At 43.8% G+C, this 143,801-nt stretch overlaps 5 protein-coding genes, 1 long non-coding RNA gene, 1 other non-coding gene and 2 pseudogenes across 33 annotated transcripts in view; 4 read left to right on the plus strand and 5 right to left on the minus strand.

Annotated features, from left to right (window-relative positions):
- Positions 1–1,447, plus strand: part of Lrit2 (leucine-rich repeat, Ig-like and transmembrane domains 2) — a 5,037-nt gene extending 3,590 nt beyond the window's left edge. The window contains 1 exon segment of the mRNA NM_001191938.2: positions 145–1,447. Within this exon segment, the coding sequence (NP_001178867.1) occupies positions 145–902 (758 nt within the window). The 3' untranslated portion in view covers positions 903–1,447.
- Positions 1,448–4,852: 3,405 nt separating this feature from the next.
- On the minus strand, positions 4,853–24,697 carry Cdhr1 (cadherin-related family member 1). Its single transcript, NM_053572.2, is given in 17 exon segments — positions 4,853–6,884; positions 7,409–7,666; positions 8,272–8,500; positions 9,091–9,158; positions 9,695–9,859; positions 11,593–11,745; positions 12,197–12,400; positions 14,106–14,206; positions 15,397–15,475; positions 15,824–15,967; positions 17,030–17,146; positions 18,349–18,435; positions 20,435–20,524; positions 21,714–21,764; positions 22,787–22,932; positions 23,792–23,887; positions 24,443–24,697. Coding segments are annotated over 17 exon segments (2,580 nt in total). The 5' UTR covers positions 24,498–24,697; the 3' UTR covers positions 4,853–6,347.
- On the plus strand, positions 21,348–46,591 carry LOC148000392 (uncharacterized). Of its 26 annotated transcripts, XR_015639655.1 has the most exons (10): positions 21,392–21,515; positions 21,643–23,358; positions 23,484–23,718; positions 23,798–24,571; positions 24,800–25,040; positions 26,154–26,278; positions 28,246–28,302; positions 31,841–31,963; positions 32,411–32,504; positions 36,755–37,208. It is a non-coding gene; the product is annotated as an uncharacterized LOC148000392 (transcript). The 26 variants fall into 26 exon arrangements; XR_015639657.1 differs by lacking the exon at positions 24,800–25,040 and having other exon boundaries at positions 23,798–24,446; XR_015639663.1 differs by lacking the exons at positions 31,841–31,963; positions 32,411–32,504; positions 36,755–37,208 and adding exons at positions 27,468–27,819; positions 29,372–29,458.
- Positions 29,604–37,208, minus strand: Gpr15lg (G protein-coupled receptor 15 ligand). The gene is given in 3 exon segments (NM_001106063.2): positions 29,604–30,147; positions 34,640–34,720; positions 37,090–37,208. Coding segments are annotated over 3 exon segments (234 nt in total). The 5' UTR covers positions 37,160–37,208; the 3' UTR covers positions 29,604–30,064.
- On the plus strand, positions 39,901–40,227 carry LOC148000393 (cytochrome c, somatic pseudogene; annotated as a pseudogene).
- A 966-nt stretch (positions 46,592–47,557) lies between the features above and the next one.
- Positions 47,558–59,910, minus strand: Ghitm (growth hormone inducible transmembrane protein). Of its 2 annotated transcripts, none has more exons than XM_087587679.1 (9): positions 59,586–59,910; positions 58,282–58,452; positions 57,866–57,965; positions 56,467–56,578; positions 55,598–55,739; positions 52,597–52,705; positions 50,754–50,942; positions 50,227–50,398; positions 47,558–49,088 (listed from the first exon to the last, which is right to left on the minus strand). In XM_087587679.1, exons 2-9 carry the CDS (start codon positions 58,411–58,413, stop codon positions 49,004–49,006), a joined length of 1,041 nt encoding a protein of 346 aa, XP_087443805.1. In that variant the 5' UTR covers positions 58,414–58,452; positions 59,586–59,910; the 3' UTR covers positions 47,558–49,003.
- Positions 59,911–78,069: 18,159 nt separating this feature from the next.
- LOC148000394 (uncharacterized) lies at positions 78,070–127,262 on the plus strand. Its single transcript, XR_015639679.1, has 4 exons — positions 78,070–79,614; positions 84,765–84,882; positions 123,334–123,517; positions 125,217–127,262. It is a non-coding gene; the product is annotated as an uncharacterized LOC148000394 (long non-coding RNA).
- Positions 93,886–94,470, minus strand: C16h14orf119 (similar to human chromosome 14 open reading frame 119). The gene has a single exon (XM_087589543.1). It carries the CDS (start codon positions 94,412–94,414, stop codon positions 93,986–93,988), a length of 429 nt encoding a protein of 142 aa, XP_087445669.1. The 5' UTR covers positions 94,415–94,470; the 3' UTR covers positions 93,886–93,985.
- An 11,115-nt stretch (positions 127,263–138,377) lies between the features above and the next one.
- Kics2-ps2 (KICSTOR subunit 2, pseudogene 2) lies at positions 138,378–139,760 on the minus strand (annotated as a pseudogene).
- Between the last annotated feature and the right edge of the window lie 4,041 nt (positions 139,761–143,801).

A 143,801-nucleotide genomic window follows, 5' to 3' on the forward strand; every position in this document is an offset into this window, starting at 1 on the left:
GCGTTTCAAGAAAGGTAACCGCTGACACAAGGAACACACTTAATAAATGATAACCATCCTCTAAACATAAGACCTAGCTTTATTAGAACTTTCCAGCTGTCTGTCACAGACGAGCACACCTGTTTTGTTCTTCTTTTCACACAGTGTTGGCCTTGCCAGTTGCAGAAGGTTTCATCCTGTCCCAGCTGGTCATCCCAGCAGCTCAACTGGTAGACGGCACTAATTATACTTGCATGGCCTCCAACTCCATCGGACGAAGCTCTCTTGTCATCACACTCTATGTCCAGCCTGCACAGGCCACGCCTGGATTGCATTCCCTCTCCACCTCTTCAGAGGGCAGTTCCTATGTTGACCTACGGGTGGTCAAGCAGACGGTGCATGGTATTTTGCTGGAGTGGCTCACAGTGACCAACCTTGCTGGAGAACAATGGTTCACCCTCTACATTGCATCTGATGAAGCTCTGGAGAAGAAGGTGGTCCACATAGGCCCTGGAATCAACACCTATGCTGTGGATGACCTCCTCCCTGCTACAAAGTATAAAGCATGCCTCGGCCTAAGGAATCAGCCTCCAGGCCAGGGCCAGTGTGTGGTCTTTGTGACAGGCAAAGGCAGTGGTGAGCTGGAGGGCCGCGAGCACCTCTTGCATGTCACTGTGGTCTTGTGCGCTGTGCTCCTGGCACTGCCTGTGGGTGCTTATGTCTGGGCAACCCAGGGTCCGTGCAATTGCAGTGAGTGGTGTTTTCGCTGTTTTCCTCTTCACAGGAAAACCCTAAGATGCCCACAAGCAGTGCCACAGTGTAAGGATAACTCTTTCACAGATCCTTCAGCTGTCTGTGAGGATTGTGAGAGTCACAGAGTTGTGGAGGAGGATGAGGAGAGAGAAAAGGAGGGCACCAGCTAACAGCCCACCATAACATAGCAATGAATAGACCTTCAATCCCTGAATCCAACTTTTCATGACAGCACGACTTGGTTCTGACCATTTACCAAACAAGTATTTCTTTTCTTTTTTTTTTTTCTTTTTTTCTTTATTAACTTGAGTATTTCTTATTTACATTTCGATTGTTATTCCCTTTCCCGGTTTCCGAGCCAGTATCCCCCCTAACCCCCCCTCTGTGTTGCTAAGGTTGTTTGGTTGCTCTGTGTTGGTAAATATTCTAAAACTTCTAAGCTAAAGTTGTTTTTAATACTCTTTACTTAACCAAGCACAGCAACCAAACATGGACCATGTATCTTAGTTACTACTCTAGTTCTATTGCTGCCAAGAGACGCCATGACCACACCAACTTACAGAAGAAGACGTTTAACCCAGGGCTTGCTCACAGCCTCAGAGGGTTAATCCATTATCATCATGGTGGGAAGCAGACAGTCATGGTACTAGAACTTTAGTTTTAAGCTTTGCATCCTGATCTGCAGGCATCAGACAGAGAGAATGAGCGAGAACGTGAGAGGTGGGGGGTTGGGGGGACAGGAAAGAGACTGGGCCTGGAATGAACTTTTTTTTTTGTTCTTTTTTTCGGAGCTGGGGACCGAACCCAGGGCCTTGCGCTTCCTAGGTAAGTGCTCTACCACTGAGCTAAATCCCCAGCCCCTGGAATGAACTTTTGAAAACCTCAAGCCCCTGCACTTCATGCCCAGTGCTATATTTCCTTCACTAAGACTACGCTTTACACTATACATGGACTGACCCTGGACTCTGACCTCATAGGTAGCAATGAATATCCTAGTAAGAGCACCAGTGGAAGGGGAAGCCCTCGGTCCTGCTAAGACTGAACCCCCAGTGAACTAGATTGTTGGGGGGAGGGCGGCAATGGGGGGAGGATGGGGAGGGGAACACCCATAAAGAAGGGGAGGGGGAGGGATTAGGGGGATGTTTACCTGGAAACCGGGAAAGGGAATAACACTCGAAATGTATATAAGAAATACTCAAGTTAATAATAATAATAAAAAAAAAGACTACGCTTTACACTTTATAACCCTTCCTAAACAGTTCACCAATTGTGGGCTCAGCATGCCAATACATGAGGGTATGGGGGGGCCATTCTTATTCAAGCAACCACACCATGTAAGTGTGTACAAGTGTGTGTTGGGGATAAAATCTGAGGCCTTATCCCACCCATGCTTGACAAGAACAATAACACTGAAATGTAGCTCAAGTTCCAGACCATGTAATTTTTAAGTAATTTTTAGGATTAAGCCATCATTTAGTTCCAGAAACTTGAAGGAAATTGTTTCCTTTCTTCTTCTGTCTTGTTGGAGCCTGTCTATCTCAGAGATAGAGAACAGTCTGGCATCGATGATAGACTCTAAATATGTATGAGTACAAGCGTTATTGGATGCACTATTGCGTAATGACAAGTGACTGTCATTCAGCCAAGGCGGTGTATGGTTTCATAATGGTATGTGAGCATCTCCAACATCCCCTCCTTTAGTTATTTCTGACTCTCTAAAAGGGAACTCCGTGTGTCCGTGTGTGTGGTGGATAGCACTGGCCCTCATGTAGAACCTCCTCTCTTACCTCAGTCCATTTGCCCGTGACTGGAGTCTTGATAACCATGAGAGAGGAGTAATTGCTTGCCAACTGATTCCTGCATCCGTAACAGGTTAGCTGGACTCTCTCAAAGCTCCCATTGTGACAAGCACAGAATCGATAATCTCAACTGCTTGGGAAGCTGAGACAGGATTATTAGAGTCCGTGAGTTCAAGACCACTTGGATTAACACAGCAAGATCCTGTCTCAACCTCACAATAACAAAGCACCCTTGTTTACGTAGACAGAACCCTTAGAGGTCACGAGAAGCAAGGACAGTAATGTCATCCACACCTTTTGACACATTTGCCAACTTGGCTCTGAGGGAGAGCAACTGCAGAACAATGTCGCACCTATTCTCTTGGTGACATCTTGTCACTTTTTGCTTAGAGTGACGAGTATGCCAAAGCACAGGCCACGTGTTTCAGATGGATGATATGGTGTCTACCTGTTTTCCTCAAAGTCTTTTCACTTGCCCTTAACCCTTCTTTGAGGACCATCCATGTTGCATACAAAGATCCTCTCCTCTAGGACATGTGCTTTTGTAAATGGGCCACAGCAAGCCATCTTCAGACGTTTCCTATCTGACTAAGAATAGCAGCTGAACTTCTATTGGTAGCTACAAAGCAGACACTAGGTGTTAGCATATATTAGCTCTTACGTTCTCAGAGCAATAAGTCTTTGCACCCTATACTGATGAGAAAAGTGAGACCCAGACAGCCTTGGTCTTTTGCACAAAGTCACACATAAGTAGTAAAATCTGAGTTCAAGTTACAACACTGTCAAACTGTGAAAACACCTTTTCAGTTCATAACACTAGAGAGCCTGAGCTCAGAGGGCTGGGAGGATAGCTCAGTCAGTGAAGTGTTTGCTATGCAAGCAAGAAGACCTGATTTTGATCTCCAGAGCCACATTTGAAAAATCAGGCTGGCATTATGGAGCACGTTTGTAAACCCAGAAAGTCACAGATAGGCTGATCATAGAGCTTGCTGGCCAGCTAGTCTAGTGGAATGGGAAAACTTCAGGGAAAAGCAAGAGACCCTATTTCAATAAGCAAGTGGACAGTAATTGAAAGAGACAGCTGAAGTTGGCCACTAAACTCCTCATGTGCGTGGGTACCACCCCTCCCCTGTTGTACCTGCATACACACACAAGAACCCACACATGCATACAAGTCTAGGCTCACAGAGAAGGAAAAACGGCTTTCGATCATTTAGAATCACTCTTACTGATTGGGCATAGGGTTAATGCTCCAGTCATAGTCGTTAGAAAGGGGGGGGGTCATTCCCATCTGCTGTTGCTGCCTTCTTCCTACCCTTTTGGAAACCTAACATCAAGCTAGACTATAGATCTGGGCCTACCTCAGTTGTCTGTCCTTCAACTTGCCACATCCTAACACTGTGAGATTTGGCAAGTGTCACCCCACTGATGGGGTCTCCTCCAGTACTGACCACATTTACTGATCTTACTGTTTGGTCTATCCTCCTTTCTCCCAGTAGGCTCATGTTGGCTACTAGGCCCTTTCTGCTTCCACGGTCCCTTCTAAGAGTGGCTCTCCTTGGGTCAAGTTCCTGAGTTTGTCCATAAAGTACCCCACCCTGCTGCTAAGGACCACAGTGCTGAGCTGAACTTCTAGTCCAGAGGTTTTCATTCCCCATTCCCCAGGACAAACTGCTTTTCTGGCTGCCCTACACACAAGGCCTTATAAAACCCGTCCCTGCTGGGCTCCCCTAAGAGTCATTAGTCCATGTTCCAGACCTATTTCTTCCTTCAAGCAATCCTGATTGGATTCTTCTTGATTGGGGCGGGGAGCAGGGGGGGAAGTAGAATTTAAGTACAGAACAAACAAGGTCTGTGAAAGTGTGGTAATTAAGATGTAGGCAGACATTACCCAAAGACTATACATGGACTGACCCTGGGCTCCAACCGCATAGGTAGCCTAGTAAGAGCACCAGTGGAAGGGGAAGCCCTTGGTCCTGCCAAGACTGAACCCCCAGTGAACGTGATTGTTAGTGGGAGGGTGGTAATGGGGGGAGGATGGGGAGGGGAACACCTATATAGAAGGGAAGGGGAGGGATTAGGGGGATGTTGGCCTGGAAACCGGGAAAGGGAATAACAATTGAAATGTAAATAAATAACCAATTTAATAAAGATGGAGAAAAAAAATGTAGGCAGACAATTTAGACAAAACGATGCAAAAATCCCTCAGTGTCAGGATGGAGGTTAGGCGCAACATCACCCACAGAATGAGCTGTGAGTCAAGGATATGGGTCTCCACAAAACAATAAACATAAACACAAAAGGATGAGGTGGTCAGCTTCTCCTTTGAATAATAGATTTTATTTACCATTTACAGAAGAGGTTAGCAACATATTATCAGATGCTGAACTCCCTGTGGTAGCAAACGATCCAGCGCAGCAATTTCCAGGCTGGTCTTTAGCAGGTTAGTGCCTGTCCCTCAATACTGTGCGGGCCAGTGACTACAGACCTACAGATCAGGACTCTGAACATCCACACGTCTGTGTAACACCTCCAAACACAGACTGGGGATAGGGGGTGGGGGAGATCAAGAAAAACACATGTTCATACACTCTGACCACATCCATAACTGTGGAATTCTAGAGAGCTTCATAGAGTGAGTATATATATATTTCCTTAATGTTTTCTCAAAAGAACACCAGAATCTTCCAGTTTGCAGGATTTCCCTCTTCGGGAGTATCGCATATAAATAAGATATATTCCAATGAGAGAAAGAGTGTGGAATAGAAGCTCTCAGACCAATCCCTGCCACCGATTTACTGTGTGCACGGAGCCAATAACCCTAGGAGATTCATTTCCCTGTCTGAGTCAAAATAACTTGGACTGGAGCTTACTGCCTGATTCTGGTTCTTTGTGACAGTGACGTGGAGGAAAGTGGGGACGGAAGGGAAGCTGTGTGAGTTAGGGGAAAGCCATTATCAGGCTGTGACTCAACATAGTCCCTCCTGGGTGTTAATACTTTCTTCATGAGATGTAGCCAGAGAACTGGCTTCCAACAAATACTTTGTAATCCTGCTGCTTCGCACTTGCTTAAAGCTGCTTTCTTAGGGTTTGCTTTCTTCATCTCACGGACAAGGAAGAAGACAATAGGAGTTTAAACTTTATCCGCAAGGTCACGTGATACGAGAAGGGCTGGATCAAAATGGATGCATTCTCTGAGCTCAAATCTGATGTACACCTACCACCTTGCCTGGTCTCTTCAGGGGAGGCTGGAGATTTCTGCTCTCAGTCTAGGAAGAGCTCACTTTACACCTCTTATCTGGATGCTAATTCTATTGTTCACTGGCTTTGGACACAGTCAGCACCAGCTTTCAGAGCGTTTCAGTCCTTTTCTTTGCCTGTATTTGTGTCTCTGCATCCCACAAAGCTCACTGACTTTCAACTTTAGTTGAGAACCAGCCTCCTTCGACCTGCTTGTTGGCTGAAGCTTGGAGATCTAGACTCTTGCCAGTCTTGTTATTCATGCTCAGGGGCCCTTCTTCTCAACTAAGGATGACAAGGCCCCAGAAGGACTCCAGTGATTGTGGGATGTAGGGTTGGTGGGTAGAAATGCACAGACTTGACTCCTTATGCGCTTCTATTCTCTGACGAATAGAGAGCATTATAGCTATGCCAAGGAATTGAACAGTGGGTATGTATTTGCCAAATCAGTCTGAGGCATCCCTCACCCAAAGCCCTTTGCAGAGCCCTGTATACAGTGTTACAACGTTATACAAAATAGGGGTGACCTTCAGGGTCAGTATTGGGGGAAGGAAGAGAAAAATTATGGGGCACACTCTAGACATAAGCCTTGTTACCTAAACTCTTCTTCTCAAACTTTTGCTTGAGCTCTGACACCAAAGAAGACTGAGCAGGGCCTCCCAGGGGTTTGGGTGTGGGTAACTGTTGGGATGGCTGTGGGGTAAGGGATCCAGAGACAGTAGGCACTGTCTGTTGGGCCACTGTACTGGATGCCATTTTGGGGGGCGGTGGGAGAGCTGGAGCTCTTGGGGGCACCGTGACTCCCACTCTGCTGTTATTGCAGTTCTCATTGGGAGGATCCTCTTTGAGTATAAACTTGGAAGCAGCCTTGGCCCTCCGGAATTTGAGCCATTCTATTCGTACTGTGTGGGGTGCAGGGCTGGGCCTTCTACGGAGCACACGCCGCACAGGCAGGACCTTGTTAGACTTCTTGTTACGCCAGAAGGTGGCTGTGGAGATGAGGACGGTTATGGCCACAACAATGGCCATGACACCAGCCAGTACACCCACGGCCTTCATGGGATTGTCCTTGGTCTGAATCAGGAAGGCAGCCATGGAGCTTCTGGACAGCCTCTGGAAGAGAAAGCCAGCCCCTGTGTTCAGCCACTTCATCCTATCCCCTGAAGAACAGTGGTTGTGTGAGCTTCCCTAAGTCTGACAGGTTAAGCATCCTGCCCCAAGGCACCCCTTTGAGACCCTCAGGCAAACTAAACCACAACAGACCACAGTAACCTCCTTCAGATTCCAAACTCCTACTTTCATGGAGTGTTCTCTTTAAGTAGCAGAATATTGCTTGTCTTTGATTACAGGGAGACCCATAAACCCAAATGAACCAGGGACTTCATATGTGATGAATTCCTGCCACTGAGCTGAGAACTACTCATAATGAATGGTTTTATTTCTCCCTTTCAACACGGGAAAGGTAATGGAGGCTTAGAAAACCCAGAGCCACACCACTAGTTAATATTGTAATCAGAATTTCAACTTGATTCCCAATCCTATGGGTTTGATTTCACAGCAACTCCTTGGTAGAATTCAGTATCCTTTGACAGAAGTTGCTCTCCACCCCCTTTTCCTGACCACAGCATCATACTCACCTCTGTGTCTGTGATGTCGATCTTGAGTAAGGCTGTTGTGCTGAAAGATGGAGATCCTCGGTCCTTGGCCTGCACCTGTAGGGACCATGAGTATTCCCCGCTGGGTGTAATGTTGTGTAGGGCCTCCAAGGAGCGGATGGAATTCTTGAGCCTGATCTCCCCTGTGTGTGCATCTATGTCAAACACGTTGACTGGCTCTGCACGGGTAATGGAGTAGTCGACCAAGTTGTTTGGTTCCTCTGCATCCTGGTCTGTGGCCTGAGAGAGAAAAAGAGGGGGAAAGCACTTGGGAAGATATTTGTGCACATTAGCTAAATCAGTATACATAGTGGGGCTTTCTGGGTTGATGGAAAAGGATTCAGATATGATTTGCAGTAGATAGAGTTGGGGAAGGAGAAAGTATGTGCTACTGTGAGCCATGGTCCATGTTTGATTCTATACTGTATTATGTGGCTTTGCTCTCAGAACAAGTCTATGGAGTGGGCGTTGGTGGCTTGTTATATGTGCATTGATGAAAGCTTGAATGCCAAGTGGCTGGTCCAGGACGAGGTGGAAGGAGGATATCTATCATTCAAAACAAGTCTGCTAGGATTCAGAATGCATGCCTATTCTCCACTGAGAAGACAGTGTACTGTGGGACTAGCATGCTTTGAAGTCAGGCAGATCAGTCATGAATTCAGGCAAGGCCAACATTCAAGCCCTCTGAACCTCAAATTCAAATAATGTCTTCATTCTTAGCGTTTTCTAGTTGAGGTGGCAAAGAAGCCATATAAAATGTCATGTAGTCTATTGCCCTTAGCAGGATAAGTTTAAGATCAATTCTTGTGGCCAGTCAGGGGTGCTCAGCTGCCTCTAATACCTACCTCAATTTTCAGTGGGGTCCCCAGCACCATCGTCTTCTCCTGGACACTCTGTACAAACTGGGGGTAGTGGTCATTGACATCCAACAGAGTGACAAACACCTCAGCCAGGCTGTACCTCCCATCCATGTCTTCTGCCTTCACATAAAAGTTGTACCTCGAAGTGCCCTCAGCATCCAGGCTGGCCCAGGGCTGAGTGTAGATAAGCCCAGTGGATGGGTGAATCAAGAAGCTGCAGGACATAGGAAGGAGAAAACACAGGAACTCATGCACACTTGTGCATTCATGCTCATGCCTCTTCATACACACACACACACACACACACACACACACACACACACACACACACACACGTGCACTCATATGAATGCCTGCTAAGGTATATGCAAAAGTCCAAAAGACATTGGGCAACTTCTCCAAGGATCCCGGAACCTGCTCCTCCCAATCCTTATGATCTGCCTCTTTGAGGCAGATCTAGCTGTTGACTATTGAGGTCAACAACCCGAAACTCAGCCTGTGCTCCTTACCCCTGGCCTGCTACCCTTCCCCAAGCTCCAGGCTATCCCTGATCACCTTATGCTCCAGGCTATGACCACAACCTTCTTTTCCAGTCCCCTCAGAAGTGTTTCCCTTATCTTTATCTCAGGCTCTCCATGGTTCCTTCCATTCCTGACCCCTCTACCCTGTACTTTGGGATGCTTACCTCCCTAATTTAGCTCTTATCCTTCTCCAGGTCCTTCCCGCCACAAACAAGAATCCCTTCACCCAGAGTCTCATAAACTCTTTGCCTACATCTTTGTCTGGGCCTCCAGATCTACTTACAGGTCTGATCCGGTCCCATAAATGGAATACTGGACTTTGCCCCATGGTCCTGTATCTGGATCCACAGCCTGGAAGACAAAAAGCTCCTACTGGCTTCGGCACAGTGGTGAGGCAAGTGGTAGTTCCTGTAGCTGAAGGCAGCTTGCAAAAGAAAGCTGTCAGAGTCTGGGGTACACCCAGCAGGGGAGCGAGTAGCCTGAAGGCCTCTCTGTACCCTAGTTTTCTTCTGGGAGGTATAAAACGTGAGAGAACCCAAAGGGTTCATATCCAGGAGACGGTTATTCTTTCACAGATGAGAGGGAGAAGGGGATGGGCTTTGGGCCCTGTGCTTGGGGTTTGCACGTACATCCCCATTATCACCAGCAGTTCTAGAAGCCTAGCCACTTCTATAACTCATGGCAAAGGTGAGGAGATACTCCATGAATAGATTAAGAGACTGCACCTTCTGCCAGGATACAAGATGCTTCCCTCATCTGGACCCTGATGTGTGTGGGAAGACACAGACTATCATTAGATGGAGAATGAGAGACTAAGAGGAAGGGAGGAGCCTGTTCAAGATGACACCTATTGACTGTAGACCTTATGAGTCAGCCCCCAAACCTACTGTGACAGCCACCACATTGGAGCCCCCTGGAACATTCTCTGGGATCCTGGCGATGTAGTAGTGAGAGGTGAACTTGGGAACATTATCATTGGTGTCCAGAAGCTGGATCACAATGTCTGCTGTGGAGCTGAACTTCTCCGGGGTGTTCACTTCAATGGCCAGGAGCTGGAGAAAGATCCAGAAACACACTTGTCGGGGTGGGCAGATAACCCATCACGAGCCCCATACATACCACCTGTCATCTTTCAGCCATGGGCTCATCTGCTCATCTCTCCACCTCTGTTGCTTTAGTGTTGTTTTATTTGAGTCTGGGTCTGACTGCAATGTTTCCTTTTTCTGGCTCCTGCTGGGCTAGCCCTGACACCGTCTCCACAGTCTTGCTTGCATCATGCCTCCTTTGATCGTCTCAATGCTAGTGTCCTTATCACTCCCATTAGTACTCTGGCCGGGTGTTGCCATTGTTTTCTTTATCTACAGATCTACGTACCGCATTGTAATCCAAATTCTACTTGTTCTTACAAATTTCTCCAGATACAAACCAGTATGATTTTCTCACCAAAGGAAATTCTAGATAAGCCACAGTAGCACATGCTTTTTATCCCATGACTCAAGATACAGAGGCAGGAGGATTATGAGTTTGAGGTCAGGCTGGGTTACACAGTGAGCTCCAGGTCAGCCTTGGCTATACGACAACGCTCTGTCAGAAAAAACAAACAAACAAACAAACAGACACAAACCCACAAGCAAAACCAGCAAGGGATGGCTGGGTGGCATTAAAGCCTTCAGTAACTTGGGGACAATTTGCATTTTTAAAGCCAGGAGCAGCTGTCTATCCTTGGCTTCCTTAGATCCCGCTGGGAAAGCTTGCATGTTTCATCAAGTTCTGCATAGTTCTCCTTAGGGTTATTCCTCAGAATGCTGTACTAGTTCCTTTTGCATTAGTGTCTTTTATCCCACCATGTTCACATTCCCCGCCCCCTCCTCTCATTCCAGCCATAAGAAACTTTCTGGGTTTAGAGCGCTGACTCTGGGTTGTGATTTTGCTTTATTTCTGAGTCTTTCGATCGTTTCTCTTAGATTTGTCTAAGAAAACAATCATGTGATGTCTAAAAAGACAATAATACTCCTTTTCACCTCCTTTCTAACAATTGCAGCTCTTGTTTCCTCTGTCTGAAAATGATGTCATTCTGAACGTTGAGGTAAATCGTCTTCGTGACAGCGCTCATTCCTGTTTATTCCCAACTTCAGACAAAGCTTTTAGTGTCTCACTTTTTACCATGATGCTGGCTATATACCCTGTGAGTATATAGAATTTTAAGTAAAGATGAGTTAAATAATATTATTGAAGTACATATTTTTTCTTTTCATTAATATATTCCTTCCATGTCAATATATGGTAAGCATTTTATATATATATATGAAATATATATACATATATATACATATATATTTCATAGTTTTACATAATTATAAATGACATCAAAGGAATATACTTCTCTACTTCTGTTCAGATTGTCATTGGAACAGACGATAAATGCAAAGGCACATGAGAAACTGCGTTTGATAATTTCTCTCTCTCCATCCATTTTCACAGCATACTATATTGGTAGTGCACCCTTGACTCCCCAGCCTTACATTCCTGAGTCAGTGGTGATTTAGAAACTGGTACCTCAATGAGGGTGAGGCCATGAGCACGTTGCTGGGTGTGGGGAAATCTCCACCCTCACCCTCAGCCTACCTCCTACTGTTCACATGCCCATAGGATGCTCAGAGACTCTGGGGCCAGACTAAGTAGAGCCATTCATGTATGGAGATGATGATGATACCCCACCTTGAATTCAGACAGTGGTGTGAGCTAGCCCAGCCCAACTAACCATGCAGGGCAAAGCATAACCTACCTTGAAGGTTAACGACTTAGACTTTTCAAAGTCAATGGCAGCTGAGTTTTCCACTATGATGGTCACTTGGGCTTCATTCAGGACTGTCTGTGGCACCACTCGAAAGATGCCTCCAGGTCCCACCAGCCGTAAGTTGAATTTGGCATTGGCTCCCTGAGCGATATAGTTTGAAGAGAGGAAATAGACGATAAAGGAGAATAAAGAGGCATCATATATTTGAGCTAGGTGTAGAGCCCTTACATGATCTTTACCCTCAGCAGTGTGTAATTTTTCTCTGTAAAAGTGAGTTAATTAAGGATCAGACTTATCAGGACATGAAAATTAAGCAAGGTAAGAAATTAGTAAGGCCCAGTTCTGTTCACCACATAGGAGGAGGCAGAGACATTTACAGATGTGCAACTGAAAGGTCAGATGGAGAGGGCCTTTCTCGGACTGGCTTTTACTTTGTAACTGATGATGGGCAAGCGAATAGTATGGGTTTGGTTACCATCCCTCTGCTAGCTACACCACAGTGTTTTATTCATTCTGTGACTTGCCTAGGCCCTCTCACTGAAACCTAGCATTGGACATAGACCTAGTCAATTTCAAGGGCATGAACACACACCTGGTCAGAGTCATTGACAGTGATCTTGAGTCCACGGAGGATTTCCCCCTGGGGCGGGTGCTCAAACATAGATAGTTCAAACTTGTTCTGGGGCCCGCTCTCTCCATAGAAGGTTGGAGGGTGGTTGTTGAGGTCCACGATCCTGATGATCACTGGGACTGTGGACTGAGCAGCTGGGCTTCCTGAAGAGTTGACCTCTGTCACCTATGATGGGGACAGATGGCTATGGCTGTGTGGCAGGCAGACTGTTACTGGTCCTAAGAATTTCTCGTCCTGGTGTTCATACCCTTGTAATTGGTCTCTCTAAGTGTGACTCAGCCTGACAACTTGCTTTTGACAGACAGCATGATTAGATTATAAGAGATTATAATTCCATTTTGCTGGCAGAGTTTCTCTTTCCCAAGGCTTTCGTGAAACAGGCAGCTATGCTAGAGAGGCAATGGATGGGATAAGGAGCTACCTGTACTCCACAGGCAACAGCCATCAAGTAACTGGGTCATACCAAAACCAAGTGAGCAGAAAACCAGTCCTTCTCCACCCAAGCCTTCAATGAGATCCCAACCCTGAGTATCTGATGGCAGCTATGTCAATGACCTTGGAATCCAAGTTCCAGTCAAGCTGGACTTCCTCCCCACCACACACACACTGTTATATATGACTTTATACTGTCTTAAACGACTAAATTAAATATGATTTCTCATGAGGCATTATCTAGATGATATAGGCTATAAAGTCAAGACTAAATGTTCATAGGCAACCCATGAAACTTGTGTCAAATATCCCTTTTTGTGGGCCTTGAGTATTCATAGGTACCCCACAAAACTTGTGACGAACATCCCTTTGCTAGGGCCTCTTTCCTGTGTTGTATAAGGATATGCTACTTCTACAAAGATAATCTGAAGCGCTGTTCCTCAACCCTCCTAATGCTGCAACCTTTTAATATAGTTCCTCATGTTGTGGTGATCTCCCAACCATAACATTATTTTCACTGCTACTTCGTAACTGTAATTTTGCTAATGTTATGAATCACAGTGTGAATATCTGTGGTTCCTGATGGTCTTTTGGTAGCTGTGACCCACAGGTTGAGAACTGCTGCTCTAAGGTGACCCTTGAAGTCCCCTTGCCACACCTGTCTATAGCTTACTCCTCCTCAGAAGCCTCTGCATGCTGTCCTTCCATCCTACCCCGTTCAGTCCTCACCCTTCCACATTTAGAGTTTTCACACCGGTTAGCGTCAGAGGGCTCAACAGCCTAGGTTACATGACTCAGCTCTTGGCAAGTTCTTATTGACTTCTTCAGGCCCTGCTGTTTCTTCCAACTCCTCCCACATCCTCCTCTCCCTTAACCTCTGATGCTCTGCAGATGTGAATTTTGCCAGCAGCTCCTCTCTTGACACAACCATCCTGGGGTGGGGGATATCTTGGTCCCTCCATAGCTATCCTGAATATCTCGGTCCCTCCACACCTGTTGCTGTCACATAACACCCTGGCTAAATGAAACTTGGGGAAGAAAGGGGTTTGTCCCTGCTCACTGTTTCAGGAACCGTTAATCATGGCTGAGAAAGTTACAGAAGTGGGAGCTTAGTGGTAACTGGTCATATCCCATTCACAGTCAAGAGCATGAGGAATGTACATGTTTGTGTTGATGGCCTGCTCCTGCTTAGAATGCATCTAGCTTTCTCTTCTTGTACTGAATCCAGGGCCAACCCCATGACACAATGCTCCTTCTGCATTCTCATTACTCCTGCTTGTTCGCATGTTCCTCTCTGCAAGTGCTTTCTGCAGCCTGATGCAGGTTCCTTAGAGGAATGTTTCCATCCCTCCCCAGATTGAGCCCTTGGCTCCCATCACATTTGCTGCTCTCTAGGACTAACAAGTGGGTGGGGCAAGCCAGACTAGTGGAGCATCACCTGTACATGAAGCTCATACACCTCTCTTCGGAGCTGGGCAGGGCTCTGAAGGACGGAGATGGCTCCAGATGTCTCATTAATTTCAAAGAGTCCATCACTCTCTGTCACAGAAAAACATCCTGCAGTTTAGCATTAGGTCATAAGCAAGGGAGTCATATCACATATTCCTCTGGTATCTCACAGTGGACGGGGCTTCTCATAGACTATAATACTGTAACCCTCTGCGTCTTGCCAGTGAGGAAACTGAGTCTTAGAGGGACTTGTTTAAGGTCCCCCAGCCAGTGAAGAAGTACAGATCTAGATTCAAACTTGTTTTTACTGCTCTCAGAATCTATCTCATGTCCCTTTTCTTGTGTGTGTGTGTGTGTGTGTGTGTGTGTGTGTGTGTGTGTGTGTGTGTGTGTGTGATATAAGAAAAGGAAGATGGTGGAGAGGAGTGGAAGGAGGGAAGAGGAAAAGATAGGAAGCAGCTTGAAGGTGGAGGGTGTAGCCGAGAGGTAAGGACAGGGCATGGGGTGAGTGGCCTATAGCTGGAAGATGGTTTCAGAGGTGGGGTGAGGGAAGATGCCTGGAAAAAGAGCCCATGCATGGGTGATTTCTGGATGGTCATGGGCATGTTTTGATTTGAACTCTTGTGTTCCAGTGTGTCTCGGGGAAATTACAGCTGTGAATGCATCTAGGATCTGACATGGTTTCCTAAGGGTTGTGGAGCTCACCCCAGGGACACTGCTGTTGCTTGGCAATAGTCCAGTTATATTAAGAGAACATTCCAGAGTTATCTGACTTTGTAAAATCACGAAGTAGACAGTGTCTATTAGCTCCTCTGAACCTCAGTTTTCAACACCCAGGCCTGGTGCTATGGAAATGCCACAATGTCATTGTATCTAATGCATTTGATTTTCTGCCCCAGTCAAAGAGAGTGAGAACAAACATATCAGTTCTTAAAGTGTGAGAAATGTGGCTACACATGCCATTGGTGACCATGTCCAGGGCAAAGAGAGTGCACATGGCTCTCAGGAGCCTGCGGTTCTCTCTCTCTCTCTCTCTCTCTCTCTCTCCCTCTCCCTCTCCCTCTCCCTCTCCCTCACCCTCTCCCTCTCCCTCTCCCTCTCCCTCTCCCTCTCCCTCACCCTCTCCCTCTCTCTCTTTCTTCTCTGGATATAATGACAAGCAGGGATAGAGCAAAGTTGTCATCTGAGGGGACTAGACCCACCCCCCACCCCCTGCACCAGCTTCCTGTCGTTTCCCTCCCATAGGTGAGGAAACAAGGCAGAGAGCTACCCTCACTTACCATTCAAGAGCCTATAGAGGATGTGGTTGGGTTTGCCTCGGTCTCCATCTATGGCAACCACCGTCAGCACCTCTGAGCCCTTGGAGAACAGGAACCACTCTCTGAGGTTGTTAGTAATGAGGGTTTCTCCCCTAACCCAACACTGCCCCATCCTGGACAAGAGGTATCATCCCACTCAGGAAAAGAGTTAGGTTTTGGGCCCCATAAGGTGACCCTGCTATGTCCTCCCAGGGCTGAAGGAACCATCTGAGTGAACTTCACCACTCCCTGCCCCCAGGATCAAAGTGTGAGTTTGCAGAAACTCTTTGCCTCCTAACTAACTCTTATCCATTTGCTTTGAGGGGAGACTGGTGGTGAGTTCAGTCATCCTCAAGGTAGTCCCAGGGAGTCACACAGGAAACACTGGCTGAGAGATTCAACCACTCACCGGAAGGGTGTCTTCGTACACATAACCATAGTAGGGTGTACCCACGAATATAGGGGCTGTGTCCTGAACATCTTCCACATTGATGGTGACAGTCGTGGTGGCTGAGAACACCACATCAGCTCCTCGAAGCCTGCCCCCACCATCCTGGGGAGGAATCGGTCCAGAGAAGGATGAAGACAAGCTGTCCTCAGGGTAACAAGCTCCACTTGAATGGGACTCCGGCCTCCCCCTGGGTGTGAAGCCAGCTGGGCACTTTTAGTGCCTATTTGTTCTTGGGTCTCTGGGGCCCATTCTCCTTTCTCAGTGCTGTTGCCCATGCCAAAGCAATGATGCATGGAATTTTTAAGGCAAGTGTCTGGCAGGTTTCTTGGATACAGGATTAATTAACTCTCCAGGTACATTATGTATGATGAGTGATTAGGAGGAGGAACCAGACCTAAATTCCTACTCCTAGCTGAAAACCAAGTCTCACGTAATTTCTAAGAACTTTCCATATGTCCAGTCTATGCTAAGGACCATAGCATCCCAGGAATATGACTTGGGCCTTTCTCTGCTTAAGAGTAAGGGAAGTAGCAGCTAGCAGGTAGAATGGTACCCAGTCTCCTGGTACAGACTATAGGAGGGTGGCCCATAGGAAAGCAGTGATCTGAAAGGGGACTGATGCAGAAGAATCCAACAGGCCTAATAGGACAACTGGGTTTTCCTTCTCCCTTGTGCAAGAGGCTTGACTGAGGACCTGCTAACTCCCAACCTCCCATGGTGTGCTTCATAAACTGAAATGAGAGTCTTCATTAATTTTCAGTAATGGGGACATGAGGAAACTGAGTTCAGAGAAGGTAGCTGGTCACACAAGAAAGAAGAGTCTCTCGAGCCAGTCAGGCCAGCAAGAGAGACAGAGAGTCAGTGGGGCTTCTGAGAGGGACACAAATATCTGTGTCATGGCTGTCTCCTCTATGAAAGGACCTAACATTTAAGTTTCTAAGGAGTTGTATGATAACTCTCAGAGGGAAATGTGGTCTCTCTAGGCTAACAACACCAGCCTTCCTAGAAAATGTGTTCAAGCAGAAGAGATTGAAAGCAGTTGCCTTCTGGTCCCTCTTTACCCATATTATGTGTTTCGCTCTTGAAAATCCCTGCTCCTTCATAGAACCTCACTGAGCTCCAACCTAGCAAAGGCTGAAGTACCATTGTATCTTCCTTTGTTACCTTGGCAACCACAGTGATGAAATGAGCCCTCGACTTCTCATAGTCCAGTGTGGCCCCAGCCTGGAGTCGCAGCACCCCGCTGTGACGGTCTACGGTGAACTTGGAGGAGTGTAGGCTCTGTAAAGTTGGGGAGCAGCTGAACTCAGGGAGAAAACAGACTACACCAAGAGCGCTTGCTCTGACTACTGAATGAGTCGTTGGTCTTCCTTGCATTGGCTTTCAGGCTTAGATTCCACGTTCAAGAACTGAACCTGTCTGAACTTGAGGTTTTCCTTCACTAGTTTTGCTTGGGGCTTTCTACCCTCAGTCAAAAGCATCTCATTCCCCCCAAGAAAATCCTGCTGGCTCGTGGCAGGAACAAACATTCAAAGAGTGCTCTAACTTTGTTGAAGCTGGAGATTAAGTGTGGTAGCAAGAGAGAGAGAGAGGTGGGACCTTCAAACCACACCAGGTCTGTGGTAATCATATGTGTGACAGGAGATGGTGAGTAACCAGGATGTAAAAGCACTCGCCTCTGGCTCAGGGTCTCTTCCAGTTGGGGAGAATCAGTACATAGGCTCCAGAGACCGTAATTGGAGAGTTACATGTTAGTTGACTAAGCAAACCAATGTTTCTCATTCCCGGCTTAAACCTGAGAAAGCTGAGGTAGAAGAGTGAAGGAACGTGTTGGGGGACTATGAGTGGTCTGTGTGTGTTTATGGGGCTCCTCCCTAACTCCTATGAGTTCAGAGGGTTTCTCTAGGACTTGTAGGTTTCGCCATGAGGCTGTATTACTTTGAGAATTCTGAGAGCAGTTGACCGAATGTGGAAAGAAAGGGAGGAGGCACCGCACAAAAACAGCAGCCGTGAGAGGGTGGACAGCAGCTCTTAGGAGACCAGGAGAAGGCAGAGGTTCAGGAGAAAAGCCTCCATCTTTGCCAACACAGAGAGAATGGATGGGAGTGAGCACTGGGGCATCCTGGCCCTCTTTTCAGCGTGGTTTATTCTCCTCCTTTTCCTATTGACTATTTCAGTTCTAAATGGACTTCTTGCATCCTGTGTGGGCGCTAAATGTCCAGGATTTCTTTAAGGAAAGGAATGGGGAAAGTAGAGAGCTGAGGGGCCCAGAATCCTAGAGGTAGGGGTAGGCCAACTCTGAGGTAGCCAAGATGGGCCTATGAGAGGAAGAGTTCCTCTTTCTTGTGCTTTTTGCACCTGTGGAGTACCCTGGAGAAGAGGCACTAGTGGGTGTATGGGAGTTAGCTGGTGAGGGAGTAGAAGACACTCAGGTACCCTCCCCATCTCAAAGCTCTGGATGCATCCTGTGTGTCCCATCTTACCTGAAGGAAGTAGGTGACACTGCCTCCAGAGCCTGTGTCCTTGTCCTCTGCCTGTACCTTAAAGATGCTGCTCCCAGCAGGTGTGTTCTGAGGGGTCATACACAGAGATGTGTCAGTGTGAGTGACAAGATGGTGGAGGAGGCAGAGGCATGGGGGCCATGGAACTGAGGGGTCATGGCTGATCAAAGATTAGTGAGGGGCAGTGACAAACAAAGCATCCAACAAGAATGGAGGGGGACAGGGACAGCGGGTCTGAGGGAGTGGATACAAGGCAAAGGAAGGGACAGGAGACAAGCCAAGAGGGCCGAGGATGTCCTCAAGGGGAGAGAAGAAAATACTAGGCCACTAAGTGCTAAAGGATTTAAAAGAAAATATTAATTTATAAACAAAGGCAAAGCTCATATTCAGGATCATAAACATGGACATATTCAGGATCATCAGAGAACACATACATGGTTAACAGCAAGAATGGAGTATCTTCCACCACTGACTTGACTTAGAAAACATGTTTCTGAAGCATGCGTGTATTTGTGCGTGTGCATGTGTGTGTATGTGTTGTGTGTGTGTGTGTGTGTGTGTGTGTGTGTGTGTGTGTGTGTGTGTGTGTGCGCGCGCGCACTTGTGCCCAATCCATAGCACTTTTATGCAGGTCAGAGGACAACTTGCAGGAGCACATTCTCTCTTTCAGTCTTGTAGGTCTTAGGGATCAAACTCAGATCATCGAGATTGCTAGCTTCTAGCCAGTAATCTATGTGAGTGCCCCCTTTGTAAACGTTAGAGAGGAGACAATTTTTCTCTTGTACCATAGAGCAGAGAATAAATAAACAAGGTGACCTTTTGGTCTTTTTCTTTTGGAAACATAAGAAATGAGTGACTTCTTCCTGAGGACCTGGGTTCGATTTGGGACCCATATGGTGCTCACAACCATCTGTGACACTGGCCTTTTAGGACACTGTGCACATGTGGTGCACAGATACGCATTCACGTGAAACGCTATGCTCATAAAAATAAATAATAAAAAAATTTAAAAGAGTTTATGTGTGTGACTCAGTAGAGTAACTTCAAATTTTTTACTCCATCTTAAGAATTCTTTTTGTACTAGAGGACATACAGAGTCCGAATCAATATTGGCTAGTTTTATGGCACTGGACTTCACCCCCAGTCAGAAGACAAAATGATCTGAAGTGGAGACAGGAGGACCAGAATTCAAGGTCATTCTTGCTACATAGCGAAGCTGTCCCAAAAACAAAAAGCCCAAAACCTTTTGGTTTTGGTGACACCTTTTGGCAATACTCTTGATTTCCAGGAAATAAGACTACAGATATGTATCATCATGTCCAGATTAAAAGCAATCAAAATTAAAGGGGGAAAAGATGTCTGTATTTGGCTAGAAAAATAGCTAAGTGGATTAGAGCACTGAGTCTTGCAAAGGACATGGGTTTAGTTCCCAACACCCACGTGACAGCCAAGAGTCATCTCTAAGTCCAGTTTCAGGAGACTTGACCCTACTTCTGGCCTGTAAAGGTCCCGTATCTATGTGATACACACATGGACACACGCATGTACAATAATAAGTAAATATTTCTAAAAGCTGTAATTAAAGGTTGATATTTTATGGAAGTAGAAATTTAATGCTTGAGTATAGAAATCTAAGGGAATTCTTGGTTCTATCTGTGTCTGATGGGCCGTTCACTTGACAGAAGCTATGAAAATGATGCTAATGACCTAAGCTTGATACTGAAGGAATGGAATTCTGTTATAGAGAAACGAAAAACTGGATTCAGAAGCATCTTTTAAGTCAGGCAAAAGGAGCTAAAAACCCTATAACCACACATGGAAAAATATTAAAAAAGAAATACCCCAAATTTAGAGAGATCTCAAAGTGGAGGGCTTTAAAAACACATATAAAATGTCTACAATGACTGTGCACTTACAATCAGAGTGAAAATAGCAATTGGGAGCAATGAGTAATGGACAGGTGTGCTATACTCAGGGCCCTGTCCCCTGCACAGGTCATAGGGCAGTCTGAGGTCAAGCCGTGGGCCCATGTGGGAGCTTCATCCCTTTCCAGAGATCTCTTACTCACCTCTGGAACCAGGATGTTGTAAGGCTCCTGGAGGAACCTGGGTGCTTCATCATTGGCATCTGTCACCACTATCACAACTTTCTCTGCCACCTGTGGAGTAGAAGGGTCAGCAGTTGAGGCAGGAAGACCTTCTTGGGAGTAAAAATAACAGCTTCTAATGTGCCCAGGTGTATCTTCCCTCTCCTCCCTTTCTCCCTCTCTCCGTCCCTCCTTTTGTTTATTCATGCAAACAATATTGTTAGGCAATCCCTCAATGACAAGTAAGCACTGTAGGAACTGAACCCTTTGATGGGATATTTCAGGGACCACAGTGGCTTAGATATGAGCAGAAATCAGTGCTTAGAGATAGCATTTAGAATGACAATGTAATACATGAGTTCTGAGAGCAATCCCCTAAAGAGAACCACTGAGGTAGTTTGTGACTATAACCAGTGCCAACATGCCCTTCATGCTGAATGCTGCGCCCACACGCCTTGCAAGGAGCCTTAATTGGGTGGTGGACAGCTGGGAGCCCCTGGGATAGGAGGTGTCAATCCTCAAGTGACTTTGCCAGAGTGAAGAGTCACAAGTGAGCCAGGAAGTCAGTGTCAATGTGCAAAGCCAAGAGGAGAGGGGCACACAGGGAGTTCAGAGTACAGTAAACACTGGATGGATGGATGGATGGATGGATGGATGGATGGATGGATGGGGAGAAGGGTTGGGAGAAGCAGATGGCACCTACAGGGAGGCCTTGCAGGGTGACTTGGATTTCATCCTGGGGGAGGTGAGGGCCAGCTGTCAGTGCTTTCACAATTGGAGGGCCACCAGGCTTAGGTTTCACAGTGAAAGCTGTGACAGCACTTTAAATGCAGATTGGGTGGTCAGGGAGCCCTCTGAGGCCTGTTGTAATCCTGTCAACATTGAAGCGGCTGGCAGAAAGTGGTGGTTGTGGGGGTGGGGGGTGAGGTGGGGTGAGGAAGAACACCTGGCACCCAGGAGCCAAGAGCCAGCAGCAGACAGTGGCAGACAGTGGCAGACAGTGGCAGACAGCGGCAGACAGTGGCAGACAGAGAATGAGGGAACGGGTGTGAGAAGACGCATGGTAACGTGAAGCTCAGAAGTCTTGGTCTCTACTTGTCTCTTGCCTTCCTTCACCTATGGTCTCACTATGTCCCTCAGATGTGGGTGCTTCGAGTAGGTCTTCACTGTCCTGGCTTTGCTTTGATCAGGGAGTCACACAGCTGGAAGGGGAACCATACCCACTTCAGGCCAGAACACTGTCTGAGGAAGACTGACTCACCAGGTTCAGGCCGTCGGAGATGCTGATGATGGCTTCTATCTCATCCTCTCTCTGTGAAGCAAAGGTATTGAGTGAGTGTGTAGATTCTGAAAAGCTGAGAGCTGCTTAAGGCTGTGCCAAACTGCACCCCTGTCAGAGAAGGCTGTTTTAGGGAGCCCAGGAGCTGAACAAGGTAAGAGTATGCAAGGCCTATGAAGCTCCTTCTTGCCACACTTAAGACCTTATCTGGGGATGCTCTGGGTGTCCAGAGTTCTCAGATTGCCAGAGGGTTCCTTGTGTCCCCAGCGGATGTTGTCTTGCTTGAGAAACAAGAGGGGCAACCCTGCTGGACTCAAGAGAGGAGTCCTCTTCACGTCTCCTCTACCCTCCCACGTCTCTCCACACTCCAGGATTTGGCAACGGTCCATGTTTATGTCACAAGTGTTTCCTAGGACTTGGTGGGATCTCGGGAAGTTACTAGATCCACACATAAGCAGGGCAGTGTGCTGGCAGTGATCTGTCAGGAAGCCCGCACCGCAGTGCTGAGCGCTCTTCCCCACAGCCTCTCTGTTCCCTCTGCTGACCTGTGGTCAGTAGGTTTTACTGTAGAATCGGAAACAGCAGTAGCTCCACAGCTCGGGTGGGGTTATGTTCGAAAGGGAAGGGAAAGGAAACCCAAGTTCCATTATTCCAGGGTTCAGAAGTGTCCAGAATCAGTGTTGTTTTCTAAAGTCAGATGCACTCTTTCACTTTCTCTCTAGCCCAGTCTGTGGTGCTCCCTGTGGTTTGTGGGAGCTCCTCCAAGGTTAGGCTTAAAATCCCGCTCTAAGGGAGGTTATTTCAGAAACTTTTTAAACACAATTTTTTTAGTTAAGCATGTCTAAAGATAAGCAAAGCTAACAGGTCCCATTAAAGGGATTGCCACTATTCACACCAGAAGAATAAGGAAGTCTTTGCTCATGAGAAACAGTCTAGGGGCACAGCTGCAGTATGGGGATCACCCCCTCCCTTACACCCTCTTCCACAGGAAGCAGCACAGAGGTGTCTGAACATTAACAAGCAGTGGCCCAATTTCCCCCTCTACTTGTTTATACCTCTCTGTCCAGCTCTTCCACCAGGGTGATGTTTCCAAAATTGGGGTCAACAGAAAAGACACTTCTAGTGCTGGGGTCAAAGCTGATATGGTAGGAGATAGGGTCTCCCTCGGGGTCAGTCCCATTTAGTGTGTACACATGAGAACCTGGAAGGAGACAAAGGGAACATCTGGACCCGGGGACCCAACTTTTCCTGAAAACAACGACGGTCAGAGATTAGAGAGTCAACTACTAATATTCAGTGCCGAGGTCCTCAGCCATGCTACCTGCTTCCTACTAATCTTTCTTCCTCAAAGTCCTCAGATGTTCTCATTAGCCACTTCACAGATTGGGATCTGTAATACAGCCTATGAAGGAGGTATCTAATGGTACCAACTTCCCCTCTGCCTGGAATGAGTTCTCTCCCAGACACTGAGACTAGAGGGGTTCTTGGGATCAGAAACTAGGTGGAGTAAGGCACAGACACTCCCAGGAGGGGGTTGACTGCTTCCCAGTGAAGGGCCTGGCTCTTCAGGGATTTCCAAATGCAAGCTCCTCTGTTCTGCTCTCTTCCGAGGATGAATCATGACAAGGTAAAGTAGGAGTATGAACCCTTCCTCTCAATTCCCCACCACTCTCAGCTGGTTAAAAGTTCTTGTCTGGGTTTGAATCCTAAATACAGTAGGCTTGTACATGCAAATATGTTTGCTTGTTCAAGGTCACCCCCTAAGGAGCACCAAGTTTCTGAGAGAGCCAGCCAACCCCATCATCGAAAGACCCCATCCCAGTCTCCACCAGGGGTCCGGTTTAGGTCACCATGGCAGCAGTGACCTTCTTTGCCATTACCCTGGGGCCTTCAGAGCACAAACAGGGTACCCACGGGAGACAACACCGTGTGGCATGCGCATGCCAGAGGGAGTCACGAGTGAGTGGTGTCACTGAGTTCTGGGGAGGTGAGTTTGCCCTCTTGGGGAAACTCCCTCCCGGAGACCTGGAATGGCTGATATGGCCAAAGCTATTTCTTACCTACAGGAGTGTCTTCTGGGAGGCTGAACAGGGCCATGTTTCCGTTGGTGCTGCCCACTCCATTGTCAAAGAAGTGAGGGGCAAAGTTGGCCTGGGCTAGGAAAAGAATGAAGAGAGAAGGACAAACAGACACCCAGGCAACCTGAGGGAGCTTGACACCAACAAAGTCGCTTGTCTGGTCCCAGCTAATGAAAAGGAGAGGTTTGACTCCCTTCAAGGAGCTTCTCCCTAGGGCGCCTGGGGAAGGTATGCTTGGGCTGAGCTCAAGCTCTTCAGGGACACATTTTATGGCAGGCACTTAGAAACAAGCTAACGGACAATCCTATCCTATCTAAGAGCCTAGAGAGAGGCAGTGTATCCGGCCAAGGTCATACTTCTTGCCTTCCCTCAGACCCCTTGCTTCAAGCAGCCCCCCTGCTTCAAACTCGCTGTGAGTTTGAAGGAGACAAAACATCTAGTGGCAGAGCTGGGAGCCTGCCGGGATGCTGCCTCTAAGTCTCTGAAGAAGTGCCCAGGGACTAATCCCATCATCCTGCCTCGCGGCGGGAAACCTGCCTCCTTCCTGAGGTCTGCAATTGGACAATGCAGCCTCCGTCCTCGCATTCCCCTGGGGGGTACCGACGCCCACCCTCCAGGGCCCTCGCCGCTCACCTAGGTAAATGCACAGCAGCCCCAGGACCAGGGCAACCTGTGGGCCACGCCTCATGTCTCCGCGGAAGGGTCGAAAGCCTGGCCACTGCCGAGGCCGGGAGCTGGACCTCGGAGCATGCCCTGAGCTCGGTAGGAGAGCAGAGGCGACGTTGTGGGTGACGGTGGCGGTGGCAGTGGAGGGAGGGAGGGAGCGCGGGTGGTGCGAAGGCGCTAAGCGGATGACAGTGCTCTCGAATCCGCACAGCTGGATGGCTCCGGTCAGGTTACTAATGAGACCAATTACTGGGACCAGCTTAGAGCGGCGGGCGGGAGGCGTGACAAGACTACCTCCCTCCTACCACGCCCTCTCTGCCCTAGCAACCCAGGAGCACTGAGTGCAGAGGTGGAGCTCTGCACAGAAGAAACTGCCTGCCCCTAGACTACTTTGAACAAGCCACAAGAAATTCGGGTTTTTCTGTGGTTTGGTGTGGCTCCCTCCGGCTGCGCAGGGATCTTCCTGATTTATTTACCTTGTTTTGTGGGGATCAAGACCTCTCTGATCAAAGCACTCGTGGAAATTAAATAGCGAGCAGAGAAACAGCTCTTTCAGGATGGAGGGGTAGGCATTGAGAGACAAGAAAGGATGTTAGGAAGCGGCATCGCCTTGGCAATCAAACACGTTCTTTAGTTTTGGCCAAAAGAACAAGGGTAGAGAGGGTGTGTCCGGAATGGTGTAGGGACGCAGGAAAGTCCAGGACTCTTCCTAGATTAAACCCTCCTTCTTCTCTAACACGGTAGCGTGAGCAGAGATATCCCTTATACCCTCCTCCTCTTTTTGGCCCATTCATCAGTTGGGGGTGAAGTATTTTCCCCAACTTGAGTGATAACTTGAAACCAGGTTGCGTTCATAGCTTCTCCTGGGATGCTGTGCCCTTAGTCAAAGGAGACCCTCTACAAGTTCCGCGGAGGTCCCAGATCCTCCCTCTCGGGGTACTTCAAGGAAGCGGATCACGCACACCCCTTGGGCGTGATCTCTTAGCCAAGAATCAGGGATTCAGAGGATAGGAGGAGCTGAATCAGCACACCAAGAAAGTGGGGCAAGTTTTGGGTATTCTGACCACAAGCCTTTGTATGGATTCTGCTGGGACTTTGACTGAGAATGTGTACAGAAAATCACACAAGTATTTCTGCATCTTTGTTTTTCGAGATGTTGGGACAAAGCTAGGTCCTATATAGAGCGTGGGAAAAGGTTTGCTGGAGATTACTCGGACTTAAGGGTTCCCGAGGCAGGTGTCTTGCTGACATTCTGAGAAGACCTGGTTCTCTCTGCAGCTTTTCCACCAACTCCTCCCTAGGAGGCTCCTACAGGCGTCTGATTTCTCTGCTCTCAGTTCATTCTAACAATGGACTTGCACTGGAGAAAGACAGAGATGTGTTGGTCATATGCTTTGTGCATGAGCGTGCATGCGTGCGTGCGTACGTGCGTGCGTGCGTGTGTGCGCCCATGCTTTACAAAGGAAAACTTTAAAGCCAAGAGAAGGCAAGTCACTATCCTAGGCTCACCCAACCAATGAAGGGCAGAGGTTGGAGTCTCATCAGACTTGGGCTGGCTTTCAAATTGAAACTCTGTGTGGGTTAGGTACATAGTCACATAGCTACTGCAGCTTTAGACTGCCCACTCCTCAGTCCATAGCTGCAATTTCATACTTAGACTCTTTTTTGTTTTTCTTAGAGAGACTGGCATGCCCACAAATGTACAAGCTCTGGAGGAGGGGCAGCCATTCATCTGCGTATGCCTATGACTCAGGGGTTTCCAGGAAAGCAAGACTTTCAATACTGACATCAGGCAAGTCTCAGGTAACTGGCATGGGCAGATGGCTGCCCTAGACACGGCCCTGTCCTCAGAACACATGAAAACAGCAGCTCTTCCTGGTGGCTCTGATTATGCACCATAGTCTTCTTTTTGTTGTTATTGTTTTGTTTCTTTGTTTGTTTTGTTTTTTTGTGGTTTTACTGGGTAGCCTTAGCTGTCCTGGAACTCACTCTGTAGACAAGGCTGGCCTTGAACTCACAGAAATTTGCCAGTCTCTGCCTCCCAAGTGCTGGGATTCCAGGCATGCACCACCACCACCTAGTTTATGCACCATAATCTTGACCTTACAGTCTAGCGAGTCTGGGCTACCTGGAGGGCTTGGTTTAATGTCTCTGGAAAGAGAACTCAAGGCTTGGTCCCTACCCTGTGGTTCTGGGCAGCTTCATGCACATCACTTTCACTGACCCTCACCTTTTAGGGTGACTCATTAGCTTTTTTATCTTCCTGGGCCTCCCTACATGGCCTCCTGTATGCCTTTCCTAATTAGTTCATCTTTAATTCAGGTTCTGACAGCTCTGCCTCTATTGGATTTATAGCAGCTGGTCCACTTGTCAATAAACAAGACTCTGAATGTCATCTGTCTGTGTGGCATGGGTGTGTACTCCAGGTGTCCTCAACCTTCCTAATGCTATGACACTTAGTGCAGTTCCTCATGTTGTGGTGACCTCCAACCATAAAATTATTTCGTTGCTACTTCATAACTCTAATTTTGCTACTGTTATGAGTTATTTGTTTGTTTTTTTTTAATTCTTTTTTTCTGGAGCTGGGGACCGAACCCAGGGCCTTGCGCTTGCTAGGCAAGTGTTCTACCACTGAGCTAAATCCCTAACCCCTCTGTTATGAGCTATAATATAATTTTTTTGGAGGTAGAGGTTTGTTAAAGGAGTCACAACCCACAGATAAAGAACCACTGTGTAAGAGTTTGCTAAGCCAGTCCCTTTCCCTCATACATTTTTACAGTTATCTATAACACAAACATGAGTTCGACTACTATTTGTATACACACATACATACATACACACACAAACACATTAATGAACACATACACCATCTGCATGTGAATTTGCTCATCTACATGTGATGTTTTTGTTTTTTGTTTGCTTGTTTGAGACAGGGTATAGTTTCTCTAATGACCCTACTCCATCTTCTTTTCTTTCTTTCTTTTTTTTTCAGAGCTGGGGACCGAACCCAGGGCCTTGCGCTTGCTAGGCAAGCGCTCTACCACTGAGCTAAATCCCCAACACCCCTCCTCCATCTTCTAAGCACGCCTAGGTTCTTCAAAGAGCTAACAAAGGCAGCATAAGACATGTGGTCTCATTTCTGCACAGTCACTTCTATATGCTTGAGTTTCTCCCGAACCATGAACAACAACATTCATTAATTCCCATTTACCTTCATGAGCAACGTTCTTCACCGCTGGGAACATTAAAAGCTCATGGTGCTGATGCTGGAAGTCAGTGAAAGAGGAAGGAGATGCTTGGTGTTTCTGGGGATCAGCATCTACCTCCTGGGATGATGGGCTATGGTGAGGCCTGACACTGAGCTAAATTGCTCCTGGAAACCAGACTTGGGATTTCTTTTACTCCTTAGGGAAAGGACAGATGTGGGGTGGTGGTTGGAGGTGGGGAGTGGGTGCCAGATCTTCACTCTTTTTTGAGCTCCTATGATGTGAACTGACCTGAGCCTGTTGTCCCTGGAAGACTGACCTCCACAGTATTATTTTCCAGGAAGTAGCTTTGAGCTGGCACACTGGAGTCACTACCAACCCCTGTCCTAGGATTTGTTCCCCTTCTCCAAGGACCAGTTGTGTCCCATGTTAACTATTTTGTCCCCTCCCCTCAGGGATACTGGGGCTTCCACCATGTTCTTTCTTTGTTGTGCCCATTTCTAGGATGGGATGGGCTCTGTCCTTGTCTCAAAGTCTCTCATACATGTGTTTCTATTTTTCAAGGGAGAATAGAAGACAGATGAGGATGCGAGGTAGAAGCTACCATCCCTCTCATTGCCAGTAAGTTAGGAGTTTCCTATACCAGGGGCTCCTCCTGATAAGTCGGAAAGAACCATGAATGGACTGTGTGGGCACATCCCCAACTGCTCAGGAAGCCTGGGAAGCAAGAAACCACACTACTGTTTCCAAAGTCTCTTACTGCCTCCTGTACCTCTCCCACTAGACCGCTGTCTGCTGCTACTTGCATTCTCTCTTGCTCTTACCTGTTCTCATTCTTCCCTGTTCTCAAGGCAAATACAAGCACACGGTGACATTCCGAGTCCCAATTTTCCCTCTTTCCTGTGGGCCACAACACAGTTGATGAACTGCGCTCTGATTCTCAAATCTTCCTGCCTCTATATCAACCCACTCAACACAGGACCTTGTACACACTCTACACCTACATACCACACCAACACGTACCGTGTGAGTGGATGACACACATCCCAGCACACACAGCACCTCTCCCATACACAGCACATCCCTCTCTAGCTGGAACTCTCACTGAGTCCATGTCTCAGGTACCCATCTCCTTTGTTTCACTCTTACATGTCACCTTCGGTCCTTCACCTCGTGCTAACAACACAGCAGCGTCAGCCTCTGAGATATCAGAGGACCTTGTTCTTTGAGAATTAGGGCCCAGTGCAGAGTCTGGTCACTGTTTTCCCTGGGAATGGGTAGGGGAGGAGTGAGTGAGTGAATGAGTGAGTGAACAGCTTTGAAAGGGAGGTGGAAAGTTGGTCCACAAGAAAATACAGGCTCTGATTTGACTGGGAATGGCTGTCTCAAAGGATACTCTGCCTCTCAGCCTTGTACCTCATGGCCCTGGTGTTTTCACACAGGGCTGGGAGTAATGCAGGAATGGGTGCATCTCACCTTGCTGGGAGGATCCGATTAGAGGGAGCTTTACTGAGTCAAACCTCTTAGAGCCGAGCCACCTGTCTCCTTTGAGCCCTGTGCTTACTGTGAATGTAAACACTGCTTCAAGTTGAGGCATTTCTTGGGGCTTTCTGAGCCTAGCACTTTGCAGGGACCCTATACCTGTCTGCTTGCTCCTAAGTAGATTCATCCTGTCATTTCTATTTTATAGAAAACTGAACGGTCAAGCCTAAGTCATACAGAAAAACCTGGTCAGGACTGGACTCTGTGTCCTGCTGTGTGGGACCCAAACACCTACGTACTGTCATTTTTTCTTACTGGTCAAGTTATTCTGTGATGAAGGAGTGAGGTCCAAGTTTTTGCAGACACTTTCCTTTTAGTGTAACATTGTATCCCAGGCCATGTTACTAACTTTCTCAAACAAAGATGCTCCAGGCATAGTGTATACATTGATTTATGATTTATTATTTTTGGTGTTCTCCTGGTGATTACATTAGGAAGTTACAGGAGTTGGTTCATATCCCGTTGATTAAATGCTATGGGTTTGGGGGTGTCCGAGGGTTCCTAAGATGCTGTAATCTCATCTGATCACAAGGAAGTCTTGCTACTCTGTTCGCCAGTCAGCTTGGAAGTCTCTGAATCTGTAGCTCCCAGGGATGGAATCTTGGACTTTTACTCTGCAGGAGCCATGAAGACTTGTGGGCTGACCCTGGATCATAGTGACTCTGAAGGTTGGTTGCACCTTTGGAACGAGGGCTTGGAATTCTGTAATCCTTCCAGCTGTCTGAAGTGAAACATTCTGGTGTCACAGCTTTCTGGCCATGAAGGTTGGTAGGGGCCAGAAGGTTGTCTCCATAACTGGACATCAACGTTTCATCTCGGTGGAGGCCAGCTTCGGGAGGCCCTATATCTGTGGGAGAGCCCCAGGCACCACCCATGAATTGGATTCTAGCTTTCTGCATGGTCTGCAGGGTCTTGTGTGGTTTCCTGGACATGAGTGACAGCAGACACAAAGAAGAGGCACGGGAAGGCAAAGTGAAGAGGGTAGAAAACGGGTGGAGAGAGGAGGAACACATGATTAAGAGTCATACTTATACCTAAAATTTTAAAGAAATCAAATAAGGGAATCTCACTGCCTACTCCAGAACCTAATTGGGCGTTTCCTGGCATCAATTAAAATGACACTGAGCCGATGTTATTTGAGAGAGAGAATGGAGAGGACTATAAGTAATGGTGTACGATGATTTCTCTCTATGTTTCAAGTTTATTTCTATCTGCATTGTGATGTGGAAATTAATGGCACGGAATCTGGAGCTGAACTGCTTGAATTCAAAGCCTATAGTGTTCACCAGCCTTCAACTGACTATACCTTCAACAGATTTCTTTAACTTAACTTCTCTGTCCTTTGGCCCCCGCATTCTAACAACAACAAAAACAACAACATCAACATCAACAACAGTAATAGTATCTAATTTTCAGGATACTGCAAGTGTTGGTGGATGTAAATACTTATATAAAGCAATGCTTATTCATTCTCAACCGCATGTAGCCATCACCAATTAGACTCCATTACCCTATCACAAACATACAAACAAGCAAATAAGCGAAACAATAAATGGGGTTGGCCAGGATGAGAGACAGCTCTATCTGATAGGCAAACTCACTGCAAACTGTACTTAGTGCTTTGTGTTAGCCAGGGTGAGGCTAGGTGCAGACGGGGCTAGTGAACACAGAGTTACAAGGATCAGGAGACAGGGGACTGTCTCCTCTGATTGGACTCCTGGGCTATAAGGCTTCCAGCTCTGGCCAACACCTCCTTCCTAATGTTTATTGTTCTGGGTCTGTGTTATACTACTCTGGTGTTGCTATCCTGAAACCCTCAAGTCACCCCTCGTTTGCAATGGGTAACCTTTAGCACTTTAGTTAAGCCCCTTGTAAAGTCAGAGGCAGCGCCATGGTAAGGGAACAGGCTCGGCAGCCTTCCGCCCTAAGTGTGGCCTGGGTTAACTTATTTTGTTGAGCTTGGAAACAGAGAGTGTAGTCCAAATCTTTAGGACCTGGGCTTGTCTGAGGTATCAGGAGTCTCTGTATGTGGCCTCAAAAGAGCTTCTCCTGGTGATCTTGTGACACGTGGAAGGAAGATGACCTGGCAAAGGCCATAACTTTGTTCTGGTGGGATCTAAGAAGCTATGAGTCTGACTTAGGCCAGCCCTCGGCAGCCAACTGTGTCAGCGTATTGAGTGTTTCTTTCAAAAGTGCTGTCTGAGCAGTATTGCTATGCAGAGCTCCCTACAGTTTATAAAATCACTTTAAGAAAACTCTCTCCCGCTTCTCCCAGTAAGCTGCTAAACGCAGCCACTTGAGTCAGCCTACTATTCATTTATCATATCAGTTTTCAAAGATAGTTTTGTTACTTCAGCACAGAATCCCAAGCCTTGTACGTTGTGTCATTCCATGGGCTTAGCCCATCAAGTAGACACAAAGCAGAGCTTGGGAAAGGTTTTAGGATGGGTGAGGCAGTCACTCTGAGTGCCGAATTTCTCTTCCCGTAGAAAGTAGAGCAGGCACTCCTGCCTGTGAAGCCCGGTACAGGAGACTACATGACAGGGACATGGAACACTAGGTGGCTGATTGCCCAATTCCCCGATTCATCTTCTCATTCCTTTTCTCTGGATCTCAGGTCTGTCCTGGAAGATGCTGGGTGGAAGCACCAAGCCCGGGCAAGCATGTGCACTGGGTTAGTGTTGTGAAATCAGCAGCAGTGAAGAGTCAGGAGAGAAAAGAGAAGCTAGAGGGGGGAGAGGTATGGAAACACACATAGTCACACACTTACACACACACACACACACACACAGATGAATGCATGCACGTACACACACACTCGCACACACCACATACACACAAACACACACATGTACATAGAAACATACAAATACCACATACACAACGCCTACGTGCTACGTAACTCCATACACAAAGATACACAATACACATGTGTTCTCAAGTGAGTGCCGCTTCCCTGGAAGCCAGCCTCTTCCACTGTGACAGTAAGGCAGGTCCACAGGGTGGCATGGACTTGGCCTGATGCCGGGTGTTCTGTGGACGTAACCCTACTGATTTCTCAACAACAGCAAGATGGATCCTGCCGCCACACACTTTCTACAGAAGAAGAGAAAGCTCAAAAGCACAAAAACACAAAACCAGCACGGGGCGGAGCTCAGACCCCACCCTGAAGGCACTTTCCTTCTAGGACATTTCATCCTGACATTCTGTGGGAAATGTCCCTCCAGAGATGAGGCAGCCAGTTGCAGTGCAAAGGCCCCCCAGAGCCTGGTGTTTACATGGTAAGGGTCCAGTAAAGGTGCTTGCTTCAGTCCTCATGTTCTAAGTTGCTCATGAATTCTGCCGTGGAATGCTTGAAACATACGCTCAAAAGGAAATCCAGTTTCTACATAGGATCCCTGACTCAGGTTTTTCTCCTATAGTATTATCTGTTCAACAAAAGGCTGCACTTGTACTGGACATAGTGTACCTAGACACATTCCACATTTCCAGGAGCTAAGTGTAGAGCGATGTGAGCGTTTATCCATCCCTGTCTGTACATGTGTAATTTATGTGCTAAGTCTCTGTGTGTCATGTAGGTATGTTTGTGTACATGTGATGTGCATATCTGTATGCAGTTATATATGGATTTATATGTGTGTATGCATGAATTTGTATGTCTATATGTATACTGTTTCTGTCTATATACGTAATAGGTGGTATATGTATTTGTGTGTCTGTTACCCTAAATGTGTGATATTTGTATGTCTATAATGTGATATATGTAGGTTTGTGTATGTAATTTTGTGTGGTTATGTGGTGTGTATGCATGCTTGTTGTGCAAGCATGTGTTGTGTGTGTGCTCACACCCCTCCTTCCTTCTGTTTCTCTTTTCTTTTCTGCCTTTGTGCATCTGTGCAGGGAGGGGCTAGAAGTGAGGACAGGTTTCAGCAAGCCCTCAGGAGGGAGCTGCCACCTCTCTCCCCTACATTTGCACTTTGTTTCACAAGCTGCTGTGGGAGCAGAGTTGCTGGCAGCCTGTGTTCATCCTCCACCTTCCCAAGGCGGGTGCCTCACGCTTGGTTATTCACGAGATATGTGTGAGAGAAGCAGTTATTTTTACCCAGCCCTGACAGGGTGTGATGGCAGTGTGGGGGAGGGGCTGTCAGCCTTTCAGGGGTACTGAGGTTGCAGCTATCGTGTCTTCCTCATTTTGTTCCCCAATTCATTTACATCAAAGTTTCCTCTTGGCAGACAAGATTCTCGGTAACTAGTCATTGGCTTCTGGGTGCCACAGAAGGGAGGAGCAAGGGGAACTGTAGCCTTGGACTTTCAAGAATTTGCACTGGGTCTGCAGAGAGCTAAGACACAGGTCCTAAGTTGAAGTCAGATCTCTCAGGCTTGAGTTCTGCAGCCTTTCCACAGGGCTCTGCCTACCCTGAGCTCTAGGCCTCTCTGTACAAAAACCACAGAAGTCCAGTATCCACCCGGGGACAACAACTCAGAGCTTCAGTCTGCTGCTGGTCTGGACTCTAGTGCTGCAATCTGTGTGCTTGGGATTTGGTCCTGGGCCTGTCTACCTCACTGCTATTCACTCTCCGGTCCCCCTGGTTTGAGAGAGGGCAGCTTGGATCTTACAGGCTCATGCTGATCATGAATGATCCCAGCCTGGCGTCAAGACTGAGCCTCGGAGCCCCTGTCTACTTCCTTGGGTGTGGTCTTGTCTTCTACCAAGCTGTTGTTCTCTGCATCCACAGATTCCACACACTGGCTGGAGACCCTCTTGCAGGTTCTGCTTCGGGTTTATAGGTGGGCTACAGTTTGCAGATGCTCCGGGCCCCTCTGCTACGTAACTCCTCTGTCTCTGCTCCTCCTACTGGCGCACACCAGACCTTCATGCTTGCTTCGTGTTTCATCTGTTCCCTTTTCTATTCTCGATTGTCTGCACTCGGTCTCATAATCTTTCCATAAGGTTTCCCATGCAGGAAACCACATCTCTTCTCTCTTCCTCCACCACCGCCCCCCTTTTTAAAAATTTTCTCCCAATGGAGACTAAATACAGGGCCCTGAGCTTTCTAGGCAAGCACCCGTCCACCGACTGGGCCACATCTCCAGCCCTTGAGCCATGGATTCATTGTGTACCTCTATCTGGTCTCGAGTCATGCTCATCTGTATTAGCCTCTCTAATTCCGGGATTACTATGTGCTACCAGGAGTGGCCCCTCTGCCTATATACTTTTTCTTGAGAGAAAGTGTTCATCTTTAAATGATTAAATTATTGCCTCTAGGGGTCTCCCTAGGGGTCTCTAAACTCTATGTGCCTGAGATTGATTGTGGCCCCTTTATACTAGCACTTGAAACCAGATGTCAACTCTCTGGTTCCAGGGCCACCCTAGAAATCCTCCCACTTCCAGCCCAGACACGATGAGGTTACTTACCTTTCCAGGTTATTGGTTTGGATCTAGGAGATAGATGACAGCAGGGCCTGAGTTTCGGGAACTTGGCAGGACGCTTTCTCCCTAGAAGCAAAGGAATATAGAGCTCTGTTTAGTGGGCCAGGGACACCATTGGGCCAGTCTGTATAAGAATGGCTTGGGAGACCTTCTACTCACAAGATCCGGAGTTTAAAAATATTTATTAAAAGCTGGGCAATGGTGACACATGTCTTTAGTTCCAGCATTTAGGAAGCAGAGTCTGGTCGATCTGTGAGTTCGAGGCCACCCTGGTCTACAGAGGGAGTTCTAGGACAGGCAGAGCTACACAGAGAAACCCTTGTCTTAAAAAAATTAAAACAAACCACCACCAACACCAACAATAAAACCAGGAGGAGATTGCTGAGGGAAGGCAGAGGTAGCCTATGTTGTGTGGCTTTCGAGAGATAAAGTCGGTCTTGGAGGTCACTCTACCCTCTGAATATGTCTTCCTCATGATGCTTTGAAAAAAACTTTAGCTGTGGAGAAATGTCTTTGTGCTTAGACATTAATTCTGACTGGCAGTCCAGATCTGGAGTCCAAGGAAAACATTCCAAACACAGAAACCATTTTAGATACACAAAGCTTTCGACTGTGTATTTAATAGTGTGACTGAGCACATGAATCCATGAATGAACACTCAGACATGTTGATTCATGCACACACGTGTCTGGTGAGTAATGTTATGCCCTGAAGCTGTGGGATACAATCCTAAATGGGGGGAGGGTTTGAGGTCAAAGACACCATTCTCTGGATTTCCATTAGAATCACATTGGTGGCCTTGAAATTGTCCAAAAGTAAGGCTCTGATAAATGGCAATGCTGTGGGCTATGTTGAAGAAACTGACCATCGTCTTCCTTGTAGAAGGTGCATTTTCACTGAGAAACTTGAGCAGCAACAACGAATCAACCAACCAAAAGCAAAAGCAAATGCTTCCTGTAACCCGACCACTCAGGAAGGATCCTGTACAGGGCTGAAGTCAGTCATCAGTATTTTGGGTGTCTAAGTAATACGGCGAGGGGTGTTTTCTTTTTTAAAAAATCTTTTATGTCCACTAACTGTTAAAATCTTCATAAGTATTGATATAAGAATGCAAGTAGAGGGTTAGGTAAGAGAAAAAGACTTCAACACTCAGCTTTTAGAATGAAGAAAGGCAATAGGAGGATGGGGAGGTGACTCAGGCTTTAAGAGCGCTTGCCGTTCTTCCAAAAAGCCCAAATATGGTTCCAAGAACTCACGTCCAGTGGCTCACAAGAACCTGGACTTCCACAGCAGGAAGCCCAGCACCCACTCCTGGCCCTTGAGGGCATCCGTACACACGTGGCATATCCACATACAGTTACATAAATAAATTTTAAATGTAGCAGGTATAAATATTCTTCTCTACAAGTATGAAAAGGCCATGTAGGTTCCCACACATCTATTCCTCTACTGTACACAACCTCAATCCTTCGGCACATGGAGCTTTCTGTGCAGAAGGATTTGAAATACTCAAGTTTAGATAGCCCATTGTTCATTTACATTGTCCTAAACGCAACACAAATGGCAGTAGAAGTCACCTGACTTTCCAGACAAGAATTACTTGGATGGGTAGCTAGCTAGGTGGATTTCTGCTTGTGTGGTAAGTATACAACTTCATATAGGTGTCAGGTCCAAAGGAAACTCCACTCCCCCAAATTCTGGTGCATGTTTTCCCTCAAGCAAAGGAGCCATTTCCTTATTACTCTCAGAAGAGATGAATAGCTGTCTGTGGGGCCTGTTAGCACACCAAAGTAAATACCGGCCTCTAAGACTTCTCAGGATAACTTCTGGCTTTTCTCAATTCTTCTCATCCTGTCCCTCTATCCTCAACTTCCCCAAAACCATGGGATTCTCTTTCCCAGCTTTTCATTCCCATATAACCGTGACATTCTAGCCATGCATGCTTTTTGTCTTCCTCTCTTGGCCCTCTCTTTCTTGGTTTCTTTTGCTAGAATTCTCTTCGTCTTCCTCCTCTCTTATCCTTCCTCTTCCTTTTGTCTCTCACGATCAAGTTCTGTCTGCTGGCTATGTTCAGTGTACTACATCTTCTCTCTGCTCCAGATTCTTCCAGATGCCTCCAGCTGCACTTCCCTCGTATCTACAATAAGCACCTTCCCTTTGACCGTACCTTGGAAACCAATGTCTTCTGTTTATATATCTGGTGCCGAAACTCCGTTTACACAGTAGGCCTGCAGCATCTTTACAAGAGTAAGGCGGCACAGAAGCTCTAAAGGCTGAAGTCTCAAGCTACTTGTTGGGCACTGTAGTGAACATCTGCACAGTTCTCTCCATTGTTCAGGACTGTCTGCTGGGACCTGCGCCCCACTAGTTTCTGTTCAAAACCTTCCCAGACCATGGAATCAACGCTCAGGGACCAGAGTCCAGGGGCAGGTTACCTTCTGAGGAGAGAACGCAGAGACAGAGGAACAGCATGAAGAACAAACCGGAGAGGGTGAGAAGTCGCATAGTGAAGTAGCTGGAGTCTCACGGCTAGAGAGGAAGCAGTGGCACAAAAGACCTCCCTTTGGCCTCTGAAGACATTTATAGAGTGGCAGAAAGAGGCGTTTCCCCATAGGCATCCCAGCCCTAGAAGTCACGTAAGAACAGTGAGCCCCTCCCAGCAGGATAATAAACCAGCTCTTCAAGAAGTCAGGAGGATTAGGTGACTTGCTGCATGTACTTTTAAATGTCTAGCCCTGAGAGCTGTTCTGTTTTAACCCTCGTGGTTAGAAAAAGAAACTCTTGCGCCGTGAAAAACCACTGTCCAGGGTTGAACGTTAACTTTTAGGGCGAGCAATAATCCAGTAAATGCAGATCTTCCTGCTCTCTTGTAAACGTGGCTGGGAAAGGGGTCATAAAACCAAAGGCAAAGGCTCAGGGGGAGCCAAATGGAATCCTTTCTCTGACATTTATCAGCAGTGTTATTTTGAACTTGTCATCATTAAATGTCTCTGGGTCTGCTGTCCATCTGTGAAGTGAACACAGAGCTGCCTGAGGACACACGTTCCAGAAGTCATCTGTACCAAGCTGGGTACTTATGCCACTGTTAAATTGTGTGGGGACTGAAGTTAGTCCTTGGTGAACAACTGGTAAAGTGATTCAATAAAAAGAGTGCTATGTCACAGCCTGAGCACCATCGGGGAGAATCCCACTGGAGGAGTAAGGGAGTGTTTCACAGCTGCAGGAAGCTAGACCACCCATTCCTTAGACATGCCCTGAACGGGGATGTGATACTGTCCCTGATCCCAGAGACTGCTGTGCAGAGAGGTGAGTACCACACAACACAGTGCCATGACAAAGGCCCGTAAAAGATCATGTACAGTCAGCTGGAAAAGGAAGGAGAGAAGGCTGCTCAGAGATGGAGTACATAGGGCTCAGTAGGGCGGTGGGCCAGTATGGTGAGTCAGGTTGTGGTGGACTTCCTGGATCACAGAGGAGTTATATTGGCCAGGATGAAAAAGGTAGGCCAGGTGTCTTCTGACTGGGTGAACAGATGCTGGGCACTTAGGGCTCTTTTTCTGTTAGGAATGGTCTGTGGTCTCTAAGACATGGTCTAAGCACAAGGAATGAATGGAAGACAGCTCCCTGTGGGACATGGCAAGCACAATATTGTATGGGTGCTGTCTTAGGGTTTTACTGCTGTGAACAGACCCCATGACCAAGGCAACTCTTATAAGGACAACATTTAATTGGTGCTGGATTACAGGTTCAGAGGTTCAGTCCATTATCATCAAGGCAGGAACATGGCAATGTCGGGGCAGGCATGGTTGCAGGAGGAGCTGAGAGTTCTACATCTTCATCTGAAGGCTGTTAGGAGATTGACTTCCAGAGAGCTAGGATGAGGGTCTTCAAGTCCATGTCCACACTGACACACTTCCCCCAGGAAAGCCACACCTACTCCGACAAGTCCATCCCCCCCCTTAAAAGATGTATTTATTTTGCATATGTGACAACATGGTTGTTGTCTTTAGGCACACCAGAAGAGGGCTTCGGTTCCCACTACAGATGGTTGTGAGCCACCATGTGGTTGCTGAGAATTGAACTCAGGACCTCTGGAAGAACAGTCAGTGCTCTTAACCTCTGAGCCATCTCTCCAGCCGAAGCCCACACACCTCTTAATAGTGCCACTCCCTCTGCTAAGCATATTCGAACCACCATAGTGCCTTAGCAAGTGCGAGGCTCTGGTCTCGAGGGTAAGCAACCAGGCGATCTCCAGCCTGTGTAGGATAGTATGTGGGCAATTGCCACACACTCTACTGAACCTTTCCTCAGCTCCTCAAACCCTCAACTCCTGAGTGCTTCTTCCAGACCAAGCTCAGGAATATTCTCTCCCAGGCTTTCCCAACACCTGGTGTGGGGATGTTGATGGTTGGCTGTCAGATTTCTCTTTCCTCCCAGCAGCAGAAGTCTGGGAGATAAATGGCCTAAACCCAGAGGAGCAAAAGGAATGTAAGGCAGACACTGGGCCTGTGGCTTCATTATGATTCATGGGCGTCACTGAGCAGTTGTGAGTGACACAGAGCTCTGTAATGCCTAGATTGTGCTGAGAGTCTAAGGCACCTGGCCCCCTGTGCCCACGTCAGGGTGTCATTCTGGAGATGGTTGAAGATAAGGTGCTAATCCTGAGATTGCTGGAGAAAAACCAGTCCCACCATTTTGATCCAAATTTAAAGCAAGCTCTGTTGAGTACTAAATACTGACCAAGAGATGGACTTTGGGCCTTTCCCTGGGATTTCTCAGCTGCATGGCTCCCGAGACAATTGCAGGGCTTCATAAAGACTGACTTATAAGCCACTGTACTTTCTCATGAAGCTTTGTTATTTTCCAAGAACTACAACTTCCGGCATCCCAGGAAGTTAACTGGTCGTTGAGCAGATGGCACTTACAGGTTAGATTTGGGTATTACAAAAGCTCTGGCAAGAGGAGGTAAATTAAGAGAGGAAGAACTGGGTCTGTTATATACATCCATATCAGAACCTAAGGAATGGAAGACTGAGACGCATGCAAATGTTCTTCAGCCAAGAGAGCGCAAGGAACATGTGTGGGAGGGGTCTGCACCAGAAAACAGATGACTCTGGCTTAAGAAATATGGGGTTGCACTGACACCGGTACATAGGCGCGGGCCGGCGTGTCCTTGGGCTAGAGAGCGGGACGTCTGCCCAAGAGTCTGATCGTTTGTGGTGTTGACCAGCCCGGACCGAATTTAAAATGGTGATGTTGAAAAAGGCAAGAAGATTTTTGTTCAAAAGTGTGTCCAGTGCCACACTGTGGAAAAAGGAAGCAAGCATAAGACTGGACCAAACCTCCATGGTCTGTTTGGGCGGAAGACAGGCCAGGCTGCTGGATTCTCTTACACAGATGCCAACAAGAACAAAGGCATCACCTGGGGAGAGGATACCCTGATGGAGTATTTGGAAAATCCCAAAAAGTATATCCCTGGAACAAAAATGATCTTCACTAGAATTAAGAAGAAGGGAGAAAGGGCAGACCTAATAGCTTATCTTAAAAAGGCTACTAATGAATAATTCCACTGCCTTATTTATTACAAAAAAAAAAAAAGAAATATGGAGTGTTGTAAGGTGGGCCAGCCTGCAGAACTCCCCCTCCCACCTGAAATCAGAAAGGTTTCTAGAGCTTTCATGTATCCTGCCTATGTGAACACACATGGAACTTAAGATTGCCCTTATGGTGGGATGGCAACTGTCCTTTGCCTTGATAGGCATACACTTCTTGGAATCAAGGGATGGATGGCTGGTTCCTAACCTAGCAGGTCTCATAGAAGGATGTCCCATTCTATCCAACTCTCTAGGATCCTGGCAGACAAGTCAGACATCTCTTGCTGCTGGAGACTGGCCCATGGAACGTACCCTTCCCTTGAGGCTCTGTTTGCTGGCCTGCTAGAGAAGCAGTTTTTGTTCATGCCAAAAGTTGTTCAGTATGGAAATCAATGGCCAGGGGACATTTTAACCCATAGCCTATGCTTTTCATAGGTGCAGAAAACTTTACAGTTAGTTTACCCAAAGAAACTAGTTCAGGTTCTTTGCCTGTAGGTCTGTAGCTCTGTAGGTCTATAGGCCACATCCTACAGTCTGCTAGCTTAATTGTTCTTTCCCCTTTAATGCCACCTCAAGAGAAGACACATCTGTGTTCCAAAAGTAGCTGCCTCACCTCTCTCCTGGGTACCCAGCTCTGGAGTTGTTCCTGAACTCCGATTGCTTAGTGGGTGTGGAAAGTAGGGGGATGCTTGCTGCCTGGATCTTCTGACCCACCAGGCCAGGTTCCCCTCATTCTCTTGGGACTTCTCAACCTTCTGCCATGGAACTGGAAATGGGCTTTTGACTCTTAGGGTATCGTTCCTCATTGCAGGACAAAGTCACAAGGACATTGTTCAGTGTAGGGGGAGGAACCAGCTATCTTGAGGGCTTTTCCTGAAACACACACAAGCCAAAATTCTCGTTTTTTTGCAGGTTCTTCTGGGGTCACAAGTTCTGAGGAAGACTGCATTCCTATGTTGGGATTCTGCCTCCTTTTTAAATGTCCAGAAAAACGTATTGGTGTAAATTAAAATAGTTCAGGGTGGGTGCATAAGATAAACCCAGAGCACAGCCTCATCCCCAGGGACAACAGCCCTTCTCGAATTTCCACTTACTTTGTTTTTCTTATTAAGCATTTCAAAGATAACTGTCAACCTCTTTTTTAAAAAGAACACCTCTGGCTGTTTAGAATATTCAGAATCTCATGTTAAGCTCAAAGAGGTGAAGATGAGAAGCATTTTAATGGGCACACCCGTTAGTCTTAAGCATATGCGGTTTTGGTATGGAAAAAAGAAATAACACAAATGTAATGGTTTCCAAGAAACCATTTTGAAAACTTGGCAGCCATCCCAGGGAGAAAGTTTTTGGAGACACACCTAAAACAAAGGGGATTTCAAACCAAGAAACATTTCAAATCAACTTTGTCATGAGGAAGCAGTGAGGAAGAAGCTGCCCAAGGCTTCTCCACCCCGTTTGCTCACTTTCTGGCCTGAGTCCCACACCTCAGGCAGTACCTACCTGTTCTTTATTGACCTCATGGTTGATGAGAAATGACTCTCCCTCCAGTGTGCTTGGCAAGAAGCAACTAATGGAGGGTGACTGCAGGTCCCAGGCCATAGCCCTCTCCTCTTGACCCCGGGGGAAGGTAAGAAGTCATGACCTTGAAGCCATGAGGGTCTCTCCAGTGAAACTACTTGTTTACCACACTCCAAAGCTATTGATTGTTCTCTAGCTATTGTTCTCTCTGAGTTCTGGGCTGTATGCGCAGGGGAAGCCCAGCAAGAACGTTTTAACACTTCATAGCTACCCTGAGTGGGCCTTCCTGACATTCCTTCCTTCTATCCACTTGGTCTTGTGCTGCTGATGTTAAGGCTGTTGTATGCAGTGGGGGCCGGGAGGATGTTCCCTTAATCCTTGCAGGGCCTAGCCTCTGGTCTCACTGCCGCAGTGAAGCTTCCTCCTGGTAACTCCTCTCTGTGTGCTGCCAGATAATTCTCCCACAGCCTTGGTTATGGGACTACTTTGTCTCTTCCACGGAGGCAGCAGTTGGTCTAGGGTTTCCTTCCTGGATAAGGTTCCTGAATATTGTGTTCTCAACCAGTCCACAAAGGTTTGCTGGGGGACCTACTCCTCTTTCTCTCCTCTTCCATGGGCACTGCCAGGATACCAGTCTCTGTGTGCTTGATGTAAACAGCCCACCACCATTCACTGCTTTGAGTTTAATGGATTTAAAGTTCATATGAGCATATACCGCTTTTGTTTCTGCTCCTGCATTCAACACAATACCCAGGCTGTTGCTTTTAGCAGATTTGCCCTTTCAGGGTTTAGGAGGATTGTGTTGGACATATACATCAGATGTCCATTTTCCACTCAGCCACTGATGGTCACTCAGGTTGATTCTCTACCTTGGCTGTTGTCAACAGTGCTAGGACGACCATGAGTGTGCAAATACCTTTCAGCCTGCTGATTTCACTTTCTTAGGGTATTTACCCCAAAATGGAATGACTAGCTCTTTCTATTCCAATACCAATCCATCTCCAAATACTATCCAAACACTACCTGTGTTAAAAGATATCCAATGCTTCTATAATAGGAACCTTCTTCTCTTGCTACACTAGGGATACACACACACACACACACACACACACACACACACACACACACACACACGCCTTCAAAGTTATAACAGGACAGACTATACCTGCACATGTTGATTTTGAAGGAGGAAGATGAGGATAAGTAGAGCCCAGGTGAGCCTTGGCAGGAAGGAGGGTATTGATAGAACAGGAGTGGGAACGGTTTCTGCTTAGGGCTGAAGAACAGCAGAAAGGCTTGGGATGGATCTAGTTGCTATCTGCTCTCTTCCTTGCTACTCAGCAGCAGCCTTTCCAGAAGAGGTGTCACCTTGCTTTTCTAGCACTAGAAGTCCCAAGATAGAATGAAGACTTGTGTGGAGCTACTGGGGACGGGCAATCTTAGGGTAAAGTCAACTCAGTCGGAGGAGTTAAGGGTTACAGAGAAGGCTTGCTGGGCCATGGGTTTGAAGGTCTTTCTGACTATTTCCCAAGGAGCTTTCTATCAAGTGTTTCAATGTCCTCACTCACTCTCCGTATGAACTTCCCATGTTTCTTTCCCATGGACTGGAGAGATGGTTTATCAGTTAAGAGGGTTGGCTTCCACATTAACTCCAGTTCAAAGAAATCTGACATCAAAGGGTGCCAGGCACACACAGGATACACATAGATACATGCATGCACCCACGTATGAGCTATGCCTGGGTGAAGATGAGAGGTTCTCACCTTTTATCACAAGGGTGTAGGAACAAACTCAGGTCATCAGGCTTGGCACCAGTTACCTTTAACCACTAAGTCATCTTGATAGCCCTCACCTCACTTCAGCTTTAGGAAGCATCAGTCTACTTAAATGATTCAGCTGATGAATTATACTTAGATTTCTAGACACCCACAGTGGCATTGACTGCCAGCACAAGTAGGGTCCTGAAGACTTTACAGTTTGCATAACCACCAGACAGAAATTGGTCAGGGTCTCACGGTGGAGCTGAATTCTCTAAGTAGGTCAACTCTCACACCTGCTGCCTGTAGAGATGAGGCCAGACTTTCTTTCTCTCAGGAAAGTATCAACACTTCTCAGAACATGTTAAAATTACTTTGGATAATCCTTTTTTTTCCTGGGTGATCTTGAGTCATTGTTACTTAAAGAGTGTCTAATAGATATAGTAATCTCTCTGAGCGTCATTTATGAGTCACTTGGGTGTGCTAACATCTGAAGAGTGACTGGAGCTGTGAAGACCCACAGTGTTTTCAAGACCTTTTAACATTCCTTACCTCTAGCAAGGGTCTCTGCCTTAAGCCCTGGGTGATACATGCCAAGTGCTTCCTTTTGAAACCAGTAGATCTCTCCTGGTTACTGGCACAGTTGTAAGCATTCAGAGCCATTCATTCCTTTTTTGCAGTGTGTACCAAGATTTCCTTCAAGGACTACCAAATTTCATAGTCTTGAAAACAGATCACATTAACCGGTTAAGCTCTTAACTTCCATTCATCATCCACTCTCAATCATTCTGCATTGCCAAGATCAACCTATTCAGTGTGCTTTCAGAATGTAACCAGGTTGACCTGTTTATGTGCTTCTGTAATGTTCTCTCTAAATCCTCACCTCCTTAAATAACACATGGGTAGCATATGTAGAAGTCAGAGGGATAACATACAGAGGTCCATTTTCTCCCTCCACCATGTTAACTCCTGAGATCCAACACAGGTCATCAGGCTCTGTGGCATGTCACCTGCTGAGCTATCTCACTCTCCTACATTAATGTCCAAGTCGTCTCTCTGTAGTAGGATGTACCGATTGGTGGTACACGCTCAGGAGTCAACTGGGTCATTATGGTCCCATTGCTAGCTTTTGAGAAAGCTCCAGGTTAATTTCCAAACTGGCTCTAACTAGTTTACACTCAACAGTATCCAAGGATTCCCTGTACCCAGAGCCAAGAAAGCATTTGCAATTTGTATCTTGATTTTGGCAGTTCTGAATGAGGCCTGCTTCACAATAGCTAGAAAATAGCATCAAGATGTCTACCGACTGATGAACAAGGAAAGTAGTACTCAGTAGTATAGAAAAACTAATTATGAAATTTGTAAGTAAAAAGAACTAGAAAAACCTAATAAAGTGGTCCCACATGGAAAGACAAAAGCCATATTTTCTCTCATATGTGGATCCTAACTTTGAATTTTTTACGTTGAACCTGGAGTACAAGTGGAAACCAGGAAACTGAAAATGAGCCATTGGGACTGGCTGCCTTAAGGGAGAGGAGAGTAAAATACAGACAGACAGGGGACACTGGGGGGTGGAAAGGTTCAAAAAAGGAAGGGGTAGGGAAGGAGGAAATATGGTTGGCAAGAAGTCTCCTCAAAGTGAAGGTGGCATGGCAGACATATGTGGCTGTATGGAAACTCAGGATTTCCTAACCAAAGAAAAAAGCCCCAATAGAGGGAACAGTAGAATTCAGGTTACAGGAAAACAGGGAGGATAGAGTTCTTGGGACTAAGTGAACATAGGGTGATCACTTTAAGGAGAGCGTTGAGGGGGTTCTAGCCAAAAACTAAAAAAAAATGAAGAAGCCTTATGGAAACCAACAAGTTTGTAACTGAATATATATATGAAAGGAGTTTGAACGGAATGCGCAGAAAATGCTGCTCCCAGTAACAAGCACAGGATCCCTGAGTGGTTGGTCTGGTATGCCTGGGAGGCACCCTGAGTAAGCTGTTGACATTGCTTTTCGTTGCCCACCAAAACTAGATGGCAAAACCCCATTGCTCGGGGCATACAAAAACCCAACCTTGAAATGGCCAGAATACACTACATGTTGGCTAACTTACACAGTGCTATAAAGTGGTGTGCAGGCTGCTGCTTTTTGATGCTGGACCCTGAATGCAACAATACTGACTTGTGGGCAAGATGTGGCCATTGATGCAAAGATGGGCATGAAGGTTTTGAAGGTAACCAAGGGCTTTCTGATAGAATATGAGGCCCATGCCATGACAGGGATTTTATACCTGGTACTAAAAACCTAGGTAGATGCCTTTAACTTTGAAGATCATACACCACAGGGGATAAAATCTGCTGTTTTTCCTAAAATGTCAAGCTAACTTCCAAATGTGTAATACCCACAGACTACCGCTGCTTTCAACTTTGGTCAGATAGGCTTTTTACAGTGGGTACCAGGTAATGCGGATTCTGACCGCCAAAGCTGTCACTAAGTTGGTGCTCAGCTGTGCATGAATCATCTACAGCGACCTCCAACATCCAAGGCCCGGGGAACTTCACAGGCTGTGCACAGACATGTTGGAGAGAGTGAACTGTCTGACTTCTGAACATGACTAGTATAGACTTCAACTCACAGCATGTGATTACCTGCACCAAGACCCAGCCAGTCAAAATTTCAGTATAAATGAAAGGCTCTCTGAGGTCCCACCATCCTAGAAATTGTTGGTAGTTGATGACAGCTAAGGGAGAGTCCACTCTCCACCAGGGACATGGTTGTTGCTGTGTTACTCATGCCTCTGAGTGGCCACGTAACCACATACATATGCGCAGCATCAATTGAACTCTGGGTTATTAATAACTAAAAAAGAGACCAAGTGAGAGTACACAAAGGAGTGGGGAACTAGGGGGAAGAATGAATGACTAATTATGACAAATGTATAAAACTTTCCAAGACTAAACAAAAAAAAGAATCCAAAAACTGAACGGGTAGACAGGGGATCCTGGGGTTGGGAAGGTTGAATGAACTGAATGTATATATCACTTTGATATTTGCGTGTCTCCAGAACATCCCAAAATGAATTAAAAAAAAAAAAAAAAACAAAATCCTTCTATGTAATCATTAAGGGCGTGTGAGAAGACTGCAAATGATAAATTTCCAGTTTTGCCTAAAAACCTATCATTTTGCCTGTCAACTCCATTTTGTGAGGGAAATAAAGTCACCCACTCACCCATTATATATAGTCAAGATCCAAGGTATCAGGTTTTCCACTTGCATAACTACTACCCAACCACACACATTTTATTTGACTCATTTTACAGTCTTTATTGCTCCAGCAATGACACTAAACACTGTAAAACGCTGCCATTAAAATAAAACAAGAGCCAAGGCAGGCAGAATGGCCCAGTGGGTAAAAGGTGCTTTCCTCCTCAACGACCTGAGCTAAAACCTTGAGAGCCAAGATGGTGGAGGGAGCCACCCTCATATGCCTGCAGGACACCATGGCATGTGTGTACCCACACATGTAAAGGAACCCTTCATCTTATTCATTTCTACCTGACACTACTGTTGAAATCCTACTTTTTTCTTTTCATAACTATATGAAATCAAAGATTAAACTTTGGGTTTTAACCTGCTACTGAAAACAACAGGTCCTTTAAGATTTCAACTTAACATGACAGTGATACTTTATGGAGACTAGAACAAAGACAGAAATTAGGCATTTGGATTTTACTGCAGGGGGTAAAAACCAACTGCAACAGCTAAAATTCACACAATGCCCAATCATAGCTGCACTAACCCCACAGGGGGATGTTGTCTCCATCTTAAAGTTGAGGGAACTGGGCATGGGAGGTTAGGTCATTTGTCTAGGGTCATATAAGAAATCAGTCACGATCCAAATGAACGCAGGCCATCTAGCCACAGCTCTCCTGTCTTACCAGACTGCAGTAATGTACTGCATGGTAAAAGCCCAAGTTGTTTTTCTATTCAAGACTCTGGTGAGATGGACTGAACATATCATGTAGAAAAAAAATATAGCGTTAACCATTTGGCTAGAAATTTTATTTCAGAAATAAGCATTCAGTGTACTTTAAAGTGATTAAAAGTTATTTATGGATTACTGTAATAAATACTTCTCAAAAATAGTTACTCTGTAAATACACATACAAACTTCAGTGAAGAACTCCTTGCCACAAACAAGTGATCTGTATCAAAATCTGATGTCACAGGGAAGCTGAACGGTGGCCTGGACGGGGGACAGAATGCTCAGGGAGTCTAAGAAGCACTCCCCATTACATTTTTCATTCAAATACTTCCCAAGGCCAACTTAAGTTTGTTTTGTTAGTTCATGCATAATCTGACAGGGAACATAGGAAGCCAAGAGTTTTAGAAGAAAAAGCAATCCTAATCTTAGCATAAGCCACAAAGAGGCTTTTCTGAGAGCTGTCAAAGCTGTGTTGAGAAAAGCAAGCATGCTTTCAACGAGACACTGAGGAAAACACCCTGTCCGACTACAAATATACCAAACATCTGAAAACAAGTGAATACTGAGCTTCGGAGTATGTTACACTGGGCAGAGCTGGTAGGTTTGTTGTTTGTCTGTTTTAGAGACAGGCCCTTGGAATTCACTTTGTAGACCAGGACGGACTTGAATTTAGAGATCTGCTTGCCTCTTCCTCCCAAATGCTGGGATTAAAGGCACATGCACCACCACTAACCAGCCTGTTTCAAAGGACTTCATAGTAAAACTCACATACACACAGTTCTAGCTGGGATTCTCCGTATGGTTAACTCTCTGGACTGTCCTGACAATGACCAGTCAATCGAGGCCGTTAACAGCACAGAAGGATACCCGTGTCTCTGCTAACACCATGTATCCTTGTTATTACATCTCCGCTGTTGTTTATTGGCTCACCAATCAGTGCTGTCCTAAGCATTCAAAATGACTGCAGGTGGGGGTTGGGGATTTAGCTCAATGGTAGAGCGCTTGCCTAGCAAGCAAAAAGGCCCTGGATTCGGTCCCCAGCTCTGGAAAAAAAACAAAAAAACAAAAACAAACAAAAAAAACCCAAAATGACTACAGGTGATTTTCATCTCTGACCTCTACACCAAAACTTGTCACTCATGACGTCATTTTAATATTCTGCAGGGTCCCACGATATGAAGATACACACATTTGCTACATTTTACTTATTCAATAAATAAAACAATACTTGAAACCTTCTAATACATCTTTGCGCACACATTCATCAAAGCATTTTTAACGTAGGAAAGCATGACAGATGAAAGTGTGCGTGCTTATTTGGAAGACATCTATTGCATTTATTCTCTAAAAGAAAAAGCAGGCCTGAAGGGTCACGTTACTGGACATTTTAAACATGGTGACAGGTTATCTTCTAAACCTCAAGGAATTCTGATGGTGCGAACTGTAGTGACTATCTGCTCCTACTAACCAAGCTGGACACCAGCGAGCAGAGGCACCACAGCCGTCATTCATTTCTTTCTGTTGCTTCCAGTTGCTAGCATAGTTGCAACTCGCATAAATATATTTAATGTATCCATGTAGATCGTTAGCATCCTAGGAAAAAATGACAGACAGATGTGATTCCAATGACAATCTAGTTCTTAGTACAGAAAAGGAAAAACACTCGTTATTCCTAGTGTTAGTTATTAAATGGAAATTAAAAATGTAATATTTAATGTTGGTTAAAAGTCCTAAACGAGGCAACATTCACTTTTCCTTCTTGGAGAACACATCAGCTTTTAGATATGGATACAATCTTTAAAGGACTATCTGTTCTCTGACATCCTGCTATGAGTATCCAACCTGGATGTCAGACAATGGAATAACCAAAAGAGATCAAAGAAACACACCTGTAAAAAACTTGCAAGACACAGTCTGGCATTTTCAAATGGAATAAATTTACCTACTTCATCCCCTCTAAGAAAGCTGCTACAAAACTACAAGTGTTATATCAACATTTTAAAAAGCTATTACATTATTTTATTTTTAGGTAAAGGAAAACATTACTAAAAATGTGAGAGACACTCTGAAACTCTAAGCAGAATCCACGAAAAGAGAATGAACACTATTTTACATTATCGAATGTCAACATGAGTTGAGCACACAAGCACAAGGAGAAGTATCTTCAGGGCTGTTTTCCCTCCTTAAAATTCTAGTTAATTGCACATGCATCCCAGCAGGCGGCACTTGTAACTGATACCTAAATGCTGCAGTCAGCTGCAGTGTAATCAGTTTTCTAGAATCCACTCCAACAGAAGCAGCAAATTTGACCTGTTGGAACGCCCAGTACTAGTCCTATATGCGTATTTGGAAGTACAGTCTTCTAAGATATACTTACAATGTAATATGGAATGAAGTCATACTAGGGTAGGATACGTCTAGTGGCCTTATTAAAATAAAGGTCGGACACACAGCCCGGGGAGAGTGGCAGTGAAGATCGAGGTGCCTATCTACTCACTAGCCAAGGATCACCAGCAGTGATAAGCAGCCGAGAGACAGAGGATGGATTCTCTTAGCTTTCAAAGTTCCCTGCCCTGCCTAACACCTTGACTTAATACTCTGGCCTCAGGAACTGAAGAGGATAAATTCTAAGCCACTGTCTTATGCTACTGTGCTATGGTGGCACCCTGTGAAACTGATATATACAGAACAAAACACCATGGGACACCATATAACAGTAAGGATCACTTACGAATTGATGGGATCATACTTCTGAGCTCCGTACGCGGGTGTTATTTCTGCACGTTTGACTACTTTCTGAGTATCATACAGAAGGAACATGCTGAAAAGAACTAATCCACCATACATTGCCACTGAGTACAGAGTGGCACCAGCCACAGAGGTAGGGGGAAGGAACATAGACCCTGAGATGAGGGAAAAAAAAAGAATATAGTTTTTATAAAAAAGGATCTCTTGCAACTGGATTTATAGTTTTTATTATTTAAGGCTACCTTTGTATTTCTTGACATTTGAGTAGGTACTCACTCAATTTCTTATAGTCATTTATTCAATGGGTTACTTGCCAACATTAGAGCAATTTCTAAGTCAACTTGATCATTTCTGAGTAATTTAATAAAAAGAATAGCTAACTATAAGCCTAAGGTTTTTGATGCATTCAAATAAACAAAGCTCAATCAAATTTCTTAGTTTTTAAATAGTTTTAAAAACTAAATCTTAGTGCTTTAGAGTACCTGTACCCTTTAAAGCACAGCAGCTTACCCAGTGAAGATGCAAAGACAAGACCCAGGCCCACTCCCAGGGGTGCTCCCATGTTCAGAAACTTCTCACTAGGTGCACACATGGCCACAGTAGAGAGGCCTCCCACAATACCGGCGGTGTACCATGCAGCTCTCAGGAGAAGAGGCCCCCCTAAGATTGTCAGAGGAGCCACGACTGCACCCATCACACCTGCGGAGACAGCAAGGTCTTATAAATAGAATACCTACTAAATGACCGTCAACGAGGAAGTGTCACCGTGAAGGTGACCCCTCTGCTAAGCAATATAAACACAAGTTTCATTTAGGCAGCTCTATGTTACCATCTCAACTGTACAATTAACATACATGGCTATACAAATTCTCTACTACACCAATACCGGCTCATAATTCACACATAAACAGTAGCCTGCATTTTAGTAACTTTGTAAAAGTCTACATAGGCCACTATTTTGATCTTAGACCACCACTAGATTTCACAATTATTGAGACAGAACTCACACAAAGCAGACAGCTGAAGATCAGACCTACTGCTGCTCAGGAAGAACTGAAAGGGAAGTGTGTGGTGGAACTCTAAAATGTAGACGGGGAGACACTGAATTTGTCTCACCTAATAAGGAACACAGCTCATTTCACCTTTAAGAAGAAAGCTCAGGGGGCTTGGTTAAGAGCAATGACTGCTCTTCCAGAGGTTAATTCCCAGCAACCACATGGTGGCTCACAACCATCTGTAATTGGATCTGATGTCCTTTTCTTGTGTCTGAAGACAGCAAGAGTGTATTCATATAACTAAAATAAACAAATCTTTAACAAAAAAAGGCTCAGTTGTCAGGATTTACAAAACTCTTCCTTACAGATAACAGGGTAGTGGGCACGGTGGCAGCTGCCTTTAATCCCAGCACTAGGAAGGCAGAGGCAGGTAAATCACTTTGAGCTGGAGGCCAGTCTGGTTTGTCTACATTTTGAGTTCCAGAACAGACAGAGCTACACAGTGAGGCCCTGTCTTGAAAAAAACAAAACAAAACAGCAAAATAACACAATGGCATATTATTTCCAATTACCAAACATTAACAAAAACCTCCCCAACTGGAAGATACCATGCTACAAAATTATTTCATTAGAGGAATAATGGAAAGTTGTTCCTTTAGTTTTCAAGATGCTGGGAGTCAGGTGATGGGTGTGTGCAGCCAGCCTAACGCCACTGAACTGCACCCTGCACCTGTCTTGAGAGAGGCTCCAGTGTTACTTAGGCTGTCTTTAATGTCCTTGTGAGTAGCTATGATTACTGGCCTGTACCACCAGGCCTGGCTCGTGTGTTAAATTACTACTGGATAAGCATCTGTGCATAGTGTGTATGGAGAAACACATGCCATGCCGTGGAAGTCAGAGGACAACTCTTTAGAGCTACTTCTCATCTATGTTTATGTGAGGACACCAGGGCTTGAACACAGGTTGGCAAATGCCTTTATCTGCTGAGCTACCTTGCTGGCATCTCCAGTCTCTGCTTATACACAGTTTATCTCACAGCATAACCTCAGAGCTACCGTCATAGCAACTTTCAATACCAGCAAAGTGATAATGCACCAACAAGGACTGTAGGGAATGGTGTTTTCCAAAAATGAGGTTTACTAAGTCATTTAAAACTCAAGAGCCACGCGAAAAGGCCACTGTTTAAAAGTCAGATGTGTCAAGAGACTGATGCAGGAAGGTAGGAGGATGCAGGCCAGCGTGGCATAGCTATCAAGACCCCATCGCAAAAACTGAAAAAAGAAAAAAAAAAGGCCAAACAAATAACAGGAAACTGAATGATATACAAGACAGCTTAATAAGGATCTAACAGAACATACCAGAATGCAGCATCCAGGCCAGATGCTTTGGGCCTGGGCTCTGCTCATACGATATTGACTGGACCAGCATTCCAGCTCCAATCATGGCTGCGAAGGTTGCACCAATTGTCTGGAAGACACACATTAAGAGAAACAGATCCTTAAAGGAGAGTCCCACACATCTGAGTACAGCTAATGACTCTGAAGAATACTAAACTGAATCCTGTGACTTTATCTAGCATACGTGGGTTTGTTTCTAGTTCCTTTCAGCACTGACTACATTAGCAAGAGCGCCCTCTACTGCCACAGACATCATTTCCAACCTGACAGGAAAATAAAACAAAAACCAAAACCAAACAAACTGATGGTGAAAAGCACACTGGATTCTACTTCACTGTTCTGTAATGGAGAAACGATGACTACAAACTGTTCCCACACCCTTTGTTCATGGAAATTCCCAGTTGTTTATCTCAACTGTATATTCCCTTCCACGATCCTAGTACTTTGCTTTTTACCTTTCCACATTCTACATCTTAGTGATACTGAAGGGGCACGATTGGGTCAATACTCCAGAGTCTCACGCTCCTTAACTGTATCCACTGTGCTTTTAAGAATTTATAGTGGGGCGCACTTTTAATTCTAACTCTTGGGAGGCACAGGCAGATGGATCTCTGAATTCAAGGTCTGCCTGGTCTACATACTGTACTCCAGGAGGCACAGGCAGATGGATCTCTGATTCAAGGTCTGCCTGGTCTACATACTATATTCCAGGAGGCACAGGCCTGGACTCTCAAGGAAACCAATGTCGGCCTTGCTGCAAACTGACAGTCAGGGCTGATAGGAAGACCTTGTCTCAAAAACCAACCAAATAAAAAACAAAAACAAAAGACCAAACCGACAAACAAAAAAATTCCGGCAGAGCAGTGAGATGGGTCAGCAGATAAAATACTGGCTGAGCTCCAAATGTAAACCCTAGGTCCTATGTTCATCCTCAGAATCCACAAAAGTGCAAAGGAGAGAACCAATTCTGTAAAGCTGTGCTCTGACCTCGACATGCAAGCCATAGCACATATGTACATATCACAAACACACATACATCTATACACCTTCCTTACTACTTGACTGAATTACTTATCTCAGAAGCTTTTCTAGTAGGCACTTTGCACAATAGTGGCAGACCCGTCCTGTCCCAAAAGCGCTTGAAAGATATTAGGTCTCAAGCCTACTTAATATATCAGAGTGGACCAGACCACCAGGTTCTCCCTGTATCCCTCTGCCCCCACTTGTTACTGAGCCAGCCCTCCGGGCTGACATACTCTATCCCCTACCCTGAACCCTCCAGCCTAGGGGGCTGGGCTCTTCCCTATATAATCCAGGCATTTTAGTTACACACCCCCTCTTTGTAGCTCTGGCTGTTGTAGCTGGTACCCTTCTCAGTTCTCCTTTTCCCATATGGCTCAAGGTCATGAACCTTAACATATGGATATTTCCCAGATGCTCTTGCCTCAGACTACGCTGTCCCATATATCTACAACAAACTTTCTTTGTTTCCTTTCCTTTTTTAAGAGAAGCTGTGCCCTCTTGCCTATCTGTATCAGCTCCAGGGCCCTACTCTTCCTTCCTATACAGTCTACCTAGTTTTCTCGTGTGTTTTCCTAACTATTCCTAGTGGCATTTTACTGTAGAGGCTGCGGTCTCACCATAGAGCTCTCCTGTAGTTTCTGGTATTGTATTTTTATGTTTTAATACTTCAGACTACCGCTGTACACATCGTGCATCATTTTACATCATCCGCCTTGATCTGAACTGGCTTTCCGTGAGAGCTCACTTCACTTCTTTGCCTTCATGAATCCAGGAGAGTCCTGCCCAGGCCAGAAGAGTCTGACGAGCACAGTCCTTAGACTATGAAATGCTTGTGTCACCATATTGATATTTGTCTTAAGAGCTCAAGACACAGGAAATATGGACTCCAAGCTTACAGTTCTGGTTAGGAAACAGGTGTGTCTGATTTCCATCTCTTTCCCTGCTCAGTCTCATTCACTGCTCCACGCATCACTGTGTTCTAATCAGTCGTCAGACACTCAGAGGCCTGGCAAGATGGTGCACCTATCTGCTTTGTTTTCCTCCCACACTAGTTCTTAACATTCAAACAGAACCAGATTTTCTCTAGCCACCCTGGTCTCGACAGTGCTCTCTGTTTATGTATTTCGCTTCAGCTTGGAGATGAAGGCTACCCTTTCTAAGCATCTCCTCTCACCCTTTAGACCCCAGAACACTTGAAATTTCACTTGAACGAACTGTGAAGCATTTTCCCAATAGGTCTTCCTAGCTCTTCTCCTTTGCTCAGCTGCTTGGTCAGGCCGACTGACCTTGTCCTCTTCTGAAATAAAATATGTGAGCCAGCAGCAACCCTGAAGAACTCAGTCTCCTCCATGGAGCTGCCCCGATGCTCCGAGAGTCTCTCAGGCTGACTTTCTACTTCATTTTCAATTTTCTACTTCCTCCTGCACATACCATACAGTGCAGTCTGGGTCTTCACTAGAGAGCAGCACAATCCGTATCTGTAGTCATACAATGCTAGCCCGTGGCTAAGAGCTGGCCTAGAATGTACTGCGCTACAGAGGTTCAGTTAATACAGGGAAGAAAAACTGCTAAATATACTGTGAGAAAGGGCGAGGCCGTTAAATGGAAGAACACTGCATCATTTTCAAGTACGTGTTTTAATATTTAGGATTAAGAGTTGGAAACTGAACTTAGGGGCATTCTTCCTATTTATCAATAGACAGAACATAAGTCTATTTTGCACCCACTTGCTGAAAAGTAAATGCAGATTCACCTTGCAGGTCAGTGTGAAATTCCTGTCTCCAGAGCCCACGCTTTCTGCTGTTACAAGAAATTAATATAGTGCTGTTGAAAATATATTAATGACCCTACTTAAGAAATCTTTTGATCTTCATGCAAAGAAGCAACCAAACATCCAGCATCACCTTCCCCACAAAAAAGTATCAAGTAGCTAACTTACCATCCAAGAGCCTGTCATCATGAAGTTCATGAGGGCAGGTGATCTGGCTAATGCCAGGGCAGACAACGCTGTTAAACCAATACTTCCTGCTAAGTACATGTAAGTAGAATGAATTCTATCCTTTACATACTGAGGCCAGATTCTGTAAGAAACGTGACAAGGTTAGCTCACAGAAGTATGCGTATAAATTCTGATTAAATCATTCATTAGATACAAAAGACTCTGGGATAAATCACTTTAATAGTCTCAACCTTATTTATGGTGGAAATACTAATAGGCGACGATGATGATCCTAAGGGTTTCTCTATGTAGTCCTGCCTGGACTCCACCTCCCAAGTGATGGGATTAAAGGCATGCACTACCATGCTTGGCTATAATGAAAATAAGTGTGCACACCTTAGAGCTGTTTAAGATTAAATGACATACACCATACATTCCATATAAAAACTGGGGACTCGAGAGATGACTCTGCGGTTAAGAGCACTGACTGCTCTTCTAGAGGTCCTGAGTTCAATTCCCAGCAACCACATGGTGGCTCACAACCATCTGTAATGGGATCTGATGCCCTCTTCTGGAACACAGGTGTATATGCAGATAGAATAAATAAAAAAAAAAAACACATCAAAACCAATACACATAAAGAACCAATACATTTTCTTCTTGTCTGAATATATAACCTTGGTCAAAGATTATTATTTAGGCTTGAATATGTCTATGACTAATGAACAAAAGTGACTCTATACATTCATGTATATTCACACATGGAAACCAGATAAGGCATTCTAAAAGTGACTAGAGACTAAATGGGGAGAAAACAGGAACCTTTATTTGAAGGAAGGATTTTGGTTGTTTGGGTACACTTTACTTACACAGCCTTCTCGATAGCTCCAATCTCATTAGACATTCCCAAGCCATAGTAGCACAGCGCTCCAAGACCAACAGCTGCTCCTCCCGCAACAAACCACTTTCCCATCTGGTCAACTGAAAGCATGGCAACAAACATACACTTCAACTAATTTAAAGTGCTGGGGTAAGGATTCAAAATATTCAGGAGGGGATCAAATTAAAATTATTTCTTCATGGTAGCCACGCTGGGGATACAGATAGTTCTCAACCTTAGGAGACCAGAAGGACACACCTGAAACAAACCTACAACAGTACTACAAAGAACAGAGGAGCAGTCTAATAAAGAGGTCCACATAACTATTAAAGCACTTGAGAGACTGAGGCAAAAGATCATGAGTTTCAGACTGGCAGCTGGATTTACACATCAAGAACAGATGGATAAATACTCAAGCGATAAAGGAAAATGAGAAATGGCATCAATCATTCCACATTGGAAGAATGATTGGCAGTAACCCAGGTGAAGCTTTGTGTGACCCCAGAGAACGAACAAAGAAAAATGCCACTAATGTTTATGTACCCCCAAAAGGGACAGACATTTTTGCTTTAAAATACTGAAAATTTATCAACTCAGGCAGGTGCTCATAAAAAACACATCTTACTTTCTTCAACTTAAACTTGTTTACTAAAAATGTAACTGGAAAATCCTGATTTTTTTTTTTTCTCTGTGGTCAAGCCTCTAATCAAAAAGAAACGCCTTGCATGATACTAATCAGGGCTTTCCTGAACTATATAATACGGTGACACTTCTAAAACTGTCAAGTAGCAAGGCTTCTGTTGAAATTTAGGCAAGATTAGCAATCTGGAAGTCTGGCTTCAGAATCTCCAAAGTTAAAATCCAAACTACGAATCAAATGACTTCATTAAGGTAATGCCTTCCAAGGGGCTGCAGATATGGCTCTGTGATTAAGAGCCCTTTGCTACTCTTACAGAGGACCTGAGTTCAGTTCCCAGAATCTACTTCAGGTGGCATACAGTCACCTATAACTCTAGTCCAGGCGATCAGATATCTTCTTCTGGCCTCTGTGGGCACTGGCATCCACCTGGCAGGTAGTCACACAGACGTACACATGAACAGAAATTGACATTCACAAGCACCTGCTTGAATGAAGATTCTCCATAACTTGAAATAAACTTCCTGAATAGGCTCTACCATTTTAAATAATAGGATGATAATAAGTTTGGTTTTTCTAAAACCAGTAAATCTTTAATACAATTAGGAACCATGAAAGCCAATGCAAAGTGCCCATCTGTTTTGGGTTAACAGACCCCCCAAAATAGAAGTATGGCTTTTCAGGAAGCTGCCTGTGAACTAAACACACACACACATACAGGCCTCACATTAAATACTAAACTTCCGCATACTTTTAAAGACTTTTTCCAGTGATGGCTCCAAGGCTGCCTCTTTCAGTTCTTGGCCAGTTTTCCCACGGTGAGTCCTAATTCTTGTCTTGGTAGCATATTCCTGACATAGACAAAAAGACATACCATCCAAAGCAACAACAGTATATTAGAAAGTTACCTAACATCTTAGATGTGGGAAAGGCGTGGGACCCCTCTTAAGGCATTTGTGATAAGGAGTGACTGGAAGGATGTAAACTGGCAAGGATAAAGCTCACTGGAAACTTTACTATTGCTTTAGTAAACCACTGTTACAGTAACTAATGAGTAAGTTACACCCAACCAGTGTGAAGCCCACAGAACAGCCCACTAATCAACTACCACCATCACCACCAAATTCTAACAGACAACCTGGATGGGTGGGGGAAAGCATTCTTTACCCTGCTGGGTGTTAAGAGCCATTGGTTCTTTGTGATGGAATTCTTCACAAGTGGAGAGGCCTTGGTGATGAAAGTGGGCTGGAAAACCCTGGAAGGTAGTGTCCGGAGACACACAAGCCTTGCAGCCAACATGGTGGGTGATATACCGGTTTACTAAGCAGATCTGAAATGCTAGTTAGAAAGGTAGAAGGGAAAAAATTAAGTTAATTAAGAAGGAAACATAGCCAAAATCAGAAGAAATTAAATTGCAATAGAAAAAAATAATCAGAACAGTGGCTTCACTATTTTTAATGTTGTATCCTCCCCTGTTCCTTCTAACTCATGAAATCTAATTTGGAATGGGCAGCCAATGATGGATAAATCCAAGTTTGACCAGATATATGGAATAGAGAATTAATGTCATTATGTTGACACAATCACAGATTCTATAACCGCAGCTTTGCCCAAGATTTACACCATCACTCAGTGAATAAAAGAATTTATGTAACTTTTCAGCACAAGAAAAACACCCAGAGAAAAGATTAATAAACTACTCAAGGTCACATTTTACAAGACTAAAAGAAAATGGACAAAAGCCAGGCATGTATACGTCTACTAAATAGGTCAAATATTATTTCCCTTTAAGATACGACAGACACTTTCAAATTAATTTATTCCACTACATAACATTCGATCAAAACATTAAGAATTCTTCTTGTATTCTTAATAGGGTAACCCTTGCCCCCAACATTCTAAAATTGAATTGTCTCAGCTCCAGATAGTTAAGTGAACGTCTCTCTGTAATGCTATAAAGTCACATTTCTGGCCAATGAGTTGTGATGAATTTTAGGCAAGTGATTTGTATTTCCGCCTTCTTCCCATTTGTAAATACAAGAAAACTAGGCCAAAACAGCTTTTTGACGACAGTGCCTTGCTTGGGACTTTGAAATTGCCCAAGATTTACCCTAAAACTCCAGGAATGTAACGAAGTTTTAACTAGCACCTCCAAAGTTAAGAGCTTCCGGAACTATGAAGTGCACACAACTCTAGGCATCTGACCTTGCGGAAAAACCCGCGAGCCCTTCTGGTACTTTCATGCCATTACATCATCTCAACATATTGCTTCAGCTTACTAACCTGAACAGAGTCTAATCTGAGTGGCCTTATGTTGGGGAACAGCTAAGAGGGTTATCGGCCATGTGTTTATGTGCGGGTTCTGGTCCTCTGAAACGGGCCCCTGGGCTAGGTCTGTACGAATTACTGCCGACCCTTCCTAAAGCTTTCTTGAGCTCGAGTGTTCGGGTGTGCCCTTCCTCCCCTCTCACCGCTAGCCCGCAGCCTCCGCGTCCACGCACCACCCCACGGTACCCTCTCCCGGTCAGCTAGGGCGACCACGCGGGTCCTCGAGCGGCTGACTCAGCATCTCCCTGCCGAGGGAGATGTAGAGAGGGCGAGCCCGGCCTTCCCGCCCGGAGCAGCCAACCCAGATCCCGCTGTGCCGACGTCCATCACGAGAACTGGGATTCTCAGGACTCTCGGGGCAGTACCTCAGCTCCGGTCACCTCTGCCACGGGGCTCCCTTCCGGGCCACCGAAACCGAGAGTGTTCGACCTCCCTCTGCCGCTCCTCCGCAACCCCGCGACTCACTGCGTCACGCAATATCCGGACAAAAGGTAAATAGTACAAGCAGCCAATCAAGAGCAGGCTTCTAACGGAAGGGAGGGCACCGTGGCGAAGGCGGGTCTTGGCTTGGAGACCGGACCAATGGAAGTTTGGGTTCCGAAAAAACGTCACAGTCAGAGTCCATTCTAGGTCTGGGCAACGCAGCCCACTCTGGCGTTTTAGTTTTGGGCAGCTGCGTTGTGTGCACTCGCAGCCAATAGGTGTAAAAAATGGGAGGTGGACTGGTTGGCAGCGCACTCCTTAAATCCCAACCTTTGGGAGGCAGGTGGATCGCTGTGAGCTCAAAGCCAGCCTAGAATTACTTTTGTTATTGGATTTAGGTCTACCAATGACTTTTCACATTTAAGTTGGATTTTAGTTCTATTTAAGAGTCATTCCTAAAACGCGTTTTAGGCCGAGAGTAATTAGTTTGGGTTAATCGTATAGTCGCGGTGACTGGCAGGAAATTTATCAACCCTTAGAGGTATAATTTAGTCAAACGTTCGTTAATTGCTTCCTTTTTATCACTGCTGGGACTGTGGCTAGGCTGGGTGTCTTGAGCTATGGGGTATGTGCTTGGCACGCTCTCCTTTTGATTCATTATTCAAATGTTAAAAGATATGATACTGGTCTAGTGAGTTTTGCCTGTATTAATTTACTTTGAATTAATTATAAGGCCAGGACCAAACTGAAAGATCCCTGAAGGGACACCCTTACTCAAGTCTCGGGAAGTTGCGGACCCCAGACACACGAGAGACCAATCTTGATGCAATACGCAGAGGCGAGGTTTATTACAGAGGGCTCCGGGCCGACACGTATCCCTCGCAGGAGACAGCGGTGTCTACCCTGAGTGGCTGGGAGAAGGGCTATTTAAAGGAAGAAGTCACAAGCCCCAGGAGATAAGGGGATGTCAAAAGGAAATACCAAAAATGTCACGAGGGGAAACTCTCAAAGTCACAGGATTGTTCTTAAGACTCTAGGGTTTAAATCAGGGGAAAGGTCAAGCCCTCATTCTCCTGAGAACAGATCTTGATTCCTGTCCTTTAGGGTAAATGTTTGTCAGAGTTGACGAGGCATCTGCATCTGATACACATCTGGTTAGGCTTCGGCCCCGGTTTCCTGGAATATTATCTGCAGGACACAATGGCTGGAACATTATGTAGGGCACAATGGGGGCTTGAACAAACATCACTGGGGCAGAACAGAACCCGTTACTCCTTTACTCACGTCCAGTGACATCCGGAGGGTCAGTGAGTCTGCACCAGTCCTCCTGCATTTTTAACCACCTGTCTTCCTGAGTCAGATCCTGTTGCTGAGTTTTGAGCTAATTTAAAACTCTATCTCTCACAAACCTTTTGTATTTATGGAATGAAAGGGTCCACCTAAGCATTTTCAGTACTTTGCTTTAGCTATTAAGTGACATTAACTATGCATAAATAATATTAATACACAAAATTAACTTGAGTGTTTTAATAAAGTTTGTTTTATGACTTCTGATATTTTTTAAATATGTACTGAAAACTAGCCTTAACTTTATGAGCTTTTAGATGTAAGATGGATAGGCAAGCAACCATTGGCTGAGTTTCTTGTTTTGGGGGGGTTTAGCAAGAAAATAACTCCAGTGGTCTACAGAGTGAGCGGCGAGCTTCAGAGTGGCCAGAAGAACAAAGTGAGACCCAGTCTGAGGCAGGGGCGAGGGGATGGGGGATAGTGTCAGAATTGAATACCACATCTTTCTATTGCCATAAAAACATTCTTACCAAATGTGGCTTATTTTTTTTTTTTAAATCAGAGCCAACCTGTTTCTTGAGTCTATGATCGATGGTTGGTGAGATCTAGAAGGGTTTGGGTTTATTTCCTAGTTTTTTGTTTCTGCTTGAATTGTCATATTAGATATTTTCAAACAGTGAATCAAACAGCTCTCATTATAATGAAGAAATGCTTGCTTCAGTGGGGCAAGTGGATCGTACCATCAGACAGAAGATCTGGTAAGGTCGAGCAGGTCCAAACCCTGGGGAATCTCAGAATTGAGAAGAGCAGGCGTGGTGGGGCCAGCTCCCTGACAAGCTCTACTTGTTCTGGAACACTTAACCCTGACACCCCACTGAGAGGGCTATGACAATCAGTCACATAGGGACAACGCCTGCATTTTTTGTTTGTTTTCTAGCTTCAGGCTCCACTTGAGCAACAGAACAGGTATAAACCGCTTTTCTTAGGAAGGGTTTTTGTGAAGGCTACTGAAATGCTTTGGTGGACAGTAATATATTGCAATAAGAGATGCATCTCTTTTACTTTTGGTTGGGAACCTGGCCTTTAATGCTTGAGCCATCTCTCCAGCCCAAGAGCCATTCCTTGGTGTCCATGAAAGAGTGCCCCTCCCCCCAACTGTTGCTAGAATCTCACCAAGGATGCGTCCTGTGTTGCACCAAGGAGTATAGAAGCAAAGGAATGTAGTTCAACACAGCAATTTATTTTTGTTTCTTTAAAAAACAAAACCAAAACCAAAAAGACAGTGTGCCACAACCTAAACCAGGATATTGAGCAGGAGAGGAAGCTCGCTTTGTTCTTAGTCTACTACCAGGGATGACTCTGTCTTCTCCCCATTGGCTGGGGGCCCACCTCACAGTCTTTATGACTAGCTAGTTTTAAAAGAATGCATGCAAAGAAATGGAGGAAAACGGGAAGGCGGCAGCCCTCTAACTCACCCAAATGCTAGAATACTGCAAGGCCTTCTCATAAACAAAAGTTCTACCCAGCGGTGTAGGGCCGAGGCACTAAGACATTTGCCTGAAGATATTACAGGGAATGTGGGTGGGAGTTGGATGAAAACGTTTGCATAAAAGTCTTACAAGGGGAGGAGATAAAAAGATTTGAACTGTCTGTCATAAAGCTTTCATGCTGCCAGAAAAGACTCATTAATAGCTCTTATACTATCTGTATTACCTGTTAAACCAATATTTACTGGGTGCTCATTTTGAATCGAGTACTGTAATAAGGATGATTAGTTACTGGAATACAGTCCTGCCTTTAGGCACTCACCTTCTCGTGGATACAGAAAACATACAAGCATAGTGTTAGGTGGTAATAAATACTAAGAAGAAGGAGAGGAGGAGGAGGAAGATGAGCAGGACGAGGATCAATGAAGTCCTAGGGGTCTGGTACTTTAAATAAGACAATTAACATGTGAAGTGTATGAACCTCTCTTATCTCCTAAGCAATCGTTTATTGTGATTTATGATCATCTAACCAGATAAATCTTGACAGACAGAACGCTTTGCTGTTTTATGGGTAATAAAAAGTTTGACAACGTCAGAGTTCTTCGCTCTTCACTCTGCAAATGGCAGGAAAACTCTAGAGAAATTGTTACTCAAGAGATTAACTCTACGGACGGAACCTAGATGGAGGATGGGCAATTTAATTTTCAGACACCCAATCTGAGGAGTTCACAAACAGGATCTCTTCTTTAGCTCCTTCAGTTTTTCCTATTGCCTTTATTACAGCAGAGAAGGGATTTATAGCACAGTGATTAAACCTTATTTCTTGTATAGAAAGCAGGGCTTTTTAGTTATTCCCTATTTTCCTTTCTCACTTTCTGGGCTTGAATTGTCATATTAGATATTTTCAAACAGTGAATCAAACAGCTCTCATTATAATGAAGATATGCTTGCTTCTGTGGGGCAAGTGGATTGTACCATCAGACAGAAGATCTGGTAAGGTTGAGCAGGTCCAAACCCTGGGGAATCTCAGAATTGAGAAGAGCAGGCGTGGTGGGGCCAGCTCCCTGACAAGCTCTACTCGTTCTGGAACACTTAACCCTGACACCCCACTGAGAGGGCTATGACAATCAGTCACATAGGGACAACGCCTGCAGTCCTTCTTCATGCAAATAGAGCATTTACCACATGGAGTAAAGTGCATGCGGTATTTCACTAAGAATCGACTGAGAGTGGCGGTTTTATTGAGCTTTAACATGCTGGCGAAGAATTGCTGAAGCACTCATTGCTGGACCTTGGATTCACCCAGCAGGCGGGGCTCTTGCCCCTGGGGCCTCTACTGTGACTCCTGGTCTGTGCTGTTCACTCTTGAACATAGCTACTTCCTGCCGCCCGCTTGCTTAGCGGCTCCAGCTGTGGTTCTTGGCTGTGGCCTCCCACCACTGCTGCCCGGGGCATTGGTGCTGCTGAGGTATCGAGAGAGACCCCGGCTACCTGCCCAGCACAGACTTCCCTTCGAAGAGCTTTAACATTTGGGCCGTTCTGGCCAAACTAGAGTCGAGTCCCGTGGAACCTTTTGTTCTGGCTGGACAGAGATCCTTGGAATTAATCCCTCGCTTCCACCAAGAGTGACAACTAGAGGCCCCTATTGTGGACTGTGTTTTGCCTCCCCTGAGCGGCCATAGCACAGCAGCGATGCAGACAGGCAACCCAGCAGTCTTCTGTCATTGTGGATGGGGAGAGGTTCAGGGTTTAGACAAAAGAAAGGAGAGAGAGAGAGAGAGAGAGAGAGAGAGAGAGAGAGAGAGAGAGAGAGAGAGAGAGAGAGAAGAAGAAGAAGAAGAAGAAGAAGAAGAAGAAGAAGAAGAAGAAGAAGAAGAAGAAGAAGAAGGAGAAGAAAAGAAAGAAAAGGAAAAAATGAAAACGGTTTTAATAATGTAAACAAAAGGTGAAGAAGACTAGAATTGAGGTAATGAGGGACAGAGAGTTTAATGACAAATACATTGCTAATCGCTAATTGAATAAACTAGATAAGTGGGTGTGTGTGGAGGGAGTTACACTGAGTAATCACAGTGTTCCGAATGCAGTGAGTTCCGGTGGGTGATTATACTATTAATTACAGAAAGGACACAGAACAAGGTACAGATGACAGGGACATAAATAAATACCAAACGCGTTTACTGTTCTTAGTGCTAAGGCAGATGCGAACACTCGGGTAATGAATTCTAATACTACAATGCAACCTAATTTTTATTATAGGCTACTACTCGGTTCCTTAGGGTGGAATACGACTTCATTGTGTGTACAGCACAGTCATTAACCATTCCTCTGTAGATAGACAAGTAAGCTGATTCCATAATTTGCCATTGTGAACAGTGCTGCAGAAAACATAGAGACAGTGGTGTCTTTCTTGTGGTATGTTGCCTTAGAATCCTTAATGATAGCCGATCTGACTGGGGGCCTGCACTCCTTAGTGGTTGGAGAAACACAGCAGGAGCCTGTGAACACACAGCTGCTTGTTTGTCCCTTTGAAATGCTAATTGCGTGTGTTTTTAAAGAACTTGAAAACTCTAGGTTCTCATGCTTAAAGGTGGGGACCTCTCCCCTAAAGAGAGCTTTTATGGGGAGGACAGTACACCTTGTGTGAAGGGGAAGAGAAGGAGAGGTGGCTTGACTCTTTGACCATTGTGGCTTTTGTTGAGGTGAGCATAGAATCTTGGCTCATTATGATGTGGACTTGGGTATGAAAGCTGTGCTCCTCCTCTTCCTAGGCCAACTGAGGAAGAAATAAATGCCACATCCGATTACTATTGGCTTTAGCTTTGTACTCAGTTAAAGGCTGTATTGTTTGTCCTCACCCCCCCCCCCACCACTAGAACTGTGAGTCTCTCTCTCTCTCTCTCTCTCTCTCTCTCTCTCTCTCTCCCTCTCTCTCTCTCCCTCTCCCTCTCTCCCCCTCCCTCTCCTCCCATCCTCCCTCCTTCCTTCCTTCCTTCCTTCCTTCTTTCCTTCCTTTCTTCCCCCCTTCCTTACTTCCTTTTGTTCTTTTTCTTTTTCTGTTGAAAAAAGATCTGATATGGCTGAGGATGACTTTGAACTCCTGATTTTCTAGCTTTCAGCTCTCCAGTGCCGAGGTTATAGTTTTGCATCACCACACCCAGTCTATTTGCTCCTGCAGGCTAGGCAAACATTCCATCAACCCAGTTACATCTGAAGCACAGCATGGCTGTTCTTAAACTTTTTTTAAATTTTATGTGTATGAGGCTTTGCCTTCATGTATATATGTGCACTGTGTGCATACATGGTGCTTATGGAGACCAGAGGAGGGACTTGGGTCTGCTGGAACTAGGGTTACAGCTGATGGTTTTATAAAGCGAGGAAATGACAGTGCCAAGGTATGGTTAAGGAGGTTTTTACTGTAGGTATGAGAGAGAGTGCAGCCAGAAGCATCTGGAAACATCTAAAGCAGGGAGAGAAAATAGTACACTGAAAAGGCTGGCAGAGTGGACTAGGCCATGAGAAAAGAGAGAGTACAGGAGAGCAAGAGGAGAGAGAGAGAGAGAGAGAGAGAGAGAGAGAGAGAGAGAGAGAGAGAGACATAGAGAGAGAGAGAGAGAGAGAGAGAGAGAGAGAGAGAGAGCCAAAGATACCAAAAAGGGAGACAAAAGAGAGGGTTAAAAGAACACCTGCCCGGAATGGCAAGGTTACAAGGGAATTAGAAGCTGGGGGAAGGAAGCCCATGAGAAGTTGGAGGTGGGGTGAGAAGAGCCACCCGTAACAGTGATATTAAGGCCACCTGGAGGCCACCTGTGCTGTCTAGTGCTACAACAGATAGCTGTTTGTCCCTTCCAACAGTGATAAGGAAATGTCTCCTTTGGTAGGAGGGAGGGTGCCAGAATTTGGGGGAGTGAACATTTCTTTGGCTCTGACAGGGCCCTGCTGTCCTTTTAAGAGGAAACACATGAGAGCTTTCTCTCTCCTGGTCAGGGAACAATAAGATGTTACCTGTAAGGAAGAGAGCTGTCCCAACCCTCCCTGCAACACAAGATTTTGGAGTTCCAACTACAGATAAACAAGGATCTATTTTTGTCGTTTAAGGCACCGAGACTGTTGTATTCTGCTATGCCATCCCAAGCAAACGAATACATTATTTTTACAGGGATCGTCGCAATGAACAACATCTCATGGAATTCCCACGAAGGTTAAAATAATGTGTGCAGTTTATAAACAATAACGTATAGTGATCTGATTGGCAACTCTTGCCATTTGGTTAGTAGTACTAATAAATAGTGTCTTTAGGAGTTTTAGATCCTCATTTTTTTCAGCTTCAATCACTTTTCTTGAGGTGAACCAAACAGGCCTCATGCATCACGAATGCCATGTTGCTTAGGACACCTTCCTTTGCACATTCTCTCTGTGATCTGCTTATGTTATATTTTCTCTCTCCCCACTCCTGACATACTATATTGATTAGTGTCTCATTTTAGCAGTTTATAGTGCCTCCTTTACTGGTTTACAGCAGGTGGTTCTGAGCTCATTACACCATAAATATGGATTATATTGTTCCTCCCTGCCCCCTAGAGTGAATTAATTATTTTATATCCATCCCTGATGAAGTTCAGAATGTCAAGCAGGAGACCCAACATCATATTGATTTGGGGTCCATGTTTACATGTTGCTTTGCTTTTCTTTTGGAGCATAAATGCTTAGGATCAGAAACCACGCATTTCATACCATTTTTAAAAATCTAATTTTCAAGCATCAAACACTCAATCTTGATAAAAATAATAAAAATGTTTTAGCTTTCAGCTGGCTTTATTGGATCATGGGAATGCTTAGAGTTGTAAAATACACCCATCCAGAATCATTGTCCTGGCCCACATATCAGTCTCTGTGACCCTGTCCCAAGTTTTTTTCTGATTGGTAGATAAAGATGCCAACAACTAATAGTTGGGCAGAAGAGACATAGGTGGTGTTGTGGTTTAAATCTTGGCTTGCTTCCTAGACAGAGCACACCAAGCCATGGTTCCACATGGAGAGGTTTAATGAAAGAAGAAGAGTAGAGGAGGGGAAGAACAAAGGCCGGTCATGGGCACGTGGCGGGGGGAAGAGGGTGTGGGGAGAGAAGGGACAGGGACAAAGAAGGCATGAAAGCAGAGAAGAGAAGAGCAAAAAGAATGAGGAGAGGACAAGCAGCCCATTTTATAGTATCAGGCACAGTTGGCTGTTGCCAGGCAACTGTGGGGGTAGAGCTTAGACAGAATACCAACATTCCCCCATTTTGGTTTAATTAAAAAAAGAAAAAGAAAAAGAAAAAATTAGAGGCAGTGGTGGAGCAAGAATAGGGTCGTTGTGATCTCTGACTACTTCCTGCTTGTTTGGGGCGACCCTAGAAAACTGGGTATGGGATGTTGGCTGTTTCCTTGTCATTCAGGGTCTGTGGAACCACCTGAGGATAGGTCAGGAGAAACAGGTCCCATAGAAGCATCTGTGTCTGTGAGAGGAGATTGAACATCTGGAGGTTGCTTTTCTGGAGCTGTCCTGGGTGTAGTAAACGCCTGGACTTGACAAGATGCTGGAGCACACATATATATATTTATTATAGGCAGAGAATAAGATTAAGCACATTTTGGAGAAAAGAAAAAATTTTTTCTTAGATGTACATTTGAAACCCAGAGGAACCCCACCCTTTGGAATAGGTAGTAAGTGGGAACTTTAGGCAGATGTACTTATCTGGGTGGAGTCTATTTGGTCCATGAGATGTAGGTCTGAGTGGGTTTCCTGTAGCTTATAAGTTTACAAAAGAGATAACAACATGAGTTAACAACATGAGCACTCTTTAAGATAAGCTTTTTGTGGAGCAGAAGGAAGATTTTGTCCTACAGAACGTGTCCTGGATGTCTTTTTTTTTTTTTTTTAATTTATTTATTTAATGTATGCTAGCACACTGTATCTGTCTTCAGACACCAGAAGAGGGCATCAGATCTCTTTACAGATGGTTGTGAGCCACCATGTGGTTGCTGGGAATTGAACTCAGGACCTCTGGAAGAGCAGTCAGTGCTCCTAACCGCTGAGCCATCTCTCCAGCCCCTGTCCTGGATGTCTTAAAACAGTTTGCCATGACAAAAAGATAGAGAAAACAGTTTCCAGACCCTATTTAGAAAAAACTGTTTGTTTAGCAATAGAGGGAGACCTGCAGGACTTGGGGGAGGGGGTTGTCTACCTAAGAAGCTGGTAAAGGAAGCAACATGTCTGTGTTGGTGGGTTGGCTGGCTAGAAGGAGCAGAAGAGCTGCAGGCGAACTTGAGTTTAGGCAAATGGGTGGAGCGAAATAGAGGCTCCCAACTTAGCTAGGAGATCCTTTCCCAAAAAGGGGACCGGGCATGTTGGCACTGCAAAAAAGAATGGGTGAACATGTGGCCCATACATATACAGCCACCCAATTAGACAAGATGGATGAAGCAAAGAAGTGCAGGCAGACAGGAACCTGATGTAGATCTCTCCTGAGAGACAAAGCCAGAATACAGCAAATACATAGGCAAATGCCAGCAGCAAACCACTGAACTGAGAACGGGACCCCCATTGAAGGAATCAGAGAAAGGACTGGAAGAGCTGAAGGGGCTCGAGACCCCATATGAACAACAATGCCAAGCAACCAGAGCTTCCAGGGACTAAGCCACTACCCAAAGACTATACATGGACTGACCCTGGGCTCCAACCTCATAGGTAGCAATGAATAGCCTAGTAAGAGCACCAGTGGAAGGTGAAGCCCTTGGTCCTGCCAAGCCTGAACCCCCAGTGAACGTGATTGTTGGGGGGAGGGTGGTAATGGGGGGAGGATGGGGAGGGGAACACCCATATAGAAGGGGAGCGGGAGGGGTTAGGGGGATGTTGGCCTGGAAATCGGGAAAAAGAATGACAATCGAAATGTAAATAAGAAATATTCAAGGTAATAAAGAAAAAAATAAAAATAAAAAAAATAAAATCATCGTAAAAAATAGAAAAATCAAAAAAAAAAAAAAAAAAAAGGAATGGGTGAGAGGAACACCGCTAAAATGCAGCTAAACAGTGGGGTTTGGTGAGAAAGGTAAGGTTATTCCCTACCCTGACAATGGGGACTGGGAGAGAGAAGTGGGTCCCCAAAACTCTGATAGGACTGGGTAACAAGTGTCCAAGAGGAAGGAGGTGTGCTCCCCACATACCATGATACCTAGGGCTCCCTATTGGAGATGGCAGTGGTCAGGTCCAGGGAGCTCAGGCCCCTTCAGTTGTCCATAGCCAAACCTAGGGGATCCACTGGATGTGATGTCCCCCTGTCCTGCACAACATGAGGGCAATGGACAGCCCAGTGTCCCTCTTGATGGCACCTAGAACATGGCCCCTTGGCTTGTGGAAGTTAGGGAAAACCCTTATCCAATGACCTTGTTGACCACATCTGTAGCAGGAGCTTGGTGGTCTCTTAGGCTTAGAAGGCCAGGAGTTCCGGGCAGTGGCTGAGGCTGGTCAGACAGCCATTGTCAGCATATGGTACTTTAGTCTGGGAACCTTCTCATCTCTCCCATGGTACACTTTAAAGGCCAGTGGCAAAACTTCTGCCTGTGGAGTTCTGGGTCCCTTCTCTAGTTTTTTTAAGTTTGTCTTTTAGGTCGGGGTAGCTCTGGGAAAAGAAATAGGTCATCAGAAGTTGCTTACTTTCTGGGTTTTTAGAGTCTAGATAAGTGTATTGCAATAAAGCCTCTGTAAGGTATTCTAAAAGTTGTGATGGGTTCTTGTTTTTCCCAAATGACCTGTTGCAAATTTTTTTTAATTCGCTGGTTTTAAGATTGTCCTGTAAAGACTGGCCAGGAGACAGGCTATAAATGTATCTCTGGCTAAAATACCACACGTGGAATTATAATTCCCTCAGGGATCTTGGCCAGATACCGCCTCAGATTCAATTGGGTATGTTCGTCTGCATGTATTCTCGCCTGCTCCCAAATTCGCCAGCATTTCCCAGGAAGTAAATTATTAGTAAGGATCATATGTCAAGACAGCGTAGGAATGAAAAATCTGCAGAGCAAGGGAGAGGCGCAAGCACGTGTGTGCAGGCATGAGCGACGGAGGCCCTGGCGTGTGCAGCAAAGGCACTGGCGTGCGGGTGGCGGTGTACCTCAGCGGGATGCCACGGGAAGCAAAACACAGAAAGGGTTTAGACCAAAGGTTTATGGATGTTTGGGCATAAAGAACTCCCCCCCCCCCCATTTACCAGACTGCTGGCAGTATGTATGAAAATCCCATAAAGTTGAGGAATCAGGCGTGCTGTTATGCGGCCATTTTGAACCATTACTTAATGAATACTGGGTCCAGACATTATTGCATGGGTGTATATATCAGTTTGATGTCCTCAGGTGAGGCATTAGTTTTAGAGTTTTGAAGTTCTCCAATAGACATCTTAGTGGTGAATTTGGGGGTACATTCAAAGACCTCAAATTACTTATTGGGAGAATTCTCACCAGTGTACCAGGAGGGATTAATGGTAACAGTAGCACTCTGCCCGGCCAGGTGTCTGAGTCATCACTTAGACTCCCGGAGGCCATAAACGACAGGTCCTGAACCTGCCAGAAAGCGTTCCTACCAGGCCTGGGATTTTGTGCAGCTGGGAGTGGGAGGGGAGCAAGGAACCGTTTTCGAGGGAAACTCCACCCAATGCTCGAGGTTCTATCACATATATTAGCTAGTGGGATCCCCATAATCTCAGAAAAGCTTGCCAGGCCTTATCTGGGAAATCCGGGTCTTCCTTGCCAACTGGAATAGACCTACGAATCTGCCGGTGTTTGTGGGGAAATTGTTGCTTCAGTCTGGTAGCAGGAAAAGTGGAAAGGTTTAATGAGAGGAGAGTAGAAGCCAGGAGAAGTAAAGGAGGCCAGCCATGGGCAAGTGGAGGGAAGGAGGAGAGAAGGGGCAGGGAAGAGGGCAAGAGAGCAGAGGAGAGAGCAAGAGAGAGCAAGAGGGAGAGGAGGGGGCAAGCAGCCCCCTTTATAGTCAGGCACAGCTGGCTGTTGCAAGACAACTGTGGGGCGAAGCATACCTGGCTGTTGCCAGATAGCTGTGGGGTGGAGCTTAGACAGAATACCAACAGGTGGGATTTAGGTTTCCCAGGCTTGTGGGGGAGAGGAAGAGGAGGGAGAGGAGGAGGAGGGAGGGGGATGGGGATGGGGAGCGGAAGGGGGAGGGGGAGGGGAAGGGGGAGGAGGAGGAGGAGGAGGAGGAAGAAGACGCATGAGAGAAAAGGGAAAGTGCCATGGTTAACTGAGTCATATAAAAAAAAATGTCTGTGGGCTGGCAAATTGGAGTTAAGAGCCGCCCAGATGAAACATAGTATGTAGTAATCATTCGGGGTTATCTATAGGAAACTAGATCCTAATAACATGAAGGCTGTGTATCTGCCCAGCTCTTATGCTGATTAAGCCTTATTAAAAATACAAAGGCTGTGTGTGTGTGTGTGTGTGTGTGTGTGTGTGTGTGTGTGTGTGTGTGTGTGTGTGTTTATTCGGGAACTCAATAACCAAAGGTGGGGTAGAAACCTCGGGCTGGGATTTAAGTAATTTCTACAACAAATGACCTCAAAACTTGCACCCATAGTGACACACTTTCTCCCACAAGGCCACACCTGTGGCATGTAGTTTTAGAAACATGCTACCACCTTTCCCGGGAGCTGCTGTACCACCAGCCCCTCCCAGCTCCTTTTTGCACCATCCCGCTTAGCTCCAGGATCTATTGCAACCATCCCCAACCCGGCTTCTACCTCTGCCCACCTTTGCTTGGGGATAAAAAAAAACTCAGCCAGCTTTGTAACATACCTGCTAGTACAATGCCTCCTCTCTGTTTATTTACTTCTCACAAAAAATAAAATAAAAAAAAATCTTTCTAATTCCAGGAAAGGTGGTAGCATTTTTCTAAAACTACATGCAACAGATGCCGTCCACGTGGTAGTCGAAAATTCGCTATTAAGTTAGGTTTTCTCGGATTGATCACACACACAGTGAAACAGTAGGAAGAGGAGAAATTTGATTTCTCAGTAAAAGGAGTGAGCCACATGGTGGCTGCAGCCCGGGATCCTTAAAGTAACTCAGGGGAGCCTCAGCAGGATGCTGGAACCCCTGCTGTGAACTTGAGGAAGGCAGAGAGACGTCTGCTGCCTCTAACAAGCAGATACAGGCTAGACTGAATGAAGATATACTTTGGGGAAGATTTTGCAGAATTACTCAAATTCTTTGAATGTGGGCTCCATGGGAATTCTGGGTTAAATATTCCTGGCATGACAGATTAAAAGAAGCCTGAAAATAGGTTTATACAGTAAGCAGAAGGGAATTTAATTATAGATATTAAAATACTGAGGCATTCGATCTTTAAAAAATTAGACAGAAAGCAGGGGATAGGGTGCGGAGCTTATCCCAGACAATAGAACAGAGGCCTTGAAAATTAAATACAGAGAGAGCCTGGAAATAGGTTTGCACAACAATTGCTTAGTTTGCTGTTTTTGCTTCGAATAGTTTTAATTACCAAAATGGGTGTGATTTTGAGTTTTGTGGTTATAGTATTACTATTCTAGGAGAGAGGTCAAGCTAAAGGTTTTTCCAGTTACTGGCTCAAGGACATGCTATTTTGGGAGAAAAGCTCTGCGTTTGTGTTAACAGGAGAGGAGAATAGGCTCTGGACTGCTTCCAGAGTGTATGGATCAGACATGACAGAGAGAGACCCCAGGGAAACTAGAAAGATTCAAGAGAATCAAACAGGGCAGGTAAAGATTCCTTGTGCCATCCTTCACATGACACGAATGCAGACATAATTGGTTATTATTAAAATTAACTCAAAAAAAGGAAAAAAAAGACAGCTGTCTTTCACACCCTCAAACAAAGAGCAGAATCTCATCCTTAATTAGTCTGGGCACCCTGCACAATCCTTGCAGATATCTTGAGGGTACTTAAATCTGTTTTGAGGTTTGTCTATTGCAGAGTGTACAGCGTTGGTGAGATCCATACTCAAGGATGCTGAACTGACCTGCTTGGACTCCCTGTGTCATGGATTTCGGGTCGTCTAGCCTCATTCAACCCTTCAGAGGGATTCAGTCAGAACTGTAGTCAACCACGAGCCTTGCCTGAGACTGGGCTTCAGTGTACAGGGACCGGATAATAGTAGCTGAAGTCAGCTTTCTAAGTCTAACCAAATTGATTTTCCTACCCCTTTCCTTTAAAATTTTTTTCGTTGCCCCTGTCCAGCCAGAAGAAGTTAAGGAGAGTCTTCAACCCAATTCCCTGGGTTTGGGGGTCTGGTCATGGTTAGTTTACAAATTATAGGAAAGTTGTCATTCAAGGGAATTTGGGAATGGTTCTAAATTTGAACAGGGAGGGAATAGGTGGAATTGATTGTATAGCCATAATCTTTATTGGTAGAAATCTTTATCATTGATTCAAAGTTGAAGTTATATTTTATATTGGTACAGAATTTGTTTTGATAGAGATTTAAGGTTTTCATTGGCATGAATTTCTTTCATTGATACAAAATTTGGGATGAATATTGTTACTTTTAGATAGGCATTGTGCCTATGCAACTCTTTCAAGAATATAAAGCTTAGACCCAGTCATTCTGTGACTGGGGTCAGATAGCAAACTCATGGCTCTGAGTTAAAGGGTGTTTTGAGATATTTCTATTAGAAATAGCTGAGAGTAGTCAAGGTTTAAATATATATATATATATATATATATATATATATTCTTCAAAAATGTCAGAAATCCATAGGATGTGACATTTAATGTTATTTAATCATTTGACAGTGAGACATATCTGTTCTGGACAGCTCCTACTTTTTGGTTCAAAGAAGATACTGAGCATCTTTATCGCCAGTCGAGTTTGCTTATTGTGGAAAGGTAGCCACTGGGCAGAAATTGCCCATTTGATCTGCAGATAATACTGTCCAAGAAAAGGACACATTTTGTCCTGGGCTGCCACAGTACGGAGAACTGGGCATAGGCCTATGAGATTTAAGAAAAAACACATTCTCGGATCATTTATATTACCAGAATGCCAAAGCTTTACTGAGGTTCACAGAATATATACCCCTAGTCCACTGAGTAGAAAATTCCAGGTAGCACAATGAAAAAAAAAAAAAACGAGTTTACCTTCTCAGCAGGAAAACAGAACCGGAAAGAACTGACATCAAAGATGTTGCCACCCAGGTGTTACTTCCCCACCAAACAACAAGGCCAGGAAGTACCTTCTAAAGAACAAAGGCTTTCAAATACAGAGGCGAATGCCAGCAGCAAACCACTGAACTGAGAATAGGTCCCCCGTTGAAGGAATCAGAGAAAGAACTGGAAGAGCTTGAAGGGGCTCGAGACCCCAAAAGTACAACAATGTCAAGCAACCAGAGCTTCCAGGGACTAAGCCACTACCTAAAGTCTATACATGGACTGACCCTGGACTCTGACCCCATAGGTAGCAATGAATATCCTAGTAAGAGCACCAGTGGAAGGGGAAACCCTGGGTCCTGCTAAGACTGAACCCCCAGTGAACTAGACTATGGGGGGAGGGCGGCAATGGGGGGAGGGTTGGGAGGGGAACACCCATAAGGAAGGGGAGGGGGGAGGGGGGATGTTTGCCCGGAAACCGGGAAAGGGAATAACACTTGAAATGTATATAAGAAATACTCAAGTTAATTAAAAAAAAAAAAAAAAAAAAAAAAAAAAGAACAAAGGCTTTCACTGGCACCAGTAAGGCTCAGCAGGGGGTAAACACTGAGGGAACCCAGTAGGGTCCGACACCCACCTATGATGGGAGTGCTGGCAGAAGCAAACTGCCCATATGCGAGAAAGAGGGCTCTGGGCTCTGGGGTGGATAGGATTTGTATTCTCTGCACAGAGGAATCACCTGTGGGAGACCCCCACTTACATTTGCCCTGGAGATGGAAGGAACCTAGCAGAAGTTCACCCATGCAAGGGATGGGAGGGGGTGACCAGACCAGTTTTATTGCAGTCTGCGGATAGGAGACTATAGGAGACACCTACTGGAACCCCTCGTCCTCTTGGGACTTGATCACGGTAAAAAGAAATTACATGTCCGGGGACCCTACCAGAGGGACCAAGGGTATTGGGACAACCCCTGCACAAACACCACCTGTAATCCAATAATAATCAGATTCACTGAGAAAGGCAATTCAATTGTTGTACAAATTGGGGTACGATGATGGCTAAAGTGAAAGAAGGGCTACCTAAATGGAAGAGAGAAAGAGAACAGAATCAGGGCTGGTTCAAGTCTTGGCTTAACTCCTCCCCTTGGTCAACCCTCATTTCCAACTTGTTAGGACCCCCAATTGTTCTCTTGCTATTGGTGACCTTTGGGCCCTGCATATTGAACAAGCTTATAGCCTTCATAAAAGAGAGAATAGGTGCAGTACAGCTGATGGTCCTGCACCAACAATATGAGACCCTGAGGACAGGACTTGAAGAATATGAGTTAGTCACCAATGACCCCTGAGTGTACCTCCAGGATTGGAGCTTTTACAAGAAAAAGGGGAGGGTCATGAAGAACCCTAGGGTCTTGCCAGCCTTATACCCACCTGCCTTGGGGCAAGGCTAGGCCAAGTTCCATTTTCCACCCACAGGAACATTTTTGGGTAGAAAATTTTCAGAATGTACTGACTGATGCTTGCTAGCCAATAGATTTAAAGGTCAATATGCTTAGCCAATAAATAAGTTTGAACTGTAAACTTGCTGATATAATCTGTGCCCCTAAAAAGTATAAAAACTGCTTACAATAGCCATTTAGGGTTGCCTTCTAGTCACTCGCCTTGAGGGACTTATTGAAGGTCTACCCCAACACACGGGAAAATAAACCTCTTGCTTTTGCATTGATCTGCATCTCGGTGTCTCACCTGTGGGTGTCTTGAAGTAAGTACCTCTGACCGAGGGCCGGGGGTCTTACAGGAGATTATTCTTTCCTTAGCATCTTATCCAGGACCTCGGAGAGGTCTTCTGCAGGAGACTTAGGCTGCGTTGCTCTGTAGACAAAGGCTTTCTCCATGCTCCCCATGGCTGTTCTTGATGAAAATGACAGTCCTCACTTCCAAACTGTTTATTGATTGTTCATTATGGAAAATGGGTGCATACCACCTCCTCAGGGTGGACCAGAGATTAAATACCCTTTGCAGGAAGTAATGACCAAGAAGAGAAGCTTATTGCCTAAGCCCTCAGAGCTTCTAGATACCTCATTAACTCAGAGAACTCTGTTCAGATCTATGTGACCATAGGTCACATTCCTATGTAGGGTGTGTGATCATGTGATAGAGGCCTGGTTGGAAGCAGGTGAAGCTCCTATTGTCCTCTCAGAGGTTCTGGGATTTCCAATCCACTCAACCTTACCAAGTTTCCTGGCACGGTCCACTGCCCCACAAGAGTCTTCAAGTATTACCTCCCCTCATCCATGCGATCATGTGAGAAGTCATTGCATACCCATCCCAGATTGTCTGGAAATGGTTGTCCTTAAGACAAGGAGTGTGTGTGTGTGTGCGTGTGCGTGCGTGCGTGCGTGCGTGTGTGTGTGTGTGTGTGTGTGTGTTCCATGTCATAGCCCAGTTCTAGGACGGATTCTGTGCCTTCCTTTGTATGACAGAAAACTGGCCCTACGGATTGCATTTCACAGGCTCCAGTTGAGGCTGCGGCTTTGGTTCAAGCAGTGGGGACGCAGGAGGAATGGAGAGTCATTCCTGTGCCTTTAGTGGGATCTGAAGGTCCTGATGTCTTTTCTATTGTTCTATTTCTTCTAAGTGATTTGGTTCAGATTGGGGATTTAGCATCACCTGTAGAAATAAACTCTAGATTATAGATTTCTCGAGTATAGATATACACAAAAAGGTTTTGGGAGGAAAGGGTACACCTAGCCTCAAAATGCAAGGGGGTGGGGTGGGGTGGGGGAGTCAATTCACAGAGGTGGTGCAAATAACATCTAGGATAAAGGGCATCTGACAGGTCAGAGGTATACACATTCCGTCTTAGAACATCAGTCCAGACACCTCTACAAGGCAATTAAAACTCATTTCCAAAGTGGAAGGTCATTGTGATTTAAATTTGAAGAAAAGAAAATATGTCATGACGTTTAAACCCAATTGTTGGAGTGTACCAGAACCCATTTCACTCAGGGGGAAGGATTGCCCTCCTCTTCATGGTTCAGGAACTGACACTCAAATGGTAAAAAGGGAAACATAATCCTTGTTTTGTACTTAGCCTCATGGTGAAAATTAGTGTCATGTTAACATAAATGTTGCTTATCAGAGTTCAGCTTTTAAAATCAACCGAGTATGAAGAGCAGAAGTCTCGCTTTCGGTTGCCACAGAGATTGTTTTCACCAGCCTCAGTGCTGTAGAAGGAAATTGAAGTTACAGAGAGGGTGGAGAGAGTGGAAGGGAGGGCCAGGTGAACACTCCTCACTTCGCAAACAGAATGAACGAACCCAGGAACCTTGATGGATTAAGGCCATTGTTGGGTTTTTCAAATTTACTGAGGAAGCAGGAGTAGAGTTCAAAACAACGCTATGGTTTGCAGACTCCTGGGGCAAAGTGTGCAGCCACCGTGTGTTGGGAAGATAAGACTGTGGTTGGAACTTCTGAAAGAGGTTGCCAGGGGCAGGGAAGGGTGGGGATCAGGGCTGGGGTAGCTTGTTTCCGGTTCACTCTTCTGCAGCCTCTATGTGTGCTACTTTAAACACTGAGAGATGTCAGAATATACTGCAATAACCCTGGTCATGCTGGTATCTGGGAAGCTCACCTATATTTTCACTATTTTGCTCCCTCCCCCTTTTTGAGAAGGTTTTAATTTTTTTCTCAGGGAGGAGATACTTTAAATCCAAACTCTTTATACTCACAGGAGGCAATAGAGAGTAGTGGGTAGAAGCAAGCTTCAAACCTATGCGGTGAAATGTTGGAGAAAAAATGAAACTTTGCTGTGTTTCTGTTTCTTAGCCACAAAACAGAAGCAGTAAGTCTCGGTGTGATTCTCTAATTGCTGTTCTGAGCATGACAGGAGTTAGACTATGGGAACTACATAGGTCAGTGTTTAGGGAGCACTGTTGGGTGTTTTTGTATCACTCTGCCGTCCAAGATTCTTTATAATTTGACTGCGGGACAACTCCCCAAGTACATCTGTCCTTACCTGCAGTTCGAACGGTTTGCTTTTCTTTATAAACTGTCCATTTTCCCCATTTTGTCACCAACTATCAGAGCCAGACTCCTTCAAAGTCTAGCTCCCAGGTGACTTCTCTGGGTAGCTTCTTCTGATGTGCCACACTGGACATAACCTCTGACCGCCTCTTCACAGCACAGTCTCTTCCAGTGCCACAAGAATCTCTCCCAAATTTCATATTATTGTTAAAAGTAAAACCACTGACCTTAAATTCAAGAGTTTAATTAGCAAGGAATGGTTCCCAAGTCAGACAGGACTCCCAGGCAGATGAATTTTGAGTCACTTCTGCTGTCTTATGGCTGGGCAACATTTATAGACGATGAGAAGTGACAGTGACAGCAAGAAAGAGAACTGAGGTTTACAGATAGTGGGGAGCGGGGTGGGGTGGGGAGCTGACAGCTGCCTTCTTTGATCTGGTTTGCACAGGTGCTGCCCTTAAGTCCTTAAATTCATCTGCTTGTGACTCCCTAAGTATCCACCAGTTGTTCCTGGACTAAAATACATGATGCATCAAATTGTGGTGCAATTTGCACCTACAAGGAGCCTTTAGGCCATGATGACAATACATTCAGAGACCTCTTTAGGCCACACTTGGTGCTGTAACAACTCCAACACTGTATTCTATTGCTTCTGGAGGAAGGAGTATTTTACTTTAAAGTACTTGTAGTTCTGCTATTCTTTGAACACTTACAAATGTAAACAAACCAGCTAATGACAAAACTCAGAAACAACAGAAGACTTGCTGACAACCCCTCTCTGGCAAGCTGGTAAGCTTTCTTCTCTTGTTTTTCTCTTGTAACAGGCTAAGACTCAGAAATGGCTTTGATAATAAATCATGTTTTCCACTTTCAGTAATTCTCTCGCAGCTTATTGCCAAGGCTCATTAGGCTCTGGTCCCTTTGTTTACTGAACAAAGACCAGAATTTCCCACCAAAATGCTGACTCATTTCTTTGCGACATTTGATCCTGCTCAGTCGCAGCGGAAGGCCGTTTGGTTTGTGACAGGCAGAAGCTCTGCTTCTTCTTCCTATAGGTGGCACCAGCTGAGCGTGTTAAAACCACAGTGGACTGAACATTAACCTTGTCTGGAAAAAAGTGAATGTCCATTTGCTTCACATTCCTTCTCTCAAGCTTTTTTCTTCACTGTATTTATTTTCCCATAGAGAACATCTCCAATCAATGTTCTAGAAATACTGTACACAGAGAAATCCTGTCTTGAAAAACCAAATCAACACCAAAACCAGTAACAAATCCAACGAACCAACCAATCCCAAGAATAAAGCCAGGCTTGCCAACATGATTCTATCTCCAGCGGTTTTGATAATTCCTCTTTAAAGAAAATCAAATGTTAATTAAAACCCTCATGTTGTTTATAGTGATTCTGCATCTATTGTGCTGTGGGATCAGTTGAAAGAAGTAATGCGCCAATCACATCTGGATGAACACAGAATGCTGATTATTAATATATGAAGCTATGTCTATTTCAGTATTTCATATTTTAATTTTCTTGTCTGTCATTATAGCTGGCATTGTATCATTTATGTTTTTCATATGATTTTTATATTTCTAGTGTACGTGTTTTGGCATTATTATGCTTTGGGTGATATTATATGTTCAGCAAATAGTTTATAGAAGGATTGATGGTAAGGATCTTGAGCTCTGGCCTAAACAAAATTAGCACTGAGAGATAGGGAAACGGTGTAGCCAGTGAAGTGCTTGCCTCACAGTTGTGAGCCCTGGAGTTTGGAAGGGTAGAACTATACAAAACGTCAGGGCTGAGGGCTGGGGGGGGGGGGATAGATGGCTCATTTCTTGCTGCTCCATCAGACCATCAGAGAACCTGAGTTCCGTTTCCAGCACCCAAGTCGGCAGTTTGAAACCCCAGCTTAAAGAGACCCAATGTCCTCTTCTGACCTATGCAGATACCTACATGTAACTACACACACACACACACACACACACACACACTACATAAATAAATAAGCAAGCTCAATGAGACAGAGTAAATAAGTCACTATTCTCTATTCTCTTTTAATAAAAACTGGAGAAAACATGAGTGTCCCTCAACCTAAGAATGGATAAAAAAAGATGGGATACAGTTATACAGTGAAATACAATTCAGATATTATAAAGAAGGACATCATAAAATCTGCAGGCAAATGAATGAAACTTGAGAAGATCCTCCTGAGTGAGGTAACTCAGATGCAGAAACACACACATAGTATGTATTCACTTATGAGTGGATATTAGCCATAAAGTACAGGAGAACTATGCATAAACAGATCTAAGTAAGAAGGGGGAATGCTGGACTCTTACCTAGAAGCAGAAATAATATAGACATTGGAAGTGGATGGATGGAGGGAACTGGTGTGGTTGGGGGCACAGGGAGCAGAATGGAGATAGGGATCAGGTGTGGGGTTGGGTAGAGAGGGGAGAGAGGATGGGGGGAGAATAGAAATCAGAGACCTAGGAGACTATGGGGGTAAGCCTAAGACTCTTATCAGCTGGTGATATGAGGACTTTAGTGAACACCCCAATAGAGGGAAGGGAACATCAACCCATGCACAAAACCATGAACCCACATTTTGTCTTCCCTCTAAGATGCCCCGGGATAAAGATAGAACAAAGATTGAGAGAACGGACCACCAATGACTGGTCCAACTTAAAAGCCATCCCATGCGAGAAAGTCAGCTCCTGACACTATTACTGATACTCTGCTGTGCTTGCTGACAGGAGCATAACTGTCCTCTGAGAGGCTTCACCCAGCAGCTGATGGAAACAGATGCAGAGACCACAGCCAAACTTTAGGGGGAGCTGATGGAGACTGGTGAGAGAGTTGGGGGAAGGATTGGAGGAGCCAGCAGGGTCAAGGAAAGCATAAGGAGACCTACGAAATCAACTAACCTTAGCCCATGGGGCTGCAATCAGGGTGTAAAGTGAATAAACAAATAAACTAATTGAAAAAAATAAAAATGCAGTGGAAAAAAAAGTGTACCCATTTCCCAGAGTTCTTGAGACACATACTTGCTTGCATACATTCATGTATGTGCATTGTCTACATGAAAGAAGTGATCAGGGAATCATGTCGAATATATTATAACCAGTAAATGACATATGACACCGATTTATTGGGAACCTGAGTTACATATGTGTGAGCAGGGAAAGTGTTCATGGAAATAGGAACCCATTGCTTACAATTCTGTGCGTGGGAAGTATTCTATTTTTGCCGTCTTGCAGTTCTTGATAATTTCGTATTTTTCTTTTTGTACCTGGCTTTACAAAAGATGTGTCTGATTCCGTTTGGGGACTTACCGAGTTTACAAACAAGTGGCAATGTCAGATTCAAGAATTGAATAGAAGCCATTCTCTCTGTGACCGTCTCTGGGGTTTTGAGATTGGATAAAAATGGGGATTTAATAAAAACTTCCGAGAATGGCCCTCGCACAGGGTCACTGCCAGTGGCTCACGGGGTCTCAGTAGAAGGCAACAAAAAATGCACTGCTAGCTTTGCTCACCAAATTTCAGCGTGCACACTCAGCATGCTCAGGCTGAAGGCTGTTTCAATTAAATATTTCTGACACGATTCCAGCAATAGTCTTATTACTTCGCCCTGTATTCATTTCTTGAGGGACCGTCATAAGGAATGCATTTTCTGGAAGGCATAATATAGTTCCTTCGAGTCCTTCTAAGTAAGACAATAAGTAAAGATAGAATTACATCACCTAGGGTATTTATCCAGGTGCAAGGACAATGACCTAGCATCGCATGAGAAACCAGGGCGGGTGTTGAAATTTGGAGTTGAAACTTACAGCTATATCGCTGGCATCCTGTACACACAGAAAGGATGCTACCAGCTGTTCACATGTCTGTGCTTATCAGCAAAAAAAAAAATGCACGAGCCTGTGCTCATTACATATCTCGTTGGAGTGAGCTTACCTTCAAGCCTTTAAAATTAGACCTGAGGAAAACGATCTGAACCTGTGATGGTTTTTGTCCCCCACTGTGTATCCTGGGTACGTTTTCTGGTGTACTGTACAGGGTTCCAGGTACTCAATAGTTTCAATTATTTAATACTATCATTAATTTAGTGAGATATCTTTGTTTTACAATTCATAACACACATTTTAACAGGAGCTCTGAGAGACAACACCCATATCATCACCGGCTTGGCTCAGTAAGGATTCCGAGACCATGTCCAAAAACTTAATGTGATGGAATCCCACAAGACGAGATTTAGATTCCAATCTATTAGTGTAGAAGTATTTATGTTCTACCTCTCTACATTGGGAAGTAGCTCCCATTTTGAGAGGCTCAAATCCTCCAACATAGTGCTTTTAAGGAAGAGAATTATGTCCTTGATTGTGAACAGTTTCTAGGGGCGAGTCAATCATGAACCTTGTGTGTGACTGGTCCGACTTTATCATAGCAATTTTGTGTCTGGTCCTGGCTTTGAATTGCAGGGTATTCCACTGTGCTCTCCAGCACCCTGGGAAGAAAAGCTTTCTATTGGATTACAGTCCTTCCTGGGCCTATAATTGCTGTCTGCTCCTCTGGCTTCTAGTAGCTCTTTTTCTCGCTTGAGAAAGTTTTCTCTTCTGATACTTCAAGTGGCTATTAAAAATAAACAAATAAAGAAGCCAACTTTACCTCTGCCTCTCTAAGAAAGAGAGAAAGAAAGCAAAATAGATTCCCTTAAACTCCTCCTTTCTTTCTTTCATTCTTTTTTGGTTTTTTTTTTTTTTTTTGAGACACGGTTTCTCCGTGTAGCCGTGGCTGCCCTAGAACTTACTCTGTAGACCAGGCTGGCTCTGAACTCAGAGTTCCATCTGCCTCTGTGTCCAGAATGTTGGGAATAAAGGTCTGCACCATCACTGCTGCCTCCTCATTTCCTTTTTTTAAAGGCTTAGTTTTGCATGTATGAATGTTTGCCTGTATGTGTATGTATACATCATGCACATGAGTGTTTGCAGAGGGCAGGTGACGGTGTCAGAAACCCCAGAACTTGAGTTAAAGATGGTTGTAAGCTTCACACGGACACTCAAACCCAAATCCAGGTCCTGTGCAAGAATAGCCAGCCAGTGCTTTGAACCATTGAGTCATCTCTGCAGCCCTTCCACATTTCTTTTACTTGAGAACCTTTGGTCACGCTCATCTGTCTGTATTCATCTTACTCTTTACTAAAGTATCAGTTCATAAAGCTTTCAAGAGAGGACATGGGAGCCCAAAGTCAATAGGACTCAAAGAATTGTCAATACTTAGACAAAAAGAAATGAACCAGTCTCAGTCAACTCAAATGAGCAGGGTTAACATTTGTCTGCAGAGAAAAGCGACTTCAACTGTTTGTCAAGGCAGAATTCTATAAGCCATTTTATTTGCCATCTCAAAGATACCGTGTTATTAAAGTCATTCACCTTCTGGGAATATTTTCAAGAAAATGTATTCCCACACTAGAAATTATGTAAAATGTAGGGTGACACATTTTAACTACTGAATATTAATGCACCCTTTTTCTAACTGCTAATAAGGAGCGAGGGAATAAGTCAAGGGAGGAAGTATCTTACGAAAAACGGGATGGGCACTGGTAACCCAGAGGAAAGAAAAGCCAGATCTCTGGGAATAGCTAAGGATTTGGGTAATGCTATCTCATGTATGCATTTGCAATTTTCTTACTGCGATGTACATTTTTGTGTGTGTCAGAATTCAAACAGAATTTCAATGAGACAAGGAAGAGCAGAACTATGTACATTGTGAGCATGCAGAAAGTTACCCATTGTGAGAATTGGAGATGAGGGTGTTCAGAGCCCCAGATTCTGTTCTGTATATATACCATTATAGGATGTTGCAACCTGCCAAATGTTTGTTTATTTATTTACTATATTTATTTTACTTATTTATCCTTTGTTTTTGTTTTGTTTAGGTTTTGACAGCATCTAGCTATGTAGCTACGGCTAGCTTGGAGCTCACTTTGTAGACCATGATGACCTTGAGGTCACAGAAATCTGTCAGCCTCTGCATTTCAAGTGCTGAGTTTAGAGGTATGAACTATCATGCCCAGTCAGAAGGTTTGATTAAGCTCTTGGTAAAAATGAGTAGTGTACTTTGAATTGTCTATGATATGTCATATGTTGAAAGTCATACATCGTAACACATGAACCCATTGGATTTGGAAATCAGAAGGCTTGGATTTTTAAGGACAAAATTAGGAAATTGATCTGGTAGACACACTCTGTGTGTGTGTGTGTGTGTGTGTGTGTGTGTGTGTGTGTGTGTGTGTGTGTGTGTGTGTGGTGTAGGGGAAGGAGCATGTCTAAATATGGAATAATGAGGATAGTAGAATGATTACAGGGGTCCAGGAACTTGACTGAACGCTAATGACCTGAGTTTCATCTTAGAACACACTTGGTGGAAGGAGAGACCTGACTCCCACAAGTTGTCCTCTGATCTACACACATTGACCATGACTTGCTCCCTACAAATACATAAGAAAAATAAACAAACACATCAAAAACATGACCACCACCACCACCACCACCACCACCACCACCACCACCACCACCAGCAGCAGCAGTACCAGCACCAGCACCACCATCACCACCACCACCACCACCACCACCACCACCACCACCACCACCAGCAGCAGCAGTACCAGCACCAGCACCACCATCACCATCACTATTACCGGCATCACCACCCAGGAGCAATATAGTATGTAGTCCAGGCTAAGGCATGATCCTTCTGCTTCAGCTTTCTAAATACTAGGCTCAAGACATATATACTACACTTACCTAGTGATTTTTCTATTCCCACTACCTCTTATATATTTGTTAATTGGGGTTCTCATAAGGAAGAGTCACTCCATCATTTTGAGGACTCATAGGGTCATTCTGATGCTAATATGGATGGGTAGTGAAAGGAAGGAAGCAAGTGGCAGAAAGACTTCAGAAGTGGAAATTTCACTGGCTGAGGGTTCCAAGTTTTGGGGTTCAGTTTCCATATTAGAGAACCCGGTCTAAGTTTACTAACTGACCGGTACCTAGCTCCAGTTTTCAGGCTATCCCTCAACAAGACTTGTGTCTCCAGGTCATTCCCCTAACAAACCCAGTGTCTAGCACCAGTTTCCAGGTCATTCCCCTACAAATCTGCACCTCCAGGTTACAGGCCCACCCCTGGCACTTCACCTCCTAACAACCACCGATCAGGAGGAAAGCAGAAGTTAAGTTTGTGGTTTGGCTCCCAGCACCAACCTCTTATGTTAAAGGCCACAGGAGCTGCCCCCTCCCCTCAATTAAATGCTTGCCAGGCTAAAATCACTCACCCCCTCCATTGCCATTTTCTATAAAACCTAGTCCTGATGACTGCTGGGGGGGGGGTCAGTGGTGAGTTAAGCCTGACCTTGAGCTTGTAAATAAAGACCCAGGTGTGACTGCATCAGATCGGCCCCTGGTTGGTCTTTTGGGGTTCATGAACTCTTCCTTGGTACCACAGGGCTTGAGCATTGTTGGAACAACATAGACGTGAGTTCAATATGAGAAGTAGTTAAGGGATAGACTCGAGAATTTGGTGATCACATCAAGAGAGGGAGAGATCTAAGATGGTATCCAGATTTCTGTCTTGAGGACAAGGAGTGCTGGAATGAAGGCTTTTTGAAGGTCAAATAAATTTACTTGCAGACATTCAAGTTTGAGTCAACCATGGAGGCATCCAGAAGGGATTGCCTGAGAAACTGACCAATTGAGAGGTCTAGTAGAGAGGCGTGCTATGAAGTTACAGATCGTTAACTTATGGATGCCTAGGTGGGAGTTAGAATCATGGAAATGAGAGAAGCTCTAGCAAGGGATTGGGAGCCAACATTTAGATAAGGAGAGAACAAGTCACACAGTGAAGGACTAGAGGCCAAAAATGTAGGAAGCATCTCATGGAGGATGGGATACACATCGGATCCCAGAGTTTCATCAAAGTCCACACAGGAGAGGCCAAGATGGGCAGTATGGCAGCTGTGAGCTCCCTGTACTGTTAAGGTTAGCTGTTTCCCCCTTCCAAGAAGTTTGAACCCTCAAGCATGTTGCTTTTAAATTATGAACAATTTTGAGAGGACAGTCAATCATTAGGCTGTGGGTAGTTTCTGTGAATCTTTCTGCTCTGGTAATTTTGTGACTAGTTCTGTCTGTGAGCTGCAGACTGTCCTGCAGTGCTCTCCTGTGGGGATAAGAAGAGAGACTGTGTGCACAGACAGTCCTTTTAATGCATCTGAAGAAGATGGGAAAAGGATGGAGGGCTAGGATAAAATAATGGTCTCTCAATTCATCCTCTCTCAATCCATACACATAGGCTGTGGCTGTAGGTGTCGTATTTATACTTCAGACATTAGCGGAACTAATTCTCTATATTGCTCCTCATGCCACCACCAGTGCCTGTTTGCTTGTCTGGTCCAGAACACTTCCAAGCATTTCATTTCAGTGTTATAGTTCAATTTAGCTTCTTTAGATGGAACATTTGGCCACGGGCTCAGTGTGTACAGTGAACAGGTTGGTTCATTTCATGTGACCAGGCGAAGTGGGAAGCTTAGCACCCAGACTCACAAATACTTCATCGTCAGCTGAATGGAGGGCAGGGTGAAAGGAGAGAGGATAGCTCAGCTCAAATGTATCCCCACGAGGGGAAAAGCAATTCAGCACACATGCCCTGCTCGCCAAGGAGCAAGGATATTGCCAATGTAGAACGTTTCTTGACGTGGAGGTCAAGTTTTTCCTTCAGAAACAAAATTGCTTCCTTTATTCTACCTAGAGAAAAATATTTGCTTCTAGAATATCATCTGAGTGTGAGAAACTGAACCTGGATTCTGAACTGTTTGAGCTAGAAGCACAGGATGCTCTGACAGAAGAGTGTGGACTTGCAACCCTAATTTATGAAGGGTTTCTTTTCTTTATAAAGCAGTGTGGATGATTTTGCAGAAATTAGAAAACAAAACTACCTCTAATGCTATTAACGTAGATACTTTCCTTTTTGAGTGTTCTCCCATGCATTTCTTTATGCATCTATATTTTTACATAATTACAATCTTGTGGAATATATTGCCTCATTCTTGGGCTTTTCATTTGGCTCATATGCAATCTTTTGAATTGTGATGTTGCATTTTTAATTATTCTTTAAGTGACTGAATAATATTCAATGACATGGATATGCAGTATGTCAATTAAACATTTTTATATTATAGGACATTTAGTTTGCTTCTGGTTTATCACTATAATAGTGTTGTAGTGTTGTATTGGGAAAACATTACATGCTGTATCCATACCCTTATACTTTCAATCTCTCTCTCTCTCTCTCTCTCTCTCTCTCTCTCTGTCTGTCTCTCTCTCTCTCTCTCTCTCTCTCTCTCTCTCTCTCTCTCTCTCTCTCTCCACCCCCCATGTCCTCCACCCCCTGTCCCCGTCTCTTTCCCCCTTTTTGTCTTGATAATTTTCTTTTTTTTTCTGAGACAGTCTTGCTTTGAATCACAGGCTTGCCTGGGACTTGCTCAGTGTTTCCCACTGGCATCTAATTTGTTGTCCTCTCCCTCCAGAGTGCTGGGATAACGGACACACATCGCCTGGCCAGACTTATTAACATGGACTCACTGGGAATTGTATTTCTTGGAATATTAGAGTTCTCCCCAGGCTCAGGTGCAATGCTTTGTCACAGCAGGTGACACTTTTAGAGGTGGCAAGTTTAGGAGGTGGTTCTCACACTGAGGAAGTACATCGCTGTGGCAGATCCTTGTGTATTGTGTCACTGGTTTTCTGTCTCTGCTTTCTGAGTGCTACGAAGTGAATAGTTCTGTTCTATGTATGGCCACTGCCTTACCATGGACCCAGAACTGACAGAGCTACATGACCAAGGTAGCTCTAATCCTAACCCTAACTCCCTGAAATGATGAGCCAAGTATGTCCTTCCTCCCTTAAGTTACTTCTGTTAAATATTTTGTCACCGCTATATGAAATTATCTAATGTAAGATTGAAGGTCTAAATTATCTTTTTCCCCCTCCAATTCCTTTCCTCCCAGCTGTCATACACACTTATCAATTGGCTTTTAAAAGAATTTATTGGTTATAATGTCAAATCTTAGGTGTCTGAGCAGTATTGAGTGGGATGGAACTTTCCACATGGGAAGAATCAGACGGGAAGCAAAGTGTTGTATAGGCATCTGCTGACAAAACTTTTTTTTTATAGTAATACTTTTATTTATTTATTTATTTTATAATTTTTTCCTCCATTTTTATTAACTTGGGTATGTCTTATTTACATTTCAATTGTTATTCCCTTTCCAGGTTTCCTGGCCAACATCCCCCTAACCCCTCCTCCTCCCCTTCTTTATGGGTGTTCCCCTTCCCACCCTCCCCCCATTACCGCCCTCCCCAACAATCACGTTCACTGGGGGTTCAGTCTTAGCAGGACCAAGGGCTTCCCCTTCCACTGGTGCCCTTACTAGGCTATTCATTGCTACCTATGTGGTTGGAGCCCAGGGTCAGTCCATGTATAGTCTTTGGGTAGTGGCTTAGTCCCTGGAAGCTCTGGTTGGTTGGCATGGTTCATATGGGGTCTCAAGCCCCTTTAGCTCTTTCAGTCCTTTCTCTGATTCTTTCAACGGGGGTCCTGTTCTCAGTTCAGTGTGAACCGCAAACTGCTCCAAAACCCAAGCCTCGGCTGACTATTGAGTAGAAGGGCAAGCGGAAGTAGAAATTAGAAAGAAAAGGCTCAAAGCCAGGTCGACACTTAGAAGAGTAAAGAAGCACTAGAGGCAGAGATACGAAGCAGGGTTTGAAGTACAGGGAGTGTGAGCTTTAGCCACTGGTTTAGCAGTGTTTATTACTTACAGGATACACTCAGGTAGAACGCAACGTCAGGTGTTTCTGACATGGACACTGGGCGAGACACTCACGGAAATGCCTGTGCTTTCTACTATACGTAGGTCACTCGCGTCAGCTTCTGAGGGATTTCTTGCATCCAATCATTAGGAGGTGCTATTGTTTCTCCCATTTTCAGCAAAGACCACCAAGGCTTAGAGACAATTGGTCAAGTGACTTTCCCAGGAGTCATCACTGTGCTCCGCGCTGGATCTGAGCTCCAAGGCCAAGTATTCTCACTCTGGAGTTGTCCCTCTGGTTCCTGTCCCTGCTTTTCCGCAGCATTCTCATTTTGCGAATGGAATGAGGAGAAAAGTATGCCTCATTCTTGATTTAATTTATACCTTTCTGCTTCCTAGTGTTCCTTTGATCCTTGAATATGACACTTTTTTAAAATAGGAAACTCTTATTTATTTACTTTTATGTTTATGAGTACACTGTAGCTGTCTTCATACACACCGGAAGAGGGCATCTGATCCCATTACAGAGGGTTGTGAGTCACCATGTGGTTGCTGGGAACTGAACTCAGGACCTCTGCGAGAGCAGTTAGTACTCTTAACCACTGAGCCATCTCTTCAACCTTTGGGAGAGACTTTAAATATTGGAAATTAATGATACCTTCATTTACATTTCTGAAAATGTACATACTACTGAATGGAAGTGTCCATCTTTATCTTTTATCTGATGCTTGGGATACAACACAGGGTCTTGTGTATGCTAAGTGATAGCTGTAAAACTGAGGTAAGAACTCAGTCTTCATTCCCTTTTTCTAAACAAGGTTCCTCTTCTGGAACTCACTCTGTAAATCAGGATGGCCTCAAACTCACAGAGATCCACCTGCTTCTGCCCCCTACCTGCTGGGATTAAAGCCAAGTGGCACCATCACCCAACTTTCAAGTTTTGAATTTAAAAATATTTTGCCTAACACACTTCTTAGGTTAAGACTACCTATTTGTTGTAAATATTCTGTTTTAAATAATAAATAAACATAATATGGCTTACTATTTCAGTGTGTCTACCATTTTGCTCATGGAATAAATTTTCTTAAATATAATCATTATAAAAAATATTGTCTCATCCAGGCAGTGGTGGCGCATGCCTTTGATGCCAGTACTCAGGAGGCAGAAGCAGGTGGATTTCTGAGTTCAAGGCCAGCCTGGTCTCCTGTTTGAGTTCCAGAATAACCAGCACTACACAGAGAACTCCTGTAAGGCATTTTCTTAATAAGGGATTGATGGGGCTGAGTTCAGCCCACCGTGGGTGGTACCACCCCTGGGTGGCGGTTCTGGGTTCTATAAAAAAGCAAGCTGAGCAAGACATGGTGGCCAACCCTGTTAGCAGCACTCCTCCATGGCCTCCTGAAGGCTTAGATTTTATTTTAATCTACTTTTAATAAGGGTTTTCAAATGCCTTGACTCCCTTTGTAGCCCACAGTCCAAAGGTAGGGGAGAAAAGGTGGTAAATAGGACAAGGAGATGTGGACCTGTTTAGAAGTAGTTCCTTGGGGCGATTCCAGTCTCTGTCAGGATACCAGCAGTCCCATTTAGTAGTGTCAGCATAGCAAACAGGAAGCAGCTGCCGTGGTAGCATTGTTGAGCAGAAATTGCTAGGCTACCATCTAATCTGCCCAAGTCAACAGGAGCGATTGGGACCCACCTGGGACACCAGGAGAATTTCTCTGCTGTTCCTCTCAACAAAGCGAAGATCAGTGAAGACAGAGACTTAAAACCAACAGAGGAGCATTACCAAGTTAGCTATGGAAGGAAGCCTGTAGTCACTGTCCATGAGTCCTAGTTATTCATCATGTGATCTTCCACGTGCCTTGCCTCAGCAAAACACCATGTGAGTCTATCTTAGCAAAACACCATATGAGTCCGTATTATGTGGCATATCCAGAAACTTCCATTTCAACCTCTGCCCTAGCTTGTGGCTCCAGGTTCCAGTCCTGTTTGAGCTCTGACTCTGACTTCCTTGGATGACGCATAGTGTGGATACGTAACTCACACTTTTTTCCATAACTTGCTTACTGGTCGTGGTGTTTCCTCACAACAGTAGAGAACACTGGTAAGGAAGGGAAAGTGTGAGCTGGGGATAAAATCAGGCCCTTCTGCAGGAAGGATGGCTGAGGATGCCTCTGGATTTTGTGTGCTTCTTGTGGCTTATACAGTCTTTGGTTTTGAAATGCAGTGAGAATTTAATTGTTCTGGCTTTGTACTCATTGTCCTACAGTCTCAGTCTTACAAGTTCTGGGTTTTAGGGGTGTGTGCTACTATACCTGGCTATTTTTCATTTCATTTTGCTTTTCAATGCAACTTTTATGTTTGGGTTAACATTGAAAAGACTCTTATTTCATGTAAATATAATTACATAAATACATAAAACAATATATATATATGTATAAATATGTAGTATATGTGTATAATACATATGAAATAGGTATAAATATGTTCATATATATTATAAATATATTCATATATATGTGTATGTGTGTGTGATTATTTTATTTTTTGAAATAGGGTTTCTCCATGTATCCTTGGCTGTACTGGAACTCTCTCTGTAGACCAACTTGGCCTTGAACTTAGAGAGCTATCTGCTTCTACCTCCTAGTGCTGGGATTAAATGTGTGTGCCACCACCACCTGGTGAGAAAAACATTTAAAAATATTTAAAAATTGAAACAAATAAGAGGACTTGGGGACAGTTTAATAGGGTATACTGTGTGTGTAACTGGAATATCAGGCAAGGCAGACAGCAAAAGAGGTGTTGGAGCTTCAATGGTGAAAACCCACTTTCCAAAAATGAGAGATGGTGAAGTACAGATCCAGGAAGTGTGAGTACCAAACAGGTCAAAGGACCCAAGAAATCGTCACTGCCTGTATTGTATTCAGACTGCAGAGAATGCACATGGCTAAGAAAGCTTGCAAGCAAGAAGGGAGCGGGACATAATGTTTGAAGCACTGGCCAGAGCCCACACCCATCTAGACTTCTACAGATAGCAAAATACCTTCTCCAGACAAGTAGAAATATTTCCTGTGGCCAATAAACTGGAGAGATTTTTTTTGTAAGAAATAGTAAAGAAGGGTTAAAACAGAAGGAAAATGATATAGGTAAAACCGGAAAACCAAAATGCATGGATCTACATAATTAAGCTAGGAGGGGTGTTGGTGAAGGAGTAAATGCAAGTAACACAAAATAGCTTTTCTTTTCTTTTGTGCTGGGTATTAGCCCAAGAGCCTTGTACTAAGCAAGATCTCCACCAGTGAATTATGCTCCAGGCCAACTCTTTAAAAACAAAATCATACTGTACTAATTCTTTGAAAATTCCATATATTTACACAATGTATTTTTTTTTGACAGGGAGCCATGTATTTATTGTTAACCTTCTAAATCATGTTTCATTGATACCTTTTCAGTTCTTTCAAAAGGTTGAAAGCGTCAATTTTCGGAACATGGATTTCCAGTGGACAGAAGTGACTTAACCAACCTCCATTGAGTTTAGAATTAAGGAATATGTCTTTCAATAATACTGAAATACCAAAGAAAAGATTGTTAGAAACTTGGACATTTGGAATTTAGCAATTTGTACTTTTTAGGGGGCTCCGAGCTCTTCAGATATACAGTGGCTCGTTCTACACTGCCTGCCCATACACAATGTATTTTGATCATACCCATTTATCCCTCCAACTCCTCCTAGAGCCTCCCACCCTGTCCTGTCTCCTACCCACTTCATGCCCTCAGTTTTGCTATTGATAAATGCTGACAAATACAGGCAATTACTGCTGCCTGTATTTCATGGATGTGAGACCATCCACCGGAGAATGGACTACCTACCAGAAGTTATGTCACTAAAGGGGTGTGGCTCTTTCTGCTTTAGCAGCCATCAACTAGCAATGCATCCCGCAGCAAGGGCAGGTCCTTGATGCGGTAGGAGGGAGGGAGTAGAATGTCCACTGTCTTGAGCTTCTATTGTTAGTTAAGTGCAAAGAGCCGAGCAATCTCAGGATTACACAGCTCTCCTCCACATCCTTTAGTCCTCATCCTTTAGATCCTTTTAAAGTCAGGATCTCAGTTTGTAGTGCTGGCTACCCTGGAACTTGCTATGTAGACCAGGCTACCTCCTGAGTGCTGGAATAAAAAGCGGACCACTACTCTGGCAGTTCAGGTGACTCTTTAAGTGACACAGTTGAGGTGAATCATCACTACAGTCATCGCCTTGGCATGATCACATGTCATTTCCTTCTTGATATGAATGCCTATCAGTTCTTACCAGCAGAAACAGCCACTGCTTGGTAAAACTTTGCCCCAAAATCTGCCTCCCTGACCTCCAGCTGACTGACACAGTCATTGCCCTCCTGCTCAGCCCAACTTCGAAACCACTGATCCCAAAGACGTAGCTGACACTCAAAGATACAAGGTGGTTGACTTGTCGCAGATACACTGAGCTGCTCCAGACCATCCAGCAGTGACTGCATCTTCCCCAGCACTGCCTTAGCTACCAGGTCTTGGAGAAAACGTTCCCACTGGAGACCTGACCAACTGGCAAACCATTGAAGAACACACTTCATCTCCTGGGAAGTGATGTAAGACATTGGAGGAGGGGAAGAGTTGGCAATGTCATCAGGCACTGAGGGTGACACAGAAGGGAAGCAGGGTGGCACTGATGTGGAAGATGATTCCAATGGCATCCTCCTCCCTTTTCCCCAGGGAAGGCGCCCAGAGATCACAAGTGTCCTTCAGCTCTTGCTACAACTCCCTAAGTCTCTTCCATGTTTCCAGAAAACCCTAAGCACAGCCCCAGTCCTTATATTCTTTCGCCCACTGTTGCGTGTTGGCCTCTAGTTGTGGGTGGGTGAGGTTAATACAGATGATTCATTCACAGATGAACACCCATATTTTCTTATACTTTACATTGCAACCAGTCGTGAGTCTCTACATCAATCTTTACCCACAGCAGAAAGAAGTTTCCCTGTCCAAAATTGGGAGCAACACTAAGCTATGGGCACGAATGGAAGTGTATGGAAGGCAGTTTGACAAGGTCGGGTCCAAAAGAAGCTCAGACCAAGTGTCTAACTATGGTGCCTATTAGCATACCAAAGTGTCTGCTGGCTTCCAGGCTCGTCAGCATGGCAAATTCTGTTAGTGTCTATGCTGGCATCCTGGCTCCCAGCTGTTCTCACCTGCCTCCTATACGTCTCCAGCTCTTAGGCTTCTTTTCCCTTGGTTTATCCTTATTTCACCCTGATATTTTGACTATGTTCTCTTTTAGCTCATGCTTTTCTTTCTCCTTTGCCCCTCCTCTTGGTCCTTTCTCTCAGTCACCTTTGTCTCTCTTTTTCTTCTCTTTTTCTTTCCTTCTCCATTTTTCTCTCTTCTCATGGCCCAGTTTAGTCTGTTGCCCATATTTATTCTATTACTATCTCTCCTGTTCTGGTTTTTCCAGATGCCTCTGGCTGTACTCTCATAATCTACAATAAACACCTTCTCAAAGCAGACTGTCCGTATCTCACGACTTTAATTTTGGTGGTCAGGAGGCAGATCTCTGAGGTTAAGGCAGTCCTGCTCTACTACAGTGTACCATACGACAACAAGATCATTTAGCAGAACAACAATAGTTTCCCCCAGGAAGGCCTGTTATTTCCTCAGTCATGCCAGGTTTGCAATACCAGGCATGTGATCTCTCCTGGGAAGCAGGTCTCAAATCTAATTGGAAAGTGATCGGTTATCCCAATCACTGTCAGGCCACTATTTCTCCAATGTGTACCTCTTGCCAGTCTGGTGCTAATGAGACCAGTGGCGTTTGTTCTCCCTCAGCAGGCAGCATAGTTCTTTCTGCGAATTAGTGTGTATTCATGGTGCTAAACAATGCGTTTTATTGTAACACTTTCACACCTGTGTATTAGTATTTGGCTTATTTTCATGTGTATTTAAACTTATGTCTGTAGGTAAGAGAAAGCATGCATTATTGACTGTTTTAAATCTGGTTTATTTACTTAACATGGTGATCTGTAGTCTCACTCATTCTCTTGCAGTGAAATAATTTCATTTATCTTTATGCAAATCCTTTTGATCTCTTTTTGTCATTCTCCATTCGGTTTTTAAGTTAGCATCTCTTTTACTCTCCATGGAGTAAGGAGAGCTGTTTTCAGTAATAAAAATGACACTTACTAGGTGATTATTAGCATGCTGTTATAACTGTTGAATATATTAGTTAATTAATAAAAACCAAGCAATTAAGGTGACAGCTGTATCATAAGAGACTAGAGAGAAAAAAGGGGGGCTGGTGTGCTTTCCGGTGCCCGGGTCACATGTAGAGGGCACTGTGTTGTTTGAGCATAAGTTCAGATTGGTTATATCCATGTCTAACGTCCTATTCCCCACAAATCCAAAGTGTGCTAGTGCTCCAGCCCGTTACATAACATAGCAATAGTATTTGTATGCAGCTGATGCAGCATATTTTTCCCATACCTCAAGCATCTTTAGATTACTTATAACACCCAGCACAACGTAAGTGCTGTGGAAATAGTTGCTAACTGCATTGTTTGGTGAATAATATCAAGGAGAACATCTGCATGTGGTGAGTGCAGAGGCAACCTTAATTCACCTAGTAATATGTGGTCCACAGCTGGTTGATGCTGTGGACATGAAACCCAAAGCCATGGGGTTTGACTGTATGTGCTCTACATTACAGTAGGGCATCTTCCTTTTCCTCTTCATCCTCCTCTTCCTCTTCTTCTTCATTTCTTACATACATATTGCGAGGTAAAAGCCAATCTAAAAGGTAACATGCTCTATTATTTCAAATATGTGGTATTCTAGACACTGTGAAAACCAGCAGGATATGTAGCATGTAGCAGAAGCAATTAAATTCCAGGCCAGCTAGAGTTGCTATGTGGTAAAGCCTTACTAAATAAATAAAAAAAATATAAAAAGAAAAAAAGCATACTTTCTGCTTCACTATTTAGAAACGGATCCTGCCCCTCCACCACAAAAATCCATGAAAAAAAGCAAACGCATTAAAACAAAATCATTTTATAGGTAGCTAAGCATTTAACAAGTTCAGTGCAAAGCCATCAGGAGATGCCAAAGATGTTAGATCCAACAGGGCATTGTTACATTGACGGATGCTGATTTGTGTGTAGACGCTCCTATGTCTTGGTAGGGACAATCTGAAGATTGATGTCCAGTTATTTTTTTAAGATTTATTTACTTTATGTACATGAGTAGTCTATCTGCATGTGTGCTTTATACATGTGGGCCAGAAGTGGGCATCCTATCCCATTATAGATGCTGTGAGCCACTGTGTGGTTGCTGGGGGTTGAACTCAGGACCTCTGGGAGAGCAGTCAGTGCTCTAACCACTGAGCAACCTCTCCAGCTGCATGTCCAGTTATAGGGAACACAGAAAATTTCTCTTTGCTTCTTTCCATTCCCTTCAGATCAGAATAAAACCTTGACATCCGCTAAGGCGGAATGTATGGGAATAGTCTATTGCAGTTACCTGCACAGCTTCTCTCTCCTGTGAAGTTTCTCGTGGTTTTCTTACAGCTTTGAACACATTCAGAACACAGCATGGTGTCTTCCACTCCTTGGGAAGGGAAAACATAAGCTGGTAACAGGGAGAGATAAATCACACTTTGGGGAGTGTCTGGAACCAGGTCTGACCCATGTGGAATTGCAGGTGGACTCGGCCTGCCCTGTTTCCAGGGAGCAGTGTACCATGATGACACTTCATCTGGACCCAGAGGCTTGCAGCAAACAGCCTTCTACAGAAGAGGGAGGAGGCCAGCGATTCACAGCCTCAGCCTGGAAAGCTTTCATAGGAAACTCTTCCCGAGGCTGCAGCACGAACTCCTGAGCTGAAGTTACAACTTCAACTATACTGCTCTCTCTTATTTCTTTGATTTCTTACTCTTACAATTTTCTCGAGGCCTGGGTCCTTTGGGGACTATCTTGGGTTTCTTGGGAACCGGCTTCATTCTGGCTTAAAGAAATGTGTATTCTTTAGAATACGACATGCTTTAGAATATGAATGTCTCTGGAGTCTCAAATAACCCTTATTTTTGTTGCCATCTGCACTCGTTTTGATAATGACACCAGGCCCAAAGAGTGTTCTGGAACACATCAATAGGAGGCAGGACAGCTATAGAGAAATTTCTTTTTCTTTTTCTTTTCTTTCTTTCTTTTTTTTTATCTTTACCTTTACTAACTTGAGTATTTCTTATTTACATTTCAATTGTTATTCCCTTTCCCAGTTTCTGGGCCAACATCCCCCTAACCCTTCCCTCTCCCCTTCTATATGGGCTTCCCCTCCCCATCCTTCCCCCATTACCACCTTCCCCCCAACAATCACGTTCACTGAGGGGCCTAAGGGCTTCCCCTTCCACTGGTGCTCTTACTAGGATATTCATTGCTACCTATGAGGTCGGAGTCCAGGGTCAGTCCATGTATAGTCTTTAGGTAGTGGCTTAGTCCCTGGAAGCTCTGGTTGCTTGGCATTGTTGTACATATGGGGTCTCGAGCCCCTTCTAGCTTTCCAGTTCTTTCTCTGATTCTTTCAACGGGGGTCCCATTCTCAGTTCAGTGGTTTGCTGCTGGCATTCGTCTATGTATTTGCTGTATTCTGGGTGTGTCTCTCAGGAGAGATCTACATCCGGTTCCTGTCAGCCTGCACTTCTTTTCTTCATCCATCTTATCTAGTTTGGTGGCTCTATATGTATGGGCCCCATGTGGGGCAGGCTCTGAATGGGTGTTCCTTCTGCCTCTGTTCTAAACTTTGCCTGCCAAGGGTATTCTTGTTCCCCTTTTAAAGAAGGAGTGAAGCATTTGCATTTTGGTCATCCTTCTTGAGTTTCATGTGTTCTGTGCATCTAGGGTAATTCAAGCATTTGGGCTAATAGCCACTTATCAATAGAGAAATTTCTGATCTGGATGTTTTTGAGGGTTTGATTTGCTCAGGAGTCGGGAGAGGGGGAACTAGTGGTTTGAGGCCTATGGTTAAAGAAATGTTTGATTCTATAGGATGTTCTTCGGTGGGCTCTTCAGTAAACTGGGACCAGCATCATCGAATTCTGGCTCAAAGTAGTTCTTCTCGTAAGTGTCCCGGCCGGAGTATGACGTTTTCAGGCTTGAGAGAAAAACAAAGGCAGCAAAGATGTGGATATCAGCACTCAAATATTTTCTTTTTGTGATTTCCTTTTTGAGTGAGAAATTATTATATGATCCGGGGTATATAGGTATTTTAAACAGGTATATAAATCAAATATTTAATCATGATAAATGTTAATAAAATTTAAAAATATTTTAATATATATTTGAATATTATTTTCTAAATATGAAAGAAAATTTGCATAATATTTAGATGATGCATTTGTTTATTTTTTACATAAGAATTAAATCTTGGCTGAATATTTGCAGAATGTAGAACATCTGCATTTGGGTTTTGTAATTGTCAGTGCTGGGAATACTGCCTCACATAAATATGTAGCGTAATATAATATTCATATTAATAAATGGCAGAAGTATGTTCAGGGCCATTTCAGATATTGTCGGAAATTTTGTCCTATCCCATGCCAAAATTCATTTAACAATTTTTTTTGAAACTCATGTCAGCAATTCAAAAGGCAATATGTTAAATTGAAAATACATGTTTTTATATAATATATTCTGACCATGGTTCCCCTCCCCACCTACTCCTACATCCTCTCCACCTCCCCACACATTCAACTCTGCACCTTTTTTCTCTTCCTTTAGAGAACAAGCAGGTAAATAGAAACCAAACTACCCAGAATAAAGGACAACAGCAAAGAAAAACTGCTAGAAACACACACACACACACACACACACACACACACACACACACACACACTCACTCATATACATTTACACACACTTACAGAAACAAAACCCATGAAAAAAAAACTGGAAAATACAACAAGCAAAAGACCAGGAAGGTAAAAAAATTATCCAAACAAAACAATATGAAACAAAATACCACTGAATTTATTTTGTGCTGGTCATGTACTTTTTTTTTTTTTTTTTTGTGATCTTCTTTGCCTTTTTTTTTTTTCTATTTTTTTTTTAATTTTTCTTTTTTTTTTTTATTAACTTGAGTATTTCTTATATACATTTCAAGTGTTATTCCCTTTCCCGGTTTCCGGACAAACATCACCCTCCCCCCTCCCCTTCCTTATGGGTGTTCCCCTCCCAAACCTCCCCCCATTGCCACCCTCCCCGCATAGTCTAGTTCACTGGGGGTTCAGTCTTAGCAGGACCCAGGGCTTCCCCTTCCACTGGTGCTCTTACTAGGATATTCATTGCTACCTATGGGGACAGAGTCCAGGGTCAGTCCATGTATAGTCTTTAGGTAGTGGCTTAGTCCCTGGAAGCTCTGGTTGCTTGACATTGTTGTACTTTTGGGGTCTCGAGCACCTTCAAGCTCTTCCAGTTCTTTCTCTGATTCCTTCAACGGGGGACCTATTCTCAGTTCAGTGGTTTGCTGCTGGCATTCGCCTCTGTATTTGCTGTATTCTGGCTGTGTCTCTCAGGAGCGATCTACATCCGGCTCCTGTCGGTCTGCACTTCTTTGCTTCATCCATCTTGTCTAATTGGGTGGCTGTATATGTATGGGCCACCTGTGGGGCAGGCTCTGAATGGGTGTTCCTTCAGTCTCTGTTTTAATCTTTGCCTCTCCCTTCCCTGCCAAGGGTATTCTTTTTCCTCATTTAAAGAAGGAGTGAAGCATTCACATTTTGATCATCCGTCTTGAGTTTCCTTTGTTCTAGGGATCTAGGGTAATTCAAGCATTTGGGCTAATAGCCACTTATCAATGAGTGCATACCATGTATGTCTTTCTGTGATTGGGTTAGCTCACTCAGGATGATATTTTCCAGTTCCAACCATTTGCCTACGAATTTCATAAACTCGTTGTTTTTGATAGCTGAGTAATATTCCATTGTGTAGATGTACCACATTTTCTGTATCCATTCCTCTGTTGAAGGGCATCTGGGTTCTTTCCAGTTTCTGGCTATTATAAATAAGGCTGCGATGAACATAGTGGAGCACGTGTCTCTTTTATATGTTGAGGCATCTTTTGGGTATATGCCCAAGAGAGGTATGGCTGGATCCTCAGGCAGTTCAATGTCCAATTTTCTGAGGAACCTCCAGACTGATTTCCAGAATGGTTTTACCAGTCTGCAATCCCACCAACAATGGAGGAGTGTTCCTCTTTCTCCACATCCTCGCCAGCATCTGCTGTCACCTGAGTTTTTGATCTTAGCCATTCTCACTGGTGTGAGGTGAAATCTCAGGGTTGTTTTGATTTGCATTTCCCTTATGACTAAAGATGTTGAACATTTCTTTAGGTGTTTCTCAGCCATTCGGCATTCCTCAGCTGTGAATTCTTTGTTTAGCTCTGAACCCCATTTTTTAATAGGGTTATTTGTTTCCCTGCGGTCTAACTTCTTGAGTTCTTTGTATATTTTGGATATAAGGCCTCTATCTGTTATAGGATTGGTAAAGATCTTTTCCCAATCTGTTGGTTGCCGTTTTGTCCTAACCACAGTGTCCTTTGCCTTACAGAAGCTTTGCAGTTTTATGAGATCCCATTTGTCGATTCTTGATCTTAGAGCATAAGCCATTGGTGTTTTGTTCAGGAAATTTTTTCCAGTGCCCATGTGTTCCAGATGCTTCCCTAGTTTTTCTTCTATTAGTTTGAGTGTGTCTGGTTTGATGTGGAGGTCCTTGATCCACTTGGACTTAAGCTTTGTACAGGGTGATAAGCATGGATCGATCTGCATTCTTCTACATGTTGCCCTCCAGTTGAACCAGCACCATTTGCTGAAAATGCTATCTTTTTTCCATTGGATGGTTTTGGCTCCTTTGTCAAAAATCAAGTGACCATAGGTATGTGGGTTCATTTCTGGGTCTTCAATTCTATTCCATTGGTCTATCTGTCTGTCTCTGTACCAATACCATGCAGTTTTTATCACTATTGCTCTGTAATACTGCTTGAGTTCAGGGATAGTGATTCCCCCTGAAGTCCTCTTATTGTTGAGGATAGCTTTAGCTATCCTGGGTTTTTTGTTATTCCAGATGAATTTGCAAATTGTTCTGTCTAACTCTTTGAAGAATTGGATTGGTATTTTGATGGGGATTGCATTGAATCTGTAGATTGCTTTTGGTAAAATGGCCATTTTTACTATATTAATCCTGCCAATCCATGAGCATGGGAGATCTTTCCATCTTCTGAGGTCTTCTTCAATTTCTTTCCTCAGTGTCTTGAAGTTCTTATTGTACAGATCTTTTACTTGCTTGGTTAAAGTCACACCGAGGTACTTTATATTATTTGGGTCTATTATGAAGGGTGTCGTTTCCCTAATTTCTTTCTCGGCTTGTTTCTCTTTTGTATAGAGGAAGGCTACTGATTTATTTGAGTTAATTTTATACCCAGCCACTTTGCTGAAGTTGTTTATCAGCTTTAGTAGTTCTCTGGTGGAACTTTTGGGATCACTTAAATATACTATCATGTCATCTGCAAATAGTGATATTTTGACCTCTTCTTTTCCGATCTGTAGCCCCTTGATCTCCTTTTGTTGTCTGATTGCTCTGGCTAGAACTTCAAGAACTATATTGAATAAGTAGGGAGAGAGTGGGCAGCCTTGTCTAGTCCCTGATTTTAGTGGGATTGCTTCAAGTTTCTCTCCATTTAGTTTAATGTTAGCAACTGGTTTGCTGTATATGGCTTTTACTATGTTCAGGTATGGGCCTTGAATTCCTATTCTTTCCAGGACTTTTATCATGAAGGGGTGTTGAATTTTGTCAAATGCTTTCTCAGCATCTAATGAAATGATCATGTGGTTCTGTTCTTTCAGTTTGTTTATATGATGGATCACGTTGATGGTTTTCCTTATATTAAACCATCCCTGCATGCCTGGGATGAAGCCTACTTGATCATGGTGGATGATTGTTTTGATGTGCTCTTGAATTCGGTTTGCCAGAATTTTATTGAGTATTTTTGCGTCAATATTCATAAGGGAAATTGGTCTGAAGTTCTCTTTCTTTGTTGGGTCTTTGTGTGGTTTAGGTATAAGAGTAATTGTGGCTTCATAGAAGGAATTCGGTAGGGCTCCATCTGTTTCAATTTTGTGGAATAGTTTGGACAATATTGGTATAAGGTCTTCTATGAAGGTTTGATAGAATTCTGCACTAAACCCGTCTGGACCTGGGCTCTTTTTGGTTGGGAGACCTTTAATGACTGCTTCTATTTCCTTAGGAGTTATGGGGTTGTTTAACTGGTTTATCTGTTCCTGATTTAACTTCGATACCTGGTATCTGTCTAGGAAATTGTCCATTTCCTGAAGATTTTCAAGTTTTGTTGAATATAGGTTTTTATAGTAAGATCTGATGATTTTTTGAATTTCCTCTGAATCTGTAGTTATGTCTCCCTTTTCATTTCTGATTTTGTTAATTTGGACGCACTCTCTGTGTCCTCTCGTTAGTCTGGCTAAGGGTTTATCTATCTTGTTGATTTTCTCAAAGAACCAACTTTTGGTTCTGTTGATTCTTTCTATGGTCCTTTTTGTTTCTACTTGGTTGATTTCAGCTCTGAGTTTGATTATTTCCTGCCTTCTACTCCTCCTGGGTGTATTTGCTTCTTTTTGTTCTAGAGCTTTTAGGTGTGCTGTCAAGCTGCTGACATATGCTCTTTCCTGTTTCTTTCTGCAGGCACTCAGCGCTATGAGTTTTCCTCTTAGCACAGCTTTCATTGTGTCCCATAAGTTTGGGTATGTTGTACCTTCATTTTCATTAAATTCTAAAAAGTTTTTAATTTCTTTCTTTATTTCTTCCTTGACCAGGTTATCATTGAGTAGAGCATTGTTCAATTTCCACGTATATGTGGGCATTCTTCCCTTATTGTTATTGAAGACCAGTTTTAGGCCGTGGTGGTCCGATAGCACGCATGGGATTATTTCTATCTTTCTGTACCTGTTGAGGCCCGTTTTTTGACCAATTATATGGTCAATTTTGGAGAAAGTACCATGAGGAGCTGAGAAGAAGGTATATCCTTTTGCTTTAGGATAGAATGTTCTATAAATATCCGTTAAGTCCATTTGGCTCATGACTTCTCTTAGTCTGTCTACATCTCTGTTTAATTTCTGTTTCCATGATCTGTCCATTGATGAGAGTGGGGTGTTGAAATCTCCCACTATTATTGTGTGAGGTGCAATGTGTGTTTTGAGCTTTAGTAAGGTTTCTTTTACATATGTAGGTGCCCTTGTATTTGGGGCATAGATATTTAGGATTGAGACTTCATCTTGGTGGATTTTTCCTTTGATGAATATGAAGTGTCCTTCCTTATCTTTTTTGATGACTTTTAGTTGAAAATTGATTTTATTTGATATTAGAATGGCTACTCCAGCTTGCTTCTTCTGACCATTTGCTTGGAAAATTGTTTTCCAGCCTTTCACTCTGAGGTAATGTCTGTCTTTGTCTCTGAGGTGTGTTTCCTGTAGGCAGCAGAATGCAGGGTCCTCGTTCCGTATCCAGTTTGTAAATCTATGTCTTTTTATTGGGGAGTTGAGGCCATTGATATTGAGAGATATTAAGGAATAGTGATTATTGCTTCCCGTTATATTCATATTTGGAAGTGAGGTTATGATTGTGTGCTTTCATTCTCTTTGTTTTGTTGCCAACATGATTAGTTTCTTGCTTCTAGGGTATAGCTTGCCTCCTTATGTTGGGCTTTACCCTTTATTATCCTTTGTAGTGCTGGATTTGTAGAAAGATATTGTGTAAATTTGGTTTTGTCATGGAATATCTTGGTTTCTCCATCTATGTTAATTGAGAGTTTTGCAGGATACAGTAACCTGGGCTGGCATTTGTGTTCTCTTAGGGTCTGTATGACATCTGTCCAGGATCTTCTGGCCTTTATAGTTTCTGGCGAAAAGTCTGGTGTGATTCTGATAGGTCTGCCTTTATATGTTACTTGACCTTTTTCCCTTACTGCTTTTAATATTCTTTCTTTATTTTGTGCGTTTGGTGTTTTGACAATTATGTGACGGGAGGTGTTTCTTTTCTGGTCCAATCTATTTGGAGTTCTGTAGGCTTCTTGTATGCCTATGGGTATCTCTTTTTTTAGGTTAGGGAAGTTTTCTTCTATGATTTTGTTGAAGATATTTACTGGTCCTTTGAGCTGGGAGTCTTCACTCTCTTCTATACCTATTATCCTTAGGTTTGATCTTCTCATTGAGTCCTGGATTTCCTGTATGTTTTGGACCAGTAGCTTTTTCCGCTTTACATTATCTTTGACAGTTGAGTCAATGATTTCTATGGAATCTTCTGCTCCTGAGATTCTCTCTTCCATCTCTTGAATTCTGTTGGTTATGCTTGTATCTATAGCTCCTTGTCTTTTCTTTTGATTTTCTATGTCCAGGGTTGTTTCCATGTGTTCTTTCTTGATTGCTTCTATTTCCATTTTTAATTCCTTCAACTGTTTGATTGTGTTTTCCTGGAATTCTTTCAGGGATTTTTGCGATTCCTCTCTGTAGGCTTCTACTTGTTCTCTAAGGGAGTTCTTTATGTCTTTCTTGAAGTCCTCCAGCATCATGATCAAATATGATTTTGAAACTAGGTCTTGCTTTTCTGGTGTGTTTGGATATTCCGTGTTTGCTTTGGTGGGAGAATTGGGCTCCGATGATGCCATGTAGTCTTGGTTTCTGTTGCTTGGGTTCCTGTGCTTGCCTCTCGCCATCAGATTATCTCTAGTGTTACTTTGTTCTGCTATTTCTGACAGTGGCTAGACTGTCCTATAACCTGTGTGTCAGGAGTGCTGTAGACCTGTTTTCCTGTTTTCTTTCAGTCAGTTATGGGGACAGAGTGTTCTGCTTTCGGGCGTGTAGTTTTTCCTCTCTACAGGTCTTCAGCTGTTCCTGTGGGCCTGTGTCTTGAGTTCACCAGGCAGGTTTCTTGCAGGGGAAAAATTGGTCCTACCTGTGGTTCCAAGGCTCAAGTTTGCTCGTGGGGTACTGCCTAAGTCCTCTCCGCTGTGGCAGCAACCGGGAAAATCTGTGCCGCTCCTTCCGGGAGCCTCCGTGCACCAGGGTTTCAGATGACGTTTGGTGTTTTCCTCTGGCGCCTGGATGTGCACAGAGTGCAGTCTCTTCTGGTTTCCCAGGCGTGTCCACCTCTCTGAAGGTTCAGCTCTCCCTCCCACGGGATTTGGGTGCAGAGAACTGTTTATCCGGTCTGTTTCCTTCAGGTTCCGGCAGTGTCTCAGGCGCAGGGGTCCTGCCGCTCCCGGGCCCTCCCCTACGGGAACCCAGAGGCCTTATACAGTTGCCTCTTGGGCCAGGGTTGTGGGCAGGGGTGGGCAGTGTTGGTGGTCTCCTCTGCTCTGCAGCCTCAGGAGTGCCCACCTGATCAGGCGGTGGGGTCTCTCTCCCACGGGGTTTGGGAGCAGAGCTGGTCATGTACTTTTGAGCATGCAGCCTGCCCTTAAGTGTGGGTTATATTCCCAGTGAGATTCCTTTGGGAGGGGTTGTCAGTTAGAGATGGCTTCTTGTTAGTTATGAGAGCTTGTGTCCACTTCCCTCTCTCAGCACTGGCAGTCCCGGTGTGGACCTGTGCAGGTCCTGTGTTCAAACAGCAAATTTTAAACTCAACCCATCCAGAAAAATACATTTCAGAGCTATAATCATTTGATGCTTAGATGTCATGAGGGCTAGCTATTCTTGGTTGTTACTTTGACTACATCATAAATAAACTAAATATCTAAAATGGAAGCCCAACCTATGAGCAATTTTTTACTTAATTTGAAGAAGGTAGATCCTCTTATAATCGAGACCCTTGGGGCAGGAAGACAACTTTAATCTGGATCAAACCTTCTGTTGGAAGCCTGTATAACGTTATAGAAGAAGGAAGCTTTTACTCTTTGCCTGTTTGCCCTCACTAGGAAGTCCGTTCCTTCACTGGCATTAGAGTTCACTTCTCTGGGATTCCACAGTATAATGAAGACCAGCTGAGACATTCATCGCTTGGACAGAACAACTCCTGGATTTTTGAACTTTCCACTCACAGGATTAGCTGGCCTGCAGCCTGAAAGTCATTTCTGTAAAGTCTCTCTTTCCATATGTATATGTATATGTATATGTATATGTATATGTATATGTATATGTATATGTATATGTATATGTATATGTATATGTATATGTATATGTATATGTATATGTATATGTATATGTATATGTATATGTATATGTATATATGTATATGTATATATGTATATGAGAGAGGGATATTGATCCCATAAATTCTGTTACTCCAGAGAGCCCTGACTAATATAGATCCTGAGGAATCATGATAGAAAAATATTAAGCATCTCTGTTTTTCATATTACGGAAACAAGCCCAACACTGCAACTTGTAACAGATAGCAGTGACAAATATGAAGTGAGATGTTGTTTGTTCAGTGCAAAGTTCATATGTGTGAGCCATATCAGGGAAGCCACATGATCCATCATAGGGCAGTACCACCGGGGCATGCTGGATTCCTTCCAGGCATTCTGAAACCTTTCACTGTTCTTTTATTTGTTGCAACTGTCCACATTCAGTTTCATGATCACATGTGGGAATAACAACCCAGGTTCCATTTATACTAGGACAGCAGCCAAGAATTGTTTAAACATATCATTGGGCTAGAGGTGGAGTCCCCTGCCAGTGCATATGCCTAGTATGTACCAGACCCTGGGTTTGATTCTCAGTACTGGAAAATCCAAAATGTAACTTACACTCTAAGAGTCAAGATAAAATTACATCATACATTATCAATTAAAAGCAGAGAAAAAGATCAAATGTAGCTTAGTAGATTACAGTCATGCCCATAGCAGCTACGAATCCAATTGTGGTGGGTATTCTTGGTTGTGAACTTGGCTACATCTGGAATTAACTAAGACTGAAATACCTGGGCACATCTATGAGAGGTATGTTTTCTTAGTTGAATCATTTGAAGTGGGAAGACCTACTTTTAATCCAGGTCTTTTGAGGTGGGGAGAGCCACCTTTAATCTGGGTCACATCTCCTTTGGGTAGCCTATATAAAGGACATAGACAAAGGAAAGTTGTTCTTTCTGCCTGCTTGTTCTTGCCCTCACTAGCAAATCCATTCCTTCACTGGCATTAGAGCCTACTTCTTCAGGATCTGGGACACACTGAATACAAGATAAGACATCTATCTTTGTGGGCTGGACCACTGCTTGATTCTTGGGCTTTCTGGTAGATAGCCATTGCTGGACTAAGCCCATAGGCCATTCTAGTGACTCCTCTTTTTATGTTCATTCTATAAGCTTTGTTCCTCTAGAAAATCCTGACTGATAAAATAATAACCACGCTGAATATAGGTGATTTTAACATTAAAAGAAGAGAGGTTTGAGAATAAAGGGTGAAGTAAGAAGTAAGATTCAAATATATGTTGTTTATACGTAATACGCTTTATTTAATGACAGATTCAAAGTAAAGCTGTAGAGATCAGTATTACAAGGTTATTGTGAACATATTTTCAGGGTGCTGGATACATAGGGTAGGAGGCAATAACACTGGCCTTGGGCTATTTCAAGTGTGTGTGTGTGTGTGTGTGTGTGTGTATAAGAACTGTTTGTTCTGTGCAAGCCTGATGATCTGACTTTGATCTGTAGAACTTGTGTAAAGGTGAGCGTTCCAACTCCACGAAGTTGTCCTCATCCTCTGCATGCACGCAGAAATAACAAACAAACATCAAAAAAGGGACAAACCTAACCAGAAACCGGAGGTGTGGTGTGGTCTGGCACTCTGTGCTCATCAAGGCCTCCAGGCTCACTCAGGTTTAACAGCCTCGACTGTCAAGGACGCTTATGTGAGTTTGGTCATGTGTCAGTTAGGGCATTTTCTAGGTATCTGTTTTCATACATATATTCCTTGATACTGCTGATGATATAAGAATGTATTGATTTTCCCAGTCAAAGTTCAACTTCCTAGGAAGATCTATGTCTGATTATTTCCTAATTCCTAAAACTCTATTTCCCAAAAGTTCACCCAGGGGCAGAAACTATCAGTTAGAGCCTCTTTACAGTGGTCAATTTACCACAACCTAGACTTAGAGGTTAGTCTGCATTTTAACATGATCCTATGTTTTTAGTGACTTTAGCAATTGGGTAATGAAATCACTCATTAAACAGCGAGCATTGCGGAAGGTGGTTGAACACGCCTATGATCCCAACACTCAGGAGGGGAGGCTGGAGGAATGCTGCGAGTCTGACTCCAGCTATGTGAGCTACAAACTACTCAGGACTATAGTGAGAGCTTGGTTCAAAAAGCTAAGCAGGGACTGGAGAGATGGCCCAGTGGTTAAGAGCACTGACTGGTCTTCTAGAGGTCCTGAGTTCAATTCCCAGCAACCACATGGTGGCTCACAACCATGTGTAATGGGATCTGATGCCCTCTTCTATCACGCAAGCATACATGCAAATAGAGCACTCAGATACATAAAAATAAATATTAAAAAATCCCCCAAATAACAACAACGACAAAATATCACAAGCCCCTTTTACTTTTATCAAGAGCATTTGGTGATCTGAACCACTTGGACCTCTGAAGGGATAATGATATGTCTTGGGAAACAAAATTTTCTTCTGAAGGAAGAAGGAAGCAGTCAGAACTGAAGAGATTCTTGGGAGGCTTAGAAGAGTTTGTTATTCAAGTTTCTGTCCTAACCTTTCCTCCTAGGGTTTCATAGGATATTGGAGCAAGAAATGTGTGTGCAGTAGATAAAGGCTAACGGGATCAATGAGCACTGTGGGACCAGGGCTGGAGCTCACTAGTACAGCATTTGCTTAATATGCAAAAAACCTTGGGTAGATTCCTAGCATCACAAAACCAACTCCAAAATAAGAACAGTGCCTTGACTTGAGCATAGACAGACAGGATATGCCTACTTTGCAATGCTATCACTGTGAGTAGAGGGTAGTGGGAATTCCAGGATTTTAGCTGCTTTGGGTCAGGGCTCATCTCAGATCTGAGGGAGAGTAACTGAAGACAAGGCCAGTGTTTTCAGAGACATGGCTCAGCTATAACTGGGAACTCCAAGAGTGGGTGAGTCTGCGAGGGTCCAGTGGAAAACTAAAAAAATTAAATGCATTTCTTATTTTTATTTCTGTGTGCCTTTGTGACTGTGTTTATATTGTGTGCATGTTTCCACAGAAGCCAGAAGAGGGCTCAGATCCCTTGGGGTTAGTTACAGATATTAGAGAGCCATCCATCTTCAGTGCTGGGTTACCACCTCAGTCCTCATGATAAAACAGCAGGCACTTTTAAACTGCTGGCCCATTCTCCAGCCCCGAAAAATTATTATTTCAGTTCAGGTCCCCTATTAGCTTCTACATGTGAAGGGCAGGGAAGCTCCTAGTCTCTTTCAAGAACAACTTTGGGTTCGATTACTGATCGTTGTTTTTTTAACCTTTGGTTACCCTAGATAGGAATTTTTTTCTTTAAAGGTTGGGGTGTAGCTTGATATGTAATATGCATAGTACATGCAAGGCCCTGGGATGCTCTCCAAGCAAGCACAGCACAAACAAAGCCCTAAAAGTCCAGGAAACGATGGTATTGGAGCACATGGGCCTACCTCCTTTTGCTCACATAGCCGGTTACCTGTTTCGCTTCTTGCTTTCCTTGATTTTGGAAAATACGAAATTCATTACTATCCCCTTGAAATAGATCACTGGGGTCAGTGTATGTGTTAAGTTCTCTGTATCTCCCAATTCACCTTTCTTGATAACAGAGCTTGTAATCAGTTGAACTCCAGACCACCACGGTTCTCATCTTTTCTCTGATACTTTACAAGTTTCCCCCTAAGAACACTGTATTTGCTCTTTAGGATTTGGGCTGTGTACTTTATTTTCTCTGTGGAAGGACCCAGGTAAAGTTTAAATTACAGCTAATTGATTGAGGCCAACGAAGAAGATAGAAAAATTTAATTAGTTTTTTGTGCAAAGTAATGTGTATTAATCTGACTTTCTTACACTGGAGACTAACATATCTTAACTTAAGGTGCACACAGAACGCTCTGTTTAAATACGCAGGGTCTGAGTTCATTCTCTTAGCTTATTTTCTGTCTAGACAGAGAAGAGAATCAAATCCCTTTTAAATTATAAAATTGTTCTGTGATTAGATATTATGCCTGTCTCCTGAGGTATGCAGGGAACTTCATAAATTGTTAACGCCTGTTAATGCTTGATTTATTCAGGACTCAGGGAGCAGCCGCCTCTGGTGGCCCCTGCTACAGTATTAGCCCACATGTTTCCAGGGCTGTGTGGGGCAAGTTTTCATGCAGGACCCCTACCCCAACATTAAGCTATTAAGGGTCAGGTTTTTCTGCCTTAGCTATTTCTGCAAGTGCCAGGACCTAAACCATAGGTAGAGAAATGCAAAGGCATCAGCGGCTTCATTGCAGTGAACATTCAGCTGGGGCAGGAAGTTAGTGAGGATTCTTTATTTCTGCATGGCTCTACTTGGTAGTTTGGGTATCATTTGAGTGTGTTCCTTAAGAATTCACATGTTTGGACCTTCAAGTCCAGGAGTGTGGTTGAAAGGTTGTGAACTTTTAAGAAGTTGACCCTGGTGTAGATGGTCTCAGAATGGTAGTATTTCTGAGACCTGAGTTTGAGTCCTCATGAGAACAAGTTACAAGGGCAAGCACAGTCTCTGGCTTCCTGTCTCAGCAGAAGATTGTTTTCAAGTGTGTTGCCACAAACCAAGTCTTTACTCTGGTGCTAATTATTAGGACTATCTGATCTTGGACACTCAACATAGACCTGAGATAGAAGTATCGTTATTTTTAACAACATTGCCAAGCCTCAGGCATTTTCTTGCAGTAATGGAAACTGAAATATTACCTTTTTCTACCTGGAATAAGTTTAATCATGTATAATTCCAATGCACTCCCTCTGTTGTTTCTCATTCTGCTCCAGCTCATTCACTGTTGTTTTGTGCTTCCTGGGATCAGTTTTGAAACAAACTATTTGAGCCCATGGCTCGTGTTAGTCCCTACTCTGGGGCAGCTCAAGTGAAGACAAACTGATTGTTTATTTGCTGGCTTATGTAGGTTGATCCTTGACACAAACTCACAGTTGATTAACACTTGTCTGTGACTATTGAACGAATACCTTGGCTAGCCTCTTGTGTGCTGGCCAGGTTTTAGCTATTGAATGGGACATACAGAATATCTGCCATTATGAATTCTCTACACATACCATCCAATCATTACCATAACTTCCTGCGTCCATGCTATTTTTACAGTCAGTTCTGGGAAAACAAATGTGCTTGAGGAGTCCCAGCTCTTCAGAAGTTTACATGTAAAGCAGATTTCCCCCTCCTCCTAAACACTGCTAACTTTTTCTTCTGGCAAGTCGTGTCTCCTTTACGTTTATTTTCAATTTTATAAAATTTTAGGGGGCTGGAGAGATGGCTTAGTGGATAAGAACACTCAAAGCTTTTCCTAAGGACTCAAGTTTGGTTACTCACACCCAAATCAGTTGAGCAATTCCCAACTGCCTGTAACTCTAGCTTCAGGGGGAATTGGTCTCTGTGGGTACTTGCACACAGATGACAGGCACATACATAGTATATCTATCTGCCTGTCTTAGTTAGGGTTTTACTGTTGTGAACAGACATCCTGACCAAGGCAAGTAGGAAAATATTTAAATGGGGCTGGCTTACAGGTTCAGAGGTTCAGTCCGGTAATCATCAAGGCAGGAGCATGGCATCATCTAGGAAGGCACAGTTCAGGTGAAGCTGAGAGTTCTACATCTTGCTAGTAGAATACTGACTTCCAGGCAGCTAAAATGAGGCTCTTAAAGCCCATACCCACAATGACACGCCTACTCCAACAAGACCACACCTACTCCAAGAGGGCCACACCTTCTTATAGTGCCACTCTCTGGGCCAAGCACATACAAACCATCACTCTATCTATCTATCTATCTATCTATCTATCTATCTATCTATCTATCTATCTATCTATCTATCTATATATCTATCTACTAGGTTTTTTTGTGTAGCCCAAGTTGTTCTAGAACTTACTATGAAGACCAGGCTAGCCTTAAACTTATTGAGATCCACTTGCCTTTGCCTTCTGAATCTCTTGAATTCTGGGATTAAAGGTGAATACTCAGGATAAATAGGTTTTATTTTGTTTCTTTGGTGGCCACTGCTTGTGATTAAACAACACACCCCAAAATGAGAGCTGAAGTTTCTTTTCTCTGCCTTATCTGCATGGTGGCAATGCCTCAGGGCATTAGGAATCTGAATTGGTTTCTGATGCCAGAAAATTTGAAGCAATGCAATTGGTCTGAGGTCTGGGGTTTGAAAATCTCCAGGTAATTTATTTATTTACTTTATTTACTTAGTGATACAGGATCTCTCTACAGAGCTCTGGCTGACCTGGAATTATGTAGACCAGGCTGGCCTCCAAATCACTAAGATCTATCTGTCCCTGCTTCTTGAGTGCTGGGATTAAGGACATATACCAGTGTGCCCAGGCCTCCAGGTAACTTTAATGTGTAGCCAGATTTGAATACTTTGCTCTGGGTGCCTAGAGAAGTTTGATCAGCCTGTTTTCCAGGAAGTTACATCATTTGTCTTCTATCCTTCCATTTCCTCTAAACTGAAGGCTGTTTGTTTCTTCTATACTATTCATCTCCATTGGTCTTCCTTGTTTCCATATTCAGAGGGAACAGGAACCATCTAACAGCAGCCCTAGAAGAATACATGTTTGTGTTAAACTGGCCTAGAAGTTCTTTGATAATTTTGTAGTTCCAACTACATATGATTTTAGTGCCCCTGAATTCTATGGTCTGTGGACACTGCCAAGTCTATTCTCTATGTCTCTTGTATAAATGTAACTTTTATTATATGATGAAATGATGAGATGAGAGCTGCTTGAGGCCAGAATGTTTCCTTCTCTGTTTTAACTATTCCTAGGCCTAGGCTTAGAAGCATCTGGCCTCCAGGAAATCTAATCTTCTAAGCTGATTGATTCAATCCAGCTTCTCTTGACTTCTGACTGAATTGCTCTGTCTGACCTCATACTAACTTTAACAACATGTTCTAATCTTTTGGCCCCATCTCATTCTCTGACCTGTTCTGTTTTTGCTTGTGTCTAGCTTGTTCTTTCTAATGCTCCCACTCTTTCTCTCTCTCTCTCTCTCTTGTATATGTAGCCTTCTTTCTTCTGCTGTTTTTGTGTGAGTTGGGCATATCCTGTGACTCATTCTGTTAAATCTTTCTCTGATTTGTCACTTTGTCTCTTCATCAATTAGAGTCCACTTTCAAACATGACTGCTTTCTTCTACAAACTGAATTTACCTTCATTGTTAGGGATTAAAATGTATATTAAAGGTGTGCCTATATTCCAGCTAGATCATACTATATAATCCAGAGTATATCTCTATTCTGGCTGGATCATATCTTTGGGTGTGATCCCTTGTTAGAGCAGTCAAGTTGCTGGATTAAAATTCTTCTATGCTCTCACATGGCTTAAGACATGGATACAAGCCAGTCCAAGGTCCTTCCAGATTATCCTGCTAGTTAGCCCCAGTATTCAAGCAGATAGCAAATTATATGATGTAAATCTCCTGAGACCTAATTTTAAAAATAATTTACTTCTTTGCTGTGTGTGTGTGTGTGTGTGTGTGTGTGTGTGTGTGTGTGTGTTTATGCGTATTCCAATGTCAAACCATGAATGTGGAAGTCACAGGAAAACTCAAAGGGGTTAGTTTTCTATTGCACGGGTCTTGGGGATAGGACTCAGATCATTAGGTTTTGCAGCAAGTGCCTTTTACCACTGAGCCATTTTGCCGGTCCTAGTGTAAGACCCATTTCACTCTGCATACTTTATGCAGGATTTTCTTGTGAACCTCTCTATTCAGTTTCAGAAAGTGAGGCTGGGAAGAGGTAGCTTTCTCCAAAAGCTACTGAGCCATCTCCACACTTCCTTTTCTTACTTCCCTGGTGGGACATGTATTAGAGGATGCTAATGGTCATGGAAGGCAGTTGTGGTTCAAATGACCTCTCTCAGCAAATCCCAAATTGGTTAATGGTGCTGAACTTTGAACTTCCAATTCAGGGTTTTTGGTGCTGTTTGATGTTAGTTTAGCTTGAAACCCAGATAGAGGAATACAAGATAATTCTTCCACAAAGTCCCTCATAATTTTTTAAAAAATTCTGTCATAGGAGAGAAAGGCACAACAGTGTTTTGAATGCTTTAGAAAGATGGCTCCCTAGATGTGTGGGGAGGCGAGACCTTTGGAATGGTTGAGTTGTAAGTGTTCTACCTTCATGAGTGGACTGACTATCTTACACCTAATGAGTCTGTGGATTTAGGGTTTTCCGAGAGGTGGCCTTATTTTGAAATCAAGCTCCTTCTGGTGTGTCTGCTCTCTCTTTCCATGTGCTGGTCTTTACCCTGTTATGCATCAGGAAGCTGTGGTTGGATACTAATGCCAAGCTCTTTGACCTCCTCATCTCCAGCATTGTGAGTCAAGAAAACTTCCATTCTTTATAAATTACTTAGTTGATAGTCTTGTGTTAAAGCAACATAAAACTGATGGGGGCACAGAGAATAGGATGAGAGACCTGTGGATACCAATGATGTCAGCAGCATTTGTTCATAGAAGGACTGAAAGCTCAGCTCTGCCCTTCTCTCATCTTTGCTTCTGTCTTGGGGGGTGACTGAATATGAGGGGAAGTTGTTATTCCTTCTTGACATACAGATTTTTGAAGGAAAAGTTTTGTTTTTATATTTAAACAAATATGATTCTTAATGCAAAAAAATATAAAATTTAGGTAACTTGGAAAACAATCATGAGGAACTGTCTGTTTGTGACAGCTTCTATGAGGTTCACTACTTGTGCCTTTGGTTAGTGGGAATACAAGGCTTGATGCTATTTACTGCTTTTGTTTACTACACTGCAAAAATTCTAGAAGACAGATTTTATAGTATATGGTTTTATATATTTCTTAGCGCTGAGAAATGCTAGTTTATAGGCTCTTCTCTGTTCCTTGGGAATGCCTCACACTTTCCCAATATTGGAAGCCATGTAAGGTGGCTTGGTGGATAATAGCATTGCCACCAAGCCTATCTGTGTGAGTTGGACCCTTGGAACCTATGTCGTATAAAGAGAGAACTGACTTCTACAAGTTTTCTGACAGCTTCACATTATCCTCTAACCTCTACATTGTGGGTGTTCCTTACTCTAAAAAAATAATGCAATAGCAAAAGTATCCACCATTAGATGTAACTATGTGGTACAGCACTTGCCTAAAACATACAGGGTCCTGAGTTCGAATTCCAGCACTGCAAGAGAAAGAAAAAGGGCAAAAATGAGTGTGAAAAGTATATAAATGATGTATATATAGATGTGTAGTTTATGATGTGGTGAACAATCCAGTTGGTACAGAGTAAGACTGAACAAAAGGGAAAAGAGTATTTTCAAATCCTTTGGCCAATGAATCCCTCACAGAGAAGTCTTATTTACTTATTTTCAATGAGTCTCTCGAATTATTATTTCATCTCTATGTTATTTGTACCTTTATGGTGGTAAGGGAAATTGAAGAAGAAGAAGACATACATACAGTCTTGAACCCATTTGTTTGCATTTTTTTAAACACTGACACAGAATTGTATTCTTTATGTGCAACACAGGAGTACATATGTGCAATGAGTAATGATCATAGTTGTCGGCATCTTGAACTTAGGTCATTTCTTTGTCTCTCAATCAGTATTTTAAAATAAACAATCGTGATCAACCATAGATGTATTCACTAATAAGCTACCTTAAAATGCATTCTTCTTTTAGGTGGCTGTCCTACAAGACTATCCTTTAAGTTAAACTGCTATCGTCTTTATGGGTTCAGCTCTGCCTTCTTCCAAAATATTAACCTATCTCGGATTGCTGATTGTTGCCTTTTCCTCATTGAAGGAGGTGCAGAGAGAGTCATGGGACCATCACCAGAGTGTCCAGCCATCACTTTCAAAGAGTTGTATGTAGTTCTGGTCCCAGAATTAATTGTGTGTAGCCCCAGGGTCTCCCAAAGGGGCTAGAAGATATGAATATACTTCAAGAGAAAAAAGAGCTGAATGAAATGATATGAAAATGGAATTCAATAAAGATATAGAATTGATGAAGAAAATCCAATCTGATATGAAAAAGTCATTAAGCCAAATAAAATTTACCAATTGAGTGGATCATGTGGAAAACAGAACGTAAAGGCTGGAGGACAAAGTAAAGAAATTCAATCACTCATTTAAAAAAAAATCAATGTAAAACTTAAACACATATTAGCAGAACATGGTAGAGCTTTGGTATACAATGAAAAGGCCTAACCTTTGAGTTATGGGGATAGAGGAAACTGAAAAATTCCATGATAAGGTGTGCAAACAATATCTTAACTAAACTCAGAGAACATTTCTCAAAACTAGAGAGATACATATCAAAATACAAGTGTCCTACAGAACACAAAATAGACAGGAATAGAAAAGAGACCTACATGATATGTTACAGTTAAGACACTAAAATCACAGAATGAAGATGTCCCCAGGGAATAAAGACAACACCACACTCACATGAAGGGGAAATGGGGAAACAAGGTGGCAAAAGGCGTAGTCTAATAAAAGGTTGCTTTTAGTCAATGTTCTGTCTCTGTGAAGAAACATCACAACCATAGCAACTCTTATAAGGAGAACATTTATCTGGGACTGGCTTATAGTTTCAGAGGTTTAGTCCATTACTGTCATGGCAGGAAGCATGGCAGTTGTGTAGGCAGACATGGAGAGCTGAGAGTTCTACATCTGGATCCACAGGCAGCAGGAAGTGAATGTGATACACTTCCTCAAATAAAGCCATGTCCACTCCATCAAGGCCCCACCTCCTAATAATGCCACTCCCTATGGGCTCAGGGAGGCCATTTTTTCAAATCACCACAAGATTTATGAAGAAGACATTGGAAATTTATGATCTTCTAATCTCTCATTTTTTTCTTAACTAGAGAAGATGGTAAAACACAGGTGACATGAAAAGATGGGGTGGAACTTCTTAGGACTAAAGGTTGAAGTAGAAATAGGAGAAGGGAGGGATGAAGTGAGGATATAAAAAAAGCCTCCACTAGGTTGCAAGCTTATTACAAAATATAATGCATAAAGAGAGTATTTGAGCAGAATGGTGGACAGTGCTGATCCGACTTCATTATTAAGTTAAAAGCTCAGTGCCAGGTATGGGATACCTCCCTATGAGTTAATGGTCAGGGAAGCCTCAGAGATATTCAAACCCACATGGTCTATTGCTTTTTGTCTTGGTTGCCCCCATAACTTTTTGGTAAGATTGTATTGCTAAAGACACTACTTTTGGAGTAAGATATAGAGAAAGCAATCTGACCCATTAGGAAACTCTCAGTGATGGCTATCTTCTGTAATGCCAGTAAGATGCTATGGAGGCTACTGGGGTGAAAAAAAAGACATCAATACCTTCATGCTGCAATACTGGCCAGGTAAGATATGCCCATTGGTGAAATAGCAGTGTGGGGGTAATCAACCACTTTCTAATTGGATATGAGGCCTGCTCTCTAGAAGGGACTTCATGTCTGGTGCTGTAAACCTGGTTATGGGTGGAGAGATCACAGGTCCTACAGGAGGAAATCTACAGTTACTGTTTTGCAAAATAGTCATGCTGGGAAGGTGTCTTCCAAATAGATATGTACAATAACCAAATAGTTTTGCATTGTTCTTAACTTCGTCAGAAAAGTGCAGCAGACAGTGGTTAGTGCAGCCTGACAGTTGATTGAAGTCCAGTCTAAGAATCTGGGTGCTCAGCTGTGGGTGAATCACCTGCATTAACTTCTCCCCATCTGATGCTTGGGGAGAATCGGAGAAGTGGGTGGACAGATTGTAAGAGCTGGCAGATGAGGAGACGTGTCATCTCCTAAAGCTTCCAGACGTGATGCAGCTGTTACATCAACTCACAGCATCTGTGTTTACCCGTGTAATATCTGCATAAGATCAAGACAGCTAAAGTTCTAGCATGGGTAGGTGAGGGGACCTTGAGTCTTCACCTGTAGTGGAGGAACTATTAGCAGTTAACAGCTGCTGAGAAAGGTCACTATGCTATGTTTGTGGCCACTGATAGATTGCCCATGCTCTAGTGGATGGCCTCACATTCATGGGCGCTAACGGAACTCAGGGGCTTATCAACAATAATAGAAAAGGAGGGTCTGATATTTGGAGGAAGATGGGGAATGAAGTGGTACGTACTGTTGGGAGGAGGTGCTGGTGGATGGAAGTGATCAAAACACATTGTATAAATGCATGGGGTTTTCAAAGAATAAATGAAAGATGAAATACACAGAGAGCTGTTGGAAAACATCTTCCATCTATATCTGGCCACATGCTCACACACATACACCTACCCCCCCCCATCCAATACTATTATTAGATGCTGATTCCTATAAACTAAGTTTTTGTGGTGCTCTAGTCATTAGCCAGTCCTAGTATCTTCTGTTCCTCTACATTTTGTGTGTGAGTAGGCATGTCCATGCATACATGTTTGTGTGCATGTATGTGCACATGTACATGTGCATATTAAAACCAAAGGTTGACATCTTCCTCCTGCACTCTCACCTTAGGTTTTGAAGTAAGGTCTCTCACTGAACTCAGAACTGACTAGTTTCATTAGACTGGTAGCCTGTAAACACAAGAGCTCTTCTTGTTTCCACACATCTAGTGATGCACTACAGGTATGTACCACAGTGCCTGACTTTTTGACATAGGTGCCAAGAAGGCACTTTATTGGCTGACACATTTCTCCAATCTCCCAGTCATTTCTGTTATTTCAACAAAGGATCTCTCTGTGCAGCCCATGTGAGCCTCAAATTTGCTAAGTTCCCAGACTGATTTTGGACTTGTATTTCTTCTGCCCCAACTTCCAAAATGCTGGGATTTCAGTTGTGTGTTTTTCACACTCATTCTCTATTTTTGTTGTTGTTGTTGTTTTCTCACTGCCCATAATCAGTAAATTTCCACCACCAGGAAGCCAGGGATCTGGAAGAGGAGAACTGTGTTTCTTTAGTGTGTGTATGTGTGTGTGTGTGTGTGTGTGTGTGTGTGTGTGTAGGAAACTAGGCTTTATTTCTCCACTATCTTGAAGTGTCTTTCAAAATATGAAAGGAACACACGTCTAGGCAGACAGAATAGAAGATAAATCTGAAAGGATGGCAATGTGCTCACGCAACCATTAAATGAGTAGCCACTTGTCAAAATTGCCATTTATAGTTTAAAATTGCTTTTGATTTATAGTCTAGCATTCTTTTATAACTTTGTAAAAATACCTTGCTAGTCACTTAAGCTTTGATTTAAAGTGATATTATTTCCACCTGCATGGAGGGCTATTTCCTTCTTGGGAGGCTTGTTAGCAATTACATATGTAAATCTATGCACACTTTCTTTTGATACATTCTCTTGGGAAAAATTACACCACAAAATTATTAATGTACATGAAAACAACATTTAAAATTCCCAGAGGATAAACGATGCATTGAATATCTTTACATATTTTAAGGCATTCACTGATATCAGTGGAAGGTGGTAGAGATAGGGAAAGAATATTAAAATAATAATTTACCCTATTAAGCCTTTTAAGAAATGTGATCAGTGAGTATCTTTATACATACCAGAAGAATCCCCAACAGTATGATGGAGATAAGTCTCTCTATTAGTTAGGGTTTTATTGCTGTGAAGAGACACCATGAACATGGCAACTCTTACAAAGGAAAACATTTAACTGGGGTTGGCTTACAGTTTTAGGATTTAGTCCGTTATCATCAAAGTTGGGAAGCATGGCAGCATTCAGGCAGAGATGGTGTCGGAGAAGGAGCAGAGAGTTCTATATCTTGATCCACAGGCAGCAGGAGACTTTGTGGCATATAAGGCATGGCTTGAGCAGATGAGATATCAAAGCCCTTCCCCGGTGACACTTTCTCCAACAAGGCCACACCTCCTAATAGTGCCACTCCCTATGGGCTACTCATTCAAACACAGGAGTCTATGGGGACACATCTATTCAAACCATCACAGTACCATGGACTCTTTGTTCTATCTGTTGTGATGCTTATGCTACACACATTTTCCTGTGTGAAGTAGGATGCATAATTTTTTTCCAGTATTCGCCCTTCATTTTAGCTGTTGTTGTTCCTCTTCCCCTCCCTCTCCACTATACCCCCTCTGGCTCTCTTCCCCCTCTCCCTTCTTCTCCTCCACCTCCTCTTCCCCCTTCCTTTCCTCCTCCTTTTCCAGTCTTTTGACACGGGGTCTCTGTGTAGTCCTGGCTGTCTTGGATGTTGCTCTGCAGATCAGCCTAGCCTCAGACTCAGAAATCTGCCTGCTCCTGCTCCACAAGAGCTGGGATTAAAGGTGTAAGCAACCACAGCTTTAATTCTTCCTTCTCACCATCATGAGTGACAATCATACCCCTCTTCCTTTTCCTCTTCTTCTTTTTATTCTGTCTTTTTCTTGACACAGATTCTGGGATGTAGTCTAGGCTGGGTTATCCATCTTCCTGTTTTAACCTCTTGAGTTGTGAGATTACAGATATGTGTCACTGTGTCCATATTACTGTCTAAATTTTAAACACTAAACAATATAAACATTGTTCTGATGATAATTATAAAGTTAAATTAATTGATCAATATCTTTAACAGGAACTCCTTGGTGTTAAGATGTCCTTTCTGGAGATTGTAGGTATACAGAGAAGAACAGATACAGGAGGAAGGAAGTACTCAGAAAAGGAAGTAGAAGATCTTGGAGTCTATAGAAGAGGAAAAATTACACAATAATTACTCTTATTGGAGAAATCAGGGAAGACTTGCTAGGATGGGAAGCTCTGCTGAGATAGATGATAGATAGACAGACCTATTAGTGATGGGATTTCGATAGAAAACAGGACATTTCATGGTTAAGACTGTAACAGAAAAATGATTCCATTTAGTAGGGAGGATTGCAAAGAGAGATGATGGAGGTGTATGGCTTGTTCTGATCCCCACTGTAAGGGATAAGCATCTTCAGGAGTCCTGAAAATACATTGGAGAAAACAATGCCTAAGAAGCCTTCTCAGGGATCAGGCACGTCTCTCTTAGTTTCACATACACCCTCTTCCTGATTGTCACTCTCTGGGCTGTCTTCCACTGGCAGGAGATGGCCTTTTACCCAAAACAGATACGGTTATGATTGGGAACAGGTGGACGGGTATATAAAGCTTCCAACAGAGGCAGATCACACCTGAGCAACAATGGATTATGATTCAAGATGGGTGTAAATATAGAAAGGTGATTATTCATCAACTTAAAAATCTCCACAGATATGGGGTGAAGAAGCTAAGGTGCCAGGGAAGTTTCAAGCTATTTTGTTCCTCTCACAGGCACTTCTGTTCTGAGCACAATCCATAGGTTGTGGTTCTGAACATGTTTTACAGAAAAGAAAATATAAAACTTAAGATGATCTTTGAGAAAAACTGTACTTGAATGTGGACTATTTCTCACAGGATTGGCCCAGGCAGAAGCCAGGATGAACTGAGCTCTGCAGTGCACTGATCTGTGCCTGGTGTTCCAGAGAAAACTGGCTTGAGGTTGGATTGGAAGATGAGGAAGAGATGGAAATGAGCTACTTTTAAAGGGAGCCTTTGCTATTCCTATGTCCAGGGAGGGAGCCCCATCAACTGTTTTTAGCAAGACCAGGGTGACATCAAATGCCCTGGTCTACCTGTTTCACAGAAAGGCCACTCAGAAGAAAGAAAGATGGGATGCTGGCTCAAGACTTCCTTGTCTACTTGTTGCTGCATTTTTCTTGCATTAACACAATTCAAAACAAACTTGATATATGCTACTGCATATTTTGTATTTCTTGGTGTTTTTAGTAGGCAATGATGCATGTCTGATGTTGTTACTATAAGAAGCATTTGTCTAGCCAAAGGCTGTTGGCATAGAATTTAGTTCAGTTTAGCTGAAGGTTCCCAGGGCAGTCAGTAGGTAGCAAAGGTGAGAGAAAGGTCTGGGGCTTGTTTTTCTGTAGTCTCATTTCTACTGAACTGCATGCGATCACATGCTTTGATTTTTCTAAACTGTCTACATGCTGTAATTGCCTTAATAATTCTCACCCCTTTATCTGTTTGGATAGTGCAGACACTGAAACTCTAATTCTGTACAAGCTGACAACACTTGGAAGGTTGCCATTCCAGAGGGAAATGGGAGACACTAGCAGCTTCTTTCTATGTTCTTGTTATTTTCAAATGTCTCTAGTTGTTTGTCTCAGGTGTTTGAAAGAGGAGGTTTGAAAAGAGCAGAGTATCTTCTTCAGTAGCAATGTATGATGGCTCTCAGAATCTATCTTAGACTCTTGGCATTTCCTAGGAAGCTCTGCAAATCTTTCACAGTGACCAGACATGAAAGAACCTTCCACAGTTAGCATGATTTTGTTTCCCCAAGGAGATGACATGGGAGATGGTTGTAAATAGATAAAGACTGAATGCTTTGTTTTAATAATCAGGGATGGATACGATGGCACTTGCCTACAATTTGGCACTTGAGAGGTAGAAAGAGGAAGCACGGCCAAGTGATTTCTTCAAGAGGCTTCAAGACATTCACCTCAGCCTTGTGTGGCATCAGTGTCACTGGTATTCTGCTGACTGCCTTACGAGAAGTCCCTCTTACGCTTTACCTCAGGACAACAGGTATGAATTGGGGTTCTCCCCTGGCCTCCAATGCTCCTCTGAGTGTACAGAACTGTTGTTCTCTTTCTGAGTCAGGGTTTGTATTCCTGCACAAAACATCATGACCAAGAAGCAAGTTGGGGAGAAAAGGGTTTATTTAGCTTACACTTCCACATTGCTGGTCATCACCAAAGGAAGTCAGGGCAGCAACTCACATAGGACAAGAACTTGGAAGAAGGACCTGATGCAGAGGCCATGGAGGGGTGCTGCTCACTAGATTGCTTTCCCTGGCTTGTTCAGTTTAGTTTCTTATAGAATCCAGGACTACCAGCCCAGGGATGACACCACCTACAATGGGCCTCTCACCCTTGATGACTAATTGAGAAAATGCCTTATAGCTGAATCTCATGGAGGCATTTCTTCAACTCCAGCTTGTGTCAAGTTGACAGACAAAACCAGCCAGTATAACTGACTTCTTGCCAACTTCACACACAAACACATCACTATTAAGCCTCAACCATTACTTTCTTATCCATCCCCAAGATCTAAATAACTTTAAAAGTCCCACGGTCTTTATACATTCTTATATATTAAAACTTCAATCCATTTAAAATATTCAATCTCTTGAAATTTCAAGTCTTTTTATAATTCAAAGTCTCTTAACTGTGGGTTCCACTAAAATACTTTCTTACTTCAAGAGGGAAAAATATCAGGGCACAGTCACAATCAAAAGCAAAATCCAACTCTAAGCGTCCAATGTCTGGGATCCATTCATGATCTCCTGGGCTCCTGCAAGGGCTTGAGTCACTTCTCCAGCTCTGCCCTTTGTAGCGCACACCTTGTCTTCTTGGTTCCAGATGCCTACTCCACTGCTGCTGCTGTTCTTGGTGGCCATCTCATGTACTGGCATCTTCGAAATACTGCTGTCTTCTGCTGCAACTATATAGCATGTTCATAAATAACCTCTCATAGGCTCTTTTCATGGCGTTAAGCCTCAACTTCTCTGCATGTCCCCTTCAGTTTTGGGCCTTCAACTGTCACTCATAGATGATCAGAGCTACAGTCACACCTCCCCTCAGCGTACACACACACACACACACACACACACACACACACACACACACACACCTACCTCTCACTACATCTTCAATCTAGGTCCTTTTCTCTTTTAAAAGGACCCATATGTATCTTTTCTAAGCTAATTTAACTGTCTTGGGTGCTGGGAGAGATGTTGGGTGCACTTGTCCTGCCCAAACTACACTCATTTCTCCCTCTCCTCAAGTTTTGGGTACCAGATGCTTTTGTAGAGCAGTGGCTCAGAAAAATACCCCTTGTTACTCAGCTTTCTTTAGATGTGACCAAAATGCCCAAGAGAACAATGTAGAGGGGAAGGATTATTTCACTGATGTTTTCAGAGGTCCTAGCCACAGTCATTTGGGTCTGTTGATTCTAGACATGTGTGATACAAGGTAAATTCCCCCCTAAATATTCTTGATCCATGGTTGGCTGAATTCATAGTTGCTGAACCCAAGGATACAACAGCACCAGTTTCATGTTGAAGGTCACTTTTGATCCTGTTCTTCAAAGGCTGGTCATATCCTGATAGCTATGGTCTGTGAGGAAAAGCCTTTGGCTCATACTGTATGATGAGTGTCCTGGGGATGTGGGTGCCATGAATATGGCATACTTATTAGTACTTTCATTTGTGTCCTCACACTAGAGCACGGGCTTTATGAAGGCAATGCTTTGGCCAGGCTGAAGACCCATTATGTTGACTTGCTTTGGTAAGTTGAGGAATGGAGGGATCACAAGGAGAGGTGAACATTAGAAGCTTTGGTGAAGCTGGGCTGTGGGGATCATGCCCCTCATCTAGGCTTGTAAACATGCATATCCAGAGCAGCCCACACATTCTCTTACTAAAATGCCTCTTGAAAATCATGCCAGATTTGGAACTGTGGGACAGAACAGCTTTTACTATGGCTGGGCAGTGACACAAGGTTCCTGATTGCCCATTTTTGAAGGTTAATTGCAAAGCCCAGCAGCTGCACTGTGCCCAAGCTCACTGGGCATATTTGATTGCAAGGGAACATACCTGTGACCATTGTTGTGAAGATATGGCAAACCCAGTATAGACTTCCACAGAGGTTCAAGCTCATGCTCTCTCACCAAAATGTTCATCTGGAATAGTCAGGTCTTCACTCCTTAGCTACTTCAGGGACCATCAACATTCTCTGTATGTGCGGAGGCTCCATTGTCAGGGAAATATGCTCATTCCCGTTGAAGATCTTATACTTTGGGATAATTTATTTTATTTTGGGATGAAAGCCTATGTAGGTATCAATGTTATGTACTACCAAATTGTCTTAGAAACATCCATTATCCGACATTTTTATGCATCTAGAATTAAAAAAAAATGAGACTCAAAGAATCTTAACTTGAGTCAGAAAATTGGACTTTAACATCTACCCAAGAATTCATGAAACTCAAAGGGAGACAAGTACAAATTCCAAATTAAACTGGTGATGGATTTGTAGAAATGCATGGGTTTCATTCTGTCTCTGCAACCAGGTCTTTAAATATGATATAGGGCCTGAATACATGAATCCAATTCATCTCAGGAATCAGCACCAAGTTCAGAGGCTGGAAGGATCGATGCTATTGGAAATGAGATGTCATAAATCAAGTGTGATCAGATAGTTATGTAAATCCTGGCTCAGGCTGGAAAGGTCTTGAGTGAGCGGTTACAGCATGAGGCCACCAGCAAAAACCCCTTCCTTGCAGGGCAAAGCAACCTTGTGTTTATACTTGGGAGCTGGCACCCCCGAAGCAAGCCTGCTAATGGCCATGTCCCTGTCCACACTGCAGGACCACAAAGAGGTTTTCTTTCAAGCAGGTGGGGCGACAGCAACATGGTGCTGTCAGGTCCTGGATGAGCAGTTGGGTTCATCAGTAATGTATGTGCCTTGGGAAGCAGTTAGTAGGGTATCTAAAAGCCTTGAACAGAGTTGAGGAAGGTCGAATGTACATATCACAAATTTGGTAGAAAGATTATGTGCCGTTCTCCTGCCCAAGTCTGCAGTCCTGAACAGACATCAAATTGGAACATATGAGGTATTCTTTTCCTTGTTTGTGAATGACCTTGATGTAGTCTGATCTGGCCAGTATCTCAACGTTGTATCTTTCCTTTTCCACGTAGCTTTTCAGTTTGAAGGCAGTCAGTTATGATTCTTGGGGGGTATTTCATGAACAGTACAACCCACAGCTTCCAGCAAAAGTATGACTATGAAATAAATAATCCTGAAAAGCATACTACAGAACATTTATTGAGGGATAATTAATCACAAAGCATAGTAACTTCTAGTACTAGTAAAGATTAAATTCCGCTATAGGTAAGAGAAAAGCTTCATTTGGCTGTGGCTTAAAAAGGTTAAGTCTGCCTGTCTCATGTGTTTCTTCTTAGAGGAACTTGGCATATCAGCAGCTTGGTGAGTATTAGTAACTCAAGCTGCTTCTACCTTGTGGCTCTGCTGTCCCATGCATTTTGGTGGCTTTTTAGACTCTGGCCTTTATGTTCACATTCCAGAAAGCAGAAATGAGGAAAAGAAAAAAGAAAAGAGAAAAATAGAGGCATTTTCTCAGAGGCTTCCTGTATACTTGGTCTTAAACTCTTTACCTTGAACTTTGTCTTGTGACTGCACTGAGAAGTCTGTGTGGCTAGAAAATCCAATATTTTAGATGGTTCAGTTAAAAATAGAAGATAAATGACAAAATAAAGACAAAAAATAAAAACAAAACAACAAAAAAAGAGAACCCTCTTGGGTTTGGAACCCATGACTTTGCACGCCGGAGGCAAGTTCTCTCACTGTGTTACATGTGCTGCCCTGCAGCAGGGGACTCTTTAACTAAGGAGAAGGGGAACAGATGCTCTTCCTGTCATCTGTCTCTCCCTTGTTCTATAGAAGATAGAGTCTGCTCCATTGGGCCACATATCTGAGGAGTGTTGACAAACAGTGACAAAGAATAGGAGTCTCTTTCACAAGTTTAGAGACACAAAGCACCTGCTCTGAGATCACACAGTAAGGGCTAGAGCTAGGGCGGGAAGGTGGCTCCTTCTGACTCACAGCGAAGTGATTCTTTCTCTCCCTCCTCTATCAGCAAGCTGTTAGTGTGGGCAGGTGGGAAGGGATGGCAGGGAAGTCCTTTATTGTCCACGTAGCTGTGAGGCCATCCAATGTCTGCATGTGTTTGTCACGTGGATTGCTTTTTATAAGGGATGATGCTGATTGTCTATGCAATGGTCTTATCTGACTCCTGACAGGTCAGGTCCAGATCCAGCCCATGGGCCAGGTTCAGAATATAGACTTTTACCTCATCCTAGGATGCCAAGGATCAAAACAATAAGGGATTGCAATGTCAGAGAATTTTGTTTTTGTTTTGATGAAAAGTGGTTAATATTGTAGGCCCTGGCTTTAAAACCCACTGTAGCTTTGCTCTTCCCTTCAAGATATTTTATGTGAGAATTATTTCTTTATACTGTTTCCATAGAGAAATGATGGCGAAGAGACTTCCTCAGTTTTAGTGACCTTTATTCTGCTATAATCCAGGATGGACTTCATCCAAAAGAAACTAGAAAAATCCCAAACACACTCCCATGAAATAGCAGTGAGACATCAGAGTTATAAACAGGAGCACATGCTTGTGCATGATTCTTGATCAAACCGGGACCAGGCCTTTGCAGCAAAATAGTAGGAAAACCCTGGAGCAGGCTTCTGAGGATGGGGAAGGGTATTTGTTTGTTTGCTGGAGAGTACTTTTAGTCCAGAAGGATCATTTAACCTATGCTTGAAATGTATAATGTCATGAGGCTTCAGAATGCCAAAGAATAAGGTCACAGCTAAGTGCAAGGTACACTTGAAGGAACACGGGCTTCGGATTATAGACTTGGGTTGTCAAATAGCTAAGTCTGTGTTGTACCACAGTTGTATATGCCAGGAGCTTGGTTGGCTCAGACACTGAATAGCATAATTCACATGGTAACATTTCTTTTGTGAGGACAGGAATGCTAAAGGCTGGTTAGGTGCCTTTCCCTGTGTACATGGTCTCTCCCACAAAGTGAGACTTTATATAGAAAAAGCTCACAAAGACCAAAATAAGATCGTGTCAGCTCGCTCGCTCTCTCTCTCTCTCTCTCTCTCTCTCTCTCTCTCTCTCTCTTTCTCTGTCTCTTTTTCTGTCTTTCTCTCTCTCCCTTTTCTTTTTAAGACAGATTTCTCTGTGTAGCTCTGGCTGACCTAGAACTCACTCTGTAGACCAGGGTGGCTCAAAGATCAGTCAATTCGTCTCTCCCAAGTGCACTGGCTTCCTTTAAATCCTGAGTGTCTGACGTGCTGGCCAGAGAAAGTCTCATCTCGCCTAGGTTCAAGAAGGCACAAGACCATTGCCTCTTGGTGGGAGAAGAGTTTGTGGTCATTGTTTATCTGTGACAACCATGACAACCAAGTTAACTACCTCTCCCATATGTATCTTGAACACCATCAATGAATGCAGGAAATCATAGGAAGATGTGGTACTGCACCCACCAGAACAGAAGCAGGGTCACTGACAGTCTGGAAGCAGATCTGGGGCACAGGGATTCAATAGAACACTCCTGAGTACTTTTCCAGGTGTGGTCCTTTTGTAAAACACTCTAGGTACTGTATGATAGCATGATGATTGTTGAGGCTGTCATGGGCAGAGACCCGGGGAAGCAGTTTAAAAGCAACAGCTTGAGACAATGATAATACACTTTAGTGGTGGACCTTTCCTGTATTTTCATCTTTCCATATAACAGTGCCCACTGTTCTATCCATCTCTACCTCCTGGAGAGAATGGAACCTTTTTTTTTTTTTTTTTTTTTTTTATTAACTTGAGTATTTCTTATTTACATTTCAAGTGTTATTCCCTTTCCCGGTTTCCGGGCAAACATCCCCCTAATCCCTCCCCCTCCCCTTCTTTATGGGTGTTCCCCTCCCCATCCTCCACCCATTGCCGCCCTTCCCCCAACAATCTAGTTCACTGGGGGTTCAGTCTTAGCAGGACCCAGGGCTTCCCCTTCCACTGGTGCTCTTACTAGGATATTCATTGCTACCTATGAGGTCAGAGTCCAGGGTCAGTCCATGTATAGTCTTTAGGTAGTGGCTTGGTCCCTGGAAGCTCTGGTTGCTTGGCATTGTTGTACATATGGGGTCTCGAGCCCCTTCAAGCTCTTCCAGTTCTTTCTCTGATTCCTTCAACGGGGATCCTATTCTCAGTTCAGTGGTTTGCTGCTGGCATTCACCTATGTATTTGCTGTATTCTGGCTGTGTCTCTCAGGAGCGATCTACCTCCGGCTCCTGTCGGCCTGCACTTCTTTGCTTCATCCATCTTGTCTAATTGGGTGGCTGTATATGTATGGGCCACATGTGGGGCAGGCTCTGAATGGGTGTGGAACCTTCTTTAGTATCAGCACTCATTCTTCCAGAGTGTCAGCCTCCCTTGATGCGTCCTATGGTCATGGCTGTTAGGCACCCATGAGTTTGCAAGTGTGGAGAATGGATATAGATTTGTACAAGCACCCTGTGTGCAGAAGTGTGCAAGCAAGGACTGTGTGAGCTTATGTGACTGTGCAGCTGTGTGCTGTGAGCACACGAGTGAAGGCGAGTGTATGAGAACAGACACAGAAAGCATGCAGAGGTGAGGGGGACACAAAACTGACCAAAGGGAGATCTGAATGACGTGGTGAAGATCCATCAGCACTTGGAGCTCTTGACTCCAAAGCTTGAGTTCCCTTGCTGCTGTGCCTGGTGGCATGACACAATCTTTTGAGTGATTGCCATAAAGGACAGCATCTGACAAGTGAAGATTGGCCGGACCTGATGAATAAGGGGGTCATGTTGTGGGGAATGGAGACACTGACAGTTCAGCAACAGGAGTTCTGTTGAGTTAAGGTGGAGCCAGGAGCTCAGCCTCTCACTCTGTGACACACCCTCGTAGTCTTTGCGAACTGTCATTTCCCTGGTGGTGCTTTCAAGAGTGTCTTCTTCCCTGTAGGGGGAGGAGCTGATCCTAAAATTTGGTTCCCTAGTTGGTTTTTGACTTGGTCAGTAAATAAGGTCAGTAAAGACCAGCTAATTGCTGGTCGAAGGGCTAAGGTGGGTCTTCCGGACACCAGGAGTCAAAGAGGACTCAAGAAAAGAGAAAAAGGCTTTTGTAGCCATGCTCTGGAACAAGAAGAAAGCAGCAGTCCTATAAGATCTTGGGGAAATTGGAACAGGCAGCCTCTGCCACTGGTGGAGGCTGGCTGATTTAGACTAGCTGATAAGTTTAAGACAGGGTAAGTTTGTGCCCAGCAATTGTGCTGTCTGACAAATTTTAAAATAATAAAGCTGTCTAGTGTTTTCATTCTGTGGAACTAAGGTGAGCAGAGAAAGAAAGAAGCCAAGAGGGGCCTGTGGAGTGCAGACAGAAGCTTCTGGCTTTTCCCGGTTGGCGGTTGGTCTTGCTTGATCTTGTGCTCAGCCAGGAGCTAAGCCACGAGCATGGGCTGCAACCAGGATAAAGGAGGAAGCATGATTTTGGAAATCACAACCAACACTTCTCAAGTTCAGACCCCAACCATACTCTCCCATTTTCTAAGTAACTAACTTGCCGCTGGAAAGAGTGCAAGCATCTGTATTTACCTCTCCCCTTTCCCCTCCACTTTCTTCCTACCCTTTCTGTCTTTGCCAACACTTACATAAACAGGATGGGATTTGTTTTTTGTCTCTGAGGTCTGAAAAATTAATTTTCTTTCTTTCACTTTTAAGGTCTATTTATATGGATTCATTTTAAATTGGTGATGATTGGTTGTCCTTGAAGCAAAGAGTGAAAAAAAATTCAAGGGGCATTTTCAAATATGCATTTTGTTTAGGGAGGAGGTGTAATCTTATAGTTGGCTAATAGTAAGTTTTTGTTCATATAGTAAGCATATAAATGCACCAACTATTCTTCCAAAGGCTACATTCAAGTCACTCACATTGTACGGGTGAGAATACCAGTGGGTGGGTGAGACTGTGGGTGTTAGTGGATCAAGGTTGAAAGACAGACTTTTGTCACTGTGCGATGTAAGTATATCAGGTGTCATCACCCAGATAACAGCGTTGCTCGCCTTTTGTTGTCTCTTAGCTTCTGGCTTTTTATATGCATCAGTTACTGTGGGGTTCAGCACCAACGTCATCAGTTTTATCCAGGAATCTCTAGGATGCTCTCTGCCTGTCAGCAGTGGTGGGAGAGTGGGAATAAAAGCCTCTCACAATCTAGTGTACATCTTGATGGCTAATTTGCTACAGAAACATTTATATGGCAGAGCGAAGCCAAACTACTATTGGCGAAGTCTGCTCTTTCTTCTGTAGAGTGCCACAATCACTTCATGGGATTGCGGCAGTCATTACTATTAGCAATCCACCTCTCAGACCCAGATATATCAAATGAGAAAACCAAGCTCTTCAGTGGGGTGATTCGCCTGGGAAACCACAGCTAGGAGAAAGAAAAAAGTGCAATTGCATTGATTAGAGCTGCAACCACAGTTGGTTACATGCACTTTTTCTTTTATTCTGGGAAGCACTCTTATACTTGATGCTATAGCTGTTCATAACCTCAGTTTTTATTTTTTGTCACCATAATCACCACCATTGCCACAACTACCTATGTGATCTGTAAGGTGTGGAAAACCCCACACTTTTTTAAATGACCGTATATTCCAAGACAGAAATATTAGAAAATATTTAAAATTAACATAAAAAGGACAAATAAGAATACATTGATTCAGCCAAAGGTTTGCCAAGAGGAAAAGACATCATTTGTAGATGATTTGCAAATTAAGAAATGACTAGAAATGTTTACATTTCAATGCTGAAACAAGACATCAACACTGAAATAAGCTCAAGGGAGATAAAAGTTGCTTGAAGTTTATGAAGTAGAAAAAAAGGGTTCAATCAAGCTAAAAACTGATCCTTAAAAGACTAAATTGAAAGTTTCAACCTCCATTCCTTGTGCGTGTGTGTGTGTGTGTGTGTGTGTGTGTGTGTGTGTGTGTGTGTATTAGAAAGGGATTAAATTAAAGTCTAAGATCCAATTCCACATGCACAAGATTGTATTATATCACTGTACCTCTTAGAGTGCAGTTACAACTCACAAAGAAGTTTAATTCCCCAGTGCTGAAGCAGGAGGTCCTCTAAGAGAAGGGCCACTGGATTGAGATTTTAGGCATGGACAATATTGAAATTACTTTATGCAATTCTCTTTTATTGAGATGTTGGCTCCAGAGTTGGATATGGTCTCTGCCACTCTAAACTCAAGGATGGTTGCTTAAAAATCTCTATTCTATGTCAGGTGAGTCAACTTTTATTATTTTCTGTTAAAAGAATATCTTCTAACTAAAAGTCCTGTCACCAGTCAAAAAATATAGTTGGACTATACAACAATGTTTCCCTGGGGTTATGGGCAGAAACCAACTTTTTCTGCCCATATTTAAGGACTAGCTTAACACCCAGTGCTTGTAATTGTTCAACAAAGCAGTTTAGTTACATCTGTCCAGACTAAATAATCCTTCTGGATAAAATGCAAAAACTGCATCTCTAAATGTTTTTATACATTAATGAACTTCATTCTTACAGCCAAACGTTGTCACCTAGGTGGTACTGGTTTTAAAGGTATGAAGGGGTCACTGAGAACAGCTGTGTCTTGGCACTGTGTGGCAGGACTGGAGCTCCTGAAGGGAACCCAGGGAGAGACTATGGATGAAAATGCCACCCAGTTGCCACCCCCGCAGCTTTGGAGATTTCAGTGCCATACGATGACCATCAATAACAGTCACAATGAGAGGGAGTCAACTGGAGACCAGGGGACTCCAGCTGAAGACTGCTAGGACATGGGCTTAAGCCAATAGAAAGTCTTTATTAGCTGTCCAGTGACTACACTGGGTGTTTGGGATCCCAGTGTAGTCTTGAGTCTTTCTTAGGATGAGGGTTTTTTTTTTTTTTGCACAAAAACCATGTCCTGTGGTGACATATTTCAGTTAACAAGACCAGCTAGAAGCAGAATTACAGAAGCCAAAAAGCCAAAAACGCAAGGTTAGTACATTTAGAGACTTCTCATAACTCTGAATTTTAATGGATTAGGCATTTGTTTTAGTTTTGGCAAGTGGTGTTGTCTACATGCTGAGCTTTACAGATTGAACAGTGTGTCTGTGATGGAGTCAGTTGTGCCTTGGTCTCAGGGCCTACTAAAGTCTGAGGCCCTGTTACAGGAGCAGGCTACACATGTTGTAGGGGACAAAGCCAGTAGAAGTGATCAGGCTCCTTAAGGACCCCTGAAGGATCACAAATAATTGTAATAATTGAAAAAGGATCCAAGAGTATGACAGTTCCAAGATCTGTTTCTTTTTTCTTCAGTGATTTAACAGGGTCCCCAGACCTTAGCAGCCCCTCAAACTTAACATAACTGACTCCATGATGGGAGTACCATTTAGGTTATAAAACTTAGCACATAGACAGCACCACCAACCAAAACAAAAGTAAAAAGCTAAAACCAATTAGTGCCACAGCTATGAGCACTAAACACTAAACTCCAGCAGCTGGGCTTAATTAATTAGATACCACGGTCCAAGAATGAGTGGATACTATGATCCAAATGTGAGTGGTTACTATGGCCCAAGCATGAGGTGTTGCCCACCATCCAGAGCCAAATCTTTGGCAGTGTGGAATCCTGTTGTCAAGTAGAATTTGAACTTTGAACTTTAAGAACTGACATCATTTGTCTTGTGATTCACTCTTAGTATGCACTTCCTTGAATTTCCTAAGGAGCAAATGAAACTATACATTAAAAGCCTAATATAAAATACCAGTTAGGCAACAAGTGCTCACTAAATGTAAACTTCTTGTTGCTGACAGACTCAACAAAGGCTTTTCTTTCCTTTGTGTGGTTTATAATGAGGAGTCTCTTGAACTAGCAATTTAAGTGGGTATTAGGCAATGGATACAGTAATTAGGAGAATTCATGCTTGTAAGATCCACCCTGAATGGATTCACTTGACTGCCTGTGCAACTCAATCCAGTTCAGCCCACTCAATTCATTGTAAAATTTCTTTTACGGTATAACATGTCACAAAATATCCACACGAACAGCTGGGCTGCTGACACCCCCCCCCCTCCATTTTATAGAACAGTAGGTTGAGTCAGAAAAGCTCACTTATTTACCTGAGATTGTAGCGTTAATGAGAAGGGGCGAGTGGCATTTGCATCAAGATTTGTGTGATTTCAAAGTTTGCGTGTGATCCACACCTCCACCCCAACTAGTTTTTCAACATGTTTCAGTGCCATACTGTCTTTGCTTCTGGCTTCAGTTTTCAAGCTTGAAATGCTGTGTGACTTCTTTCAAAAAGACAGGCTAATAGAGTAGTGAAAAAGCGAGTGCAAACTGCAGCATTATCTATTTTATTCTTTGTCTGAACTAGTACAGGGGTAGCTGCATAGCACTGGATACGTGTTTGCTGAAAGAATATGCAAATGTGTCATAAAGCACAATATCCCGGATGTAGTTGGGGCATAGTTTCATTTAATATAGGGATAATAATTTTTCATGTTCATTTTCAGTTGTGGTTAATTTGTGGGTTGATTCTTGTGGTCTCCAGTAGGAATTAGTGTCTATAATGCTTTTAACATTGGGGAAGATTGGCTTCAGAATGAGAAAGCAATTGCATTCACGGAGACAGTGCTTGCTAAAGTGTCTATCTACAGAGAAATGTGAGGCGAGATTTAATCATCATTGCTGGTGAAGGGGATCAGAACATGCTACCCCAAAATATGCCGCTAAAAGCTGGAGAGAATAAGCAGATGCACGAAGAGGGTTTTGAATATCCTTTGTCTACGAAGAGCTACAACCTGTAAGAGATAAATACTGCAATAAATCCCTCTCCAGAAGGAGTTTTATGGATGTGAAGGCTATTCTTGGATTTGAATTTGACTACATCTGAATATCACTAGAACTCAAGTGGCTAAACACATTTTGGGGGGGGTGGTTTCTTTTTTCTTTTTCTCCATCTTTATTAAATTGGGTATTTCTTTTTTTCTCTCCCATCTTTATTAACTTGAATATTTCTTATTTACATTACAATTGTTATTCCCCTTCCCGGTTTCCTGGCCAACATTCCCCCCAACTCCTCCCCCTCCCCCAAGTTGGGTATTTCTTATTTACATTACAATTGCTATTCCCTTTCCCGGTTCTCAGGCCAACATCCCCCTAACCCCTCACACTCCCCTAATATATGAGTGTTCGCCTCCCTATCCTTTCACCATTACCGCCCTCCACCCAACAATCCCATTCACTGGGGGTTCAGTCTTGGCAGGACCAAGGGCTTCCCCTTCCACTGGTGCTCTTCTAGTCTATTCATTGCTACTTATGCAGTTGGAGCCCAGAGTCAGTCCATGTATAGTCTTTAGGTAGTGGCTTAGTCCCTGGAAGCTCTGGTTGCTTGACATTGTTGTTCATATGGGGTCTCAAGCCCCTTCAAGCTCTTTCAGTCCTTTCTCTGAATCCTTCAACGGGGGTCCTATTCTCAGTTCAGTGGTTTGCTGCTGTCATTCGCCTCTGTATTTGCTGTATTCTGGCTGTGTCTCTCAGGAGCGATCTACATCCGGCTCCTGTCGGCCTGCACTTCTTTGCTTCATCCATCTTGTCTAATTGGGTGGCTATATAGGTATGGGCCACATGTGGGGCAGGCTCTGAATGGGTGTTCCTTCTGCCTCTGTTTTAATCTTTGCCTCCCTGTCTTGGGGGGGGTTGTTCTTAATAGAATCATCCGAAGTGGGATAACCCACCTTTAATCTGAGCTATACCTTTGGGTGGCTCCCTACGTAAAGGACACGGAAGAACAAAAGTTTTGCTCTTTGCTGCCTGCCTGAACTCCTGCTGGCAAGTCCGTTGCTTCACTGGGATTCCAAAGTGTAAGGAAGAGCAGCTGAGACATCTGGCCTCATGGACTGAACAACCACTAGATTCTAGGACCTTCTGTTAGGAGACAGACATTGCTGGATAAGATGGACCACAGCCTGTAAGCCGTTCTAATAAATTAATGTATAAGTTAAAGCCAACAAAATCAAATAATTCTAATAAATAAATAAATATAAAATAAAACCCATTCTAATAAATATATTCATTATATAAGTTCTGTTCTTTGGGAGAACATGACTAAGACAATGGCCATAGAGAGGATGGAAATACAGCATCAAAACAGGTTTGCATAAGAAAGTTTACTTAATGATCCTTCTCTCCCATGACTTTCCCATTGCCTTCTCCAATTTATCATTCCTAGACACACTTCTTTTGTTTTATCATTTCCCATATTTATCACCTTTGTTGAAGTGGTTTCTAACCCTCTTGTCCTGCTTACTTGTTTTGGTGGTTTTACTTCATTTCTTTGAGGCTCCCCTTATGTATATGAAAGGTCCTTTTCTCCTATGAATCTGCGTATTGGCATTTTAATTTAATTTGCAGGGGGGCCCTACCTACAAACATAAGAGGACACAGAACAGTGGAAACTTTAAAAAAAATGGTTTGGTTTTTAATTCCAAGTGTTTTCAATTTTTTAAATGTAAGGTCGATGTTATAACATTTGTTCATATTTGTATAGAACCTGGAGAAGGTGCAGAATAAATCACTACCCTTTGTTTAGCAAAGACAACTGGCTTAAATTTATGTGAAAGTGGAGAGATGGAGAAAATTGCCCGTTGGACTCTTGTACAGGTAGACCACACTTGACCAGGAGGCCTTGGAGGGGCTCCATGGCCCTGCAGGAGCTCTTGCTCTGTGGACACCCCATCAGACAGCGGCTCTCCATAGAATCGGACGAAAGCACTGATCTGCCTATAACGTTTACACGAGGTCCAAGGGACCAACCCAGTAGCCGCAGCTCAACTCTTGCTGATTTCCTTCCATCTGCTTCCCTGTGAACGGGCAGAAGGAAAGGGCAGAGCAGCCATACTGAGAAGCTTAGCCAGCACTGATTCTGAACATAATGTCCACCAGGCAAGAAACCACGTCCCGAGGTGCTGCAGGAGTCACCTGATGACCGAATGATGAAGCAGAACTGATTTGTGCAGCAAGCACAATGTATTAAGTCTGTCATTTTGATTTTATAAAAATAAACTGTGCTGCTCGAGAAACTCAAACGTAGTTATAGACACATGGCTGCATGCCTCCTAAACCTGAGAAGGACAGGGTGTAGGGACAGATACAAACTCAGTTAAGTGACAGAGTCACAGTCAGAGAAGTGACGTCCAGCAGGCGGCAACCCGACAGCAATGGCTTGGGGTGACCTAGGACAATCTACTACCAAACCCTTTAAAGGTAAAGACTAATGCGGGTGGAGCTGAAGGTCACCTGAACCCGTGGCTGGTAAAATTGCTAGAAGGTCCAGTATCAATCGGTCATTTCCTTCACCAAGATTCTAATTACATTATAAGACTAATTAGATTACCTTGTAAAACTAGTTAATACAAGCACTTATGAAACTGAAAACGATGCCTCTGGTGTCTTCTCCCTGCTGCTCCACAGGGAGAGAGAGAGAGAGAGAGAGAGAGAGAGAGAGAGAGAGAGAGAGAGAGAGAGAGAGAGAGAGAGAGAGAGAGAGAGAGAGAGATTAGAAAGTGTAAAAAAGTGTATCTGGGCACAGTGGTCGGAACAGTACCGAAAACAATCTGAAAAGATAAATGAAAGACCAATAAATATTCAATTGACATGAAATTCAGGGAAATCAGGAAATGTTGATACTCGTTTGCTGTACCATGGTGACTCGCCGTGGTTTTTCTAGACTACTCTTTGGAGACTCTGTCCTTGGCCTTTATTGCTAAAGAACTGTGCAGCATCATTAGGGAGGAGCTGTCTAACTAGGCTCTGAAAGAAGCCTAAATCCAAATCACAAACTGCTCAGCTAAGAAGAACGTATCCAGTCTTGGAAATCCTTGGGCAAGTTCCTATTAACCTTTCGATCCAAGGTTCAGATTTGCAAACACTTTGGGGTTCTTAAGGGCAAGTGAGAGCTCGTTGAGGAAGGAAATAAAATGGGAGTCTCCTTCAGATTTCTTTGACTCAAAAATGACGATGATGGTGAAGTGGGGTTCCAGCGGGTTAGGGAGTAGGTGCTCTCGACATCGTAGAAGTGGACCACTTTTTCCAAGCCGTTCAGGTCGGATGCTTGGTCTGTCATGATCACGGTAACATTAGGCCAGTGCACGACCGGCCCCGTTACTGGGCAGAGACACCATGGCCAGGTACTGGTCCACTCCCTTAGGAACCTCTCGGTAGGAATGTGGATGGTCGTAGCCATGACCCTGAAAGCTCTCTGAGCCCCGGTTGTCAAAAATTAAGGACACGTTAAGGCAGCATCATATTTCCTGGTAAAACTGGAGAGCTTCCCAAAGAGGTCCAGCGGGCTTGCCTTGGCAGCCAGCGCTTTCATTTCTGAAGCTGTCATTTGTTTGCTCAGCGCCTCATGGAAGTAAAAGCTAAACGTGGCCAAGAGCATGGTTTTGAGTTTCATCAGCCAAAGGAAAAAGTGTGGGGGCTGCACGGCCTTCTGAGACTGCTCTCCAAACCGGTGTTTTTTGATCTCCCGCTGCTTCTCAAAGGTCTAGCCCAGCTCTGAAGCTTTGTGTGATCAGGGAAGGGAGGACTTCCATTCAGAGATCTGGGCCTGTGTCTTGAGGAGATGACTCAGCACACCCACTTCCAGCTGGAAACTGCTCTCCAGACGGCTGAGGATGGGGTGGTGAAATCTGGAGCTGTACTTCTTGAGGTGCTGACCAGCTCTTCGGTGCTCTTTGATGAACTTTTGTGTGCTGAGGGCGGACATCTTGTAGAAGTCTGCGGTCTCCATCCAAGCCTAGTTTCTGCCCCATGTAGGTGAGGCTGTGGTAGACCTTCTCAGCCATGGCCAGGTGAGCCAAGGAGACCAGCAGCTAAGGCCAGCTGCACTCGCTCCCCCGTGCTCTTGTTGACCTCTCGTTCCTTATCCAAATTATCCTTGACTTTGTTGTGAGAGAAGATACCCAGGTGAGAGAAGAATGTTTCCAGCACCGCCTGTTCCACCCGCACCGGGGCGGCTACAGGGATAAACTCCCCCATGCGACCTGCACACCAGCTGCTCCCACCCAGAGGAAACTTTTAAAGCAGCTTATGGGTCTATTACCATGATGTCAATAAACTCCATGAAGATCATTAAAATCAAGACTATGAAGGTATGTTTAATGGAACATACTTCATTTTATGATCTTGTTTTAATTTATGTTATTCACAATCTATTCGGATTTGTCCTGATACCAGATTGCCCTTCAGAATTTCTTTCGTTCGTTCTTTCTTTCCTTCTTTCTTTCTTTCTTTCTTTCTCTCTCTCTCTCTCTCTCTCTCTTTCTTTCTTTCTTTCTTCCTTTCAGACAGAATCTTGCTGTAGAGTTCCACCTAAATTTGAATTTGTAATCTCCCTGACTTAGTTCCCTTCTTGTTTTCCTTTGTTTAATTGGATATTTTCTTTATCTACATTTCAAATGTTATCACCCTTCCTGGTTTCCCCTCCAGAAACCCCCTATCCCATTACCTGTCCTCTGCCTCCATGAGAGTGCTCCCCCTACTCCTGCCTCCCCACCCTGGCATTCCCCCACACTGCGGCATCGAGCATTGACAAGACCAAGGGCTCTCCTCCCATTGGTGCCCAACAAGGCCATCCTCTGCTACATATTCGGCTGGAGCCATAGGTCCCTCCATATGTACTCTTTGGTTAGTGGTTTTGTTCCTGGGAGCTCTGGGGTATCAGGTTGGTTGATTTTGTTGTTCTTCCTATAGGGTTGCAAACCTCTTCAGCTCCTTCAGTCCTTTCTCTAACTCCTCAATTGGGGATCCTGTTCTCGGTCCAATGGTTGACTGCAAGCATCTGCCTCTGTATTTGTCAGGCTCTGGCAAAGCCTCTCAGAAGACAGCTATATCAGGTTCTTGTCAGCATACACCTCTTGGCATCCCCAATAATATCTGGGTTTGGTGACTGCATGTGGGATGGATCCCATGTGTGGCAGTCTCTGGATGGCTTTTTCTTCAGTCTCTGCTCCACATGTGGTCTCCATATTTCCTCCTGTGAGTATTTTGTTTTCCCTTCTAAGTAGTACTAAAGCATTTAGCACACTTTGTTCATGGGGGTCTGTGAATTGTATCTTGGGTAATCTGAGCTTTTGGGTTAATATCTACTTATCAATGAGTGCATACCATGTGTATTCTTTTGTGATTGGGTTACCTCACTCCAGATGATATTTTCTAGTTCCACCCATTTGCCTAAGAATTTCATAAAGTCATTATTTTTAATAGCTGAGTAGTACACCATTGTGTAAATGTACCACATTTTCTGTATTCATTCCTTGTTGAAGGGCATCTGTCAGTATATAGAATGCAAATTGATCCATTCTTATCTTCTTGTACAAAGTTCAAGTCCAAGTGGATCAAGGACCTTCACATAAAATTAGATACACTCAAACTAATAGAAGAGAAAGTGGGGAAGAGCCTTGAACACATAGTCACATGGGAAAATTTCCTGAACAGAACACCGATGACTTATGCTCTAAGATCAACAATAGACAAATGGGACCTCATAAAATTGCAAGGCTTCTGTAAGGCAAAGGACACTGTCAATAGGACAAAATGGCAATCCGTGAAGCACCGAAAGAAATGTTCAACATCCTTAGTCATCAAGGAAATGCAAATCAAAACGACCATGAGATTCCACCTCACACCAGTCAGAATGGTTAAACTCAAAACTCAGGTGACAGCAGATGCTAGCAAGCATGTGGAGAAAGAGGAACACTCCTCTTTTGTTGGTAGAATTGCAAAGTCTGGCAGTTCCTCAGAAAATTGGACTTAGTACTACCTGAGGACCAAGCTATACCATTCCTAGGCATATACCCTAAATGATGCTCCAACATATAACAAAGATACATGCTCCACTATGTTCATAAACAGTCTTCTTTATGATAGCTGGAAGCTAGAAACAACACAGATGTCTTTAGAACCCTTCTTGATGATCATGGGGCATCATGTATAGTTTCCCTTCTATTTTCTGGATTGAGTTATTCTCCCCTCCTCTTACTGTGATAACAGAGAACCTTTCGATGCTGCCTCCTTTAAATCCTTAAACTGCCATCTCTGACAGTGCTCAAAGGTATTTTTCTTGTTCCTCACTCATCTCCTTCCCACTTCTTTTGTTCTTCTTGTGAACAGACAGCAAGGTCTGGAGATCCTGCTTGGAATCAGTGTGCTTCTGCACCAAACTCTTCTTCTTACTGAAAACTTCGTGGTACTTTACTTCAATGCATCAATCACCTTTTCATAGATTTGACACAATATGTGAAAGAAAGCATGTCAATCACTGCTAATGTTGATTGTCAAGTTGATAGACTCTGTAATAACTCTGAAGATAAATCTATGGGCATGTTCGTGAGAGAGCTTTCAAGATTGAGTTCATTGAGGTGGAAAGAATCACCCAAACTGTGGACAGCCTCATTTCATGGACTGGAGTCCTGGAAACTGTGTACCAGCATGCATCTCCCTTCCTTCCCGACTGCAGATGTAATGTAACAAGCTACCTCAAGCTCTTGCCACTATGATTTCTTCATTATGAACTGTACTCATACCTTGTAAGCCACAATAAGCCTTTTCTTCCTTAAGTTGTTCTTGTCAGATATTTTGCCCAGCAGTGAGAAAGTGACTTAATACAAACTTAAAGGAGGTAAAGTTTATTTTGACTCATGGACTCAAAGGCTTCAGATCATTGCCCTTAAGCTTATGTAAAGGCAGAACCCTCATGGGAGAAGACTGTGAAAGAGCAAAACTGCTCATTTCACAGAGGCCAGAAACCGTGTGTGTGTGTGTGTGTGTGTGTGTGTGTGTGTGTGTGTCTGTGTCTGTGTCTGTGTCTGTGTGTGTGTGCAGATCAATACAATGCTGAGATTCTACCTCACACCAGTCAGGATGCTAAGATCAAAAACTCAGGTGATAGCAGATGATAGAGAGGATATGGAGAAAGAGGAACACTCCTCCATTGTTGGTGGAATTGCAAGCTGGTACAGCCACTCTAGAAATCAGTCTGGAGGTTCTTCGGAAAATTGGACATAGTAATATCTGAGGACCCAGCTATATGACTCCTGCATGTGTGTGTGTGTGTGTGTGTGTGTGTGTATTTAGAGAGAGAGAGAGAGAGAGAGAGAGAGAGAGAGAGAGAGAGAGAGAGAGATACTGAGAACAAAGCACAGCCCACCCATCTACTTCCGGTGTCTGGGCCTTATCTCATAAAAACCAATTCAGCTATGAACTCTTGAACCTTGCAATTAAGGAAGTGGTTAGTCCATTGATTTTATTTTATTCCATAGACCAGAAATGAGTCACACATTCGGCAATTGCTGTGGTATAGGTGTTATGCATGGGTCTACCAGCCATAGTTTGCCTTCTGGTCTCCAGGGATTAGCATATCTCCCAAGTGCAAATCTCACAGTCTTCCTTTTGGTTGTCTTGCTTTCTATGGTTTCAGTTACCTATAATCAACCACTGATATTAAATAGAAAATTCCAGGGATAAATAATTTATGTGCTCCAAACTGATATGTTGTATCAAGAAGAGTGACAAAATCCTGTGCCATCTAACCCCATCCCATCCCAATCATCCTCTTTCCAAGCATTTCATGGTACATGTGTCCCTGCCTATTGGCCACTTAATGCCCATGTCTTTTTTCATATTAGTGGTCATGATACCACTGTGCTCATAGTTACATGATCCTTCCTTTACTTAATAATGGCACCAAATCCAACAGTAGAGACAGAAACAGTTTCAATACAGTACATTGTTAGAGTGCTTATGTCTTATTATTAATTGATTTGTTCTTTTCATTTTGTGTTTAATTCATAAATTAGACTTTATTATACGTCTCTGTGTATAGAAAACACATTATATGTATATATATATGTGTGTGTGTGTGTGTGTCGATATTACCTACAGTTTCAGATGACCACTAGAAATCTTCAGTGTATTCCCTATGAATAAAAGGGGACTGGTAGAAATTGATTCCATCTCATGATTCCTAAAATCCCATTTTATATTCTCTTTAAGTTTCCACCCACGGATGTGTCTACCTCAACAGAGTAGGTTCTATACTTTAAGCCATAGGTAATAACTGTTACGTGCAAATTTGTACGGAAGTGAGTTTCCTTAGCCACTCATGAGG

Source organism: Rattus norvegicus, chromosome 16 (genome assembly GCF_021556685.1).
Source record: "Rattus norvegicus strain SHRSP/BbbUtx chromosome 16, alternate assembly SHRSP_T2T, whole genome shotgun sequence".
In the NCBI taxonomy this organism is placed as follows: domain Eukaryota; kingdom Metazoa; phylum Chordata; class Mammalia; order Rodentia; family Muridae; genus Rattus; species Rattus norvegicus.

Excerpts from the sequence above, each read along its gene's own strand:
- Ghitm (XM_087587679.1), bottom strand. The coding sequence starts at position 58,413 with ATGTTGGCTGCAAGGCTTGTGTGTCTCCGGACACTACCTTCCAGGGTT. Across the intron at positions 55,740-56,466 it reads GGAGCTATCGAGAAGGCTGT|AATCTGGCCTCAGTATGTAA; the intron begins GTAAGTAAAGTG and ends CGTTTCTTACAG. Across the intron at positions 52,706-55,597 it reads TGATGACAGGCTCTTGGATG|ACAATTGGTGCAACCTTCGC; the intron begins GTAAGTTAGCTA and ends TGTGTCTTCCAG.
- C16h14orf119 (XM_087589543.1), bottom strand. The coding sequence starts at position 94,414 with ATGCCATTGGAATCATCTTCCACATCAGTGCCACCCTGCTTCCCTTCT.